General features: G+C 36.6%; 4 protein-coding genes across 6 annotated transcripts; 1 reads left to right on the top strand and 3 right to left on the bottom strand.

Moving 5' to 3' along the window:
• Window positions 1-25,079: 25,079 nt before the first annotated feature.
• arhgef37 (Rho guanine nucleotide exchange factor (GEF) 37) lies at window positions 25,080-46,038 on the bottom strand. Its single transcript, XM_030145365.1, has 15 exons — window positions 45,902-46,038; window positions 45,462-45,580; window positions 42,389-42,910; window positions 40,176-40,305; window positions 38,748-38,895; window positions 38,411-38,610; window positions 38,188-38,318; window positions 37,548-37,652; window positions 36,314-36,427; window positions 36,017-36,186; window positions 35,284-35,431; window positions 34,930-35,058; window positions 32,974-33,169; window positions 31,347-31,516; window positions 25,080-25,699 (listed from the first exon to the last, which is right to left on the bottom strand). The coding sequence occupies exons 3-15, from the start codon at window positions 42,899-42,901 to the stop codon at window positions 25,481-25,483; spliced, it is 2,373 nt and encodes a 790-aa protein (XP_030001225.1). The 5' UTR covers window positions 42,902-42,910; window positions 45,462-45,580; window positions 45,902-46,038; the 3' UTR covers window positions 25,080-25,480.
• elp1 (elongator acetyltransferase complex subunit 1) lies at window positions 46,020-78,555 on the top strand. Of its 2 annotated transcripts, none has more exons than XM_030145362.1 (36): window positions 46,020-46,112; window positions 57,001-57,208; window positions 57,418-57,570; window positions 57,992-58,073; window positions 58,281-58,361; window positions 58,926-59,011; window positions 59,095-59,285; window positions 59,495-59,618; window positions 59,752-59,845; window positions 60,877-61,107; window positions 61,186-61,356; window positions 61,482-61,560; window positions 62,842-62,997; window positions 63,151-63,257; window positions 64,324-64,427; window positions 64,599-64,652; window positions 64,777-64,882; window positions 65,113-65,228; window positions 65,341-65,414; window positions 65,507-65,585; window positions 65,700-65,779; window positions 65,873-66,010; window positions 67,190-67,275; window positions 67,408-67,556; window positions 68,044-68,167; window positions 68,330-68,427; window positions 69,286-69,487; window positions 69,585-69,646; window positions 70,141-70,203; window positions 70,314-70,374; window positions 72,452-72,565; window positions 72,685-72,784; window positions 74,361-74,488; window positions 74,597-74,748; window positions 77,420-77,498; window positions 78,409-78,555. In XM_030145362.1, the coding sequence occupies exons 2-36, from the start codon at window positions 57,059-57,061 to the stop codon at window positions 78,474-78,476; spliced, it is 3,942 nt and encodes a 1,313-aa protein (XP_030001222.1). In that variant the 5' UTR covers window positions 46,020-46,112; window positions 57,001-57,058; the 3' UTR covers window positions 78,477-78,555. The 2 variants fall into 2 exon arrangements, with proteins under 2 accessions (XP_030001222.1, XP_030001221.1); XM_030145361.1 differs by lacking the exon at window positions 46,020-46,112 and adding an exon at window positions 56,314-56,411 and having other exon boundaries at window positions 57,002-57,208.
• Window positions 78,525-113,535, bottom strand: LOC115427018 (probable carboxypeptidase X1). 2 transcript variants are annotated; one of them, XM_030145363.1, is made up of 15 exons: window positions 113,206-113,535; window positions 107,482-107,637; window positions 100,226-100,335; window positions 99,997-100,136; window positions 96,788-96,872; window positions 94,582-94,741; window positions 94,403-94,494; window positions 92,067-92,190; window positions 88,775-88,971; window positions 87,262-87,441; window positions 85,270-85,467; window positions 85,078-85,174; window positions 82,586-82,725; window positions 82,378-82,480; window positions 78,525-79,100 (listed from the first exon to the last, which is right to left on the bottom strand). In XM_030145363.1, the coding sequence occupies exons 1-15, from the start codon at window positions 113,516-113,518 to the stop codon at window positions 78,793-78,795; spliced, it is 2,403 nt and encodes an 800-aa protein (XP_030001223.1). In that variant the 5' UTR covers window positions 113,519-113,535; the 3' UTR covers window positions 78,525-78,792. The 2 variants fall into 2 exon arrangements, with proteins under 2 accessions (XP_030001223.1, XP_030001224.1); XM_030145364.1 differs by lacking the exon at window positions 107,482-107,637.
• A 2,486-nt stretch (window positions 113,536-116,021) lies between these two features.
• Window positions 116,022-124,045, bottom strand: smu1a (SMU1 DNA replication regulator and spliceosomal factor a). The gene is made up of 12 exons (XM_030146084.1): window positions 123,934-124,045; window positions 123,302-123,512; window positions 123,002-123,154; window positions 122,292-122,402; window positions 121,957-122,085; window positions 121,661-121,780; window positions 121,244-121,360; window positions 120,854-120,981; window positions 120,586-120,712; window positions 119,062-119,229; window positions 118,795-118,947; window positions 116,022-116,943 (listed from the first exon to the last, which is right to left on the bottom strand). Exons 1-12 carry the CDS (start codon window positions 123,957-123,959, stop codon window positions 116,845-116,847), a joined length of 1,542 nt encoding a protein of 513 aa, XP_030001944.1. The 5' UTR covers window positions 123,960-124,045; the 3' UTR covers window positions 116,022-116,844.
• Window positions 124,046-144,179: the final 20,134 nt, after the last annotated feature.

Below are 144,179 nucleotides of genomic sequence, written 5' to 3'. Positions count from 1 at the left end.
CCAGCTGAGTGGACATTTTTGTAACTCCACAAAAAATAGGTTCATAAAAAAAAAAAAAAAAAATCAATTGCATTGTTTTTTTCATGCCTAAAGAGGAATAAAAACACTCGAGAAAAAAATATTGACTCATAATTCATGCATGAAAGGGTTAATATAATTTTTTCAGCCCGCGGGTAGTTGCTTTCACGACCTTTTATTTGTTTTCTGATTTATTTATGTTTGTCACATTGCACTTTGGATGCGGGCTGAAGTCTGTGGTAAGCTGCAAATGAATTGCTCGTATGGGATAAATAAAGTTTTCAGAATCTGAATCTGAATCTTATTCACATTAACAAAGTAATTATTGATTTAATTGGTTATTTCATTAATTTTATTTATAGTTAAGATTATCTTTAAGAAAAAAGGTCGGAATTTACATGTATTGATAGGATTAGTGAATTGTCAGGTATGAAACATTTTATATCAGTAGGTGATTTTGGTCACCGGTGGCTGTTTGGGTCTTTATTAAATTTGCTGACTTGTACAAGTATGAACATTCATGTACCTCATCACATACGAGTCAGATATACCAGTTAACAGCCCAAAAACATGTTGTAGTGTGCACTGTGCAGACGTCTCAGCTCTTACTGTACTTTTGCCGATGTCCTACAGGTGGCAGCAGGAGTCACGAGTCTATTTTTAGCTCAGTCTCAGCTAGAGGGTGAGCTATTTATAGACTGAGATCTGTTCACTGTTACACTGCTAATGCTTCTCCTCATACACACAGACCCATGTGCATCCACCCACACAGTGGAAGGCGTATCCCACTCACACTGTGATCAAGGACAACTTAAACACAATCTGCCATACATGAAGTCATTTAGAGGCCTTCAGCTGCCCGAGGGCCTCCTTCAGCATCAAACTGCTGCTGACGTAAAAAAAAAAAAAAAAAAAAAAAAAGGTTAACTAAGTCCAGCATTAATACATATGACATACATGCATGCCCTACTGAGCATACATGCTTGGGGGAACACGTATGACGCAAAAAGTTGGAGTTAACGTTATTCCAGTGAGCACATATACATTAATTAGAAAACACAATGATTATGTGTGCATTTTTACACTGATCTACGTATTTACACTCACACACACACTTTCAGAGGCAGCATTCGTACATAAGTGCTGCTCTAAAAGCCCCCAAACCAGTACTTGAGCTCACACTCCAGTGCTCACCGAGGCCGGCTAATGCTCCCTGAGGAGACGCACGACACACACTCGTCTGCTCAGACTCCACAGGATGCACAACACACTAAAGACACTCAGCAGACATGAAGCTACAAGCTGTGATTTTACTTACATGTATAAAGATTTAACCCATAAACACCCAAACAACCACCAGTGACCAAAAACATCTACTGATCTAAACTGTTTAATATCTGTTGATCCACTAATCTTATCAATCCATGTAAATAATTGGTTTAAAATGCAATTTGTCATCTTTTCATGGTCATCAGATATGACCCATTTGAACATTCAGAGGCTCCGTAGTTACCGTGGAAACACTGTCATCTTCTACAATAGGGGTGTCAAACTCATTTTAGTACAGGGGCCACATCCTCCCAATAAGATCTGAAGTGGGCAGGACCAGTAAATTAATAACATCTTAATTTGCCAACTCCCAACTTTTCAATATGTTTTAAAAAGGTAAAATTTCATTATGCAAACATTGATATCTATAAGCTATCCTTTTTTTTTGTTTGTTTGTTTTTGATCAAGGTCTTTTTTTATTTTCAGTTTTCAAATCCATAAAAAGAAACATACAACTTAAACATGAAATTGTTGTATTCAATTCCCATCCACCTGCCCTCCCACCCATCCCACCCACCCCAAGTACTGGACCTTGGATAAATGTATCTACAGCCAGACATAATCCACTTAAATATACAAACACATACATGTAGTGACACATACATACATACATACATACATACATACATATATATATATATATACATATATATATATATACATACACACACACACACACACACACACATATATATATATATATATATATATATATATATATGTACACATATGCACATATGTAAATTCACATACACTTAAATAAATAAAAAAAGTAAAAATAAATAAATAGAACAAAGCAAAAAGCTATACAGATATTTAACCCTTTCCTGCATGAATTATGAAAACCTCAGTCAAGATTTTTTTCCTGAGTGTTTTTATTCCTCTTTAGGCATGAAAAAAAAAACAATGTGATTGATTTTTTTTTTTTTTTTAAATCAATCTATTTTTTTATAGAGTTACAAAAATGTCCACTCAGCTGGACACCATACATTTAATTTTTGAAACAAAGAAATGTGTTTAAAATGCAATAACAGAAAATGATAAACTGTGTAAAAACTATGAAATAAAAACTGTTTTTAATGCAGTTAATCTAATGTTTGCTCACATTTGATTATACTCTAATACTAGTTATTTCTCACTTTTTGGCGATAATATGCAAAAAAAAATCAAACAAACAAACTTTTTGTTTAAGAAAACGTTTAATTAAAGTCTAATAACAACTAGCACTTGATTTAGACTCAACATGTTACTGCAGATCAGGTTTATCAGGTTTATATAACAACTGTAAGAGTTCTATCTGCACTCTTCTCTTTAATTTTTATTTTAATTGATTATTATTTATGTTTACTGATTATGTTTTAATTGTAATTGTGTGTTTTTAACCTGTCTCTTTTCCATTTTGTAAAGCATGTGTATGAATTGTACTCTACGAATAAATTTGCCTTATCAAGAACAGCAAAGTACCAGTAATTGTATGAATGTCAGTGTATAAGATGATGCATAAGTGTCCACTGTGTCGGCTGATATGGAACTAAAACAACAAAACCCATGAATATGTAAGAGAACAGCTGTAGAAAACCTGTCCACTGGAGTGACCACTATGCATGAAAGGGTTAAGTTACACAGATATGCTGGTAGCTTCCATACCTTCTACAAAGCTGATAAATAGCTGCCAAATGGTATAGAATTTTCTGATGGAACCCCTAATGGTGGATCTAATTTTTTCTAGATGAATATGCTGCATAACCTCTCTGATCCACTGTCCATATGTGGGAGGGAGCGCATCCTTCCATTTAAATAAAACTAGGCGCCTAGCTAACAAACAGCAGAAGCCCATCATATTCATACAGCGCCCAATGAAAGGAGCATCCACCGGAGCCACACCAAACAATGAGATCAGTAGGGATGGGTGCACTATTGTCCCATGTATTTCAGAGAATGCCTCAAAAATGGATTGGCAAAAATTATGCAGCTTGGGACACGACCAAAACATACGCAGCAATGTGGCAGGAGCCGGTCTGCATCGATCACATGTAGGGTCAATGTCTGGTTTAATCTTGGATAATCTGTCTTCGGATCAATGAAGACAATGCACTGTTTTGAACTGAATCACAGAGTGCCCAAGGTATATTAAACTATCCTTTAAAAAATGTGAATAACATGAACAACCATGAAAAAACTGAAATTTATTAAGAAAAATAAGTACAATTTTAACAATATTATGCCTCTGCTTATCATTTGCAAACCTGCATTACAACTTACAGATCACAAGGGATCTGCAAATACACAAAACATTTAGTAAAAGGCAGAATACTAGTAAAATTGCACTTACTTCTCTTAGGACATTTCTAGCTTTTCATATTTTTTGTGAAAGGCTAGTTTGTAAATTTACACATTTTCATGTAATTTCAGTTTTTTACACTAAAACAAAGAGGAAAAATTTGGAGTCATCATAATTTGTAGGTTTTTATGATTGTATTTTACTGATCTGACCCACTTAAGAATAAAGTAGGGCTTTATATGACCTCTGAAGTAAAATGTCTGACTGGTAGTATCTTGAGTGTAATTTTTGTATTTCACAAATCCATCCTACGGGCCAGATTAGACCCTTTGGCGGGCCAGTTTTGGCAGTTATGTTTGACACCTGTGTTCTACAACATTGATTCACCAGTAAAACCCATGGAGTCTGATCAGTGACAGTGGATGGAAACACTTGGTTTATGATCAGTTAATGATAGATTTTACTGAAAAAGTCACTTTTTTCTTTAGTTTTCTCTGTTTTTGATACAATAACGCTTAAATGAAATCCCAGCATGATGATTAAGATACTTGATCAGTAAATTAAATATCAAAAAATACCCGATTTTCACTGAAAAATGCAACATAGAGAGGATAATATTATGGTAAACGGAGAGAAATCACTTAAGGAATGTTAAATAGAGAGAAAAATAATAATTTGGGAACTGCTACAGAAGTAGTAATGGGTCTTTATGGGTTCAAGACCACAAAAACAACCTCTATACATAAAACATTAAATATGCTTTTCACTTGGTTTCTGGGTTAGACTGTGTATTGCTGATGGAATAAAAACGCATCCCACTGACACTGGGCGAAGGGAAGGTACACCCTAGGCATTTCATCAGTTCATCACGGGGCTAAAAGTCTGCAGAAAGGCAGTTAGTAACATGTTGTATGTGCCTGAAGAGGGACCTAAACCCTGCAGCCTCTGATGAAAAGCCTGAAACACCAGTCTGAGCCGACAAGGTTCTGGAAAAATACTGCTATTTCACTAAAAACATATTTGCTGCATTCAAATTGCATTAATTTCTACATAATTATTTTTAACTATTACTGTGTTTTCCCCAAGTTTTTAAGGAACACCCTAATATAGAGGTTATATTAAAGATGTGTCTGCATTGTCAACCAATATTATCCTCCTAAGACCCAGCTATGGGTTTTCTGTCCACATTTATGGACAAGAGTTTTCACAACTTTATTTTCTTGAACTCATATGTTTAAATGTTTTTTTCCCTTTTGATGTCTTGTTTGTTTAAATGTTTGTAATGTATACTCAAATGTTTTCAATAAAGTTGGGAAAAAAAAGTGGCAAAAATAAAACAAAATAAATCCAAGAAGTAGATATAAAAAATAGAAGAAAAACACATGTAAGGTGAAAAGAATGTATTTTAGAATATTACTGCTTAAGTGCTGATACCTGTCCACATCCACATTCTCCCTTTGAACATCATTCCTTACATTAGTACCATTACTTCATGGTACCGAACAAAGCAGGTCCACTCACTGTTCATGCAGAGGTGGACCTTACAGACCCTGTAGACCACATTGGACCTGAGATTGTTGACTCACTGTCCTCACTGGAACTGTTGCTATCAATTAGAGGTAGACAGATATATCGAACGGTCAATATATTGGGCCGATATATTAATTTTTTTCAATATCGGCCTTGATTTTTTTTTTTGTTTGCTTGTTTTGAAAGCCAATATTTGAACAGTGGTAAAAATGTTGTAAGATATTTAATCAGACACCTGTGTGGGCAGTGTTAGAAGTTCAATAAATGTTAAAAGAGTACTATGTGTATGTGCATGAATAATTTCATTTATATTGCTGCATAAAACCTTAATTATCTGTGTGTTTCAAATGTATTTTACGATCGATGTGCATGAAAAAAAAAAAAAAAAATCGGCCTTAAATATCGGTCTCAAAAATCTGCTGTAGATATCGGCCATCCGCTGACCAAATTTTTAAAAATCAGCATTGGCATCGGCCTTGGAAAAACCCATATCAGTTGACCTCTAGTATCAATGTCTTGTAATCCATGTGTAAATGACCAAAAATAGACATTTGCCCGGTAAAGTGTTAATGACACTTCCATACTTTTGAGCTGTGTGTTCTCCACTGCAGAGGAGGACAAGGACGGGGCTGCTCCAGATGCCGTTGGCCACTGAGTCATAAACTGGAGATGAGAGTGTCTGAATCAGTTTGGATTAAAAAAAGAAACAGGAACAACTCACACGGCAGCAACGGTAGAAAGCTCCAGCGAATAGTGGTGCTGCTTTTTAAAGATGTAAATGCTGAGCGAGTGATCAAATCAAATTATTTATATAGCGCCAAATCATAACAAACATTATCTCATGACACTTTACAAATAGAGTTGGTCAGAACCAGACTGTAAGCCAATTTACAGAAACCCAACAGAATCCTCCAGGAGCAAACACTTATGACTGGTGACAGTGGAATGAAAAACTTCCCTTTAACAGGAAGAAACCTCGAACAGACCTGGACTCCTGAAGGATGGCCGTCTGCCTTGACCAGTTGGGGTTAAAGAGAGAGAGTAAAGGAGGAGAAAAAGAGAGAGAGATAGAGATAGAGATAGAGGGAGAGGGGGGAGGTAGGGGGAGACACATGGATGCAGCTGATGCACAGATAACTGAACTAGAACATCTATGCAATTGTATAATAAACACTATCATAACTATATGGATAAGTGAGTGATGATGATGAAGGTGGAGAGAGGCAGGACCACAGCAGCAGGTCCAGAGATGATCCTGGGAAAACCTGTGATGATCCTGGGAAAACCTGTAATGATCCTGGGAAAACCTGTGAGGTGATAAAGCACAGAGACTCCAGGGAAGAAGTCAGGTCAGTAACATGTATTCACTGGGGTGTAAACAGAAGAGAGAATTAGGAGAGAAAAAGTCAGGGAGAAAGAGGAGCAGAGAGGAGGTAATAGAGGAGGAGGAGCAGAGAAGAGCTCAGCGTATCCAGATGAGTCTCCAGCAGTCTAAGCCTATAGCAGCAGAACTAAGAGCAGCCTGAGCCACCCTAACTATAAGATTCATCAAAAAGGAACGTTTTTAATCTACTCTTAAACATACAGAGGGTGTCTGCCTCCCGGACTGAGGAAGGGAGGTGGTTCCACAATCATGGAGCTTGATAGCTGAAGGCTCTGGCCTCCATCCTACTTTTGGAGATTCCAGGGACCACCAGTAAGCCTGCACGTTGAGAGTGTAGTGCTCTAAATGGATTGTATGGAACTAAAAACTCTTTCAGATAAGTAGGTGTCTGGCCATGAAGGGCTTTGTAAGTGAGGAGGAGTATTTTGAAGTCTATCCTAGCTTTTACAGGGAGCCAGTGTAGAGAAGCCAACACAGGGCAAATATGGTCTCTGATACTGGTTCTAGTCCAGGGGTCACCAATCCTGGTCCTCGAGGGCCGGTATCCTGCATGTTTTAGATGTTTCCCTCTTCCAGCACACCTTACGGTCATTATCAGGCTTCTGCAGAGCTTGATGATAGGCTTATCATTTGAATCAGGTGTGTTGGAAGAGGGATACATCTAAAACATGCAGGATTCCGGCCCTCGAGGACCAGGATTGGTGACCCCTGTTCTAGTCAGTACACGGGCAGCAGCATTTTGGATTAGCTGGAGGGTCTTTAACCCTTTCGTGCATGAATTACGAGAACCTTAGTCAATATTTTATTCTTGAGTGTTTTTATTCTTCTTCAGGCATGAAAAAAACAATGCAAATTAATTTTTCTATTTTATGAACCTATTTTGTGTGGAGTTACAAAAATGTCTACTCAGCTGGACACCATGCATTTAATTTTTGAAGCAAAGAAACATATTTAAAACTCATCATCAGAAAGTGAATCCGCAATTTATAAAGTATGAAAATACAATCATTAAGCACATTGTAGATGAGCTTATTAATGATGAGTAAAACCATTATATCCGTGCTTATAAACCATATATTTGTAACGGTCTGAGTACGGAAACTGAACCCACATGCAAGACCCGGACACAGACGTAAAAGTTTACGGTGTTTATTAGACACAAGGTTAACTGACAAGTCTCTGATAGTGATAATAAACAGAATCTTGAGGGTACAGAGTTCAGGATTCTTCACGGGGCTCGTGAAGTGGACCGCAGATGGACCCCCACAGTCGGGACCGGAAAAACACGTCGGGAATCTGACTAGGGGAGAGCAGAGGGAAGTCAGTAAACAAACCAGGTCATACACGGGCAGGCAGATGGAAAGGCAACAGTACATAGCGGACAGACAAGCTCATGTACCAGTAAGACAGGCGGGTAGGTCGAACACACAATGAATCGATGGAGGCAGAGGCACAGACAAGGGTTGGGCAAAAAGGCAGTAGTCAGAGAGGCAATCTGGGTCATAAACAGGCAAACAGACAGACAGGATTCAAAAAAACGCTGGTAAGTAACACACGAAGGAGATTACAAACTGGCAACGGACAGGGGGAAACACAGGGCTTAAATACACAAGAGGGAGGGAAGACAATGAGACACAGGTGGAACAAATCAGGGCGGGGACAGGTAATCACACAGGTGGAGAAGATTAGTAACAGGAAGTAAAGACGCCAGACAAGACACATGAGGAGAACTTAACAAAATAAAACAGGAAGTGACAGACAAAACACATAAAACAGACAAAACCAGACTAATGTCTAGAGACAGATGTGACAATTTTAATGAGTATTCATGTCAAATATGCTTTATAAATGATGAATTCAGTTTTTGTCAATCCATAACTAATGCTCTTATTAATGATTAGTAAAACCTTTATAAGTGTGCTTATAAACCATATATTAATGAGTATTCATGTCAGAAATATGCTTAATAAATGATGAATTTAGTATTTGTTAATGCTTAACTAAGGCTTCATAGTGTATACTTATTATAAAGTGCTACCCAGTAATTGTATGAATTGCAGTGTTTGGGAGGGTGCATAAGCGTCCACTGTGTTGGCTGATATGGAACTAAAACAACAAAACCCATGAATATACAAGAGAACAACTTTGAATAACTGTCCACTGTAGTGACCACTATGCATGAAAGGGTTAAGGACTTTTTGGGACAGCCTGAGAGAAGTGAGTTACAATAATCTAGTCTGGATGTAATAAAAGCATGGACTAAGTTTTCTGCATTGGTCTGTGTTAAATATATCTAATTTTAGTAATATTATGCAGATGAAAGAAAGCAGTTCTGGAAATCTGTTTTATGTGAGAGTTAAATGATGGCAAAATGCTGCTTCAGTTTCTTGTCATTAACACTTTATTCAGTATAAAAAGACAAATGCGTACGCAGGCTGACGTACATGAATGAGGGCATAATTAATACTAAGAAAAAGGGTTCACATCACAAGCACAAACTAAAGCGGGATTGTTGTGACTCCGCCGTTCAGTTTGTGTTGTGTTTTACAGACAAAATGCTCAATAGAAGTTGGATAGTTCATCTAAAACTACTATCTGTTCTGTCTGATATAGTATCGTTTCTCTCCAAAGTGGCAGAGAAATCTCATCAGAGTTTTTCAGTGTCTTCAGCTTTGACAATTTGTGCGCTTATCGACCAAGGACCATCCAATAAGCAGTGACCGCCGACCAAAAAACACACACTTGAGACGATTCACTTCTTGAACAACAGTCTCAAAAGTTTTCATTTAAGTGTCACTAAATCCTCAAAAACGGTTCAAGCAGGTTCAGGCAGGAGTTGGTCCAAAAAAAGGTGATGTTTTAGTTCAGAAAGACCTAAGCAACCACTAGCAACCAAAAGCAATGACTGATCTAAAACCTGTAATGACTGTTGATCCACTGATCCCAACAATACATGTAAAGAATTCAGGTTAAATGCAGTTTTTCATCTTTTTATGGTCATCAGATATGAACCATTTGGACATTCAGAGGCTTCATAGTGAACGTGGAAAGTCCATCATCTTCTGCAAAAATGACTCATCAGTAAAATCCATTTAGTTCGATGAATGACAATGGTTGTAGACGCTTGTTTATATGTTTAATTAATGATATATTTTGCTGTAAAAGTTGCTTTTGATCTAACAACCTATGAATTTACTCATGAACATCTGCATGGTCAGTGAATTAATACAGGAAAATACATGATTTACACCGAAAAATGCAAAATACAGAGAATAATATTATAATAAATGGCGATGAATCACTTAAGAAAGGAGAGATGAAGAGGAAAATTCATCTGGAAGTTGACACAAAAGTAGTTCTGGGTCTGTAAGTAAAAAACTTAAAGAAATAGAAAAATAAATAAATCCACCAGCCTGTCGGTGTGGACATAGTCAGTACATCTTTGGCAGAACTTCAGATCCCTTTATTCTCAAGACTCTACTGATAATAGCTTGGTCTGTCTTTGTCATTTTTGTCATTTCCAAAACCTAAGAATTCTAACAAAAACACTTTTTGTTAAAAATCCTCAAAAATAAAATAAATAAAATTCAAAAAGCAAAACAAAACACTGTTTGTTTTCTGAATTCTTCATTGTTATATGGACCCATGTCATACAGTCTTATCTTGTGATTTTTTTTTGTCAGATTTGCAGCAGATTATTTTCTTTCTTTCTTTCTTTCTTTCTTTCCTTTAACCCTTTCATGCATAGTGGTCACTACAGTGGACAGCAGCTGTTCTCTTGTATATTTATGGATTTTGTTGTTTTAGTTCCATATCAGCCAACACAGTGGACGCTTATGTATCATCCCATACACTGAAATTCATACCATTACTGTAAATTTACTGTTCCAGATAAACCTGATCTCCAGTAACATGTTTGACTGTAAAAAAAAACAACAACAACTAATTGTTGTCAAATTGTAATTAACATTTTTTTTTTTGACAAAAAGTTTTTTTTTTTTTTTTGTATATTATCTCCTTACAGGTATTGTTAAAATGTGAGAAAACATCAGATTAGCAGCATTAAAAATGTTTTTAATCTCATAGTTTTCACACAGTATATCAGTAAATACATAATTCTTTGCTTCTACAATTAAACACATGATTTTGTAACTCCATGAAAAATAGGTTCATAAAACAAACTCAATAACATTGTTTTTTTTTTTTGTTTTGTTTTTTTTCATGCCTACAGAGGAATAAAAACACTCAGGAAAAAACAAAATCTTGATTAAGGTTCTCATAATTCATGCATGAAAGGGTTAAATACATTTTATTTAAGGTTTTTCAGTATAACAACACTGAACAAACACCAACACGAACAACTTTACATCTATACAGAATAATACAATAACACACACACACACACACACACACACACACACACACACACACACACACACAAAACATTCACACATAACCACATATGAATGATAAAATAAAATAAATAATAAGCCAATAAAATGGCTGCCAACAATTAATTATATTATCATCATTCTTCTTCTTCTTCTGCTTCTTCTTCTTCTTCTTCTTCTTCTTCTTCTTATTATTATTATTATTATTATTATTACACTGGTCAACAACAAATTTATTGTTTAAATTTTTTGAGCTGATTTAGGATAATTTTGGTGTGCTGAATCCAAAAATCTCAATCTCATCAATCAGGTCAACTTTCTGAACTATGCTACATATTGGCTTTTTAACATTTTTCCTTACATTTATGGGCATTTTCACATCATATGATAAAAAATTCTTTCATATTTCTTGCAATAAATGAGTTCTGAAGATTTTACTTTTGCCAATTTATGATTAATGTTTTTTTTTAATATTACAGGTGAATGAAATGGCTTCGACTAGAAGATCTTGCAAAAATAAGCCTGATGTATTCTGCTACATCTGCAGTGAATACACCATTGTACCTAACAGGAGTCCTTTAGAAAATGATTTTTTTTCTCTTAAAACCCATTTTGGGTGAGAACTATATAAAAAAATCAACTGATAAAGTCACAAAAATGTAATTAATTTTGTGAGAAGATCAAATTTTTCAAAATCAAATTAGCAAAAAAAACCTGACCTGATTGAGAAAAACAGATGTCATTTTTGGATTTAGCGGTGCAGAATGGTCCTAATTCTGTTGAAAAAACCTAGACAACTTGCAAAAAACATTTTTTTGTAACCCAGTGTTGTTGTTGTTATTATTATTATTATTATTATTATTATTATTATTATTATTATTATTATTATTATTATTGTTTTTGTTATTATACATAGACACACTCAAATTCTCTCAGTACAAACATCCCAGGGGGTCAATTAAATGATCTATAAAACAAGAAACCTATGGGTGGTGGGCAGCAGATTATTTTCTTAACTGGACTTTACAGTGTGCTGCTTGTCTGCCTGTTGTATTGGTTCAAGCCTGTGGAAAAACTAAGTACTAAACGCATCTCAAACTACCAATAACAGATTTACAAACCATTGGGATACCTGCAGTGAGGAGAATTTCTGTCATTTCATGTCAGAATTCTAAAATAACACGGTGTCTGATGGGCTAAACTGTGTGTTTAGGCTTACCAGAAGAATCCACCATATGTAGGGAACAGGACTTTGTGGCAGGATTTACCGCTGAGATGTTTTACAATCGCACAGCAGGTGAACAGAACAGTAAAGACAACGCTGTGCTCACCTGAGACACACAGCAGAACACCGCACAGCATATAAATGTGTCAAAGAAACACCTGTAAGTGGTAAAAAACAAAACAAACAAAAAAAAAAAACACATCTCACTCACCCACACAAACTGCAAAATGACTGGGCAAGATAAGATAATAAGAACAGAAAAAGAAGGAGCATTATGGGAAAGTGTTTTACAGTGACTGAAGATGATGTGACAGCTGGTGTGTGGAGGATCTGCCAGCAGGCATATTGACACTGCACATTCTGAAACCTGTGAGGAGATTTACTGTCTGTGCAGCGCCGTGTTCAGGCTGGAAGAACCTGGAAGAGTCAGTGTAGTCTGGGAGCAGCCCAGTGGAGCCGCTCAGATCCTCTAAAGCAGGGCTGTCAAACTCATTTTGCCATATTTAGCCCAGTTTGATCTCAAGCGGGCCAGACCAGTAAAATAATGACTTAATAATCTATAAATAATGACAAATCCAAGTTTTCCCTTTTTGTTTTAGTACAAAAAACCCCAGCTAACCCTTTCATGCATAGTGGTCACTACAGTGGACAGCTGTTCATAGGGGTTCTCTTATATACTTATGGATTTTGTTGTTTTAGTTCCATATCAGCCAACACAGTGGACGCTTACAGGGTGGGGAAGCAAAATTTACAATATTTTGAGGCAGGGATTGAAAGACAGTGTATGACCAATTAGTTTATTGAAAGTCATGAGAATTTATTTGCCACAAGAAAATGGACATAATAGAAAATGTTTTTATTCTATGTGTCCTCCTTCTTTCTCAATAACTGCCTTCACACGCTTCCTGAAACTTGTGCAAGTGTTCCTCAAATGTTCGGGTGACAACTTCTCCCATTCTTCTTTAACCCTTTCATGCACAGTGGTCACTACAGTGGACAGCTATTCTACAGCTGTTCTCTTGTATATTCATGGATTTTGTTGTTCTTTTCGTTGTTTTTTTGTTTGTTTGTTTGTTTGTTTGTTTTTTTACACATATCTTCATTAAAGTTTTAAGACACTACATATCTTTTCTGACATGAATTGGTAACATTATGTAGATCTCTCCTGAGGATAAACCCCCAGAATCACAAGCCCTCCCCTCAGTTTTCACACAATTTATCCATAAATACATGTTTCTGTGCGTCAAAAATTAAACGTGTGGTGTCCAGATGAATGGATATTTTTGCACCTTCATGAAAAATAGGTTCATAAGAATTTTTTTTGTCATTATTACTTTTTTTTAATGTTTTTTTTTTTTTTTTTAATTTTTTTTAATTTTATTTTTTTTTCAGAAGAAAATTTTCTATCACATTGTTTTTTTCATGCCTAAAGAGGAATAAAAGCACTCAAGAAAAAAATTTTTTGATTAAGGTTCTCATAATTTGTGCGTGAAAGGGTTAATAGTATCTTCCAGACTTTCTCGTAATAGTTTTGCTTATAGTCATTCTCTTCTTTCCATTATAAACAGTCTTTATGGACACTCCAACTATTTCTGAAATCTCCTTTGGTGTGACGAGTGCATTCAGCAAATCACACACTCTTTGACGTTTGCTTTCCTGATTACTCATATGGGCAAAAGTTTCTGAAAAGGTATGGATAATAGTGTTAGGTATGATTATGACATCAATATATGTTTGGTTTCAAAACAATTGACGTAGTGCCTGCTGAGAAAAAACAACTAAATGTTCATTGTAAATTTTGCTTCCCCACCCTGTATGTATCGTCCCATACTCTGTAATTCACACCATTACTGTAAATTTGCTGTTCTAAATAAATCTGATCTACAGTAACATGTTTGACTGTAAAAAAAATGCTAATTGTTATTAAACTGTAATTAACAGTTTTGTTTTGTTGTGTTTTTTGCATATTGTCTATATGCAGGTATTGTTAAAATGTGAGAAAACATCAAATTAGCAGCATTAAAAATGTTTTTACCTCATAGTACATCAGTAAATACATGTTTCTTTGCTTCTAAAATTAAATACATGATGTCCAACTGAGTGGACATTTTTGTAATTCCATGAAAAATAGGTTCATTAAAAAAAATTCAATCACATTGTTTGTTTTTTTTTTCATGCCTGTAGAGGAATAAAAACACTCAAGAAAAAAATCTTGACTGAGGTTCTCATAATTCGTGCATGAAAGGATTAAATTATGAAAATATTTACATTTTACAAAAAAAGATGTGAATAACCTGAAAAAAAAAAGAAATTTCATTTGAAAAGTTAGTGCAAAATAAAATAATAAAAAAAAAAGAAAGTAAAAAAAAAAAAAAGTTAGTGCAATTTTATCAGTATTAAGCCTTGACTTCTTATTTATTACATGTACATTATACACAGTGTTACATAAACATTTGGTAACAGGCAGAATATTGTTAAAATTTTAGAGTTTGGAACTAAAATTTGAACAATTTCTACAATATTATATCTCTTATTACTAACACCACTACAGGTCACAGCAGATCCATAAATGCACAAAATATTTAGTAACAGGCAGAATATTGTTCAACTTGCACATTTTGGGTTGTTCATCCGTTTTTATTCATGCGTTTATTTGCATTTTATTGTGAAAGACTAGTTTTGTAAATGTAAATATTTTCACAGTGTAATGTTATTTTTTTCACTTAAATTTTTTCAACATAATTTTTCACAAGAAAATTTGTCGTTGTCATTATTTATGGGTTATTGTGTTATTATTTTTACTGTAGAACCAAAATGATTTGGACAACCTGGACTGTTCAGGTTCATTTTTGCACTTTCATCTCACGGGCCGGAATGGAACCTTTGGCGGGCCAGATTTGGCCCCGGGGCCATATGTTTGACACCTGTGCTCTATAGTTTGTTTGATAGCACTAGTGAAGGTTCAGGAAACAACAGATGTTTGACTTCCATCCAGGTTTTATTTGATCTGGCAAAGCAGTGAGTTTATGAGCTGTCAGATGTTGTCACTCATTAATCCGGTTTGAGCTGAAGATCCAGTGAATTTCCTCAGGGAGATTAATAAACTCAATTTCAATCGAAGTGCAAACATACTTTTACAGATTATAATGGCTTGTCTTTCTTTAACTGCATTTATGATTATGACAGTAACATTCTCCTGTCTGTAACCTACTATTTTCTCCAGTGCAGTACTATCTGAATTAGACTTCCAAGGTAATTAAAAAACGTCAGGACACCTGCATGAATTGTTTGCATAAACTTTCAATGTTTGATTTTCTTTCATTCTGGACAAAGCCATTATTGACTCATTAGCTGTAACTTGTAAACTTCCACAGATGTAAAAAAAAAAAAAAAAAAAAGAAAAAAAAATCTGAATTTTTTTTTGCTATGCTAGTTCCTATCTCCATCATTGACCAGAGATACGAGGCAAGGTCAACAGGAAGATGGAATTCCAACAGCCACTCATGGAAATGAGTAATAATACTAATCATAATCATTATAATCATAATAATATTCCTAATACAATGATAGAGTTGGATTCTCACTATCTGTACCACTCATCCTTCTAATGATAATCTAAGTAATTAACAACCTATGGAGTAAAACACACAGTTCATTATCTTCAATGATACGCTGTGTAGTAACATTTCAAGTGATTATCTCACCAGCAGTAATACAGATAAATGAGTTATGATGACGGCAGTAAGAACATGAAATTTATGTAGCATCAGCATTAAAAATAAATTAAATAAATGGAAGAATAATTGGGAACAAAGAGGAGGGAAGGAAAATACTACTACTGCTAACAATAATAACACTGGTCAACAACAAATTTATTGTTTAGGTTTTTTGAGCTGATTTAGGATAATTTTGGTGTGCTGAATCCAAAAATCACATTAATTTTGCTCAATCAGGTCAACTTTCTGAACTATGCTACATATTGGCTTTTTAACATTTTTGCTTACATTTATGGGCAGTTTCACATCATATGATACAAAATTCTTTTATATTTCTTGCAATAAACAAGTTCTGAAGATTTTACTTTTGCCAATTTATGATTGTTTTTTTTAATATTACAGGTGAATGAAATGGCTTCGACTAGAAGATCTTGCAAAAATAAGCCTGACGTATTCTGCTACATCTGCGGTGAATACATAATAAATAATAAATACATCCTGTTAGAAAATGATTTTTTTTCTCTTAAAACCTATTTTGAATGAGAACTATATAAAAAATCAACTGATAAAGACACAAAAATGTCATCAAATTTTGTGAGTAGATCAAATTTTTCAAAATCAAATTAGCAAAAAAACCTGACCTGATCGAGAAAAACAGATGTCATTTTTGGATTTAGCGGTGCAAAATTGTCCTAATTCTGTTGAAAAAACCTAGACAACTTACAAAAAACATTTTTTTGTAACCCAGTGTAATAATAAGTGGTGCCAGGCACAACAAACCCCGCCCCTCGCATGTATTGTTGCTCATATTGGCATCGGTCCAGCTGATGTCATCATGTGTATGCATGTGCTGACGTCAGCGCATCAATTGCCGCTATACATGTGCCAAATTTGAATTAAATTGAAACAAAATTGATGTTTTTATAGACATATGAAATTCCGGCCATTATGAGTAAATGGGAGAAGAAACAAGATTTTAAAAATTCATAAAAATTATAAACTTTGACCTAACTTTCCAACATGTAATGACATCTATTCTGGGTCACTGGCAATCTATAAACCCAGTTTGGTATGAATTCAACCAATAGTTTTGCTGCCACAGTGTTAACAAATAAACAAACTGAACCAAAAACAAAACCCCTTGCCTCCCTTTTGGGGGGGAGGATAATAAGAGAGAAGAAAAGACAAAAACATGTTTATTATTTCTCTACTAATAAACTCTTAACCCTTTCATGCACAAATTATGAGAACCTTAATCAAGATTTTTTTCTTGAGTGTTTTTATTCCTCTTTAGGCATGAAAAAACAATGTGATTGAAAATTTTATAATGAAAAAAAGATTAATAAATAAAATAAATAAATAAATAAATAAAAATATATTAAAAAATAAAGTTAAAAAATAAAAATAAAAAAACGTACTACTACTACTACTACTACTACTAATAATAATAATAATAAATAAAATGTTCTTATGAACCGTTTTTTCATGAAGTTACAAAAATGTCCACTTGGACACCATGCGTCAAATTTTTTGAAACAAAGAAACATGTATTTACTGATAAACTGTGTCAAAACTATGGGGGGGGGGGGGGGGGGGGGCTTGTGATTATGGGGGCTTTATACTCAGAGGAGATCTACACAATGTTACCAATTCATGTCAGAAAAGATATGGAATGTGTTAAAACTTTAATAAAGATATGTATTTAAAAAAAAAAAAAAAAAAAGAAATCCATGAGTATATAAGAAAACAGCTGTAGAATAGCTGTCCACTGTAGTGACCAGTATACATGAAAGGGTTAATATATTGACTATATAAGATAATATGATGACAAAGTTGCTGTAAATGACTTTGTATTAACATTACAATTTAACATCCTACAAAATCATGACAAATACAATCCTCAAGAGAGAATTCAAAGATTCTCTAGATCAGGGGTCTCAAACATGTGGCCCGGGGGCCAAATGCGGCCCACCAAAGGTTGTAATCTGGCCCGTGGGATGTTTTTGCAAAGTGCTAAAATTCCAGTCTTGAATTGAATTAAGCAAAAAAATAAATAAATTTAGCTTGAATTAAGGAAAAATGTTGAATTAAGCAAAAAAATAAAAATAAAAATCTTGAATTAAGACAAAAAAAATCTTGAATTAAGACAAAAAAAATCTTGAATTTAGCAAAAAATCTTGAATTTAGCAAAAAATCTTGAATTAAGCAAAAAATGTCTTTGTTTTAGTGCAAAAATAACATTAAATTATGAAAATATTTACATTTACAAACTATCCTGTAACAATAAAATGTGAATAATCTGAACAAATATGAACAACCTGAAATGTCTAAAGAAAATTAAGCAAAATTTTGACTATTTTCTGCCTGTTACTCAGTGTTTAGTGTCTTTGTGCATCCGATCCATAATGCACATGGAGAAATGATAAGTTGAGGCAGAATATTGTTGCAATTACACTTATTTTTCTAAAGAAATTTCAGTTTTTTCAGGTTATTTACTTCTTTTTTGTTTGGATAGTTTATAAAAGTAAGTATTTTCATAATTTAATGGGTTTTTTTTTCTTTACACTAAAACAAAGACAAAAATTTGGAGTTGGAGTATGTTATTATTTTATTGGTCTGGCCCACTGGAGATCAAATCAGGCTGAATGTGGCCCCTGAAAAAAAATGAGTTTGAGACCCCTGCTCTAGATACAAAAGACAAAAGGACACAGATGATGTTTGATTTGAGCTTTACTGAGGCCACACAGTCAGTTCACAGCTGCCCGACAGCTTTGACACTTTACAAACTCCACCTACTGTGTGAACACGTGTACGAGTGAGTTCAACATCAGAAACTTTGGCAAAACGTCAAAGACCCCGAGGTTCATGTGAGGTCACGCAGCCTCGGGGACCACAAATAAGTTATAATAACGAAGACAGTGACTGTACATAGTTACAAAATAATAAGTTATACACAGAAATGCTGCACAGGCTGTAAAACCAGATCATCAGCAGTTACACGTTCAACTTCATATGTTGCTTGAACAGCAGGTTAATACAGTAACAGAACAATATTACAGGATTGTTTTTGGCGCTGCTCACAGGCAAACACTAATACTGACAAAGATGAGGACACACACACACACACACACACACATACACACACACACACACACACACACTTTCCATTTACACAGTGAAACACACAGGCTCTCTATTAAACACAAGCAGACCCATACTCTTCCCCCCTCTAGTGGTCAATCGTCCAAAAACAACAGCTTCCTTAGAGTGAAGGCACACATTTATGTATCTGTGCTACATTAAGGTCAAATTTCATCCCATGAGAGCTGACGATAGCGTTTATTTAATCCTCTTTTATATCAAAGGAACATCTGTACATGTTGTATATCACTGATATGTGGTTCTCACTTGTCCAAGGTGAACTTTTAATTCCATGTCATCAATATTTTTGGCCCAGAGTTTGGTGTCATTGGCAAAAACAATATGTCACAGTGTAGTTTGATGGCAGAAAATGTACTGAAAAGATGAATGAATGCTAAAATGTGGAATGTTTTCAGGGTTTTGCTTAGGTTTGGGAAGGGCTTGGATGGTTGGAAAATTATTTGACTAAAAATTATGCTGGGGTGTTAAACATAAGGTCCGCAGGCCAAACCTGGCCCTCCAGAGGGTTCAATTTACAAAGAGCAAAACTTGGCAGTCAAGGGTGTCATTGAGTCTTGACTAGTTAAATGCTCTACTTTTCAGGTCCAGATGTCTGTTACTATGTGTTTAGTGTCTTTGTAGATCCACTGTGATCTGTAAGTTGTAATGCACATGTGTAAATGAAAATGAGGCTTAATGTTGTTAAAATTATACCTACAGGGGTTGGACAAAATAATGGAAACACCTTCACCTCAAGATGATAATGCCCCAATCCATACAGCTAGAAATGTTAAAGAATGGCATGAGGAACATTCTACTGAAGTTGAGCATCTCGTATGGCCGGCACAGTCCCCAGACCTCAACATTATTGAGCATTTATGGTCAGTTTTAGAGATTCAAGTAAGACGTCGATTTCCACCGCCATCGTCTCTAAAAGAGTTGGAGGGTATTCTAACTGAAGAATGGCTTAAAATTCCTTGGGAAACAATTCACAAGTTGTATGAATCAATACCTCGGAGAATTGAGGCTGTAATTGCCGCAAAAGGCGGACCTACACCATATTAAATTATATTTTGTTGATTTTTTAAGGTGTTTCCATTATTTTGTCCAACCCCTGTATTTCTCAAAAGAAATTTTAGGTTGTTCGGGGATCTTCAGGTAATTCACATATTTTGTCTGAGGATCATTTGTAAATGTAAACATTTTCATAATGTAATTGGATTTTTTCTGTACTAAACAAAAGAAATGAGAGAAAAATTTGGTGTTTTATAAATTATAATGCTAGTATTTTACTGAGGTCGAATTGGGCTGAAGTAAAATGAGTTTGACACAACTGAACTATTCATTTGTGATTCAGTTTGCACCAGTATTACAACATGTATCTGAACTAATATATCTATTAAGCCAAAGGGCTTTCAGTTTATTTTCAAGCACTTTTTTTGCCATTTAAAAAAAAAAAAAAATATATATATATATATTGAAGAAAATAGAAATTGATTCCTTAAGGTTCTTTTTTCCTCAAGTCACTCAGGCATCATCTTCAACAGGTAAAAGTCCAACTTATGATGCCAAGTTTTCTTTTTTTCATGTTTCTACACTTCAATAGCCTTGAGGACATTTGGTATTTTGGTTGGAGTGCTGTAGTGCTTCGTGCCCCTCCACTCCCACTGCTCTGTTCCGTCCTGACATTCAGACAGATGGGAACAGCTAAGCTCCAGCTGAGCAGCTCTGAATCCCAACCTCCCTCTCCACAGCAGCTGATACAGCACAATCCAGTACAAAAGGACTCAATTATATGCTAATGTAACAAGAAGTCCTTTTTCAGGAAATGCAGAGGTAGCCTTTGTCAAAATGACACTGGGTCAGACACAGAACGCAATGACAGAAATGTAGCTTCTTCCTTAGAAATGTGTCATTTTTGCTCCAAAAGTTGGTAAAAATAAATACATTTTTAAAAATCTGATGCTTTTTTTTTTTTTTTGGGGGGGGGGGGGGGGGGGGGGGGTCTGTATGTTGGGGTTTGTGATTTAATTTTACTCTTCTTCTCTATTTAAGCAACTGATTAGAGACGGAATGACGCAGACACTGTATTAGTCAAAGCTGGCCTGTAAACACATTCAAATAAATCGGAAAGCTGCATTTTTTTTTTTTTTTTTTAGATAAAAAGCATTATAATGTTTCTATTGCTGAAATTATTTCAGTGGATTGTTTTTATTTTCAGATTTATGATTCATATGGTGTAGGAGGTAATACTTTCAATGCGGATATTTTTTTTTTTAAATCCCACACAGATCATTTACCTAAACACAAAAACAACTAATTCTACCATTTTTATTGAAAAATATCTCATTTCTTTCTCCCAAACCAAACCTGTGCACTTAGGTCTTTCACAAACTTATAGAAGACACTGATGTTTATTTGGTCACTACATACAACACGTGTCTGAACGCTATTTTGAATTAATCAATGAGAATCATTTTATTAACTGTATGACTTTTTCTATTGACACTGTTCACACAACAACTCTACGAGATTAATCTTTAATCTAAGAAACAGTTGGAAAATATCTGGAATGATAGAAAACATGGAGGTTTTTGCATATTTTTGTTTGTTTTGTCTTTTTCCTCTGATGCCTATGTGAGTTTTTTGCTCACTATTTGACCTGGGAGGGTTCTACTGGAAGTGTTTTTAAAGTTTTAGCTCTAAATACATACAGTCGGAGAAAAAGTTATTAGACCACCTTTGTTCTCTTCAATTTCTTGTTCGTTTTAATGCCTGGTACAACTAAAGGTACATTTGTTTGGACAAATATAATGATAACAGCAAAAATAGCTCATAAGAGTTGAATTTCAGAGTTGATATTTAGACATTTTCCACATTTTCTTGATAATAACCAAAATCACTTAATTTTTTTTACATCAATATCTATGGTATTGTACTGACAAAAACAGCGCTTTTAGGCATTCCATGTTTTCTTTTCTATTTTAGTCACATGATACACACAGGAGTTAGTACTTGATTGCATAACCATTGTTTTTGATGACTTTTGATGGTCTAATATTTTTTTCTGTGCCTGTATCTTGCATATTAAAATGACTGAATTTAAAGATATTGAATAAGACTGGAATGATATTTTGAGATTTTACAGCAAGTAAAAAACTGGATATTTTAAAAGGGTTGAAAGCACAGAAATATATACTTTTAATGACTGCTCAATGTGCCTCTGAGTCTAATATGACATGTCTGTTCTGTGTTTAAAGTCCAGGCCAGCTCATCACGTCACTAAATGTACATGCACAAAAATTAATACTGGCAAACCTTGAATTCTGTTGTAGCTTAATGTTCACAGTCCAGCCAACTTGAAGAAATGCCACACAGAAACGCGACCTGCATTAAGTGAACAGTATCCATAGCAACAAGCATCATCAGGTGCCTCTGATTACAGAAGTAGGTCACTTCCATCCCACCTACGCCATACTATATCTATGATTAAAACGGTAATGGAAATGAATTGAATGAAACGCAGTGATGACATGTCGCCTTTACACATCCAGGAGTGGCTGTAGGCAGCGAGGAATGAATTCAAATCGGCTTATGGGCAGGAGAAAGGACAGAGATCCAGACTAACAGGATAAATCTGTCTCCTCCTTGCCTGATACCCTTCCTCACATATTTCCCATTTCCTCTCCGACACTTTTTAACTTCTTCTCCCTGTATAAACTCCTTCCCCTCTCTTAACATCTCTCTCTCCTACTGGGCCCTGGAGACATTTTGCATTTACATCACATTACACAGTCAGAGATGATGAGAGCGCTGTGTACCTGTCAGTCTCAATACAGTACTGCTCCTGCCTACAGGTGAGGAGGAGGAGATTCAGCACTCGCATACATAAACACATGCACTCATCTGTCCTCCCAATTTCACATCAAACACACACACACATTCTTCCATCTGTTCTGTTCATATAAGCAATGGAGTTAGTCCCAAAAACATGCAGCTTATTGTTTTCAGTGTGATTCTCTTCTGATAGGGATCATAGGACATTTGATCAAACTCTCCTTTTGTTACATGAACACCTCAAATGAACTTGTCTTCATAGCTTCACCCTGACTGGGTGCAGTTACATGGAGGCTGAAATCAGCAAATAGAGCTCCTGATTAGTCATTAACTATTACATGAATAGTCAACTATTTTCCTCAACTATTCATGGGTTTGAGAAAATTACAAGAAATGTGTAAATCTGATTCCAGCTTCTTAAACTGATTTGGATATCTATGCATATTTATATCTATAAACTGAATTTATGACATTTGAAGGCAACATCTTAGGCTCTGGGAAACACAAGGCAACATAGCAAGTAGTCCATCAATTCAGAATATAATCAACAGATTAAATCAATGATCAAAACTGATTATTATTTGCAGGCCATGTGTAAAACCTGCAAAGTGTTGCAGTTGCGCTGATGCATCTACCGTAATTTTTTTTAATGGGGTCGATGCTTCAGTGGATTCTGACTTTGTTCATGTTTTCAAGGCAGGTGTTTGAACAACTCTGTTTGGAGCCTGTCATGTGATGGAGATGTTAAAACAACTTATTTCTTTTAAAGCTGTGTATGACGTTCGCCACCAATTTTTTTTATCAAATCTGTAAAACCAGAGTCATAGCCTAAGGATCACAAATCCATAAGTCTTTCCGTGATTACGTAGCTGAATCTCTTCCCTCACAGTGAACAATTTTGTAATGTACTCCACCATAAACACTGCATGTGTTCACAAACAGGTAGGTCACTTGGGCATTTTTAGAAATTTGTCACGATGTGCACTGTGGGAAGCGGAGCTCCACGCAGCCGCAGCAGCAGCAACAAACATGTCGACCAAGTAAAAACTAACCTCTGTCTCATGACGGTCTAAACCCAGCTCGTGTTCCCTGTTAGTGGGTGAACAATCCAACGCTTGGTGAATTCTGAAATTTCTTAGTAAATTTCAGTTTTTTCATGGTTGTTCATGCTCTTTTTTTTTTTTTTTTAGACCGTCATGAGACAGGTTACTTTTACGCTACTGATGATATGTTGTTGCAATAGTTACACAGCCTGAGTGACCTACCGGCTCTGTTTGCAAACAAATGGATTGTTTATGGTGGAGTACCCTTCAAAATTGTTCACCGTGAGGGAAGAGATTCAGGTGAGTAATCACAGAAAGACTTGTGGATTCGTGATACTTAGGCTATGACTCGGGTTTTACAGATTTGATGAAAAATTGGAGATGAAAGCCGTACGCAGCTTTAAAGGTCTCCAACAGAAAAGTTGCAGCAAACACGGACCTGTTTATATTTTCTATCATTACTGGAAACCCAATGTGTCATGAAATGTTACCCTCATGTGGGGACAGATATACACAGGAAACAAACCAGAGAGAAATGATCAGAGTATGTGTTTACAAAGTGCTAATACAGATTATCCAAGGTTTACAACACCCTGATTGAAAATTCCCTCTAATTAGGTCAGTCTCTGTTGATTGAGGAGGTCTTTGTCTGACTGGGCTCTTATTTCCATTATTAGTGGAATATTAGGGTCCATGTAAACTCAGCTCATGCTTCTAGTGCTCTGTAACACTAACCATTAAAACTCTACAGTGGAGCTTTAGGACACTGTATGGTTGTAGAATCTCTTCAACCCATGTGTCCTTGAGCAGGACACTTCCATTTCCAGAGCTCCTACAGTACTTCCTTCATATTTTCCAGTTTGTCCAATAAATTACTACTTGGAGCGATTATGTGTCACAGTAAATCCCATATATCAAAGCTTTTAACAAGGCTACCATTTTTCTCATTGTATTGCAGAATTACCATTCACTACACCACAACATTAAAAAGGATGTCCAGGCACACAGAGCGAGCAGTTATTATACCAAGCTGCCATCTGATGTTTTTACACTGTAGGGTCATTTCAGATAGTTGGCTAAAGCGAGCACAGATTACAGTCAAATGTCAGTGTTTGGTAAAAAGTTATTCATGTTTTTGCTACATATATATGTGAATCTGAAAATATAGATTTCTGATTTTTCGAAAATGACTGATTAGTGTGGGGAGAAAAGATTAATTTTCAATGCATCTACAATATATTAGGACAAAAATGGCCATAAAAAAGACCAGTAAGCCCTTAAATTGCGAAAATGAGTAAATCTAAATATATCATCCTTTTCCTTCCTTTCCTTGTCATTTTCAAAATTTAGGTTACAGAGGAAGTAGATGAAGAAAACATTATATATTTAAATATAAAAATTTACATTTGGTGTTTTTAGTGCTCACACAGTGGCCATTAAATAACTAGTGAATATCTAACACTGATTTTAAACATTGAATGCTAAACATAGTCACTATGAAGATGCAAGGCAACATTCATGCAAAAGCTGTGCAAAGCAGATGCACCTTTATCACAAAGGTAGGTCTTCCAGTTCTTTCCTCTCTTTAGCAGTAAGGCTGGGCGGTGCCGAACGGCCCAGTCCCCATAGGCATGACAGCGAGGTAGTTTGAGGGAACGTAGCCCCTCTGCCCACCTCTCGCCTCCACAAGGCTCCACTCAGGGTTCCCCTTCTTGTCGTGTGGTTCCAGAACACGAACAGGTTCCCCGGACCGCACTGTAACTTCATGGTTTCCCCTCGCTGTGAAGTCATACGCAGCAAACACCTGGAAGAGAGGACGCAATACCAGCGTCAAGGACAGACACAGTTCATTTTAGCAGCCAGGACAGGTGTGATTATCATTTACAGAGCAGAAAACAATAACGATGGGATAAAGAGAGAATGGAACAGCTATAGTATTTTGTCATTTTTAATACTTTCTAAAATTAATTTACACTCCCACAATACCGGTATCCAAAAGTATGAGTTCTTTATCAAATGGAGAAGATTACACACATTAATCTTCCAAAAATTCACTGTTACTGAGTAAGTCCAAAACATGGCTTTATTAATACAATCAGGTTTAACAGCTGACAGTGCTCTCCATCCTATGTAATTCCTATTTTACACTCTCACTATACACACATTACATTTATATTTACAGTTATGCATTTGGTGCTTTTTTCCAAAGCAACTAAAGAGGGGAAGATTAACAATTAAGCTCTCACACTACTTTATTTGTAAAGCACTTTAAAACAACCACAGTGGACCAAAGTGCTGTACAGAAAAATAAATAACAACGAAAATAAAAGAATAAAATACAAGAATAGATTAAAGATGTAAAAACAGCTGGACAATTAAAAACAGTGTTGTACAGACGAGTAAAAAAGCAAAGTAAGAGAATAAAAAACAAGAATAGATTAAAAAGACATAAAACATGCCTTCTTTTCTACTTTTCTACATACTTGCACCATAAACAATCGCTGTTATGAAATGTATGGGCTTGTTTGTATTTTGTAACACATAAAACCACAGAAAATAGTAAAAGAATATGACATAAGCATTACATTTCGTTTGTGTCATTGCAGCAGAAGATGTCTGGTTATGTTTAGGCACAAAATTAACTTGGTTAAGGAAAAAATCATAGGGTTAAAATAAGAGACAAACACTGATATGGTTAGGTTGGGGTACAAAATCAACTTGGTAAGAGTAAAGAAGAGATAACCCAATGTTAGGGCCATAATACATAAAGGAAAAAAAAAAACGCTCTCTTTGCATCCCCACCTGCCTGTGGATTTCCTGTGGTCTGGATGGTTTTCCCTACATTCTATTAGACTGAATACTCTGAAAAAGAAGTGAGTCTGATCCATACACACACATATAAAATTTGTCACACAAACGCATACACCACCAGCACAACTGCAAATCATTGTAATATTCAGTGAAAAGGTTAAGCCCACTAGTTATGTCTTGACAAATTCCATCTCATCACCTCAAACACACACATACGTGCACACACACAAAATGAAGGCTTCCTAATGAGGACGGTGTTGGTATGACAGAGTGCCTCAGTAGTGCTAATAGCTGGGTTTAGCCAGCTGCTCGGTGTCATTAACAAACCCTTCACCTCAGCTCACCTCTCAGCTACGACATTAGCTCTGCCTGACAATCTACACCAATTAGCATTTAATTAGCATTTTGCCGAGCAGAGACAGGGAGGATAAAAAATAAAAAAAAGTGTTAAGGGACCGTGGCTATCGGCTCGGGAGTGCTTCATGTGCTGGAGCCAGGTGAATAGATGCTGAAGCTATGTTTTTGATAGAAAATAGAGAAAAGATGTGTGCGGTTGAGCTAAACGGTGGCTTTCTGTGATGAGAAATGGTTGGACAAAGACAGGAGCCGAGCCTTCATGCATGGAGAACCCAAACTTTTAATATGTAATGATTATTTTTACTGGAATTTGGACAGAAATAAACTAAATGGTGCAGTGAATATTTTCTTGGAGTCCTGCTAAGGGGCTTGTAGTGCCTCTGGAAGAAACAGACATTATAAGGCAATCTAACCATGTTCTGTCCAGTGAATTCAGTGAAATGCCCTCAAACCAAAGTTATTATTTGCCTCACAGGAGAACAAATCACTACTCCAAAGCTGTGTCTTATTTCAGAAACTTCATCTGTACACTGTGCAATGGAGTTGAATGATACACGAACCATACTGTGACCATTTTTGACCCATTTTGTGGCCGGTATAGGAGTCATGATGTTAGTGAGAATAGTCACTTTTTGTATTTCATTTCCACTGAAGAAATAAAATGAGTGACGCAGGAGGTAGATCACTTAATAAAACAGAAGAAAAAGTGAATTATTCACTAAAATATATCATTACCGTAAAACAAGGAGAACATAAAACCAAGTGTCTGCAATCAGTCATTTGTCAAACTACATGGGTTTTATTGGTGAATCGATGCTGTAAAAGATGACAGTGTTTCCACATTTACTACAGAGCCTCTGATTGTCCAAATGGGTCATATCTGATTCCAATGAAAAGCTGAGAAACTGTATTTTAGCTGAATATTAAAATGTATGGAAAGGATCAATGGTTCCAAAGTTATTAGCCATTTTAGATCAGTAAATGCTTTTGGTTGCTGGTGGTGGTTTTTGTATTTGAGGGTTAATATGATCAGGTCCTGACTAGAACCAGGAAGTACGACCATATTAGTCCTGTTGCTCAGAGAACAGACTTTAAAACAGCTCTGCTTGTGTACAAGTCTCTCCATGGTCTAGCATCAAAGTACATCTCTGACATGTTGGTACCATACGAACCATCTAAGACCCTGAGAACCCTCAGGAACAGGTCTTTTGCTGGAGCCCAGAGTCAGGACTAAACACGGTGAAGCTGCGTTTCAGTTCTATGCGGCTAAACTCTGGACAAGTCTTCCTGATGATGTGAGACAGACCTCTACTCTGACAATGTTCAAGTCCAGGCGAAAAATGGCTCTGTTCAACTGTGCATAGAACAACTGAAAGTGTTCTATCTGCACTCTTCTCTTTTACTTTATTTTAATTGATTATTATTTATGTTTTATTGATTATATTTTAATTATATTTTTAATTTGTGCCTTTTCCATTTTTGTAAAGCACTGTGAATTACCCTGTGTATGAACTTTACTATACAAATAAATTTGCCTTGCCTAAGATGTCATTTTGTTTGTTTGTTTGTTTTTTTTTACTTTATTTTTTTTTTTATTCAAATTTTTATTCAGAACAGTCTCATAACATATTACATAGGACATCATAGGTACGAATTACATTGTTCTCTTTTTTTTTTTTTAAAAAGAAAAAAAGGGTATCAATATTGCTCACTGGAAGGAAGAAAGAAAAGGGGGTAATTTGTGAACCTTTGTTACATGAATATTGTCATATAAACATAGACTTTGCAGTGTGAAACATTACAGAAGAGTAAATTGTGAAAATCAATGCTTTTCATGGTCATCCTATTTTGTAGAACAATAACATGAATAGCAATAAAGATTAAATATACAAAGAAACATATTTACATTTACTTACACACACTCACATTTATCTACATGTATAAATGATTGTGGATGTGTCCATGTTTTTTTTTTACTTTTTGAGATTAGACTATTTTACAACATTAGCATAGACACTGACAGTGTATGTTTTATGTGTGAGCAGAGACAGGGTCATGAACAGATGATGTCAGTGGGAGGGGGCGTGAATGACACTGTAAAAAGGTCACTGACGCAATCACTCTCTTTAACAGGCTGGATCGAAGTATATGTTAAACACACACTCACACCTAATGTAATTCAGTTTTTTCATTGCAAATCTAAATCTTTCTCCATAACACATCAGTGTAAACCATCACAAATTTATAAACCATGACACCCGGCTGTTACACTCACATGTGTTAATAAATCATGCAAATCAATTCCACACATACAGTATCTCGGCCTGCAGCCCTACTACATATAAATTAGCTCTCAACCCTTGACACAGTAACCCACTTACAAGGTTAAAGAGCTAATTACCGACATTTCCATTAATAAAAGATACACACGCTATATCACTGCCCCACAGGCTCAAGGATGCCCCTTTATAGAATGGACTCACACACTGCTAGATATTATGCAAATGCACTTACTTTCTTTCTTTCTTTCTTTCTTTCTTTCTTTCTTTCTTCCACATAAAACACATGCCAGCTTGCGACAGACTGATGCTTTGGGAGCAGAAAGCTGACACATTGATCAGCCAATTCTTCTGATGTATTCATGCTTGTAACATTTAATTTCAAAATGTAATATTCATTCACAGCTAAGAGTCAGATGCCATATAATTTACTATAATTTAAACCATCAAGCAAGAGTTCAATATCACAACTGGTCTAATGGTTTAAAAGGACAACATGATGGTTGACAACCACAGATAATTCATGTGTAGAATACTGGTCTAGTAACTGGATTACAGACCTGTCTCGAGTGTGGATTAACATTATAGTGATACCTGGAGTCATTTTTGTGGGAGTTTTTGGAGTCTGCCTCAAAAGAGAAAAGGTTATGTAACATGACAGAAGGTAAGGTAGTACATTTTGAGCAATAAGAAAAGTGGATTGGCAACCACAAATATAACTGCATTCAGCTGTGACAGATCACAGCCCCTTCATTTTGAGCCTGCTGGAGTCGTAAGTGAAGTACATGAAGGGCGATGTTTCTTATGAGCGGTGCTGAAAAGAACATGTCCAATGAAGTAATATTCTGAAAAAAGTAATTGAGTGTGACAACAGAAAACCTTAGAAGCTACAGGCCCGTTTGCCTCTTGGTTTACTGAGTGACAGAGTTCTGAGGACAACAATAGTTTATCCTTTTCAGTGGATACTTTTCTAGCAGGATTCTCACATGTGACAGAATCTGATGTGTATTTAAGAGCATGGGTGAAAACTAGGGCTGTCAAAATTAACGCGTTGACATGGCTTAATCCATCATCATGATTAATCTGATTAAAAATTTTAACGCCATTAACTCCTCTGCAGCATAGAATGACTCTGAATGTCTCTGGCAAAGCATTTCAGGCAGTTTATCCAAGTAGAGTTACTGCTGCACATATGCAAAAGGACAGTTGATCTGGTGGTGACAGGAGGCAGAACCAACCCATAAAGATGGAAGATGCTAAACAGCACGCTGGCCCTCTGTATGAGGACAAAAAACCCAAGATGGAAAGTATTATGTGCACTCTGCAGGAAGGAATTTTCATTTCACGGAAGCACTTCCATCTTAAAATACCACATTAATGTGAAGCATACGTTAGTCGGGGATTCTGCTAGTACCTCGGCTAATGCGTCGCCCAGCTTGCAACAAACACGTTAAGTGCATATATATTCCCTTCTTTCTTGACTATGTTTGCTCATGCAAAATGAAATCTGATTAATATAGATTAAAAATGAGTGATATTTAATTAAGGAATTAATCTAAATTAATCTACAGCAACCCTGTGAGTAATCTGATTAAACATTTTAATCATTTGACAGCACTAGTGACAGACTTTTTCTCAAGTTTTACATTCATGATGTGTAATTTATGAAAATCTGTCCAGATATTTATATGTTGTATGTCTAAGTATAATGAACGAAAATTTTGCACGTTTAATGTCCCTATTGACCATTTTATAAAATACAACACTAGACATTAATAAAGTTTTTACTCATAACATACAGTCCATTCAAAGTTAATAGGATTTGTTGTTTTTAATGCAGTGAGGGAGCTTAATTATTTGACAATAATCTGGTTTGACATTATTCATATGAAAATGTGAGCAGTAGGTGTTCAGATACTTAATTAGACTTTCAAAGGCTCCAGTGGAGAAAACCTGTTGACTGAGTGTGACGTTTGCACCATGTGTTGTTAGTTACTTACTCACCTGGAGACAAGGAACAGGCATCACTCTCAGTGGCTGGCTCTCTGGAGTATAAGAGTGTCTTCTGATGCCCATTATGCCATCAGGCAAGGCGAGATGTGGCGACGGAGGTGGGTCCTCTGCTGGCTGGTGGTAACGAACCAGCTTTGAGGCAGGAGCATAGCCTCTTCTGCCTGCATGTAACATACACAGATAGAGGAAAGGGTTGTGTAAAGCTGTAAGGCATGATGCTAAATTTAGTCTTTGTAATTTGTAAATTTCCCAACTGTCCAACTTCAGGTCTCTTTTTTTCCTTAATGTATAACTATACACTGCAACTTAAGCAGTCGCACCTTGCAGCAGTTAGGTGGATGAAGACAACAGTTATCACTAAATAAGGGTTTTAAGAAGCTGAACAAAGTATGGGCGAAGAAGCAAAAGAAGAGAGAGGAGATGGAAAAGACATGTTATTGTTTAAGAGGTAGTCAGTATGGGTTTGAAAAAGCTAATACGGACTGGAAATCTGCAATATGACCTGACATGCCACAAATATTTTTCTGATCACTCTTCACGTTTATGCCGACTATCAACAAAAGACGGACAAATTCATCAATTATGTTTCAAAATTTGAAAAGTGCATGCTGGGACGTCAGTGTCAAATCTCCTCCTAAAGACGTAAAATATTTATCATTAATTTCATAATACATAATTAATAACCTTTAACGGAAATAGACATATTTAATGGAATATTGTGTTATGATTGTACAAAGGGAAATTTTGCTATTTTTCTAGTCATCCTGTAAAGCTCAGTACATTACTAAATTCCTGAAAAACACCATATTTGAAATCATAGATCCTGGCTATGATGAAAAATATCACGATAGGATCAATGGGATAGATTACCCACACTTATGATCAGTTGTGAGAAACAAGACTTTTGAGTATAGTGTTTTGGACTTTTTAAACTGTGGTGATTTCACTGCAGGACTAACAATTATTAGACCATAAAAAGTCATCAAAAACAATGGTTATGCAATCAAGTACTAACTCCTGTATGTATCATGTGACTAAAACAGACAACAAAGAAAACATAGAATGTCTAAAAGCACTGTTTTTGTCAGTACAATGCCACAGATATTGATGTAAGAACTTAAGTGATTTTAGTTATTATCAAGAAAACCACGGAAAATGGCTAGATATCATATCTGAAATGAAATGCTTATAAGCTATTTTTGCTGTTATCATATTTGTCCAAACAAATGTACCTTTAGTTGTACCAGGCATTAAAATGACCAAGAAAATGAAGAAAACAAGGGTGATCTAATAATTTTTTCTGCAACTGTATAGACAGATGTTGGTTTACTGCAATAAGAACAACTAACCACAAGGTGGTACTATGAGCTATACTGAGGAAACGCTGTTGGCCATCAGAAAATCTCCTACAGAGAAATCAGCAGCATCAGTTAGTTCTCTTCTCACCATTTAACTTCATGCTATAAAACCCATCTATTTTTAATCCCAGGTGAAATTATACACGGTAGGTAATAGTTCTTACTTTCTACATGTCAGACACACTCTCAATGCAACAACAGTAGATCAGAAAACAAACAGGACAATGACTTTCAGCCAGTATCCAGAAGGATGTTCTCACCTCCTGCATCGACCAGCCATCTCCGTTTGTCTCCTCTGCTGTCGGTCTCACTGATGATGGCCACCAGCTCCCCTTTGACTAGATTCAGGTCCAGGTCTCTGCTGCCCACCACTGCCGTTGTCACCTGGTAGATCTTTCCAGACCCATGTTTATCTGTCAGCTGCTTAAGGCGATGCCGAGAGGAGGGGCTCAGTGGCTGATGGAAGAAAACATTAATAAAAATATAGTTAACTGGAAATAAATGGAATGAGAACTCAGCTGTCATAACCACTAATGCTAAAGAATTTGCAGTTTGTGAAAATGTGTTGGGATTTGAATGTGCGAACGTACCAGGAAATGAGGAGTGACTATTTGATAATTATACATGAATGACATAAAGCTGCAGACATGTAGATATTTCTCTGATGACTTCTTCAGCCAATAAAACCAGTTTGATGATTATGACCAAAGCAAGAAATTAACTCCTGGTAGAAGTTGTTAAAATGTGATTAAGGTGATTAAAGTGAAGAGAAACAAAAGAAGACATGACTTCTCACAGTTCTTTCACTATGTTATTTATGTGACATACCAAACAGGTTTATGGAATGTGATCCAGTTCAAGAACATATGATGAGAAGAGGAGCAGGAAAAACACCCAGCAGCGACACACATGGAAGAACAGCTGTTTGCCAAATGATTAGCAGGTTAAATATTTGCGGTGGATTGTTGAAACACCTTGGCTTAAGGTTTCATTTCTCAACTAAGGGACTCAGTAAAGTAAGTGAGACTAAGAGAAGTACAGGGGTTGGACAAAATAATGGAAACACCTTCACCTCAAGATGATAATGCCCCAATCCATACAGCTAGAATTGTTAAAGAATGGCATGAGGAACATTCTAATGAAGTTGAGCATCTCGTATGGCCGGCACAGTCCCCAGACCTCAACATTATTGAGCATTTATGGTCAGTTTTAGAGATTCAAGTAAGACGTCGATTTCCACCGCCATCGTCTCTAAAAGAGTTGGAGGGTATTCTAACTGAAGAATGGCTTAAAATTCCTTTGGAAACAATTCACAAGTTGTATGAATCAGTACCTCGGAGAATTGAGGCTGTAATTGCCGCAAAAGGCGGACCTACACCATATTAAATTATATTTTGTTGATTTTTTAAGGTGTTTCCATTATTTTGTCCAACCCCTGTAGAATGCCTGATGATGAAATCTATTGTTATATTCTGGGCTCTCAGTAGGTAGGCTTTTATTCAAATGTACAAATTTTAACTGAATTTATACACATTTCTATCCACTAGTCAGACATTAGAAGTAAAAAAAAAAGACATTAACTTTATCTTTTACCTTAACAATAACAATAATGTATGTTTCTTAATCAGAGGTTAACAAACAAATATTTGACAGTGAAGATCTCAGTCTATATTGGGTCATGCATGCAGACATGTTTCTTTGCAGAATCTCTTTCAACTGCACGTGCCTACTATATGTAAATTTTAGTTTGTTGGACTCAAATTGAAAATGTGATTAAAACCAGCTACATGGAAACAGACTATATGATGTGCATCACTGTCCTGGTTATGAAAGGTTGCACTTGACAGGATGTGTTCATTTTCTTCATTAACTGTTACTCCAGTTATTGGGGGTGTTTATCACCCTTACCATAGTGTGTAATGTTTCGATTTCCATCATATAAGATATGTGGCACTTAAAATGTTGAACTTGAACAATCCTGAATGTGGAAAAACCAATTAACCTGCTCAAATTTCTGTGCCCCCACCTGCACTTCTATGACAAATAAGATCAGGTGAACAATGCCAACTAGTAGTGTTCTCTAAGTTAATAGTCAGCTATTGAACAGAATGTATGCCAATGTTTTTTCTACCTACAAAAAAAAAAAAAAAAAAAAAAAAAAAAAAAAAAAAAAAAAAGGTTTCACCCAACAATATTAAAGCTCCATGTATACCAACCTGGACGACAGGTGCATTAAGCGTCTCCTCCACACTATGACACAAAGTCTGCAGCCTCCTTGCACCTTCTAGTACCTCAGACTCTGCCCATTCCCAGAATGCACTAGGGTTGAGAGAGCTGTGTGGAAGCTGGAAAGAGATGGAGACAAAAATCCAGAAATATAATGATTTAATCATGTTAAGTTGATCAAAGTTTGTATGTTTACGGAAATAGAGCCATGCCATGTTGTTTATACATACATGCATATTATGTGTGTCTGTATTGGACATGATAAAGGTGGTGAGAGGAGTTTCTGCTGTATCCCATCATACTTTAGGAGTTGAAGGGAAATGTGTGACTACAGTATTACCTACCTGTTGTGCAAAGCTCTGGAAGAGTTGCTCCATGTCAGAGGTGAGGTCTTTATGAAGACAGCTGAACGTACCCAACATACTCCAGATCATTTGCAGAGCCAAACCATTAAACCGAGGAAGTTCATTGAGAAGCAACGTGTTGATTGTCCTGACAAGAACGGAAAGAAGGTTTTGGTTAGAGTGAAAACAACTGAAGCCATTTTACCACCACTGCACCAGACTGTAATAAATACACACATTAACCCTGGGTTTTTTTCATCTTAATTATTGGATTTTCCTGGTAAAAATGATAAATAATTATAATAATCATGAACTTAAAACTTGCCTTAAATATCTAATAGCTATGCACAAACAAAACATAGCTAAAACAAAGTTTAACCCCTGACTAGGATCTATACCTGTAAAATTTACTCTGGCAAGTTTCAAATTTGTCCAGTAAAATAAATTATTTTTGGACAACGTACTGGAAAGACTAAAAAAAACCTTAATAAAAAGCCTTTCATCTGATGTGATCTATAAACTCATTAAAATTAAACAACTCATCTAATGAGAGTATACCGTATGTTGGGAATGGGACATTTCAAAAGAAGATGCTGTAAAAACAGACCCACAGTCTGTCTTTAAGAGTTGTTGATTGTTCTTGCCATTCAGCCTGTTCCCTGGTTTTGTAAATCTTCTGTGAGTGATTTTCCACATCAATCTGGCATGTAATTATAAAACAATCTTTCTCTACCTGTAGGTGTTGGCCACAGCCTGCTCGTCATAGCTGAGATTGGATTTGGCTTCTATCACTTCATAGTCCAGTAGTTTATCCAGTCTTTTCCTGATGAGGTTCCGTGGGCCCACCAAGAGGTCCCGAAGTGCACATAGCGGTTTATGGATCAATGTCCTCATCCTCTTTTCCTGAATAGAGGAAGGGAAACCACAAAGATACACAACATGTGAAAATCATGGGTTACTAGTAACTGTTTTTACTGCATTTTCATCTTTAGACACAATTCTATTCCTCTCTAAAATCTAGATGACTCACAAATGTAGGAAGGATCCACTGTCTGAGAGCAGTAGTGATTTCTTTGTAGCAAATAGGAGCCTTCTCTCCATCCATATCCAGGTCAAACTCCTCTGTTTTGCAGGAAAGAAATCTCTGCAGATCAACAAACACACCATCATGTTCTACTCAAGTCTTTCAGCTCTGAGAGGCTTAAGTGCAGCCACAAACATGAATGAAATAAAGAGAAAAAAAAAACAGAGATAGCAGAATATCAAGTATATTTGTAGGATAAATTAACCCATAAAGACCCAAACACCCATTGTCGACAAAAATCCTCTACTGATCTGAAATGTTTAATAACTTCTAATCCATTAATCCTATTTATATGTTGAAATAATTGGTGTAAAATGCAGTTTGTCATCTTTTCATGGTCATCAGATATGACCCATTTGGACGTTCAGAGGCTCTGTAGTGAATGTGGAAACACCATCATCTTCTACAACATTGATTCACCAGTAAAACCCATGGATTTGGGTCAATGACAGTGGATGGAAACACTGGGTTTATGTTCAGTTAATGATAGATTTTACTGAAAAAGTCACGTTTTCTTCAGTCTTCTCTGTTCCTGATATAATAAACCTTAACTGTAACCTGAGCTTTTATGAACATCTATATGATCAGTGAAGTAAATAAAATAAAATATATGATTCACACTGAAAAAATGCAAAATACAGAAAACACTAACACAACAAATGGTAGTAAATCACTTAATACAGATTAGATATAGACGAAAAATTCATTTGGCAACTGACATAAAAGTAGCTCTGAGTCTTTATGGGTTAAAAGGCAAAAACGACTCACTGATGATGGTTTACATTTCAGAATAAATGAGGGGAATATTTTTCAGAGGAGGGTAATTTTAGAGTGGAAAGGTCTTGTGTCTTTGACCTCAGGGAAATACAGAGGGATTTATGACTCATACATTAAAATGGCATGGTCAAAAATACCAAGTTTTATGCATCAGCTGCCAACTGTCCACGTACACCCTGTGTTCAATATTACCAAAGCTTTTAATTCACTCCAAATTCCACCCGAGTAATCAGTTTATCTGAGCAATTTTAACATGACAACAAGAAAAAGCAGTTAAAGGCAAATGTGAGCTGAATCAAGATGTGTTAGGACCAAATTTGTACTGTTAAAGTTTTAACATAAGAACAGCATATCATCAAATCTACAATCCTTTTGACTGAACACAGTTACGTTTGCCGCTTACCTGCAGGTGGTGCAGATACATCTCCACATTCTCGAGCAGCTCTAGGATGCCGTGCTCCAAAACATAAAAGAAACCCTCCAAGGCATCAAACTCTTCATCCACCAGCTACAACACATCACAGACAGAGCAAGAGAGAAAGTAACTGGTATGTTAGTGATGTTGTAAAATAAAAACACTTTTGATTTGGGAAGATGGAGATTTGTATTTTAAGATCTGTTTAAGACAAATGCAACATAAGTGTCAGCAAAACAAAAAAGATCAGACTTGAGAATCTGTTTGGATGTTACACAGTATCAGAACAGACAGCAGGTTCAATAACACATCATATTTTCTCTCCATGGTAAACACTGCTAATTAATCATTAACTACTGCAGTGAGGCTAGAAGGAAGGTTTGTGCTGGGAGATTTTTTATGAAGGGGAGGTTTGTGGCAGACAGTTAACAAGAACAGCACTCTAAAGGTTTGGGTTAGGCGTGTGTAATTTCTCCTTCTAATGTGCTTTTCTAAATATGAAGCAGTAATTAGTCTTAACCCATTAAGAATAACCATCAAAGAATGGGCAAAGACTTTGTGCATTACTCTTTAACATTTCATCAGAACAAGCATTAGTTTAAAAAGGGCCAGAACACCCCTGTTGTACCTTTGGAGCTATTCCGGTCTCGTGTTTGATCTGCTGGCTTAGCCTTGCTGTCTTCTTTGCAATGCTGTGGGAGTTGAGTCGATTTATCTTGTCCTTAATGGTCAGGTTTTCTGTCTTCTTGTATTTATCAGCTATAAAATATGAGGGGCTGTTTATCTAGAGACACTGAGATACTCATTTTTCAAGCTGCATTAGTAATACGCTTGAGGGTAAGCAGTCTCACCAACTTCTCTGAAACGTTTGTACTCGTTAATGCGACAGTTCAAGGTGATGGCAGTGTGAGCAGTCTGTTCTAGCAGTGAGTACGCCGGGTGGGTTGGGTCGGTGTGTTTCTGGATGGTTTGCAAGAGGAGAGGGTAGCGAGCAATTCGCTGCACTGGCATCACCATGAAAAAACTCAAAGAGGTGGCGTTTACTTCAGGTCTGTGGAAGAAAACAGAAACAGTGGATGCAAAAAACAGCCTGGAAGCAGTGACCATCATGTGTTAGTTCATTTGATTATCCAGTTTTCACCTGATTTTCTGGCAAATGTTCGTGCAGTAACATGATAAAAAACCTACGCTGAAGTCTTGATGACTTTCACAATGTCGTTCCAGAGTGCCTCCTTCTGTTTGTAGCTGTTCTCCAGCACTGTGACGTTGTTATAGTTGGCTAAGTATTCCTTATACGCCTCCTCAATGTCGGAGGAAAGACTCAGGAATGAATCGCCTGCCAAAAAAATAAACATTATTTTATTTATCATACTAAGAGCACTGGAGTACATTAATTTCTGTTTAGAAAGAAAAAAGAAAGAATTTAATTACTTTGAAAGGCTGCAGCATTGTTAATTAATTAGTTATGTTTACCATCTGTTTTGAACCTCTAAAATGCTAATTTTAGATTTAGTTAGACAAAGACAACTGCAGGATAAAAGATATTACAGATTACAGGCAGAAAATTACCAATAAACATGCTAGTAAAAACATCACCATCAAAAAAAGAGAACCTCATATCAAACTGATTTATTTAACAGTACTTTACTGGAAAGTACCGGAAAGAATAAGCAAAAGATGCACCATTTACATCATGGTTACAACAGAGTGTAATGCATCAATACAGGACTGAAATAGCAGTGTCATAATGTGATACTGACTCATTCTTACTACACATATTAACTATCATTCTGAACAACAGAAAGTGAAAAATACCATTATCAATAAAGCAAAAAGTTTGAAAATTCTGCAAAAAATGCACAAAACTTTAACCAGCATATATCTATTCATTCCAAACCATCTAGATTTATCATGAAGTCTTTCCTATAAAGACTTGTTAGTATCCTTCTTCACTGAAATCAAAGATCTGTTCTTTGGTTTTGTCTGTATTTAACTGATGAAAACTACCATGACACCAATCATTTATGAAACCTTTTGTCCTTCATGAGCCAACCAACAATCAACAATATCTTCAGCAAATTAAACATTGAAAATGTCAGAGTTGGCCCCATACTTATATGTGAAAGTAACTAAAATTGACCAATAACCAGGCCTTGTGCTGGTAATAACATGGGAAGACAATGCAGCATTTACTCTGACACAGTGTGATTTATCAGTCCAAAAATCTCCACCCATCTGCTGTTCTGCTTGGAAGAACACTCTTGTTGTGTGACATTACAGTGTGACATGGGAAACATGCAGACAGCCCAATGTAGCCTAGAGAAGAGCATCATGAAATCTTAAATCTTTCTAGAAAGAATGCAGTCACACCTACAACAGTCTTTATTTACAATGTTGCACTTGAACTGGTTAACTAGTCTGAGAAGTGTGAGAGTCACGTTTACTTTCTGTCAGGAAGTATGATCAAAGAATCAGTCTACATGAACAAAACCTCAATGAAACCAGTAGAGTCCTCAGTGCCACCTGGTAAAAAGCTGAATGAGGCTGTGGGTTTAACATAAACGATTCCAGGATGTGAAACAGGACGGAAGGTTAATGTAAATGAAAAGTCCTTACAGAGCGTCTCCAGGAAAGACGGGTCACCAGGCTGAACCTGCTTCTGGTCCAGCAGGCTGAGGAGTCGACTGGACACATCAATCACATCTTCTATATAGAGAAACATGCTGTCCAAGTTGGCTGGAGGGGGCTACCAGGGTTGGAAAGACACCAATACAAATGGATTTTAGTTAGTAGACTTGATAATATTACTTTAAAATATGCACATCACAAGCACTGTAGGGTGCTGGTGAGGGACTGATCAATGTTATTTTCAGTTTTTTGTAAAATGCTATGATTTTAATTTAGTTTGACTCATTTTTCCTTTTGCAGTTCTCCCTCCTGACTCCTTTTGCTCTATAAAGCATAATAATATGTTTGTTTCCTGAAGTTATTCTCCAATAAAAAGTTGAGTTAAATGGCTACAGATACTGAACTGTGTAAATAAGTCAGCTTTGTGCTCCATAAAACAATCAAAAATGAAACTGAATGCAAAAGTAGCAACAAGAAATATATACATAAGAAAACAAAGATTTTTCCACGTCCCTTTCTTGTTTAAATTTTAATGCACCGCATGCATTCAAACAAACAAAAAAAAAACATTCCTTCTATTCTAATGAGAGAATGGTGGGCACATTTGCTGGTGGAAGAACAATCTGCGCATTGCCACACGGAAAACAAACCAGCAACTTTCCTAACTGACAATAGCAGCATTCACTCAAATATTCATTGTGTTTGTCTGCGTCCAGGCCTCGTTGATTTCACTGCTCTCCTCTGTTAGGCTGTGTAGGCCTCTTTCATACATTCACTACTCACTGTAGTTTAATTACAGTGAGCAGCGAAGTGAACACTCACTTTTTTTGCAGCATCACTGACAGAAGCAGAGTGGCACATGGTTAATATTAATAAATCAGTAAAATCAATAGAGTTCACTGGATTGTGGGAACAGAAAGTAATGGACAGACCATGTGGGAATCCTTATAGAACACATAAATAAGAAGTCTGACAATCAAATAAAAAATGCACACAAAACAATAAATACTGTGCTCCATATAGTACATTCTTTATGCCCATATTATTCCCTGCATCATTTTCACCTTTTCCTCTACCCCATATTTTGTTTCTCTTACATAACATAGGCGGTTGTGTCTCTTAATGGCTGTCTCAACAATCATCCCCCTCTTCTCCAGGTTCTTTCCAACCCTTGACAGGTCCTCAGCTCATAATTCAGCTCTGTCCTCCATTTTATTTTCCTTCTCATTTCCCTCATCTGTCCTTGGTTTATCAACATTTTCATCTGTATTCAATACTCAGTCCTTCCAGCCAATAACACCTGATTCTATTAAGTTTTATGAGGCGTCATTTCATTATCTCAGTGACAATAAAAGATGATTAAGCAGTAATAAGAAATACTTCAGCAGGAAGGAAAACCAAATGAACATAAAGCTCCAAGCAGCCTCTGGATGCTGATGTGTAGTTGCTTTTCATTTAAAGTCTATATTTATTTGTTTAAACAGCTTCAGTGATAGGATCATTTTCATAAACACTAATCAACAACTGAGACTAAGATGTTCTCATTAGTTGATAGTGTGTTCTTGTATTTATGTTTTGACCACTGGTCGTGCACATGGTGGTGGAGGAGTAGTTCAGCTGTGGCAATTTGAGGTATGTGCTAAAAACAAGGTGGTTATTTTAAGGAATGGTAATGTATGTGGCAATAGCTCTTACTTATTACTTAAGTGACCTAAAAACAACTTAGTGGACTGAATGTAGGACAACACTTAGTGGATTAATGAAATTATTGGCACACGAAAGGCCAATGATAAACATGGAAGTAAAGGGTTGTTTGACAGATGAACACCAGTGCAATAAATTCAAAGTAAATGGTTAGAAATGTAAATAAGCAGGTCAGTAACAGTGAGCCAGTGTTGACAATATAGGCTTTTAAAGTATGAGCTATGTTTGATACATAAGCTGAATGTAAATACAGTTTGGTTTAATAAAGAATTCAATTGCAGCTTTTTACTAAATCCTCAGGATGAGTGTTGAAACATTTGATCTAAAATGGGAAAAAACATCAGCATTTTGAGGATGCAAAACTTGACTATTCAGGCATTTCTTGAACTTTTTTTTCTCAAACTGCTGTATTTGAAAGATTAACAAATGAAAAGGAAGCTAGCTGAAGTGACGTGCGTTCTCCTTGTGTGAATTTATGCTGTGTCATGTATTCATACCTGTAGTTTCTTCAGGTTGCTCCTGATGGTTACTGTGCTGACTTGCAGCATTCGGAGGTAGTTCCTCTCAGACTGGACCAGCTCCTCTATGGCCAACAGCTGTCTCTGGGCTGCTCTCTCTTTTGCTGCTGCTTTCTCCTCTTCAGATCGTTTCTTAGCCTCCTCGGCCTCCTCCGCCAGCCTCTCCTCTGATACTGAACTTTCCTCTGAGAAACTATCCTGTGATGAAAGTTTTCCATCACCCTCCACTGTGGGGACGATTGATTGTTCTGAGGTCTCATCTGATGCCTCTACAATCACAGTCACATTAGAGTCCCCTGGATTGAACGTATCAGCTGCAAACTGATCATCGTCTTTCTCTGTGATTCCGTCCTTCTCGTCTTGGAGTTTCTCTTTCAGCTGATCTTTCTTGGTTACCTTCTCAACAGCTCCAAGAGGACAGTGAGTAGCAGAGGCTGGTTTAGGGAGAGTCAGAGTGAAGGACGAAGGCTGGGGCCTCCTGGGCACCTCCATGTTAGATCACTGTTCAACAAAGAAAGACACTCTTATGATCATGTCCGACTAAAAATAGATGGTACACCACACTGAAAATATCCCACTGCAAATCAAAATACTATATTCACAACCGTGTAGTTAATATATGCAGCTGTTGTGCAGTAAAATGGCCACTGTCAGTGATTTTCTATTACATATAATGTTGGATTCATGTTACTGCTACACTTGTGAGTATGTTTGTAGATATTTTATAGCTATAGTTGTTTAACCATTGAGCCAATTTGAACTATTTGTAGCACTGTAAAATTGTTGTCCTATCAGAACCACACATTTGTAAAAGTTTGCATGAGGTCAGAAAAACAGGCCTGATTTGAGCTTTATGATGATGTACATCTGTGTAATAATAATAATAATAATAATAATACAGACTGGATAGCTGCAGATATAGGCATAATGTATGTCCTTCCTCTATATGCTTCCTGCATGGATGACGCAGTTGTGTGGAACTTATAGGAAAAAGGTGTGTCAAAAGTGGCATGCTTTGCACCTGTTTATCTGCTCTGTATGACCAGCAGAAAACATAGATACATTACAGAAGCTGTAGGAGGAGGACAATTTCTCTCAAGCCTTAAGGGAAGAGCCCATCCTTCAGTTTATCACAAACATTCAAAAGCAACACATGTGGACAGGTGTGGTTTTCACACATGGAAAGCATGAGATATTGTAATATGAAAGCAGTCAAAATATAGTGGAATAAGAAGTACAATATTTGCCTCTGAGATGTAGAGGAGATGAGGTAAATGGCACTCGCATAAAGTTAAAAGTACTATGGTACATTCCACCACTGACTAAAGAATGTTTGTCACTCTGTTGGAAACATTTAATATTAAGTAACCTTTTCAGGTAATATGCACTCAGGAGTATCATATACTAACAAAGCCAAAATAATGTACTAGTAGGATTATAGGAGTTAATTACAAACAAACACAAACAACTTGTTTTATACAGAAATGAGCCCTGAATAAATAAAATATTTACTTCTGAATAGCTGATGTTTAATGGAAAAGACTACTTTACTTGAATTTAAAAAACACAAGGAACATCATGTGAGTGAACAGAAATAACAGCCAGGAGCATTTGTTCCAAACAGTCAGATCAAATGAACTTCAACAACCAAACAAACAGTTCATGGTCAACCTTGGCCTCTATGACTGTGTTCAGCAGATGAGGTGGTTCTGTTTATATTAGATTTTTTCCAGAGCTGATGCATTGTCATGGGTGCGCTGAGCTGCATCAGCACGTGTCCATCCCACCAGGAGGTTGCCAAGCTGCTTACAGAGCGACTAATGCTGCCACTGCTGTGACAATTAGCCATTACATGGTTCAACTGGACAGCCTTCTGAGGCTTTGAAGGACAGACTCTAATGACAGTTTTATTTTGGACTCAGAAATTAAATTATATCATCTGTGTGAAGAGTTGCTCATACTTACTTTAAGCATCAGCAACTCAAGAGTCAGAGTTTGTGGTGTGCAAGAACAAAATGACTTTGAAAAACATGGGACTTCTAATAATAGTGACTCTCAAATTAAAATCAGTATTCCTCATAAACTAAAACTAACACTACACCTAAATAAAAACAAATCTAATGCTGGTACCAGTTCTTCAAAATAAAAATGCTAAAAATACAGTACATATCTGGTGTGAGCTCTTTAATGTTTTGCTGCAACTCCTTGTGTTTATTAGTTTGATACTTAAGGTTTTTATTCTATTATTTATGCATTCATTCTTATCTTAATTCTATTCACTGAAGAAATTCACTGTATTACTTTGGCACCGCTACAAAAGACTGCAATTATTCAGTTAAGTCTACCTATTGTACATCATTGTTAAAGTAGGTTATTGTGACTGTTGTCATTTTAATTTGATGGACTAAATCCCTCTGTCACAGATTTTCCCTCCTCTAAAGGCTTTTAAAGCTTTGCAGCATATGGTGACCTAGAGATGGGGTGCTGAGATTTGTAGCCTCAAAGTAAGATATGTTGTAAACTGTTCATAAATCCAAATATACTTTAACTACAGAGTTTAATCAAGTTTAGGGCTTAGTATCATCAAAAAAAGGCAAAAAAAGTAAAAAAAAAAAAAAAAAAAAAAAAAAAAAAGGAAAAAAGGGGTTTAACTTTTTAGCTTTATGTTGCAGCAACCTGGCATGTTTCCAGTTAAAGCAGTATATATCAGAAAAATTAACCATGACTTGAAGCTGTCTATAAATGCAATAAAAAAGTACAAATGGATAAATGTTCTCCTGCATGCAGTGAGGTTTACAAGGTAAATAATTTTTTTTAATACTCGATGGTATATGAGCAGTTTGATGCGTTTATTTTATATGCTTTTAGACCAAAGTTCAGTACTCGACCCTCTCTCAGTCATGCCAATGCTACACTTTCTTTAAATCCAAAAACAAGTGTGTCACGACTCAAAGCTGACCACACTCCAAAATCAAAAGTGCACAAAACGCATCACCATCCTGACAAAACACTGACAGGGTATCATTAAAACTCGCTGACATGAGATCATTACCTTGTGCAGAATCTCCGAATGAGCTGCAGTAAAGCTCGATCTCCCCACTCTCTCTCCCTGTCTGTGGTGTTCTGCTCCGTCCCAACTGAGACAGAAATCTGCTGCAGCGGAGAGGCAGCCTGCATGGAAAACACACACAAACACTAGTGTAACTTTCTCCAGTGACTCACACACAGCAGGCTGCTCAGGCTCATGTGGCACGAGTGTGTGAGTATATATATGTTGTGAGTGTGTGAGGGACAAACAGTGTGTGTGAGTGTGTCAGGAAAGGGGGGATGGGAGTGGAAAGGAGGGTGGGCCGGCTGTTTTGTAAAAGGAAAGAGGGGAGGGGGTAGGAAGGGCCACACACACACACACACATACATTCTCACACACAAACTCGTGCTGCTGAATAAGCTGATTGACTGCAGCAGCTGGTGGGAAGAGGAAGTGACACTCACTCAGGCGGAAGCTGATTGGAGGAGACGACTTCACTACAGAAGGTCAGGCCAATCAGACAACACTTTGAGAGGCTTCATGAAACACTAAACGCACCAATGAGGACGGAGGGCTGAAGTGATTGAAGTTTTCCTCCCACAGGGGACAAAAGCCCTGCAGGACATCCCATCCTCTTCCAATTGCCAAGAGATTGTCCGGATTTTCTGGTGGAAGGTAACAAAAACGATTTATAGCTCACCCCTTTGGGTTTTGTTCAGCTGGAAATAAAAGATTTATTCCAGTGGTGCTGGGAAAAAACAAAAGAAACGTACAACAAACTAAATGCCCATGGAGAAGTGTACAGAATGTACAGCACATTAAATGCTCAGTATGGTACAACAACTCTGTCTGTAGTGATATTGTTAACTTCATTGTCCAATCAGGCTCATACTGTCGACTGAAGATATAAAGATTTCCTTTTCTTTTTTTGTCAGACAGATAAAAAAGTGAATTTTTCTGAGGAAGGCTAGAGGTTGTAGCCGAAACATGTCAAGGTAAAAATTGACTTTTTTATCAGTCTGACAGCAAAGAAAAGGAAATCTTTATTGTTAACTTCAGTATTACATTTTTAGAGGTTACCAAGGCAGGTTAATGTCACTGTCAAATTCATTAATTCCTTATCGACTGTCACGGACAGGAAATTGTAGTGGAAGTAACTATTATTTAACAATCTTACTTCAAGTTGAATTAAAGACAAGTATTGAAAAATTGAACCCCAAAAACCTATAAATGAAAACTATATTTGTTTGTCTTTTAGGCTTTGAAGAAAAAAATACCACGGGGCAGATATGATGTAAATACATTAAATATATAAAACTTACCAAAACATAACACAGATTAGGTTCTCTAACTAAACCAGAGTCTGTCTGCACAGAACACCTCCATGTGCAGAACAGTAGGTAATCGCTAAGAAACTGACTTTAAGTTACTGGAAATGGGAAACTACCTCATTTCAAGGCTTCAACGCTTCAAGGATCACATACGGAGAAAATCTGATATAGCCCGAGGGACAGACTTAAATTCTCCAATATTTGTCATTTTAAGATCATCTCCCCCAGCTTCACAGAAACCCCAACCAGTAACACAGTCCACAGTAAATTAGAGGATGGAAGGAGGACAACAGGAGGATGTCATTAAAATACTAAAGGCCAAAGTTCAAATGATGCAAAATAAAAGGGGAATCCATGAAAAAATTCCAAACATTATAAAAACCCACTGAAGCAAAGAGAACCAAGGATGACAAGATACATGTATTGTACAAATGAGCATAATATTAACAGTTTCTTCTCAAAGGCATTAACTATACTCGGTTTTACAGATTTTTCAGTCTTAAAGTTACAAAACTTTCCTGACACAGTTAGCTAAGTGTTCCACTTAGCTTTGACAGCCTTAACCTGATTTGTCTCCACAGTTCAAGATCAACTTGTCACATCTCATTGTCTTTAAGTAAACCTTCTTTCATCAAAGGAAATCAGCTGCTTCGTATGTTCCACATGAGTAGTGGGCTACAAATCCCTAAAGCAACAGGGAGGAGGTTTTATGTTGACAATATAAGCAGCATGCAGGTGTTTTTTTTTTTTTTTAACAGATGAGTAATCAACATGAAATAGGCTACACTGTGAATATGCTAATTTGATGAAAGATAAAAGAAGACTAAACTGAGGTAAAGGTAAATTGACTTAAGTATACAAAGTTAATCTACTCTAAAAGGTAAAAGCATTTTACAATTTGCTGAACATTTGTCCATTTACACACAAGGACACTGACATGTGAACAGGAAGAACCAACGATTTAATCTGCTGTTAGCCAAGAACCCTCTCCACCTCCTAAATCACAGCTCATTGTCCTCTTTAGAGCTGTCAACATACCAACTCAGTTTATGCAGCTTCAACAACAAGATTTTAACAACTTCACTGAGAACAGATGAGCTTCAAGGTCAGATGTTTGAGTGGAGCATCTCTAAAACATCCTCTACCTTTCCACTGTCCCTTTTCTCTGAGGCCAATAAGAAATTAGATAAACTCCAAGATTGTCTGACAACACTTGAAGACTAAGATTGTTTTTTGTGATGCTAAAATATGAATTTTTAATGAACCAGTCCTCCCAATATTAATCAGATATAAACACAGCTTTTATCATTACATGGCCCTTATCTTCATATTGCGGGATTTCCTCAACCAGAAGCCCTGAGCAGCCAGATTAGCTCAGGCAGTAGAGCATGAGACTCTTAATCTCAGAGTCAGAAAAAGCAGAAGGTAGACTGATGTAAAGATTATTCTGATTATAAGGCCTTGGTGCAGCACCTAAACCAAATTAATATCAAATCTATGGAGAGACAAAAAAATGGAATAGTTGGTAATAGTTGATCCCTAACCTCTTTATTAAGTCTGGCTTTTAAGCTTTTTTGTTGTGTATTATCTGCTAGAACTTTTACAAATGTTCTACCAGTCAGAGTTGAAATATAATAATAATAATGGCCTTTTACTGAGAAATGTTCTTTGCAGTTACCCCCCCCCCCCCCCCTCCAATCCCTCCCTTCTGAACTTTAAACCAGACAGCATCTAAACCCTCTGAGGTCCTCAGGAAACTCCTGTATCATAATTATATATGTGATGAGTTAGTCTGGGGACTAAATGGGGGAACATGTGTTTTGTTTTATGATGCATGTTGGTGGTAGTGGTAATTGGTTGTCAGGCTGTATATGCGCATTTGACTATATAATCTTTATTGAAATTCAGTAGCTGGGTATATAGTTGTAATTATTATTTACTGATGTGCTTCCTTGTCCATGCACTGCAGACTGAAATTAGCTGGAACCTTAATCTGCCACAACACAAATATTGTACAATCTCTTCTCTTATGCACATTGGTCCCTGACAGAAATAAACAAAGAAAGAAGAAAGGAAATTACTTTAATATATAGCTGTAGATGCTTTGAATATATACTCATTACCTACGGCCTTAAAACAACAGGAATTCTGAAAATAAGTGGTATGAGTTGTATGTAAAGTACATTATGAAAAAGGCCTCAGGGAGGAGGAAACTTTTGAAGGGTTCATTACTTTGGTATGCCAGGGAGGAATGCTGCCGGACTGGAAGCTTTTATCAGCTGTCTGTTGTTGATCATGAAAGCAGCTTGAGGTGTGCCAGATGCGAATAAACCCGTACTATCATAAAAACCACAAAAATATCTTCTCGGAGCCAACATCTGCAATGTTTTCCAAGATATTACAAGACTTAGGTAAGACTTAAACATTTTTGCACAACACGGAAACTTAAACGGAAAGAAAGACTTTGCTGACATTGCTCTATCATGCTGTAAAGAGATTATATCTATCAAAAGGCACGAAATTATGCAAAAATGAATACTTTAGAGTCAAACAGACAACAAAAGCAACATTACACTACCTAAGTTCTGAATAAACTTAGGGAAAACCCTGAAAGTAATAAACTTGTTAAAAGTCTGGGATCTGAACCAAACACTAATCAAATGTTCATTATGGAAGCATGACACTGTACAAAGTCTGTACAGATGTTTCTTAGACATGTGAAATATATAGACAAAACATTAAGTCCTTGGTGGAGGCTGAAAAATAAAACAGCCACATTTCCTCTTTGTTTAGACTGTAAAATAGTGCTGTTGCCCTTTAGCCTACATTTACTGAGGCAGGATAAAAAGTCTGTATTTCTTGGAAAGGAGAGTTTTTGAGCGAGCAGGTAGGGAGTGGCAACTGTAGAATGCAGAAGGACATACTGAGGGAGGTTTAATATAAGTACAGAGTAGAAGGTGGTTTACGCTGCATTGCTTGGTTTTACAGATGCGACTCTTTAGTCACAGGATACTGTTTATCAATCTGCACTGTTACTGGTAATAGCCATAATACTCATCAAGCTGTTTACTGTGGTTGGGGTTAGATGGACGCCCTTAAAGGTTTTTTTACAACAGTATTTTACTTACTCATTACTGAAACCAAAACTGAATATGACACAGTGGAGTCAGAGTTAGGTGGAGTGATGACTTGCCTTGAAGGCTAAATATAGAGTTGTGATCTTTACTGTAATGGTAGGGTTTGACTGAGCCCGGGCTACTGTTTGTATGACTTCACATAGTATGACTCAGATAAATGACAGCAGACGTTCAAGACATAACTGTGAAAATGCAAGAAACAAAATGGTCAAGTTAAGATAATAACCCATACTCACAATAATCCATTATCAATACATTTGTGCTACAGGACTTTGAATCAGATTACTACAGAAAGAATTACAGAATTAAAAATGAGACTGAACAGGTATCGGTTTTGACAAGCCTCCCAGTTGCTGAATGACAAATACCTGACAAAAGACGACAAGGCTTATAAACGAAAGCAAAATGACTGCATCCTGTCTGCTTAGTCAGCTTTACTAAAACCACCCTCCTACATAGATATGTGGTTGCACATTTAGCAAAACTGAGTGAGAAATTACGTCAAGATGAATCTAATTGTCAACTAACACCTTGCTTTAATTCAAACTGGGTCTGAAACTACTCGTAGAGGTGTACTTTAACTCACTGTAATAAAGACAATACTTAATAGCAATGATTGGACATGTTAAATAAACAGCACATAGGCTGTCACTACTTGGGGTCATGTCTTCATTCTTAGCACGTTTTCATACAATGTACTAAGTTAAAAATTTTCTTGTATAATTTAAAGTTTCAAGGTTTTTATTTGCCATTTGCGCACAAAAAACAGTCCAAGGATATAGGAATTCTAACCCAAAGACAAAACACCTAATCTTAAATAGAAAGTACTTAAAAACACTGTACAAGAATAATAAAGAATAAAACCGAAAAATATAATAAATTATGAATAAGGCAACTGAGGTGTGAAAACTATAAACAACAAACTATTAACTGAAGACAAAACATTTTCACTGGGGAAAATATACGCACTATAAATATTATCAGTAGTAACAGAAAATTATGTAGGAATATTGCACTTGTCCAGAAAAATATAGCGAATATTGCACATAATATTGCATGAGAAGTGGAATGAGGTAGGGAGGAGTTATTGCACATTCTCTTCACATCTTTGTTATGCCATCAATCTCACTGTGGCAGGTAAAAAAAACATGTTTTGTATGTAATGCTATGTGTGTCTGAAGTTGTAGGTGCAGTGTTTGTATCTAAACTGAGGGCGGAATGAGTCTGATGATGCTCTGGGCTCTTTTTCCGACAACACTGTGTGTATAAAGTATTATTTTCCTGAAAATCTCTTTTCTGAAAACCCCTAAATGAATCTGTATTGAATTCTGTCATGTTGAATCTGAAATCGAATCAAATTTGGAGCTTGTGAATCAGAATTGAATTGATTAGGGTGACCCATGGTGATATCCAACCACAGTTTTAATATAAAACCTTCTACCACTAGTCATGAGGGGGATTATACTGACTGAGCTGGCTCATTTAGATAATATACTGAAGGTCAAGGATACACAGACCCACATGCTGTGTGTCTATTGGACTGCTGTTTAGGACAGTTAAAAAGGTTTAGAAGAAGAAAGGGAGCACTGCGTTTACTTTAATGTGAAAACAAAAATAAATATCTGCTCTACTACTACAACTTAAAAGGTTATCTGCAGGTTTGAGTTAGTTAATTTAAGATCTTACATTCACATAAATAACTGCCTCATAGTTGTTGCCTTGAACCAGTGTTAACTATGTTTCAATCCATCTATCAGTGCATTTCCATTTCAGCGTGAATAATGTTTCTGCTACTGATGTTCAAGCTGCTAAAGCTCATACATAAACCCCCCACTGATGAGTGACTGTTGGAGGCTCCACTCATTCCCATCTCCATTAGGATAAAATAATAAACACCAATTACACATCTTACAAATTCTTTACAAAGATTTCCAAATCAAATATAGTAATATGATTCATTGTGTCTTTGGTGTTGTTAAGACCTTTAAGTGTTACATTTAAGGATTAAGTATCTGTTTTAAGGATAATTAAGGCCTTAGTTTAGGACAAATGCAATTTAAGACTTTAAAGATCAGCAGACACCCTGTTAAAGGATCTTCCTTGGGCAGAAATGTCACAAGTCTTAATTTATGACGTACTTTTCAGAGGGATCATACAGGTCTATGCAATAATGAAAATGGCTTATTAACTACTGTAACTGCATTATTTTACAGCATTACTTTTAGGTGATGCAATAACTCATGCATTAGTATCATTAATGTTACTACAATCAGTTACTGAGTTAGTGAGTTTGTCAGTCAGTTACAGTGTCACTGTAGAGTCTGTCTGCACTGACATGTTTGAGTTTAGTCTGCATTAACTTTATTAAGTCCGTGTAATGTGCTGTTTTACTGCTACAGAGAAAACAATGATGAAAAATCACATGAAGTGCATCAACAGTGGGTGCAGTTTCTGAACTATGACATGTGGATGTGGGAAACGTTATGTTGGTGTATAAAAATGGTTTTGATTCAGTCTATGTAATCAGTAGAAATACTGCAGCTGTCACAGATATATGTACAGGAAAATGTGGACTTGGTTTACATCTACATATTGTCAACACTGTAACGTTTCAGATCCGATAACAACAAAAAGCCATCACACAGCCTCCAGAAACCAGAGGAAACTCAAGGAAGGACTAGTTACATTTTGACTGTGACTTCCCTACATTGTATTGAAGATGACAGAACTGTATTTCACATTATGGACCGTGATTCTATCACTTTAAATCATAATGTGATCTTTTTCCAGGTCATAAAAGAGTCTCTGTCAATATTTTACTATTACATATGATGTTGTGGATTCAGTTTACTGTTACTTTACAGCATATGAGTGACTCCCTTAGCGTACAGTTTCTCCTAACATAAAACTTGCATGAAGTCTGACCTGACTGTTCAGACTCTGTATGTTTCCCAGATCAGAGCTGAAAAGATCAGATTCCACATGACTTGTGGTGTTCAAACTATCAGGTAAAAAAACAGATCTGAGTCATATGAGCAAAAAGATCACATTTGGGACACTTTTACAATAAACTGATTAAAAATTACTTACATGAGTCAGGTTTCCTTTGGTTTTTAGTCAAGAAATGGCAGGAGAAGAAGTAACCCCACGAAAATGGAGAACTGAAATAAAAACATAGAGGTTGAAAATTATCCTCACATCATTGTGGTGTGGTGTCGTTTGTGTCTCAGTGTTACTTGAATAACCACAATTTGCCTTCCTGACTCCTCCTCTTAATTTCTAACATGAGCTAATATGTATTTAGTCATCAAGTCAATTTTACTTCTATAGCAAAAAAATCACAAACCACAGATTTGCTTTGAGGGGTTTCAAAATATACTTTCTGTTCTTTGATCATCAGATCAATGAAGAAAAATGCTCTATAAATAAATAAATGAATAAAAATAAGCATGTGAAAGTGAATATCAGCTTCAATAGTTGATCATGATTTGATCTAGTGATTTATTCTGAACATGCAATGAAATTTAACGTATATGTGAACAAGCAAAACACAAATAACACAAAAAATAATAAAGATAAATAAAAATAATAACACAAAATCAACAATCAAAACAATCTTAGACAGAAGAACAGCACAATAGTTTCATTTACATGCCCGAAAAGGGGTGGGAAGAAGTGCAACTCATTTAATCCCACCCCTTCTCCATAAAATATTATTAATAATATATATTTATCTTCCTCTTCCTTCTACATTACTCTTTTATATTTATATATCTATTCACACACACACACACACACACACACACACACACACACACACACACACACCTGTATAAACATTCATACATTTATACATATACACACAACATACAAGTATACATACACTCATACAAATACACATACAATCTTTTATCTATGCGTTTCTTGATCGTGCTAGCAAAACGATCAAAAAATAGTACAACTTAAGAATCTAAATGTACCAAAACTGATTTTTTTTTTAATGTCAAATAGGTGGTGAATTTATTAATCCATAAATGATTCATTGAATAATCGATGCAACCTTACACACAATCACTCACATATACTGTATATAGATATAAAATAGATTCAATTCACATTCATCTTTAACACACATTTTCCTTATAACGTCATATATTGTTGTCTTTGTATATTTTTAGTAGATCTTGTTGGTTTTATGTAGCGTTTTGCACATGCTGTCAAAGTATTTGCCTGATTATTGATGGATGTAACATTAACTAAGCTAAAGTATTATGTTGTGTCATCATACCACAGCATTAGCTTAATGCATTGTGGGTTCACAGCATCTGTCTGGGTTTCACGAGGACGAGGGGGGCGGAACCCCAAATAAATAAATAAATAAATAAATAAAAAGCTACACATGCTGCTCAGAGGTACATATTTCAGCCTGGTTATCCGGTCCATGAAGCCGCATCTGTCAGACGGTTTTACACCGACATGACGTTGGCAGTTACCGGACAAACCACCGAAGACCGAGACAAAAAGCTCCGTTTGTTTTAAGGTGAAACAGAAAACAGCAGTTCGTCTGCTGCTTAGGAACAAAACACAACACAGCAGAATATTACCATTCTGTTATCGTCCTCTCATCCCGGTTCTGGCCGCTCCGTGGTGTGCTCTGCCCGGTACGGACGGCGGCGACGGTCCGGTAGATGCACCTGCTCTGACCTCGCGCTCACCTGTTGTCTGTCATCAGCACGTGAAGCCTGCGGAAAAGTCACATCTGGTTGTTGTCCTACAAAATAAAAGCATAACAGGAAAAGAGGAAAGTTTTCAGAGTAAAAGCCGAGCAGTGCATTTTTTTGAGCAGGTTGAACACGCACGAAAAGAAAGACTTAAGAAAAAGACGGATGTGAATAAACAATGTTTATGAGTATTGTGCTAGAATAGTTGTAAAAGTTGCTTTTACGCAGAATCAAAAGATTTTATAACATTTATTTATTTATTTATTTATTTATTTATTTATTTATTTATTTATTTATTTATTCAATAAATCAATTTATTCAGATTGAACACGCAACAAGCACTTATACAGTACAATGCAAAAGTCTTACGCCACCTTTAGTTTTGTTGTTTTTGCAGGATTGAAATGAGCAACTTTTCAACTTAAACATTTATTAGACCACCACCCAGTGTAAGGTTAATGCTACAGCTGCCCTAAATTAACAGCATCAGAGTCCAGTCCACATAATCATCATTATTATTACACACGACTATGGCTTCAAATCTTTTATAACTTTTGTCAGTTTGTTCTAAATAAAATGGTTTAAGAAAGCGTTTTACCACTAATTTTACTTACTGCAGTTATAAATATTTTTTCAATTTCCAGACAGATTTTTTTCATTTCTCTTTCAGATCCTAGATGATTGAATTTGCTGCCCCCTAATATAGGCAAATTAAATCCGCAAGAACAGACGTTAATTTACAGGGAAAAACTGTATATATGTGTACAATTATTGTTAACCCTCTGGTATCCGGGTGCACCTTTTAGACACACTTTGCACTTCGTTTTTAAAAAATTTATATTATTTTTCACAATTTAAATAAGGTTAGAATTCAAAAGTTGTTCATTTTTGCATGATCTTTAAAATTCCGGCCACCAACTAAAATTTGCACATTGTAAACAAAAGAAAATTACAAGACTAGCGTCTGTCTCCCAAGTGTGCCAAAAATGCATTATTTCTTCCATTTGATATGTATGATTAGGGCTGACCTTGATTCACAAAAATAAAATCAAATTAGAGCAGAAAAATAAATCAATATATAATATTTAATAGTTTGATTTATAGGTGTGCATTTTATGCACACTTGGTGACAGATGCTAGTATTTCTGAACATTTTACAAAGCGCCAAAAATAATAATGCAAATTAACCAATGTTGGAGTTAATCACTGACATATGCCAGGCTGCAAAAATCAAATAATATGTGATCCACTTTTTATGTAGTATATTGAAAAAAATAAATTTTTTTTGCATCCAAAAAAAAAAGTTTGTTTACATTACAAACACAGCATTTAAAGGGTTAAAAAACGTGACAGTTATTGAGTATTTGGTATTTTTTATTTACGGATCAAGTTGATAAAATAGAAAAAAAGTGTAAAAGAATTAAAAACAAACTGTATAAAATTTTTTTTGACATTTATTCCACAAATGTGCAAAAATGGCACACTTGGTGCTTAGTAAGGAACTTGCTGGACGGGATACCAGAGGGTTAAACCAAACACATGACATTTTGTTCCATTGTTGTTGTTGTTGTTGTTTTTTCTTGCTGAAATATCCTCTATTTGAAAGTCATATGAAACCCACCGAGGTGAATTTCCTCCACACCGCCAGGGGGCAGCACCGCAAAGAAGTGGTGCCACTGCATCACAGGTCAAAGGTTATGAGCCTGACAGCGCCACATGTATGTTGTTGTGTTGTTCTTGCCGGGCGATCCTAAGGGTTTAACGTGTATAACTGCTTTTTTTGGGGTGAGTTTTTACATTTATTCGTGGTATTTTACATTTCCAAGTGTTTGTCGCCATTATAGCAAGATAACACGTCGCTTTGCTTCATTTAACGGGTGGCTAATAGTTCCAGTTCCATTATCGGACATGTGTTAACTTTATAACCTTAACAGCTAATACACTCTTAAAGATATACATTCGTCATTCTTTTATTAAATTTACATCTGTTTTTCAGTTAGTTATGCTGTTTGTCTGGTGTCCTGACAAGAAACTGTTTACCAGCTTTAGAGAATATTAAAGCATCTGTGCATTTAAATCTGTTAACATGGGTTTAAACAGTTTAGCAAGTTCATACAAGAGCTGTCATCTTAATCTGGGTGGTATAATAACACAAACATAACCTTACAACCATTAAAAAGTAAGTCTCCCCTTCAGAAAATGAGATGTTTACATTTTTATGTGTATATTGCTGTAATCTGGACACAGGCCACATTACAATCATATGATACCACGGAAAGCTGAAATATTAAAAACAGCATTAGTTTTACTCCCAAAAGTTCAGTGTCTGTCAGTGTTTTCATTCCTTTCTACATGTAATGTTTTGTTGTCACAGGTCTTGTGGTCTTTAGGACCAGGGTCTGGCTTGTTGTGGTGTCCATATTTGAGGTGAGATGAGGAACCTGAAGCTGCTGAAGAGCCTGAGGAGCTGTGAGCTGCAGTGTCTGGGCTCTCCACAGTGTTTCTCTGTGCGTGGTGATACAGGATCACTACTGCTGGCATCTCAGTACTCCATCACAGAATATGACCCCCGAACTGGTCAGGTGAGCTGCCGTGGGAGGAATGTCACTGTTTTCCATCCTGTAGCATGAGATTTAAAAAAAATGTACTATGGTCTGAGCCTTGAGAATTTGGTTTTTAGTCCAATTTAAAAAGATTACAGGCATTGTCATTCATTCATTATAAGTACAATTAGTTGTGAAGCTGAAATTCTGTTCATGCACTGCCATTTTTCTGCTCTTTGTTTTTGCAGGTTGTGAGTGAAGCCTCTTTGACAGCGGATAGTTTCCTTCCTGAAGATGGCAGTGGTGTGGTGGTCGGACTGCAGGACCTCGCTGAAGTAGAGTCAGCCTGTTTGGCCACAGCAGGTGGAGATGTGATCCTCTTCAACCTCAACACCTGCCAGGTCAGCACCACAAGTCATAACCCTCTCTTACTGTTTTTAATTTCATTTTTTTTTTTTTTTAATTATATCTTTATTTGGAATGGACATGTAAATACACCAGCATAGCAACTTGGCACAAATAAAAACTGACCTTCCACTTTTGTTTTTGGATCCGGAAAAAAGTCCATCACCAGCTGTCAGGGCATATGAATCGAAAGAGTAGATAGACACGGACCGTGAATCAAACCTTGTTCGGTCTTAATAGTGTTCACTCTCCTCTAATAACTTAAATTACTAGCTTAATTTTTTTTTTTTTAAATGCAGTGTTTATACTGTAGGATGTCAATGTGCCCTTTGATTGCTATTAAAACAACTTCTGTGGCTGCTGAGGATGATAATTGAATGTTACTGGAGCTCTGCTGTGTTTGATTGTATTCTATAGTTGGAGTGTGTTGGCAGTGTGGACAGTGGTCTGACCTCAATGAGCTGGAGTCCTGATGAAGAGCTTGTTATTCTTACTACAGGTCAGTTTAATCTAAATGAAGTCTATAAAAAAAAACAAAACTGTGAAACTATATAAATGAAAGGTGGCTGACAGAAGCATAATTGAAAAACAAGTCTTGTAGTAATATCAGTAAAATTCTCAATTTGTGAATACTGTTTTCCAAAACCTCAAGCTAAAGAGATTCTGTCAAACTCACAAGTGATTTTTTCCCCCCTCCTTCTCTTAGGTCAGGAAACGGTCATCATGATGACTAAAGATTTTGAGCCGATCACTGAGATGGGAATTCATCAGGATGACTTTGGTGAAGGTATGACAGCTCTACATGGACTCAATTAAAAATTGAAGGTTAAATAGGGCTCAGACAATTAAAGATGGGTGTTTTAGAACCATATACTTCTATTCACCCCCTATGACAATCAATGTTTAGTAGAGATTATCTGATAATGAGAGGGTTGTATAGATCCACTCATAAATCCCCTGAACTGCTTGCAAACTCATCAGTGCCACCCAAGGATTTCAATTATGGCTTATATGAAGGAGTTAAGATCTGAATGATTATGTTGGTACTTTCCAAACAGAACCACAAATAACAGGTGAGACAGGCAGTGTTGGTGTAGTCAAGCACTGGTAAACCTTTCATTTCTTAAGACTAACATTAGCTACAGTAGCATGCATCTGTAAACAAATTAAAACTGCTGAGGAATAGACTATTGACTGTGTCTTCTCAAATGTTATTTCATATAGACTTCAGCCTTTTGAAACTGTCTCAGAAGGTTTGAGATTTTAAAACTCCTGCAGTCCTAGAATTGAACCTAGAATTAGGATGCATGACAGTGAGTAATAGTAATGTTTTATCTTTTTGTGATTGTAGGCAAATTCATCACAGTGGGATGGGGGAAGAAGGAGACCCAGTTCCATGGCTCTGAGGGCAAACAGGCAGCACAGAGGAAGGCTGTGGTCAGTTTATGATAACTGTGAAAAATTATTGAAAATGTTTCCCAGTATGAAAATTTTAATTTGTATTTACTGTCTGCCATCAGGAGGTGCAGCCGGCTGCAGTGTGGGATGACCGCAGGCCCAGGGTCACCTGGCGAGGTGATGGTCAGCTGTTCGCTGTCAGTGCCGTCTGTCCTCAGACCGGAGCCCGCAAGGTCCGGGTGTGGAACAGAGAGGGCGTCTTACAGGCTACCAGTGAGCCCATCAATGGTCTGGAGCAGGCGCTCTGCTGGAAGTAAGCACAATCGCCTCAATTCATATTTTTCCCTAATCACCCCAGTTTATTACATGAGTTTAATGTATATAACATTACATAAAGACATTTTATATTGTACAAGTATTGGTGATATCCTACGTGCTGCTTCTGCTGAACTGAATCTACTGAATAAGTTCATTATTATGAGTCTGAATATGAGTATGTAAAATGATTTCCTGGTTTGTTAGGCCTTCAGGCAGTCTGATAGCGAGCACTCAACGTCATCCCAACAAACACAGTGTGGTGTTTATGGAGAAGAATGGACTTCTGCATGGAGACTTCACCCTGCCCTTCAGCAAGGACCAGGTCAAGGCAAGTATAATTGTATCACAATACATATTACACAGGTAATGAAATTCACCCGCAGAATGAATGTAAATATAATGCAGTATGTCCTAGAACTGTCAGCAGTAATCTAATTATACAATGAATTCATGTATTTCAGGTGAAGAAACTGCTGTGGAACAGTGACTCCTCTGTTTTAGCTGTTTGGTTGCAGGACATGACAGCTGGTGAAGATGGAAACGTCAGCTCCTACAGTAAGGATGTCCAACAGTGATTATTGTTGAAATCCAATAAGCCCGGCATGACATTCTTTAAACTGCAGATCAAAAAAAAATGGAAAACACGCAACATGTAGACTTCCTTAGACTTCCGACTGCTCAGAGAATTTTTATTTTGAAATCACACATTAGTATTATTCTTAATCAGAACTTGTTATTCTGCTGCTGAAAACTTTGTTTTTATGCATAAGTTTCTTTTTTAGGAATAAAGCCTCTTTCTCAATTCAAGAGGAATTATTTAATTTCAGGTTAACTTAATTTTACCTCTGTTAGATTACAGTGATCAGGTTTTTTTTTTCTGAATGCAGCTGGCCAGTGTCTGTTGAACTCTGATACCATACACCACTGTGTATTTAAACTTTATTTCTATCTGTGAAAATCTCACACCATTGTAATCTCTGTTTGCTGTTGCTAAATACCATCTTTATGTGGCTGCAGACTTTAAGATACAAGTCTTTGTTTGGGCTGCAGATAGTGGGTCATGTTCAAGTTTTAGAAATTTTTATTGTTGACGTAGTATTTCATAATGCTTTAAAAGCTCCATAGTCAAGTAAGACTTGCAGTCCTGGATGGATGTACATGTACCTGTAAAGACATATTGATCTTTTTTTGACAGCATATTACATCAAATTATTGTATTAGGAGTATTCATTTAAATGTTAGTGACTTTACATGCTCAGGAATCTAAATTGGCAGTGCTGGACATTGTGTTTAATATTTGTATATAATCTGCTATAGTTGTATTTTTCTGTTTTCATTTGCTTGCTTTAAACAGTTAAAATAAAGGACATAAAAAATAATCCCATATTTATTGCTGAATTTTGGGAACAGCAAAATTCTGAGTATTATGAATGATGTACATATAACCCTCTTTTTTTTTTAGTGTTTTTTTTGGTCAGTTCATCTTGAAGGTTTTGTCGCTACAGATGTTTCCTGAATCTGATTTCAGGTGGATTGTAATCCTGTTTGTCCTCTCTGTTAATTTACTATTTGTTCTTCTTCTACAGTCCAGCTGTGGACGGTGGGAAACTACCACTGGTACCTGAAGCAGAGTCTGGACTTTGGTAGAGACCCTCAAAAGGCTCCCGCTTGTGTCTGTTGGGATCCAGAGCGCCCCCTCCAGCTCCACGTAGTGACCTGCGACTGGACCACCATCGCCTACGACTGGGGCTGGACAACAGAACGGAGCCCGGGCCTGGATGCCACCGACAACGCCAACGTGGCTGTGATAGACGGAGGTAAGACACAGAGGGTCAAGAGGGTATAAATATTGATTTCAGGAGAATGAGGCTTTGTTAACACCTGCATTTCTTTAGATAAAATCCTGGTGACGACCTTCAGGCAGTGTGTGGTCCCTCCTCCCATGTGTTCATTTGAGCTCCAGCTCAAATCTCCAGTCAACCAGGTCACCTTCCTCTGTCAACCTCAGAGGACCAATCAGCTGGCAGCATTTACTGCTGATGGACTGATCTCAATTTTCAGTCAAGGTGAATTATACATTTTCAATTAAATCCACTTATTTTCAGAGTGATGAGTAAAGTGTTGTAGTAAATAAAACACAGTTAAAATTAAATGTCTTTAATTTGCGCATCTCTCATATTTATGTCTCCAGACACAGAACAACAGGCTGATAAAACAGTGAACGGGTTCAGAACTGTGTCTCATCCCTTGGTCCTTCAGAAAACCTTCAGGTAACACTCACCTGGCACTGCTGCAGGTTTTCTCTTACACACATGCTGTATTTGTTAAAATAATGTCTAGAGCCTTTATTTGGAACTGCTTTAGAAGGTAATGTTTCTAATTTCCTCTTTTCTGTAAGTAAGGAATAATCATATTTAGCGTGAAACTGCCATTATAAAAGGTACTGGAGTATGTTTTTCAATACTAAATTGGCCACCATTGACTGCCATTTCTGAGGATTAAAACAATTTACATTGATGTAGAGCAGGGATGTCAAATTCATTTTAGTTCAGGGGCCACATTAAGCCAAATTTGATCTGAAATGGGCCGGACCAGTGAAATAATAACATAATATTTAAATGTCAACTCCAAACTTTCCTGTTTTAAAATGAAAAAAGTCAAATTATGTGATGAAAATGTTTACATCTACCAACTGTCCTTGAAAACAATGAGAACAACATGTACAAACTGAATTTTTTAAAGAAAACTAAGTGTAATTTTAACAATATTATGTCTCAGTTTATCATTTACACATGTAAGTAGAATATTGGTAAAGTTGTAGTTCAGACATTTCAAAATGTTCATATTTGTTCAGGTTATTCGCGTTTTTGTGAAATGATAGTTTGTTTTAATGTAAATGCAGTAAAATGACATGAAAATGTTTACATTTACAAAGAAAAATTTTAAGTTGTATTTATAGATTATTATGATAGTATTTTACTAATCCGACCCACTCAAGATTAAATTGGTCTGTATGTGAAACCTGAACTACAGTGATTCATATCTTCAGTGTAATTTTTGCATTTCACAAATTCATCTCACGACCCAGACTGGACCCTTTGGGGGGGGGGGGGGGGGGGGGGGGGTCGGATTTGGCCCCCGGGCTGCATGTTTGAAACCTCTGATTTAGAGGCTTTTATTGTGTAAGCCTTGCCTTCCTGTGACATCTAAGTTTCTGTAAAGGACAGTTTGGCTTAAATATTCCGACACACACCTGCAGCGACTTCAGGCATGCAGTATACACCAACAAATAGTAGCATGACATCGTACACTACATTTAACTGGCAGCTCATTATATGACAAACACCACCAAAGTTTATCATTATCATTTTTACTCATTATGTATTCGAGACCTATATGTGATTGTTGACCCCACCCTGGAGATTATTAGAGTCCTGCTTTGTAAATGCCTCCTGGTTTTGATTTGAGGAGATATGGTATTTGTGTCTTCTCTGTGCTGTTTGAACTAACCATGTTACCCGTTTATAAAATTGGCTGTGATGTTCCTGCAGAGTGTCGGTTCTGCAGCAGGAACCACTGGCCTTGCGACAGCTGCTGTGGTTGAACCATGACATGTTTGTCGGTGTGAGCCCCGGTCTGCTGCCGACCTCCTCCACTGTGTTGATTCTACACCCCTCTGAGGACTCCCAGGACACACTTAATGTCAGGTCAGCAGCTCTGATACACCGGAGGCTCTAACAGGGAACCAACCACTGTGTCCCAGAGCCTGAGCAGCGTCCTGTGAAGCTTTAAATGAAATGTAATCTGCAGGTTTGCTATTGTGCACAAGTCAGGGCTCGCTCACTGTGTCTATTGTTCAGATGTGAGGTGGAGGTGGCCGGTGAGGTGATCAGTATGGTTCACTGCACTCAGACGGGAACTGTGGCTCTGCAGCTGGAGGATGGGCAAATCAAGAAACTGCTCTGGGGTCAGTTGTTCACACTGTTCTTCAGCTGTTCATGAAATTGTTATTAAGTATCACTGAGGAGTATTCCTGAGCTATATTAGTTTATTGATGTCAAAGTAAAAAAAAATTATGTAATGTTGTGAACAGGTGTCGACAAATTTCAACAAACTGGTGGAACTTTAAGCCATAGGTGCAGTTAAAAAAAATTCTTAAACAATGATTCCACAAAGAAAAATGGGTGCTTCTATAAAAATGGTCCCTAAAAGCAGGACAGAGGGGCTAAAAATTCAAACAAGATGTAGACTAATGTTATGAAGCAAGTTTGGAAGCACTATTTTAAAAACAGATATTTACTCAGATAAAAGAGAAACTATTTTTCAATTAAAAACACATTTTTATTTGATGCGCACAGAAAAAAAATCCATATGTAGCATGGTAAAAAGTACATGAAAATTACGGACTACTATTTTTTCAAATGTTTTTGTATTCTCTCACAAAATCACTCACGATTTATTTGTGTTTAAATGGGCAGGTTCCACATGTATTGCAAGTGGACACGATGGGTTACATACAAAACCTGGAATGAGACTGCCGATTCATGAAAAACCCACATGTCTGGATTAGAAAAACCACTAGGATCGTCAAATTTAACAGTGTATTTATTGATAGCGGTATATATAAGACCATTTACAGCCATGTTTTCAAGCTAAAATGCACTGACACCTAGGTAGCTTTTCCTATCCCAATTTTGGCCCCAATATTTTATTAAAAATTTATTAAATTTGGGATGGCTCAGAGCAAGAGTGTAATTGTTTTGCATTTATCTGTGGTCATCATTAGGTACATCCTGGGGGAAATATGTCTAAATTTCTCTTTAGTTATTTGGTCTGAAAAGCTGGCAAAGCAGATACCAAAATAAACCCAGTTTCATGGAAAGACCCATATGTAGATTATTGTGTGATGCATATAAAATGTGTATTTTTTTTTTTCTTTTTTTTTTTTTTTTTTTTTTTAAATGAAAATTTATCTCCTTCCCTTTTCCCAGTTTTGTGGAATGTTTTAGTATTGACTGTGTTTTCACCTGTAGACTGTGCTGAGCCCTCGGTGGTGGAGTGGCGGGACTCTAACGGCTGCAGCATCAGTTTTCCTGTTCCCTGTGTTCAGACTGTGCTCTGCAACATCGGCCAAGAGGTAAAAACACACACCTACATACAGCAGACTGTAGAGAATATGGTTGTGCTGCTCATTGCCACACAGTTAACTGTAAGATATTCACACTTGATTTTATATTTGATAAAAACAATTTGGTTTTGCCAGATTAGAAATAAATTTGAGCGTGTGTGTCTTCCTTTGTGTCTGTAGGAGTATCTGCTCGGCCTGACAGATAGATCCCACCTGTATGCTGGAGACACAGAGGTATGTGGTCAGTTTTATGACAAAACCCTCCACACAAACCCCCCACACAAATCAAGGAAAAGTGTAAAATTTGGGAATTGTGGCCTCATCTGCTGTTGTACTTACACATTTAAATGTTTTACAGCTTGCCTCCAATATTTCATCCTTCTCCGTTTGCAATGACTTCCTCGTCATCACGACACATTCACACACCTGCCGATGCCTAGAACTGAGCACGCTCACTGTCAAAGGTAGGACACATTCAGTGCCTTTTTTAGTGTCAGTGTTATCCATCTAAAATATCAAAAGTGACATTATTTCTTCACTTCTTGTCTTCTCATGTGATGTAAGGAGTTGAGTTTTAGTGTTTTTGTTTTTTTTTTATAAGTTCAGTAGTTGTAAAAATTAGGTATGTTTTGGGCCTCGCTGCAGATAATGTCCATGTTGGTGCAGTTTTGTTGAGTGACCTTTGACCTTGCAGGACTTCAGGCAGCCTTGGCTTCAGATGGAGGCCAAAACGATGAGACACTCCGCCGGGTGGAGAGGGGATCCAGGATTGTCACTGTGGTTCCACAGGACACCAGAGTGATTCTACAGGTCAGGACGCACATATTAGCACATCTACCACAGAGTCAAGTCTTTATCTATTTAGTCTAATCATTTGTCTACAATTAAAATGACAGTTAAATTTTTTTTCCACTGTGTTCAGATGCCTCGTGGGAATTTGGAGACTGTGCATCATCGAGCTTTGGTTTTAGCTCAACTCAGGAGGTGGTTGGACAGGTGAGTTTGAACCAAGCATTTAGAATCCTAATCTCAAATAAAATAATGATTATCATATTTTAACTTGAATTTGTTTTTTGTTTGTAATTTAGTTTGAAATTCAGAGAATCGTTTGAGTGTATGAGAAAGTTAAGGATCAACTTGAACCTCATCTATGACCACAGTCCAAAGGTATGTACAATGGGTAACTGATTAAAATGAACAATGTATGGACCTTAAAAATGAACCATTATGGCCTCTGTGACACACTAACAACTGTGGAACCTCTCCCTTCTCCCCCTACAGGTTTTTCTTGAGAACATCGAGACCTTCATCACACAACTCGACTCCATCAACCACATCAATCTCTTCCTCACTGAGCTGAAGTAAGACTCACTTTGAGCCAAGTGAGTGAATTTCCATTTAAGTAGCAATCAGATCACTTTTTAACAGGTAGTTGTTTTTCTTCATGTGTCCAGAGAGGAGGATACAACCAGTACCATGTACCCCCGTCCAGAGAACAGCCCAGTCAGGCCCCAGACAGCATCCGGAAAGAAGAAAGTGGATGTGGTCTGTGATGCTTTGAAGAGCACAATGGAGTCAATGGACCCAAATAAGTCAGTACTAGTGTGTTCATTACAGCATGTCTTCATTTGACCTGTTATTGCACATTTACAAACTAACACAAAACAACTAGAGGAGGAGTCAGTAGAGCACATCCCTCTGCAAAGGTGTCAAAACCTGTAATTCAATCAAACACCCCGTCTCATAGGGTGTAAAGAGTCCTAATTACTTACTCGAGTACTGCTATTGCGGCCAATTGTGTTAATTGCCATGAACTGTGTAAAAATCCACTTAAATGGAAAAAAAACTGTGTAGATGGTGGGATGTACGCCACCTCAACAGCAAGCGATGTCATGTACAGAATAGAAATGACTTTTGCTCCCTTTTGATAAGTTGCCCAGTGAAAAACTTTAGAAGCACATGTTTTACAAAGGAAGGTTTAACCCTTAGGGACCCCTCAGGCCATTTTTATGCATTTTTTTTTTTTTTTAATTTAGTGATCATTTTGGCTGCGTTACATCTTAGGGCATGATTATTTCTTTTTAGACATTTATTGAATCTAAACTCATTTACTATTACAGGTCCATTATATGTTAGACTCTTTTTGTACCCTCTGGGGAACCTAGAGTCAAAAATATACATTCAAAAACTGCCACAAAATAATCACATCAATATTTTTCTGCTCTTTTCTCCTACTCAAATGTCTTAAACCACCTCAACTCTGCTAACAAAACTACTAATGTTCAACAAATTTTAGGATTTTACTCCTTTAAATGCTGTTTGAATTCATGATGAAACTTGTTTTATTAAAAAAAAAGCACCACAATATGCGACATTTTCCATATAATACATGGTGGAGGGGTGTAGCATTGTTTTAAATCAGAGTCTTGGACATTTCAGAGGTTAGCAACATCACTGATTTCATTGCATTATTTTTTTTTTTGGCAAGGTTTCAATATAAGTCAATAAGGCACAGCACAAAAACTACTGATGGTTTGGATGTAGCTTAAGTAAGAAAAACTTGCAAGCTTTGCATACAAATATATATAAATACATTAATGCAGGTAATTATGTCTGCATGTCCTGAATTTTACAGCATAAACCTAAGCCTTGTTATTTATTTCAGACTGTATATGCGTTTCTTCTTGTAAAGCTCTCTGGATATTTGTTTGGAGAAGTGCTATTTAAATAAATTATTACTTATGAACTTACTTGTGTTGTTTTCTGTGCAGGTTCTGTTTATCCATACTAACAGCTCATGTGAAGAAGACGGTTCCAGAGCTGGAGATCGCACTGCAGAAGGTCCATGAGCTTCGAGGTGAGCGCACTGAAAAGGGACAGAAATCTGTTTTACACAAAATTGAAATCTGTTTCATGTCATTTTCAGAAGTTGAGAGGAGAAATGTACTTTATTTTCTTTTAACCCATCACATCATATGTTTGTGTCCAGCAAACCCTCCCAAATCCCCTGGTGCTGTGAGCGCTGAAGAGGCCTTGAAGTACCTCCTCTTCCTCGTAAACGTCAACGACCTGTACGAACACTCTTTAGGAACCTACGACTTCGACCTCGTGCTCATGGTGGCAGAGAAATCCCAAAAGGTACAAAATATTAGGAGGATTACGACAGAGAGAACAGATGTTAAGGGAATTAAGTACACTGATCATTATACTATCAGATATTATTATTCTTATTATTATGCAAATGAAATACTTGAGCTGTTTTTATGAAATGATTGAATTTCACATCCATGTTTGTCTTCACATCCACCTGATATTTGTGACCTCAGTGCCATATTAACAAGTTTCAAGGAGATGATTTTGCCCATATTATGCAGATTTATGCACCAAATCTCTAGAGGTGAAATAAGGCCCTCATTAATATGTCAACTCACACAGCAAGTTTCCCTGAAATCTAATTAGTCGATCACCTCTGACCGGAAAATAAGAAGAAAGTGATGTTTTTATGGTTTTATTCCTGTGTTCTTGGAAGTAATTGGAAACTGTTGTTTTGTTGCATATTTGGAAAACACAAACAAATCATTAATGTAGTCCCATTGTTAAAATGAGTGTTATGTATTCCCTATAGGATCCAAAAGAGTATCTACCATTCTTAAATATGCTGAAGAGCCTGGAGCCGAATTACCAGCGCTTCACCATCGACAAACACCTGAAACGCTACAGAAAGGCCCTGTTTCATCTCAGCAAATGTGGTCAGTCTAAATGTTTCCGTCCAAACATTTACTCATCTGTTATACAGCAGTAAATAATTCAGTAGCTGATTAATGACATGCAAGTGTTTTGTAGATTCTGGATAAAGTGAATTTAGAAGTGATCTGACCTCTGATCTCTGATCTGCTGTAATGCGTGTTCAGGAAGGGAACATTTCCCAGAAGCCCTGCAACTGGTGAAACAGCAGAAACTCTACAATGAAGCTCTTCGACTGTTTACGGCTGACAGTGCTCAGTACAAGGTACAAAACACCCCAGAGATACTTAAGAAACACTAACACTACGTTCACACTGCAGGTAAAAGTGACCTAATCTGAATTTTTTTGCCCATATGTGACCCATATCTGATGTATTTTTATTTATTTATTTTATTACAATCTAAAGAGCACAAATTACACCCAGGCCACTTTCATACATGGTCATAAATTAGATACATATCTTATGTTTTGTAATGTGACTTCAGTCATGTCGCATTTCGTATGAATTTAATGACACTGAAATGCGACATGACTGAACAATTCTGCGCTGGAGGAGGCAGGACCCAACAAGATCCACATCTGCTTCTGTAAACACAATGTGCTACATGTGATGTCATGTCTTCCACTTCAGAACTGTACACTGTTCACATGAGTCTGATGGCCGTCACGTTTAAATGGTATGAACAAAAACGCAAAAGCAAAAAAAGTCTGAATTGAGCATAAAGACATGTAGTGTGAACGTAGCCTAGGATGTCCATCGACTGATTAAAAAAGGTTTTCCTAAATCATAAATTTATCGCAAATGATTTCAAGATAAAGTACGCAAGTTGTCATCTTTACTTCATAAAAAAAAAAAAAAAAATCCTTGCTAACATGGATGTTCTTGGCTTCTGCAGAATGAGGAACTCGATAAATTTTGCCAGTGACATTGCATATCCTGTTATTTTCCTTAGTTTGATTAATTAGAGCACTATTAAAATAAAATTGACAACGTGCAGACCAACCACATGGTGTCTGTGAGGTCATTATTTACACAGCAGCCCTTAAACCCTCAGAGGTCATGTACTTACATTTGCACTTTGAGTTGTAAAACCTGCCTAAACTTAACCTTTTGACCTCTAGGCTCTGAGCTGCGCGTATGCCGAGCACCTGGTGGAGCAGCAGCAGGCGGAGCAGGCTGGCCTGTTGCTATGGCGATGTGGTGAGATAACTAGCGCCCTGCAGGCCTTCGCTACCAGCAACAGTTGGAGAAATGCGATCTGTGTGGCACAACAAATCCCACTGCCACCCGACCAGTTGGCGCTACTCGCAAGAGACTTGGCAGGTAACCGTGACAACAGGTATCAACACAGACAGGCTGTTAGCAGCTGAGATTCAGTATGATTTTAACAGGGCAGTGCTGGTTTTTCCTTTTCTTTCAGAGAAATTAACAGAACAGCGGCGGTACTCAGAGGCCGCTCTACTGTTGGACCAGTACGCCAAAGTAAGGATTTGTTATCTGAATGCATTGAAATAAAAGCATCTGAAAAACAAGCATTCTAACATGTTATTTAGGTTTTGTGGACATAAAAGTCAGACAAAAAGTACTTCCTGATGTAGGGTTTGAATGGAACATTTATGGTCAGATATTATCATGAAAATTATGCAATGAGTTCCACGAATCAATCACAAAAAAGCCCATATCATATTACACAAGGTAATACTACAGAGCATGATTAAAATTGCATTCATAGCCTTAACCTTAAACATAAAGAAGTGGATGACACTGATTGTTGTTGTGATATTGATATCTGCCACACCTACACTTTCCTAACAAAACGGAAAATTAAAAAAAAAAAAAAAAAAAAATTATGCATTTATTTTGACTATAAAAACTTTGGAGAGGTGCCTTGAAATAGTTAAAATGCATATATCAGACGCTTTCCCTCTCCCATTACTAGTCCATGCTGTGTTTGCTGACCTTTTTGTTCCCAATAGGACTGTGAGGAAGCCATCCTGGCTTTGATCACAGGTGCAGTTTGGGAGGAGGCTCTCAGATTGGTCAGTGGATAAAGTTACTTTCTACTTATGTTAATTCATCCCATTGAATTGATCTTCACATTCATCTATATGAATGTAGAGTCTTACAGATATTTGTTTGTGTTCCACAGATTTACATGCACAACAGACAGGACATCACTGAGACCAACCTGAAACCTGCTCTGCTTGAAGGTAACAACTGTTCAGCCTTGTATGTGCAGCTTCTTGTAACTGCGTTTTTTTCTGAACTTACTTATTACATACACTTTGGGTGCTTTTCTCAGCTACCTTAGCAGGTAGCTGTAGCCTTTGACCAGGAGCAGGTGTCGTCAGGTGGTACACAACCTTCTTAGAGTGTTTCGGCCCTCAACCACAACACTCTCCAGTTGGTGGGCCGGCAGTGAGTGGCCAGCTCACTGCCCACCTGCTCCTGGCCTCCAGCTTTCCTCCTCCCACTTACTCCAAATCCAACATGAGGCGCGTTCTGCCTCCTCCCCCATCCTGCGGACCGCTTGCTTCTTGTTCCACTCGTCCAACCCCAGAGCTGACAGCAACCGCCATGCCGACTGGGCTGGGAAGCCCCGACACCCAATCTCCACCGGGAACAACCATGCCTGCCAGCCCTTGTCTCTGCAGTCCTGGATAAGAGACTGGTACTTTGAGGCCTTCCTTTCGTGGGCCTCCTCACAACCTTCCTCCCATGGCACTGTTAGTTCAACCAGAATTATCTTCTGGTCTTTCGGGGACCACAGCACAATGTCTGGCCGGAGGGTTGTTTGGACCACCTCCGGGAATTGCAGCCGCCTTCCTACATCGACCCTCATCTCCCAGGAGCTTGCAGTTTGGAGAATGTTGGGCTTTGTTTTTATGGTGTGGATGGGCCTAGCTCCTTCCTTAATGAAGGTGATCGCACTCCTTGTGGCAACCCCGGCTGGTCTCTTTTTGCCCCTCTCCCGCTCTATGGTATCAGCAAGAGAGAGGAGAACTTTATCGTGGCGCCATCTATACCGTCCTTGGGTTAAAGCTGTTTTACACCCAGACAGTATGTGTGCCAAAGTTCCCCTCTGACTGCAGAGCTTGCAGAGTGGATCCTCTCTCAGCCCCCATGTATGCAGATGCGATGGTGAAGGAAGGGTATCATACACAGACCTCAAGAGGAAGGAGATGCGGTAAGGCTCCAGTCGCCAAAGCTCTGCCCACGTGACCTTACGGCTGGGCAGGTCCCATTTTGTCCACGCCCCCTGGGAGCTTTGTTCCACTGCCCTGGCTATCCGCCTCTCTTCCTCCCTGCTCCGGACCTCCACCTGCACCATATCTCTTCTCGATCTTACATTTGCGTCTCTCCAGGTCTGGAAATGAGCAGTGCCAAGGCCTTGCCGATGGACGCACTGGTTGCCAATAATGTCATGGAGCTTCAGAGCGCTCACTGCCTGCTCCACAGCTGTGTTGGCGGCCCACTTGCTCCTGGACCTGGTTGTGACACCTGCTTGTTTAACCAGCTCATCGTTGGAGTTCCTCAGGCTCAGCACAACTCTGCACTTTGCCACCTTGTACTCCTCCACAGCTGATGACAAAGGGAGTTGCAGCTGCCCAGACCGAATGTAAAGGCCCACTGAGGAGAGGAGAGAGAAGAGTTACAGTTCAACAGCTTTTGTAATTGGCAACAAGTATTGAGCTTTTATTTTATTTATATTCTTATAAATTCTGCAAAAAAACAGAAGCACACCAACATTAGACACATTTTTATCCTCCTTTTTTCCACGTTGTTAAATAGCAACTTGGAATAAAATCAGATCAAAAAGTGTTTCTCTGATATTCCTTCTAAATTTATCAACTATAGTGTTTGTCTGTTTTTATTTTGAAACATTAGATTTGTGTTTCTGGCATACTGTGTCCATCCACTTATAAATAAGACAAGAAGGATCCCCAAGTTTGGTAATATTTAACATTGTATTTAAAGAATATTTTAGCACTTTTTTAAAGAAAGCCTACATGCAGATGAATTATGTTAATGGACCATAGCTGACCATGTTATTCTAATTAGGTTTAGAGTTTTCAAAGTATGGGCATAAAGATATTAGTGAGTGTAAGTGCATGGTTTACTCTAGGAGCAGGGGATGCTAATTGAAAGCTCAGAGCTGAGTGACTTCTGAAAAGTGTGTTCCCAGTTCATTCGATAAGTGCATGTTAGTCAGAATATTTTTTTGTTCAGGTGACAAATGGAAAGGACACACATACCTTTTACTCACATCATGTTGAATTCTTTCAGCCGTCAACACTCAGACCGTCTTTCTGGAGGCTCAGATGACGACATTTACACGACACAAAACCCGACTGGCTGTAGTTCGAGAGCAGAAAGAGAAGGCCAGACTGGACATGCTCGGTAAGTACCGACGGGACAGGCAGGACGTAGAATATAACAGTAAATGTATCACAAATGTTCGGTCAAGGAGAAAAAATGTCAATCTCTCAGGACTATGAAATGTATTGATTCTTCATCAGATGAGGACGGTCCAGACTGTGCTGATGCTGAGCTTTACTCTGAAGCCAGCAGCGTGATGACGGGCTCCAAATATTCCCACAGCAACTCTCGCATCTCCTCGTAAGATGAACTTTTTTTTAATGGGTCTCATGCTGCAGCATTCTCTTATATTTCAACTCTGGAGGCACCAAACATTCTTACCATCCAAATCTGCTCTCATCCAGGTGTGACAAATGTTAAATCTCACGTGACGGTAAATGGGACAGGTGTGACCAGTTGTTTGTAATTAGCATGTGACCACACCCACTAAACACCATAAAAGGGCAGGTGTTGTGCCGTGTGTAAACAGCTGACTTTGGGTCAGCAATTTCAGAGATAAACCAAAAAAATGCAGTGAGAAAAAGAAATTTAGCATCAGTGAAAATGAAATACTTGTAAAACAAACAGAGGAATCATACCATCTTTCAAAGTTTCAGTGTCTGTTTAACCAAAACAGCAAAAAACACAGCAGTAGCAACATGTATGTGGTGATGTGAATGTGAGCAGAGGGATGGACAGTTAGAGATAAACAGGAAGTGGTTTGATATAAAAATTATCTTGGACATGTGCCCTGTAATTTTGCAGGTAAAAGTACTTTAAAATAAACAAGGGGGATCCAGTAAATCCTGTCAGATTCTCTTGGAGGAAAAACTATGGTGTTCCATCTTGCAGTGAAAAAAAAAATGAAATATTATAAGCATATACTATAGACAAATAAGCAGATGAACACATAGGGATGAGGTCTTCAGGAACTGAATGAAGACTGTTTGAGTGCTCAGAATTTGTAAAAAAAAAAAAAAAAAAAAATTAAAATGTAGTTTTAGATTCTAAAAAATTATTTTTTTATGTATTTATGGGCTATCAGGACAAAACCAGATTGATAAGATGTGATTGATAAGTTAAAGTGAAATATATTCCCCAAAGACGTCTTTAATTACCAATTTGTTTTTATTATTTCTGATACAAAGGTGTCCAGTCAGATACTTGATGCTGCTGTTTAAATGAAAGATATTTTTCAATCACAAATTTGATAATCAATATAGAAATTCCTTTAAAACATAAAATAATGTGAATTAGACTGTATTATGTGTTCCTTCCTGGGCTGTGATGCCAGTGCCCTCGACCACTTGTAAAATTTTCTCTTACCTGGTGTAAGAGCAAAAATAAGAAAACTGGTGAATCCCACAAATCTATGGTTACTAATGAAACAAGTGGAGCCAGGCACAACAAACCCTGCCCCTTACATGTATTTTGCCCATTTTAAGTAAGTAGGAAAATTATTTAAAAAATCATAAAAAATTTGTACTTCGACCTACCTTTCCCAAAATCTAATGACATGTATTCTGGGTCACTGGTGATCTATAAACCCAATTTGGTATGAATTCAACCAATAGTTTCGCTGCTAGAGTGTTAACAAAAAAACAAACCAAACCAAAACCAGTACCCCTTGCCTTCCCTTTGTGGGGTGGGGTTATAAAAGAAAATGTAGGATATGAACAAAAATAAGACAACATTTCTCCGTATATAGTTTCTTGCATGTGGCCCATTGTTTTCTGTCGGTGTTTTTGTAACGGGGAGTCTGTTAAGTTTTGTAATAGCAATATGATTTAAAAATAGTGCAGGTGGTAAATGTGTTGATTTTGGTTGAAATGTTCAGGAGATCATCTAAGAACCGACGGAAAGCTGAGAGGAAGAAGCTGAGTCTGAAGGAGGGAAGCCCATTGGAAGACAAAGCACTGATGTACGCTCTGGGCGAAATCATCACCACTGTGGACAAGATGAGAGGTACACGGACATGCACAATTATTAACAAACATATTTAAAAGGAGCAGGCTGATGAGCAGTATAGTGAGTGACTGGAATCCTTTGTTCCTGTTCCTGTCGTCTCTGCAGAGGAGGTTCACAGCCTGCTGAAGACCCTGGTGCTGTTCCAATTCGACAAACATGCAGAGAAGCTCCAACAGGCCTACGACGAGGCTCTGCACAAGATGGAGGCGGCAATTCCTGAGGTGTGGCCAGACGGGCTGCAGAACAACCAAGCCCCGGTAAACAAATACTCGCACTTTAATCCATGCTTAGTTTGGAGATCAGGAGGTTTATGAACAGACTGGGTGGTGCTCCAGTGAGTCAAATATTAGTTGGTCCTGCAGGTCATTAAAAAGCATTTTATTTATTCATTTATTTATTTTTTTGTCCAACGTACAAAGAAATTAAATAAAACAAAACAAAGCAAAATAAGATAAAAACAAAATAACATTTAAATGAACAGAATCTATCTTCAAGAACATGGAAGTCTGAATTGTGTATGGTCGAAAAGGAGTAGGAAGAAGTATAAACTTATTTAATCCTGCCCCTTAAGTGATTTTACACCTTTATCACTAACTTATTGCAAGAACCAAACAATACATTTTTCCTAATTTTAGCATTCAACCACAACAAATACATAATACAGTAATTGAATTATGCACAACATTAAGGCATTAAAAGTCATTAAATAGATTTTGTGAAAATTAAGACCTTAAATGGCGTTAAAAAGCATTCAATTTAATGTCCAGAGGCATTAAAAAATAAAATACACTTGATGGAAAACAGCGTTGTTTTTCACGATTTATTTTGATTATATAAACATTTAATAATTTTGATTGGACGTATGGTGTGATGATTGACAGGTGGAACCCTTTAACCTGTTAAACCCTGACCATATTTTCTGGGGAAAAACGCCTAAAAAGACATACCCAAAGTAAACGAAGAATCACTTCACAATAATAAGGTTCATATGGATGTTCTTGGTGTCTATGGACATTTAGAGACCTCACAGAATCTATTCCCATTGTCTAAAATATTGTATCTTTTACTATGCCTGAGTAAACTGTAACAAACTAAAAGAGAAATTGGAATTTTTTATCCTCGCCTGTTTTTTTTCGGCTGGATTGACGATGATATGCATAAATTAATTGTTCGTGTCGGAGATTTTTAATAGTGTATATTTCACCCCACAAAGATTAAAAATCACGTTTGAACATTAAAGTTTGCGCTAAAATACACTTTTGATGTACTTTTATTAACATTAGGGTCTAAACTTTGAGCAAAAGTTGAAAAAAACATTCATTGTCCTGATTTATTATATTTTTATAGTAGATGAATATTAATATAATTTTTTCGGCCCACGGGCGGGCTGATGGGGCTAATTAATTTGCTATTGTTTATGGCCAATACACAAAGTCACAACACCGGATGCTTGGAATGCAATGTGCTCTGAGTGTGTGTATGTCGTGGCGACAGAGCGGAGGGAATAGTAGCAAATGTCGGAAAAATGGGAAAATGCAAGTTTCAGCAGAAGTGATTGAAGGAGGAACTATTCAGAACCTGGTTAAAGCCTGTCGACAGTAAACAGTCATAAAACTATATGTAAAACTGTATCTGCAGTTAGACGTGGGCATTACATTTGTTTAAAGTGGCATTAAAAAAGCATTAAATTAGATTTGCTGATACCTGCAGAAACCCTGAACATCACAGAACACACCAAGAAAATCCACAGCGCCTAGAGCCAGTGGACAGTGGCTGGTGTTGGCTCTTAAACCAGAACAAAACGGTCGTCACAAAGTATTAATTAGAAGTAAAAATCAGAGAATTTACAGTAACCACTCAAAACCAGCACTTGTTGATCCCTCGAAGTGACTTGAGCTTTCTTATTTAGGGTCCAAGTGACCTGCTATTGTGAAAAAGTTCAGCAAATTTCATGTTTTTACAGTTTTTTTCTTCCTGTTGATGAAGTCCCAGTGATTGGTGTTTCATACATGCAACTAAACTTAAATAAAAAATAAAAGGAAAATAGACCAGATGACATTAAGTAAATATAACTCAAAATTTATTTATAAATCAAATAGGATAATTCCTTGCACTATTTGCACAGAACCACGACCGGTACCATCATACCTCATTGGTTTTGTCCGTATATTTTGAAATTATTTATTACCTCTGCCAAGGAGGTAATGTTTTTGCCAGGGTTTGTTTGTCTGTCTGTCTTTGTTTGTTTGTTTGTTTGTTTGTTTGTTTGTCTGTCCGTTAGTGTGCAACATAACTCAAAAAGTTATGGACAGATTTGGATGAAATTTTCAGGGTTTGTTGGAAATGGGATAAGGAAGAAATGATTAAATTTTGGTGGTGATCGGGGGTGGGGGGGCCCACGGGGGGGGGGCCACTGATCAGCCTTGGCGGAGGTCTGTGCTCTCCGAGTGCTTCTAGTTTTATTCTGTTCTATTTTATTTTTTACTTTATACCTCTTACATACTCCATGTTCTATGTATGCACCAAACCACTGAAGCAAATTCCTAGTGATGTGAACCCTGTTTACTTATATGGCAATAAACATGATTCTGATTAAGAGGTATCACTCTAAAATCTTCCAGGAATCAACTGTTATTAGATTTTTCGGGTTCTTAAAAAGTCTGTAATGCTAATATACAATAATCTGAGCCTTGGAATGTCTTACAGTTTTCAAAAGTCTTGAAATTGTTGAGATTTAGCGCCTGAAGCTAAGAAAATGTCTAATTAGGACCTTGTGCATAAAGACAGAGTTGCATCAGAAGTCAGACATAAAGTTGAAGTAAAAAGCCGTCCTCCAGTAGCATTTCCAAAGTTTTGAACATTGAATTGTATGTAAATAAACCAAAAACTGACTCATGATGTCGATGTAAATGTACTCCTGCTCCTCAGCTCACTGGTCCGAATTCCACTGCAAACAGTATCATGGCTTCTTTCCAGCAACAGCAGAGACCTGCATCTTCCCCACAAGGTCAGTAAGACGTTAAATTAAATGAAGGCGTGTCGTCTGGTGTGCTCAGTGTTCATGGTTCTGATCAGATTGAATTCATTATCATTTATTCCTATTCAGACTTTGCTCGTAATCATTTATTCATTGCTTTTAATAATTTCCACTGATGTGTAGATGTCAGGCTCATACGGATATTTAAACATATTATATACATTCAGTCATATATACTTCTGTACTGTAGGTTCATTTTCTCAAGTCTATATCTGACATATCTGTTTCCCAAACAGTCTGTGGAAAGGACAATTGAAATAAAGTAGTGAAATAAGTCTAAAAATTAAACAGATCTTGAACAGTAAACATTTAAGGGACCATGTAGCTGTAATTATTCATTTATATTTTATTTCATTTTCTTTATGTGTATATATATATATATATATATATATATATATATATATATATATATATGTGTGTGTGTGTGTGTGTGTGTGTGTGTGTGTGTGTGTGTGTAGTTTTTAGTTTTTTTTCTTATACAGTCCCTTTTGCACGAAGTGTTTTGCTGCTAAATTGAAGTGAGCTGCTAAACTGATTGTCATTGTTCCTGTGACAGTGACAATAGAGATCTATTCTATTCTATGCTATTCTATTCTTTATATAAAATAAAATCTGGCCTCTGCATTACCATATATTGAACCCATTTCTCTCAACATGAAGCAAATATTTCCAGTTCATAATGTACCATTGGGTTATTTTCTCCATTTTGTAACGTCCAATATTGTGTCCATCCACGCAGACAGGGATGACTTTTCTTGAATCAACAATTTCCTAGCCACTTTTTTTTTTTTTTTTTTTTACTGGCAATCGGCAACCCATTGATTAGACAGTTTTTGCACTTTTCTGACTTTTAATTTGTGTCTGTTTTTGGTCTTTGAAGATGCCGAAGTTCTAGCGCCACCAAAGATGAGAAACAGTGTGAAGTGGAAGCTCAATGTTCTGACATGAAGAAGTTTTGTTGTTTTTTTTAATTCTGTATACTGTTAATTATGTATTAATAAACTCTCAACTGAACGTCTCTCCTGGATGAATGTGTTTATTTTCTGGAGCTCAGAAACACAATGTCACGTTCATATACATCAGGCAGCAGCAGCAGATCTTTGTTTTGATGTTAAAGAACATTTTCATGAAAACGTGTCCGGCTTTCTTGTCCTTCATAAAAAAACAGCATTTAAAAAATGAAATACTGCCATTATTCTAGTGAAGATGAGGAACTCTAACCATAAAGTCCTGCTTTATTGTAGATAATCCTCTGTCATCATGGTCACACCTTTTTTAATCTTTTGGTGGTGGCAGCAGCTCGTCTCTGGTTGATCGCCTTGGTGGTGACACGGAGTTTACGTAGGCGGAGTTGTCGCAGTCGGAGCTGCAGATCTTTAGGCAGTTTTCCTCCCTTTGCCAAAATGTCCTTTAGCCTCTCTTTGGGCACCTTAGTGAGGCGGAAGTCGCAGATCGTGGGGTAGTAGTCATACATGACCTGACAGGTGCGAGAGGAGGGGAAGTAGCCCTCTGCGGTGGCCATCACACGGTACTCACCGGGATTCAGCAGCCGCCAGTAGTCTCCATCAGCCACTGAAAACATACAGTGAAAGAGAGCAAATGTGAGCAGTGACCTCAAGTAGATAACTTGTAAAGATGTGTATAATATGGTGGCTGCTGAAAATGCAAACATCCCTCATTAGACGGACGGACGGACGGACGGACAGACAGACAGACAGACAGACAATTGATCCCCGGGGGGAAATTCAACTATTCAGCATCTTACATACAACACACAACACAAAAGTGGGTTAGTACCAGGTTGACAAAAAAGTTAGTATATACACTCTAAGAGACAGTTGCTAAAGAAATTACTCTAAAAGTGCTTCCTGTACAGTACTGTACATAAAGACTTCTGATTGTATTCACATTTCAGGACATTGATAAAAAAAAAAAAGTAAAACAGTGATATAAAGTGTAGCAGTGATATAAAGTGACAGTGATTTAAGTGTTCTATGGTGGTTTGGAAAGTGGGTGTAGTCCAACTACATAAGGTGCTTGGTTGTTTTAAAGTCTCACTAGGTCAGTCCTAGTATGGTCATGGCTGAGGCCGAGACCGAGACCCCCCATGACCACTCGGTGATGAGTTGTACAGTCTGATGGCCAGGGGGATGAAAGAGTTGCTGAGCCTGTTAGTGGAGCAGGTCAGACACAGCAGCCTGGAGCTGAACACACTCCTCTGTCTGGTCACTGTCCTGTGCAGAGGATGCTGGGGGTTGTCCAGGATGGACAGAATCTTCTCCAGGGTCCTTTGCTCTGCTGTTGACACCAGGGAGAGTAGCTCTGTGCCCACCACTGAGCCAGCTCTCTTCACCAGTCTGTCCAGTTGGGCAGCGTCCCTTTTTTTTTTTTTTTTAATGCTGCCTCCCCAACAGACAACAGCATAAAAGAGAACACTGGACACGACTGTGTTTGCCTATTTTGGGCTACTGTCAGGGGAGGACTGACCAGTAGGACATTCAGTCAAAGATGTGGTGAATCAGAAACAAAATCTGATCAGCAATATTAATGGTCATCCATGTTTTATGTGGTGAATTAGAAAAAAAATCTGATCAGGGATGTTAATGGTCATCCCACCGATGGTGATGGCCGTCTGATGTGAAATCAGGGAAAAGAACGTCGATTTTTCATGATGATGACGACTGCGTTTAAAGATAATACAGTTCAACCTGACATGTTTGGGGCTGTCAAAATGAATGTGTGAAATACCACGAACAACAAACAAATATGGAAATAAAAGCACCACAATTCTGGGTAGTCTGCAAATATTTAACTCATTTCCAGTGTCACTTTTGATATGATAAGAGGGGCTATGCTCTACTCTACATAATCCTATTTTAAGACTGTACTAGTGCTTTGTAAAGAAATAAATACATTAACACAAATAATTGTCGATTGTGAAATGTTACTCTGTGAATATCTTGGCTTGTGGTAGAGTATCTTGACACGCTGGCAGGTGGTTATTTAAATGTGTAATCATGTATGGGGTCATTGGCCTAAATTTTGGAAGAAGTCCAGGTCCTTTTTTTAGTCCCAGTCCATCCCTGGCTACAGTAGAAACACTGCTGACTCCATGGAGGTGACCTACTCTGTAGATATAAAAGACTCATTCACAGGTAACAGAACTCATGGTGCAGGACACAGCGTTATAAAAACAGCTTTGTTCCTGTCGCCGTCACTGAGCTCAATAAGAAATAGTGAGATTGCACTTTACTAACTTATTTAGTTATTTATCCCATTTCTTTGCTCTATTTATTATTATTGTGACTTCAATTTTTTTTTTTTAATTTTTTAATTGTATGTTCTTATTCTGTTTTTTTTTATCCCAGATTGTTTTTTATCTTTTCTGGTTTTTATTGTGTTTTATTGCATCCTGTTTTTATTTATTTGATCTTACCTATTTTATTTACTTATCCATGCTGCTATACCGATGAATGGTGGAACACTGAGCAATTTTTGTCCTGTCTTTATGTCCTGTCTGTAAGTGTGATCAAGTGCCTGTCTTGCATGTTTAATGTATGTGTTGTTGTAATGCCAAGGCAATCACATAGACTGCAAAACAAATCTACCAACGGGTACAAATAAAGTAACCTTGACCTCATGGAGTCTCAGATTCAGGCCATTTCTGCTGTTGGATCCCCTACATCTTTAAATATCTGTAAAGGTAAGTCACCAATATTATGAACGAATGAATTTATTTTTGATTTTACATCAATCATTGTATTAGTACATTAATCATATTAAACATAAAAACCAAAAAAGGAATAGGCTAGAAGCAAAAGCTTATTTTTTTGTCTATCCTTTTCACCGAAAACACTGCATACATCAATTTAAATGTGTACAGCATCATATTAAAGTGAAAGTATAAGCAACGTATATTAACCAAAGGGCTCATTTCTTGCTGCTAATCAGCTTTTCATCACCACTATTGACAAAAATATATCCACCATTAATATCTGATTGTTACAGGGATAGTCTATAAGGTGGCATGTTTCAGTTTTAATTTAACTTGTTTTTCATTATCGTGGGACGTATAGACCTTTTAAGAATTCAAAACCCCTCTACATAATACTTTTTTTCAATGATAACTTACTCAAAACTGACTCATCTAGTATTTTTTAAATAAAAAAACAAAACAAAAACTGATTGTAAGTAAAAATCCTTAGTACAAGTGTTATTTATATATTATTAGTAAAAAGTAACAGTCAACCAATCTTGCATTTTTAACAGTTGATATGATAATGATTGTTTGAAGCAGGGAAAAGGAAACAAGTGCTGCTCCAGTCCCATACAGTACTGTCACTGAAAAGACACGTATCTCTGAAGAAAGTAGTAGTAAATACTTAAAAGTAATTCTCTGGACAATGAACATTAAAATTATATAAAGTTTGACTTTTATTTGATGTTCATGTTCATTTTGAAGTTCAGTTTATTTGATAAATATTAAAGTATATGTAAAGTAATCTGGTTTGGGTTGATATTTTAACTGCTGAACCAATATTTTCCCATGTACTAAGTAATTCTAGGTTAGAAGTGTCAGCCATCGTCCCCTCCCTGAACATTTAAGATAAGTTCTTTTTAATGTTGTAGTTGATCAATGTGGAGGCAATTTTGTAAGCTCTGTACAAGTAGGTAGATCTTCAATATATGTCATATCTGATGAAGGAAGATGTCATGGAGTAAAAATAATATTTGCCTTTGAGATGTAACAAAGTAGACAAGTAACGTCACATAAAACGTAAATACTTGAGCTAGGTAAACTTTACTTCAGTAAATGTCCTTTGTTATATTCCATAACTACTGGTTGCACCTGATCTGATGTGATGATCAATTTCGTCGACTTTGATGATGGCGTCTGCTATACCAGCACCTGTGTCTTTGTCACGAACCACACCCTTGATTCCACGATGGACCTACAACAAACATTAAAAATAAGGATAAAACTCCTAAAGACAAAGATAAAAGGCAAAAAAAAAGGTGAAAATGACATGAGCAGATCTGAGCTGAAGCTGTGAGACCTGCTCCATGTAAACCAGCAGAGACTCTCTGTTGTTCTCCCACTCGATGGGAAGCTCGCTGGCGTGAGGGAATTTATCACAGGACAACTCCACCGTCACCTCGAAACAGTTAGTGTGCAGGTAGCTGAAATCGTTCATACCTGCAACAAACACACGTGATCAGGTTAGAACACAGGTGTCAATCTCCGGTCATCGAGGGCTGGTATCCTGCATGTTTTAGGTATTTCCCTCTTCAAACACACCTGGTTCAATTAATGATCAGCTCATCAACAGGCTCTGCAGAAGCCTGATAATGATAGAATGGCTTCCAGGTGTGATGGAAGAGGGAAATATCGAAAACATGCAGGATACCGGTGTCCACCCCTGGGCTAGAAGATTAGATTTTGGAGTGAAGGACTTAAGTCTCATTTTAACTGTAATGTAAAATGCATTAAATCCAAGACGTTTGTCAGATGTAGTGATTACAGTTGACTTTTAAGCTTTTTGGATGTTTATTTATTATCTGCTCTGGCTTTTCCAGACAAGATAAATGGACCCAGTTTTACAGAATCGAAATAAGTCATCAGTGAAATCAGTATTGTAGGTGTACATGAGTGAACATGTGTTGAAAGGTGCAGAACAAAACAAAAGGTTAAAGCAACATAACCAAACCAAGGGCTGAAGAACCTGGGAGACCTACAGTTGCGGAAAAAATTATTAGACCATCAAAAGTCACCAAAAACAATGGTTCTGCAATCAAGTACTAACTCCTGTGTGTGTCATGTGACTAAAAAAGACAGAAAAGAAAACATGGAATGTGTAAAAGCACTGTTTTTGTCAGTACAATGCCATAGATATTGATGTAAGAACTGAAGTGATTTTGGTTATTATCAAGAAAACTATGGAAAATGTCTAGATATCAGCCCTGGAATTAAACTCTTATGAGCTATTTTTGTTGTTGTCATTATATTTGTCCAAACAAATGTACCTTTAGTTGTACCAGGCATTCAAATGAATAAGAAATTGAAGAAAACAAAAGTTGGTCTAATAATTTTTTTCTGCAAGTGTATGAGGGCAGCAAGCAGAGAGACTGATGCTGCATTCCAGTGTGCTGGGAGATGGGAGGTTTCCGACGTCCAACTCTGTAAAAAGCATTGGAACACTTGTCCAAGCAGGAGGTCCTTGTTGCAAAGTGGGGCCGGATTGAAGTACCCCGACCTCACCACAAACTACAACATGACGTCAACACAACAATGGCAGTGTACTGTGTGCAAGGTCGCAATGAAAAAAATCTTCACAATGAAAAATTAGCTCATCCGTCATTTTGCTTCTTCCATCTTGTTTGTATATGAGAACACTGCTGTCGACAGTCAAAATGTCTCTTCAGTAACAAAGCAAATAGCTTAGATCTGCAGTCCCCATGTTTGTTGTTTACGTTAAATATGAATCACCTGGAATACTTTGAGGTGGGATGTAGTAAACTCCAAGTCAGATATAGTCTACCTCCCAGCACTCTCGAATGCAGCATGGCATTACTACAGGCAGACTATTTAAAGACAGGAACTTCTAGGCACCACAGGTGTTCCTGATTCCCCCATCAGGTGCCTGTTGAAAGAGCAGGGGTTGATATAATATAGCACCCCCAAGAGGACCCCAGGGGCCATAACAGTGTCTACATAGATATGGTAACAAGAATAAGAGTCCAAATTAATGACATGAATGTAAAAATTTCTTCTGGAAGGACTCCAACCCATGCACCTGAATCATTACAAATTAAGTGAAAATGCTGGAAAACCTAAGCTCTTTAAAAATGGAGGGAAAACCACAATTAAACTAAACAAACCAAACGTCAGATGTTCATGTTAAGGGGGTATAGCGCCACATTATGTAATAATGGTGCAATAAGTAATAATGTAATAATTTTTCCACCTCATTATGTAATAACGCCACATTTTATAATAATATGCCGCATTTTGTAATAAAATTCTTGAACGCTTTTTGTAATAAACTTTGCTACATTTTGTAATACTGCAACAGTTATCACAAAATGTGGGTGTAGCACTGTTTTTTTTTTTTTTTTTAAGGAAATGTAATAATTTGGTGCATTATGTAATAAACCATCAAAATTAATACCTTGACTGGAAAAACCATCATACCAGCAGAACATTAGCATTCCAGCTTAATTAGAATTCATTTTCAAAAACTAGTTGGATGTTTCATTGGTCAAACCTAAATCAAATGTAACTGCATTCATTATAATGGAGAAGTTACAGACAAAAGCTGCACTAATTAAGCATTACTGACAAGGAAGTTACTGGTTCACTGAAATTTGGAAGAGACAAAATGTAAAAGTTATTACGAAATGGGTTCAAGAATTTTATAACAAAATGCGGCGTTATTACATAATGAGGTGAAAAATTATTACATGATTACATATTGCACCATTATTACATAATGCAGCACTACAGGGGGTTAGGATTCCAGCTTTAAACCACATTAATACACATTCTTACTTCCTGGTACATTGTGCCAATCAGCTCCATTGATTATGTTGTTATATCTGAGGAAGTCCTTGTTGTGGCAGGGCCGCCGGTCTGGGTTGGACATCACCTGATGGTATATGAGATATAAAAACATGTGAAGTACCCATGGACACACCTTCAGTCAGTCACTGTCCTGAACACAGTGGCAGGTGGAGGACTGACCTGGTTGGTGCTGGCGTACGCTGTGGCCAACCAGCGGAAGAAGCTCTCATCAGCGGTGGGCGTGTGCTCGCGAGGTGCCCAGTCCCGCGTCATGTCAAATGGGTAGGTGACCACCACCTCTCCACCATGGAGGTTAGCGCTCAGAACAAATGGGATGTTCTGCATCCAGTTGATGACGGCTCGAGTCTCTGATGCCACCTGGTGACAGACGTGATGAAGTCAAAGATGTAGGAATGATTCAAACTGAGCAGGTTTAAGCTTTAATTCCAGGTATTAGGTTTTTATTTATTTATTTATTTTTGAACAATGTATTTTTCTTAAGTCTTTCAAACATACAAATAAAGTAAGACAAACACTGAGACATATAGCAGAGGTATAAGATGGCACAAAGAAGAAACTGTCAGCTCTTCTACATAAGAAATAAAAGGATGCCATACCACATTAACCCTTTCATGCATGAATTATGATTACCGAAATAAAGATTTTTTCCTGAATGTTTTTATTCCTCTTTAGGCATGAAAAAAACAATGTGATTGAAATTTCTTTATGAAACTATTTTTCATGGAGTTACAGAGATGTCCCCTCAGCTGGACACCATGCATTTAAGTTTTGAAGCAAAGAAACATGTATTTACTGACATACTGTGTGAAAACTGTGAAATAAAATCATTTTTAATGCCGTGAATCTGATGTTTCTTCACATTTTAACATATTATAATACTAGTCATTACTCAATCAGATAATATGCAACAACAACAAAAAAAACAACAACTTTTTGTTTTAAAAGAAATTTAAATTACAGTCTAATAACAATTAGCAATTGATTTAGACTCAAATATGTTACTGCAGATCAGGTTTAGCAAGAACAGGAACAGTAATGGTATGAATTGTAATGTATGGGGTGTTGCATAAGTGTCCACTGTATTGGTTGATATGCAAGTAAAACAACAAAATCCATGAATATACAGGGTGTCCCATAAGTCTCCATACATAGGAGACATAATACATATGGTTCTAACATGTATTTCTTTATATTTCTTCTTTATAGTTCTTCAGCAGTGGAGGACACGCATTGAAATGTGTTCCAGACAAAATGGCAGTCATATAGAGCATATTAAATAAATAAAAATGGTTTATGTCAAGAAACGTTTATTTTTCCTATGTATAGAGACTTATGGGAGACCCTGTACAATAGAACAGCTGTAGAATAACTGTCCACTGTAGTGACCGCTATGAATGAAAGGGTTAAACTTCCCCATTGATCCACTCAATGTGTATTCAAACTTTTCAGTTTTAGGGAAAAAAAGTATTGGGTTGTTTTTAACTGATAGAAGGTGGTCATTTGAAATCATATTAATAATGTTAAATCATATTGTAGCGAGCCACACTGATTGGTTTGTGCCGAGTCATGTGACTTATGTGGTTTGCAGTGCTACTGTGTCATGTGATGGTGTGCTGCGTTGCATGTTGAAAATATGCGTTAAAAGTTAGTTCATATTATGTGTTGTACAGTCATGGACTTATGTTGTGCCTATGGGGGGAGAGCAGCTGAGTTGAGTGGTGAAGGCAACGTTTTACTTTGACACCATGACTGAAGTTCTGTGCTGTGGCAATAGAGTATGTGCTGTATTTCACATGAGCTATCATTAAAGAAAACCAAGAACACTGCCTCCTTGCAGTCATACAACATATTGAGGCCTAGGAAATGCAATTCAAGTTCCCTGTTCTATGATTTAATCCTGATAAAATGCCAAAATATTATGACTTGTGATATCTGACTCAATTATCATAAATACAATTCAGTCTGTGTCTCTGCAAAGCTTTTTAATGACATAATAAAATAGCAACATGCCCTGTGTAAACCTGAAGTGCAACTAAAAACACTGCTTGGAAAAGTAACACAATAATGAAATAAAGGAGGAGAAAAGTAAAGACCCAACCTCAGGAGAACAGGAAATGTTTCCATAAAGTGTGTTGTGTGTTGAAGTCTTACAAAAGCGTCCTCTGATGTGTACTGCTCAGGGATGGGGAAGTAGTGGTTGATGAGTTTGGATCGGTCTGTCTCCAGCTCGATGGCGGTCCACATGCCTGAGTTGAGGTCTGCGAAATTGTGGTTCATGTCGATACCCTCGTAGCTGTAACGTCCAAAGGCCCAACCTGCCAACTCGGATCCCTGAAAATTAAAGGTAGAGTAGGAGATCCTGGAAAAACAGTTTGAGCAAGCTACATTTTAAAAATACACAATTCAAAAGTCCAAACCCCTTTCTTCAGACTTCCCCCTGAAGCCACGCCTTCACTGAATTGATTGTACTCATGGAGGGGGGAGGGGGGAGGGACAAATGGCAGTTGAATTTGATAGACATATCACCATTCAATCATTTCGATGAGCCGGTTAAAATATTCATATTCTTCCTCAAGTTTTTCAGAATTTCTTTACGTTGTCTTCTGTTATTCACAACTTTTCGACACGATATACAAGCAAATTTTATCTTCCGTACTGCCGAACTTCAGTCTGTCAGTATTCTCTGAAATATCGTGGACCAAATCTGTGGAATAATCTAAGACCTGAACTTCAATCAACATCTACTTTATCATTGTTTAAAAAGCATCTGAAAAGGACTTTAATTCATGAAAAATTGTAAGGCTGTATATCACTTGATTTGTATTTGATGATTTGTAATGTGGATTACATTTTTGTTGTTTTTATTTTAGTTTATTATTTCAGTTATATTGTAATTTTTAATTCTTTTTTGTGTATTGTTCATTTCAGGGGAGGTATTCATATAAGCCTTCTTTTCTGGCTTCTAACCTCTCCTGCACAGTTTTGTCACTTGTTTGAATGTTGTTTTTTCCATTGCTGTTTTTATTATGTGCAAATAAATAAATAAATAACTAAATAAATAAAATGATTGGATGGTGTTTTTTCCAGTCCTGTTTGTTCCACAGGTGACTAACATTTTTTTATTTTTGTGTTTGAGCATTTAATTAATGGGTTGCAATCAGGGTATGAAGGGGATTTTAAGCAATATAGTAGAAAAAGCTCCAGGTAAACAGTACCCACTTTATATGTTCGTATTGTAACCACTGCGATGTCACATGACACTAGTGGAGTTAGCACCCTACCTTTAACAAAGAAATGATGGTTCACAGATTACTTTTGGAACGGTCCAAGAAATCCGAACACTATAAAACATAGGATTTGTTTCTATAAGGCTGCTACCTAAAAAAAACACCCCTCTCCCACATCATTTTTTTTTGTCAGTGTCTCAATTTAAGACAAAAATGCTCAAAAAATATACTTAGAACAACATGTAAATTTCTAAAATCTGATTTGTAACTCACTGTTTGATTAATGCATCCTGACACTGTGAGGATATCTTCCTTTATGTATACGATTTATTTATTATCTATTAGTTTTAGCTTTATTACCAGCTTTATTAATCTGTTAAGAAAGAAAATCATGTTAACTATCTTGAACTATCTTGACTACCCTGACTTTCAGGCACCTTTTTGAAGGCCATCTCATATCCGTCTGGGTTCATGGAGGGCAGGAGGTGGATGCGAGTCTCTTTGATGAGGCGGACTATCCTCTGGTCGCCTCGCTTGTACTCTTGGCACATATACTGCATCAGATTGAGGAGAAGCTCCCGGCCCAGGACCTCGTTCCCATGCATCCCTGCAACATAGCGGAACTCTGGTTCTCCTGCAGGGGGTGCCAACACAAAGAAACATGGGTGATTTTTTTTTTTTTTTTGAGAATCAAGTACCTTGTGTAGATGCTGTTTTCTTGCAAATGCATGCAAACTACCTGTATTTGTACGACTTTTTAAGGCATATGCTACAATATTTGACATTTACCAGATATCCTTATGGAGTTAGCACGTCAACTGTTTATTTTTTATGGTAACACACTGACTATTTGGACTTAATGTAACTGTTGTAGTGATTTAAAATATAGAATTTAATGATCTTTACTTTCAAAATTCAGCTTCACAGATACACTTCTTCCTGGGTTGAAGAATATGGATTGGCTTCTAGTTTTGTTCACATATATTTCACTGTCAGGTACTTCAGAAATCTCACACATCCTCCTCAAAGCGTTTATGAGGAGGAGTTTTATCTCCCAGCCCACTCTGGTCTTGGTTTCTCACTGCATTTCAGAGGGTTAGCTCAGTTTGATGTTGTCTGTCTCAACTGTGAAGAGTTTTTAGTTGTCTTCATGCTAAAAGTTGTATTCTTATATTGAGCTGAAAATGTTATACTACTGTGCTTTGACTTATTGTCTAAGTTTTCTTTGCATCATTGTGAACGCAAATGTTTCTGACAAAGCTTCGGAAAAAAAAGACATTCTAGCAGTTGCAGCAGTCGAAACGAACGGGCAGAGGGGAATAACTGACGACTTTGTACCCACTTTATATGTTCCTATTGTAACCACTGCGATGTCACATGACACCAGTGGAACATTATGTTTCACCAAACCAAGACTGAGAACTGTTTAAAGGACTGGGAAAAATTACATTCAAGTAGGGAAGTTTTTTATTATCTTTAGTAAGAGCTTTACTATAAAGTGACAGATCACCGTACCCATGTTTTTATTCTTTATCCATTGGCCTCAATACTCAGTCACAGGGTGTTCAAATGTTGTCAAATATACGGCCCATGGACCAAAATGATCCCATCAAAGGGTCCAATCTGGACCTCAAAGTCCAAAAATTACAGAGAAGACATTAACAGTCAAAGGTGTCACTGAGTCTTGACAAGGTGTTTTGATCATACAGTTAAATATTGTATTATTCAGTTCCAGATGCCTTTTACTTCATGTTTAGTACCTTTGTAGATTCACTGTCATCTCTAAATTGTAATGCACATGTGCAACTGATAAACTGCAAAGTTTTCTTTTAAAAAAAATTGAGGTTGTTTATGGTTGTTAGGATATTCACATTTTTTGTGAAAGGACAGTTTATAAATATTCACATTTTCATATTGTAATTTTACTTTTTTTTGCACTAAAACACAGAGACAAATTTGGAGTTGTCATTATTTATAGGTTGTTATGTTATTGTTTTACTGGTCTGGCTCCATTGAGATCAAATTGGGCTGCATGTGGCCCCTGAACTAAAATGAGTTTGATACACTTGCTTTAAACTTTATTTTATAGAACACTTTTCAGAGTCCAAGTTAGAATGTGCTTCATAATTGCACAAAAATGAATCAGATCATAAAATCTTCAGCTTTTTTTGTCTGCTTTTTAAAAAAAAGCAGATCTAAAAACAATTTCTTGTATTAGAACAACCCCCCCCCCCCCCCAAAAAAAAAAAAAAAATGCAATTAAAAACAAATTAGGAGAGGCTTTCAGATGAAAGTATGTTTAGTTGAAGGGAGTGGAAAAAGTAATTCACTGACTCATTTGACCTGATTTCCTTGGACAGATTGTTCCAGAGCCTCTGGGTGCTGAATGTAAACAGTTACATAATCTGCTCAGTCTTAAAAATATACATCTCTTACTTTATCTAAATTACAGAAATCAATAAAGTAAAAAACAGTCATCCCTTCCATTTAATTTGGGTAACCTGGAGGCAAAGGGACACACAGGAGCTGCTTGTTCATTAATTTACTCAAAATCAGTAATTTGATTAAAAAACAACAAGAAAAAAAAGCCTTACTTCTAACTGCAATACAAACAGGTGGAAGTGTTCTTTACAAGATTGTTTTGACACATGGCTTACAAAATGAAGTCATGTCAGAATTAGTAATTTTATTTTGTATTCATTCCCTGCTGCCCACACTGCCGTGTGTTTTGGCGGGAAAACTGCCATGTGGGCTGAGCGGAACAGGCCAAAAACAACATTTGTACAACTCAAGAGTAAACGAAGAAAAACTGAAGTCCGTACAGGTATTACGTTTGATACAGAGACGGACTGTCTGTGTGGTTTTGGAGGTCTGGGATACAGCGGTAGCCACTGTCCTGTCTGACCCCATGACCCCAAACAAGTTAAAGCAGTGGTTCCCAACCTTTTTTGGCTCGTGACCCCATTTTAACATCACAAATTTCTGGCGACCCCAGACATTCAAAACAGAGACTTTTTTTTTTGTTGCTATGATTAATTTGTTTTCGATCATGTAATAGTTTGTTGCAAATAAACATTCATTTAGATTACATTTAGTCTATATTATGTATATTATTATGGACGGAGGCAGAAAATCCAGGTGTAGATTACTGCACAAAGTGAGAATTTTATTTTCCTTGGTCAGGATATGTACAGTCAGTCCAGCTTGGATTTACAAGGCTGACAATTAATACTGAACAAACAATAACTCAAACTATGAATTATGAAAGAGCTGCAGCATCTGAAACCGACCACAATGAACATTTGAAAGATAAACAGAACCACAGTGCTTCAGTTTTAGCTTCACAGTTTGTCATGTCTGTTATGGATTGGGATTGTCTCTCACAACTCACCCTATATTTTTATTAGTGAGTTTTTATTTAATTTTTATAAATTACTAGAAATTTCAGGTGACCCCATTTGAATTCCAGGCGACTCCACTTGGGGTCCTGACCCCAAGGTTGAAAAACACTGAGTTAAAGGAAAGTGAGTATGAGACAGCGCTTTCCAGTATCATCAAAACACCAAATAACGGAACGTCTTTTGTTAGATGTTCAACCAGTCGAGCTCACAGACTATAAAATTGATGTCAAAGAGCAATGGACATCATGTGTAACCTTCTGGAACCTCATGGTTTTATCTATAATGTTTCACTTGTCTGTAGATTGAATGGTAAAACAGTGTGACTCACCCAGTTCATGTTTTCCTGGGTTGTCAGATATCTCCATGACGTAGAGTTTCAGACCCATGTAGCTCTTGCCGATGCTGTAGATACGAGTGATGTCGGGACATGCCTCGTTCACAGACTTCATAAGCTGGGAAGAAAGACAGGGCATGTAAATACGAAAAAAATTAAATACACACTAAAAAGACTTAATTAAAAAGATAAAGTAGAGAACATTTTCCACCCAGAGATTAGGAGGGAGATGGCAGAGGATATTAAGGGGTGTTTAAGTTTATTAATTTTATGTAGTGGATGTCTGAGGTGGATATGAGATGGCAGAATTTGTTGATTTTTATTTTTATTTTGTATTTTATCTTTATTTAACCAGGAAGTCCCATTGAACTTAGGAATCTTTTGCAAGGGAGACTGTCATGATATTTGCACATATAAGGTCAAGACTTCTGACCAACATTTCAAACACTTCAAGCCTAAATGTTCAGTTGTTGGTTGTATTAACAAACACAAGTGCTTGAACAGGACAGAAAAGCATAGTCAACAACCTGGAGAGGGTGGGGTGTGAAGTGGCTCATTTGCATTTAAAGGGCCAGCGCTCAAAACAACCTTTCTGGTGTCATTACTCAGAAATAGGGTTGAAGATGGACCTGTGGAGTTGAATTAATGAAGAATTCAGACCCAAACTTAGCATTTACAGTTTATGTAGACCTCAGGGAAATGTTTGAAAATGCATAATTCTGTAAAAAACACTCAAAACATCACTCCTTTAATATTAAATGTGAATACCATGAGACTTGAAAACTCTATTCTATTACTTGATTAATTAAAGTGAAATGTACACCTGCTGAAGTACCCACTGACAGTCACCGCCTCATTAATAACTCATGAGTTTACTCAGAGTTTACTTTCAGTTGTTTATCATCTTGCAAAAAACGAAAAAAAAAAAAAAAATGGATATCCAAACCATGGGGGATAAAAGTCTTGTACAGAATTAATGTGGATGCAATGACTGACTATAGAATGACTCCTCTATCCGTTGAAACTGCTTCCTACACTGGAATGTGGGATCTTAGTTTGTTTTTGTAGCCATCAGATCCAGGACAGTGTCTCCAAACAGACCACTGGTAGTCGCAGCTCAGTGAGGATGCTGCCCAAAAGGAGTGAAACCTCCCTTAATATTTGTTTTTTGGTCAGAGCAAAGCCAGACCACACACTGTGGGAGCATTTTAGAGTCACTGTGAAAACCAAAAAACTGGAAGCTTGGTCTTCACAGGACTGGAGTTGGATTTATAAATCTGATTTTAAAGCTTCAGGAGTTTGAGTTAAATCTCAGGTGGCAGCGTGAAAGACATTATCTTTAACCCATAAAGACCCAGTGTGACATTTGAGGCAGTTCCCAAATGAATTTTTCTCTATATTTACCTGTCCTTGAGTGGTTTATCAACATTTATTGTAATATTATCTTCTGTATCTTGTATTTCTTTCAATGAAAATCTGGTATTTTCCAATATTTAATTTACTACACTGCAAAAATCAAAATCTAACCAAGTGTATTTTTCTCATTTCTAGTCAAAATATCTCATCACACTTAAAATAAGACACAATCACCTAACTTGTGAGATATAAGAACTTATTTTTAGGCAATAGATCTTGAAAATCTTATTCCAAGAAATCTTACCAAGATAATTTTCACTTGTTCAATTGGCAGATTATTATTATTTTTTTGTTTGCTTAATTCAAGCAAAAAAAAAAAAAAAAACACATCTTGAATTAAGCAAAAAAATCTAAAAAAGTCTAAAAAAAAAAGTTCTTCTATCTCACTGAAAAGTTACTTTTTAGGTGATTATGTCTTATTTTACGTGTGATGAGATATTTTGACTAGAAATGAGAAAAATACACTTGGTAAGATTTTGATTTTTTGCAGTGTAATCATGTAGACGTTCATGAAAGAGTAAATTTGAGGAATATTGTATCAAAAATAGAGAAAACTGAGGAAAAAGTGACTTTTTCTGTAAAATCTATCATTAACTGAACATAAACCCAGTGTCTCCACCCACTGTCACTGATCCAACTCCATGGGTTTTACTGGTGAATCAATGTCGTAGAAGATGACGGTGTTTCCACGTTCACTACAGAGCCTCTGAACGTCCAAATGGGTCATATCTGATGACCATGAAAAAATAACAAACTGTATTTTACACCAATTATACACATATATTAGTGGATTTGCAGGTATTAAACATTTTATCTCAGTAGATGGTGGATGTTTGGGTCTTTATGGGTTAAATATCACTGTATTTAACAACAACAGCCATTATAAAACATCTAGCACCATCATGTTGTTCTACCTTTCTCATCTCTTTGTAGTTGTGGTGCCTGAAGTCCAGTTTGTCTCTGGAGCCTGTTGGTTCTGTCTGCCATGCATAAATATTATTTGGATCTATGAATAAGAACACACAGTGACACTTGAAGTTAACAGCTGAATATTAACAACATTGAAAGCAGTGCAGCAGATGGTGTTTGGTACCTGGGAGCGTGCAACCCAACACTTCAGCTCTCAGGCAGATGTCCCCCATAGTCCCGTTCTGGTACCACGTCTGGGGGTTGATCCGGATGTAACGCGCCACTGTGGAAGTGTTGAAGAGAGCGAGGACAGGTGTCTCTGCATCTTGATTTCCTTCAAATACCTGCATAAAAAAAGACAGACGAGAGGAAATACAAGCAAATCTGCTTTAAATATTCTTGGATCTTGCAACTTGGAAATTCCAGATCATCCTCTTCTGCAATGGGCGGCTGACTTTATTACGATGCAGGACTGAAATGTATAGTAGATCCTTCATACCCACTGCCATCAGACTCTAGAACACCTCAGCTAGTTTTAGTTTTCTGTATCTTCTTTCTTTCTTTTTGTTGAGTTATTTCCCCCAGAGATCAATAAAATTAATCTGTATCTATCATTTTATCAAGTGGAATAAAACTGTGTGAAGATTAGTTAACAGAAAAAATAAATATTAAGAATAAGAATAAATACTTCAGTTAGCGCTTACTTACTTAAATAAAAGTGCTTAAATAAATAAATAAATATCAGGTCACTATTATTAAATAATGCTACTATATTACAGAATTATATGATAGGTGAGAGGTGATGGTGATGGAGATGTTGATGAGGAGGAGGGTGATGATGATGATGATGATGATGATGATGATGATGACGATGACGATGATGATGACGATGACTGCACCTTAGTGCCGGCCTGTGCCTCTGGCTGACCACCTCGTGTGCTTTTATTGTGTACTTTTATTGTGTATTTTTTATTGTATAGACTTGCTATTTTTCTGGCTATGTCTTTTTTATTTATTTATTATGGCTACGTCACTTTTTATTTATTTATTATTCTTATTCTCTGTATTTAACTCTTGCATCTCGTGTGTGTATGTATGTATGCGAGCAATGGAGTTCACAGAATTATATTATCTATCTATCTATCTATCTATCTATCTATCTATCTATCTATCTATCTATCTATCTATCTATCTATCTATCTATCTATCTATCTATCTATCTATCTATCTATCTATCTATCTATCTATCTATCTATCTATCTATCTATCTATCTATCTATCTATCTACCTACCTACCTACCTACCTACCCACCCACCCATCCTCCTACTACCTATTTTGACTACTTTTACTCCAACTGACATTATTTAGACTACAAAAAGGTAACTATAATTACATAAAATCACCTTAATAATAACAACAGTCGTCATAATGATCATCATCATCATTATCATCATTATTACACTGTTGTCCCTAGAGTTGGAATACAATATTTCTACCTCTTCTCATGAAATGATTGTGACAATATGATTTATTCTTGATAGATAAAGTGTAACAGGGACTCAATATGTAATCATTGCACCAGGTCAAAGGTGATAACTGAAAATAGGAATAAAAAGAGGAATTTGCCTGAAAACAAGATTATCCCAATTTCATGGGTAACAGTTGCTATTTTTAAGTATTACAGGACTCATTAATGAATAAGTCACTAGAATCCAGTGATATATTTCATTCAGACATTGGTGAGTCTGCATACTAATCCTAATATCTTTTACATATCAAATCAAATTTTATTTATATAGCGCCAAATCATAACAAAAGTTATCTCATGACACTTTACATATAGAGTTGGTCAAAACCAGACTCTAAGCCAATTTACAGAAACCCAACAGAATCCTCCAGGAGCAAACATCTGTACATATGTATGTCTTAGGAAATCGAGGCCTATCACTTGGAACAGACTTAAAGATCCTCAATAGCTGCTGTGTTTGGAATGAAATGAGAAATGTAAAGTCACCTATAAATGTAATTCAACACAGAAAGCTTAAAGGACAGGATTAAGCCTGAGAGGAAAGTAATGAAATATGAATTTAATGAACAAAAGACTGGAGAGACAGGAATTCACTGTTTACTTTAATGTGAAATACTGCTGCAAAATGGACAGTCTATCCTTGATATGTTTAGCAATTTTGTGTTTTGTGTAGGAATTTAGGGTAGGTTGAAGGATGGGGTAAGGGGGCGGGAGGTTATAAGTTAAACTTCATCCCGCTCCTTTTCGAATGTTGGACTTTCTTTTATATAATGCTTTTGTTATTTGGTTTTAATGCAAATTCAAAATAAACAAATAAACAAACACACAAACAAACATGTATAAAACAGTGTTTAGACTTACTGCTTCTTTAGTCCCGTTCATACATGGTTTCCAGGTCAGGGAGTCATTGCTGAACTGCACTTTATAAGTATGTACCACATCCCAGCTGTTTGAGAGCAAAACACGTATATTATACCGATGCACAGCTGTAGTAACCTTTCATTTACTCTTTAGTATCAAAGTAATAATATGTTCTATATGTATAGTGCAAAGGATTTGTGCAGTGTGTTTTGTTGAAATCTATTCAACAAATCAACATATGTAGTCGATTTGAAAGTAAGCATTTAATAATTTGCAACCATTTTAGATGAGCAGTAAGAGTTTATGAGCTAAGTTTAAGAAGGAATTATTTAAATCTTTGATTCCTCCTTGAATGTACTTCCAGTCAAGTGCTTACTTGTACTTTACTGGAACATGTCTGTTTTATGCAATGCCATACTTTGACTTGACTACATCTCGGGGGTAATTATTATACTTTCCATTCCACTGCATTTGTTTGGCAGCTTTAGTTCCTTTTCACATTAGTTTTTCATCCTCTTCTCTTACAGTGAGGGTTGAAAAAACTGTCCCTGTTTCTTAGCTAAATAATCTCTTCATAAGCCCTTTTGCATTAACTGGAAAATACAAAACACAGTGTCACGAAGCTGAAAACAAGCCTGTCCTTCTGAAATTGTGAGAAGCTGACAATTTATGGGACAAATATTGTAACACTTAAGATTCTGTTTAACCCATAAAGACCCATCATGACTTCTATGTCAGTCCCCAAATGAAATTTTCTCCATATCTAACCTTTCTTAACCTCCTAAGACCCAGCTATGGGTTTTCTGTCCACAAGAGTTTCACAACTTTATACAAAAAAAGAAAAAAGGAAAGAAAACTGTCCAAAACAAAGGACATTCCATAAAAATTTCAAAAACTGCATCTGAAAAAACTGTTGCATCATGATGTTTCCAATATAGGCACTTATTTAATAAAAAACAAAAAAAGCTTGTACTTTGCTGACATTTCCTGGGTCTTAGGAGGTTAAGTGATTTATCCCCATTTATTATAATATTATCCTCTGTATTTTACATTTTATCAGCATAAATCAGGTATTTTTTTGTATTTCATTTACTGATCATGTAGACGTTCATGAAAGCTCAGATTAAATTTGAGAGTTATTATATTAAAAACAGAGAAAAGTGAAGAAAAAGTGACTAATTTTTTGTCAAATCTATCATTAACTGAACATAAACCACACATTTCCATCCATTGTCATTGATCCAACTCCATGGGTTTTACTACTGAATCAATGTTGTAGAAGATGACAGTGTTTCCACGTTCACTACGGAGCCTCTGAACGTCCAAATGGGCCATATCTGATGACCATGAAAAGATGACAAAATGCATTTTAAACCAATTATTTAAATGTATTGGTAGGATTAGTAGATCAACAGGTACTAAACATCTTACATCAGTAGATGGTTTAGGTTGGTGGTAGATGTTTGGGTCTTTATGGGATAAAATGATGAAAAGCTGCAGATTAACCTAGTATATAAATGTGGTCTCACTGGCGATTAAGTCTTTATGTGTAGGCAACATATGGATTATTGCTGTTTCTTTTCTTTTTTTCTTACTGTGTATGTTTTTTACCTGTCCTGTGGACCTAGTTTTTGTGTCCCTAATAAAGCTTGAATGAATATATAATGTTACTGAAATGAGCTCCTTGCTTTACCCTCAAATACCTAAATGGTCATGATCAACCAAAAGAATCTACTGATCTACAATGTTTAGTAACTGCTGAGTCACTAAGGCTAACCATACACATGAATAATTCAGGTAAAATGCAGATTCTCAGGTTTCATGGTCATCTTCTGCAACACTGATTCGTCAGTATAACACATGACTGGTTGTGGACACTTGTTTTTCTGTTCCGTTAATGATATATTTACTGAAACTGTCAATTTTTCTTTTTCTTGTTTCAGTTTTGATACAATAACCATTGAATTTACCGTGAGCTTTAATGAAAATCTACATGATCAGTAAATTTAACCTATAAAGACTCAAACATCCATCACCGACCTAAACCATCTACTGATGTAACTGTTTAATACCTGTTGATCCATTAATCCTATAAATCCATGTAAATAATTGGCATAAAATGCAACAATTCATCTTTTCATAGTCATCAGATATGACCTATTTGGACGTTTAGAGGCTCCATGGTTACCATGGAAACACTGTCATCTTCTACAACATTGATTCACCAGTAACATCCTTGGAGTTGGATCAATGACAGAGGATGGAGACACTTGATTTATGTTCAGTAAATGATAGATTTAACAGAAAAAGTACCTTTTTCTGTAGTTTTTTTCTGTTTCTGATATAATAACCCTCAACTTTAATCTGAGCTTTTATGAACATCTACATGATTTGAGAATATAGGAAAATACCTGATTAACAGATAAAATACAAAATACAGAAGATAATATCATAAATAAATGGTGATAAATCCCTCAAGAAAGGTTAAATATAGAGAAGATTTCATTTGGGAACTGACATAAAAGTAGCACTGGGTCTTTATAGGTTAATCCAATCCAACTTTATTTATAAAGCACTTTAAAACAACCACAGTGGACCAAAGTGCTGTACAGAAGACTAAATGCACAATAGAAAATTAATAAAGTATTAAGAAAAAATAAAATCTAATAAATAAAACAAGCTAAAATGTAAAAATATAAAAACAGAAAAAAAATGTCAACATTGCAAGAGTGTTAAAAGGCTAAGGAGAACAGGTGGGTTTTAAGAAGAGATTTAAAAACAGGCATATATAGAGAAATACCGGATGTTCGCTGAAAAATGCAAAATAGAGAGGATAATATCATAACAAATGGCAATAAATCACTAAAGATGTCAAATTTTGAGAAAAAATTATTTTGTCTGTCTGACAAAAAACAAAAAAACAAGAAAAATAAATCTTTATAAGTTCTAGTAGACAGTATGAACCTAATCGGTCTTTTGGAAATCACCATAAAAATAGTCATAGTAGTAAAATCAGTCAAAAAACTTTACTAGTAAATCACCTCGAGGGACCACTTATTATAGTATAATGGCTACTTTTATGACTCATTTTCCTCCTAATACTGACATGCTTTGAAGGTTTTTAATTCTGAACCTTTACTTTTAGTGGAGGTTTTTCCCAGTCTGGTATTAGTATCTAGGATGTGAATATTTTGTGTTTTTGTACTGACCTCCAGATGGAGTTGCGACCCTGCAGGATGACACCAGTGAAGCGAGTCGGCCGCAGAGCATCGACCTGCAGCCACTGCTTCTTATCTCTGTACTGAGCACACCAGGCGCCATCGTAGATATCACCATCCTCTATCCCAGACTGCAATGCGCACACACAAACACACCTTAAATACAAAGAACTGGTTTAGACAGAGACAAAGCGTACCGTCACTGATGTAATCTGGTTACCTGGATGTTCAGCCGGCCTCGGTGAGGACCCAGGCCTCTGCGTTTGAAGGAGGACGCCGTCAGCTGAGTGTCTTTGACTTTCAGTGACTCCAGACCCAGTGGAGGACATTCTGTCAACACATCTTTATTTACCACCTCACTATTACACCACCAGAAGAACAGATACAGCAGAGAAGTACAACCGGACAGGAGTTCAAGCGGTCACAGACACACAGATGTTATATCAGGAAATTGTAAAAAGCCAACATTTTACAATTTCAGTTTTAGATCAACTATTTTGCAGTGTATTGTTGCTGTTCATGGCAGTTAATTGTTATCGCAGAAGATACAGCTCTGGAAAAATTAGAGACCATCTCAAATCTTCAGACCTGAAAACCAGTAGAATTTGATCTAGAACAGGGGTTACCAATCCTGGTCTTTGAGGGCTGTTCTCCTGCATGTCTTAGGTATTTCCCTCTTCCAGTACACCTGATGGTTGTTATCAGGCTTCTGCAGAGCTTGGGGATAGGCTTATCATTTGAATCAGGTGTGTTGGAAGAGGGATATATCTAAACAGGGGTCAGCAACCCTGGTCCTCAAGAGCCCCTATCCTGCATGTTTTAGATCAGTAGTTCCCAACCTTTTTTTGTTCGTGACCCCATTTTAACATCACATATTTCTGGTGACGTCAGACACTCAAAACTAAGACTTTTTTTTTTTTGGCTATAATGAATTTGTTTTTGATCATATAATAGTTTGCTATACTACGTTGCAAACTTACGTTAATTTTAGACGACATTTAGTCTATATAATGTATATTATTATGGAGGGAGACAGAAAAGCCAGGTGTAGATTACTGCACAAAGTGAGAATTTTATTTTCCTTGGTCAGGATATGTACAGTCAGTCCAGCTTGGATTTACAAGGCTGACAATTAATACTGAACAAACAATAACTCAAACTATGAATTATCAAAGAGCTGCAGCATCTGAAACTGACCACAATGAACATTTGACAGATAAACAGAACCACAGTGCTTCAGTTTCAGCTGCAGAGTTTGTCATGTCTTTTATATGTTGTGATTGTCTCTCTCAACTCACTACAGGGCGGGGAAGCAAAATTTACAATGAACATTTAGTTGTTTTTTTCTCAGCAGGCACTACGTCAATTGTTTTGAAACCAAACATATATTGATGTCATAATCATACCTAACACTATTATCCATACCTTTTCAGAAACTTTTGCCCATATGAGTAATCAGGAAAGCAAACGTCAAAGAGTGTGTGATTTGCTGAATGCACTCGTCACACCAAAGGAGATTTCAAAAATAGTTGGAGTGTCCATAAAGACTGTTTATAATGTAAAGAAGAGAATGACTATGAGCAAAACTATTACGAGAAAGTCTGGAAGTGGAGGAAGCAACAAAAAATGTACCAAAGCTTTTATTAAAGCCCTCAAATCCAAAATCCTAAAGGATCCAACCAAATCCATGAGAAAAATGGCAATTGAACTTGAGGTAGACAACAAGATCGTTAGAAATGCAGTAAAATATGATTTGAAGATTTAAATTCTCATGACTTTCAATAAACTAATTGGTCATACACTGTCTTTCAATCCCTGCCTCAAAATATTGTACATTTTGCTTCCCCACCCTGTAGAAATATTTTTTATTAGTAAGTTTTTTTTTTTGGTCTCTCTCTCTCTCTCTCTCTTTTTTTTTTTAATAAATTACTAGAAATTTCAGGCGACCCCATTTGAATTCCAAGCAACCCCATGTGGGGTCTCGACCCCAAGGTTGAAAAACACTGTTTTAGATGTATCCCTCTTCCAACACACCTGATTCAAATGATCAGCCTATCATCAAGCTCTGCAGAAGCCTGATAACGACCATCAGGTGTACTGGAAGAGGGAAATACCTAAAACATGCAGGATAGTAGCCCTCGAGGACCAGGATTGGACATCCCTGATCTAGAGGAAAGAGGTCAGCAGCCTTTCAAGAAAACAGCTACATTATTGGACCACATGCAGCATCACCCAACACCATTGTGAACAACAAGTGGAGTGCAAGCCAAGAAATAAGAAAATTTTAACTGGAAATCAAAGTCATTTTGGAACTCCTCCAAAGTGGAAATATGAGTATTGTGTTGTTGGGTCTTTTATTTTCTTTCATAGCTATTTCCCTGAAAGGAATGCTTTAAAAGATAATATTTTCATTTGAATTTTGGGAGAAATATTACTCAGCAGTTATAATAAACAAAAAGGGTTCATTTGACTCAATCACATACTTATAAGTTGTAAAACTAGTGCCTCATTTTTTTTTCCAGAGAACAGAGAACACATGATCTTGTACGATTCCTGAGAATTAACAGATTGCAATTCTCAGAAGTGACATGAATGTGATTAATATGTTTTCCTGTAAAGATCATGACATTTGTTAAAAGGCAAAAGCACAAGGGATATGACAGAAGAAGAGGCATATTGGTTGATTAAAAACAGAACATAAGCGTTTCCAGATGTTTTCACAAAAAGCAGGAGATAATAATGATGTGAATAACATAATCTTTACTGCACGCTCAACAGTTCAAGATAAATTTAACCCATCATGAAACAGCAACTCAGACCACATGTGTAAAGGCTGTCCTGTCTGTAAACCGGTCCAGTGTCCCCTGCTGCTGGATTCCAGCCTCAGACAGACTTCCATTCTCTGAAGGTTCAGCTCAGTGCTGCTCAGCCTCTTCCTGTCAGGAAGCCGCTAAAAAGGCTCAAACATCAGGCCGTGGTAAAGAAACAGCATACATGAATAGTAAATGTAGGTGCCGTTTCCTCTGAAACTCACTCCCCCCTTTTGCCTTGTAGTCCAAAAGGATCACTGCTGAAATGGTTTTGACTCAAACTGTTGCTCAAACTGATGTTTCCCTGTTTCTGTTGATCGGTGGCCTTCATCCAAACCGCAAACCACTTTGAAAACTATTGCACCTTGTTTGCGTACTGAAAAAGCCCCCTTCTCAACTTATCAGTGAAAAAATGCACTGTGAGATAAATCAGAACAGGTTGTTTGAAGGTCAAACTATTGTGTCCTTACTGTTCTCTTAGTGAAATGAAGACTTATTTCTGTAGATGCACAAACTAAATAAAAAATGTAGATGATGAACTCTGTATGAGTGAAAGTTTTCAGTTCAACAAGCTGCTGCCTCACAGTCTGTTTGCATCTTAAAACAGGAGGCTGCATTATTATTAAGTACAGGTAGATACCAATGTTTATGTTTATAGAGTTGATATGGATATGGGATTTTTTTAATTTTACGTTTTCTTATATTTTTCTTATATTTTGTATCTATGCACTGCAAAAATCTAAATTTTACCGAGTGTATTTTTCTCATTTCTAGTCCAAATATCTCATCACACTTAAAATAAGACATAATCACCTAAAGAGTAGCTTTTCAGTGAGATATGAAGAACCTATTTTTAGACAATAGATCTTGAAAATCTTATTTTAAGAAATCTTACCAAGATCATTTTTACTTGTTCCAATGGCAGATTTATTTTTTTTTTGCTTAATTCAAGATTTTTTTTGCTTAATTCAAGCAAAAAATCTGCCAAAGGAACAAGTGAAAATTATCTCGTAAGATTTCTTGAAATAAGATTTTCAAGATCTATTGTCTAAAAATAAGTACTTATATCTCACTGAAAAGTTACTCTTCAGGTGATTATGTCTTATTTTAAGTGTGATGAGATCCTTTGACGAGAAATGAGAAAAATACACTTGGATTTTGATTTTTTCTAGTGTATGTATAGGTAGAAAACACTGTTTATGTAGGCTATATAGAGTTTGGATATGGGATTTTTCTCATTTTACATTTTCATATTTTTTTTTCGTATATTTTATATCTATACTAGAGACAACAACTACCTACAAAGAATTCCTTGCATGTGTTGCCATACTTATTCTGATTCTATAATAACATCACAGCTGTAAGTTTCTACTTTTTACAAACATATCCCACATACGCTTGGAAACCACCATCCAAACTATAGGCCTGGATGGATTTTAATGAACATCAGCTCTGATTTGACATGACTGGATAAGCTGCTTGCTCAGCATTTATTTCCAGCACATGCTCTGTGACTAATCTCTGCTCCCCTTCTATATACACAGACACATATTTCTATATAAACACACTATACTGTGTACACAGACACAAACAGCTGAATGAATGAAATGTGAGAGATGCACACACACATTTACAGACAGCGAGAAAACAGCTGGTAAAGAAAACAGAAATTTGGTGAACAGGCTCCCATACATTATGACCACTGACTGGAGATGTGGTGATAATATTGATTATTTCATTACATTGGTACCTTTCAGTGGGTTGGATATATGAAGCAGCAAGTGAACATGAAATCCTAAAACCTGATGTGTTAGAAGCAGCAAAATGATCAACATAAGGAGTGACTTTGACCAGGTCCATATTATAACAGTGATGACTGGGTCAGAACATCTCCACAACTGCAGGTCTGGTTGGATGTTCCTAGTCTGCAGTGGTTAGTACCGACCAAAAATGGACATCCCAATCTCACACTGCAAAAATCTCAATCTTACCAAGTGTATTTTTCTCATTTCTAGTCCAAATATCTCATCACACTTAAAATAAGACATAATCACCTAAAGAGGAACTTTTCACTGAGATATAAGAACTATTTTTTTGACAACAGATCTTGAAAATCTTATTTCAAGAAATCTTATCAGGATAATTTTCACTTGTCCCATTGACAGATTTTTTTTTTTTGCTGAATTTAATATATTTTTTTTGCTGAATTATTATTATTATTATTTTTTTGCTAAATGTAATATTTTTTTTGCTTAATTAATATTCCCTCAATAGAGATTTAACAATCTTAATTCAAGAAATCTTGTCAAGTGAAAATGTCTTGCTGCATGGACAGATATTTCATTCATTTTGAGTACCTTTTTCCTCAGATTTATTGTTTTTATCTTGTTTTTAGACACTCCTTTCTTGCCATGCACTTTCCATTGGGAATGAACAACTAAGATCTGAAGATGCTCTGACCCAGTCATTCATCACATTTTTCCTTACACTGGAAAAAATCTAACTCTTACCAAGTGTATTTTTCTCATTTCTAGTCCAAATATCTCATCACCTGAATAGTAACTTTTTAGTGAGATATAAGAACTTATTTTTTAGATAGATAATTTTCAAAATAATTTTAACTTGTTCCATTGGCAGACTTTTTTTTGCTTAATTCAAGATTTTTTTTGCTTAATTAAAGCAAAAAATCTGCAAATGGAACAAGTGAAAATTACCATGGTAAGATTTCTTGAAATGAGATTTGCAAGATCTATTGTCTAAAAATAAGTTCTTATATCTCGCTGAAAAGTTACTCTTCAGGTGATTATGTCTTATTGTAAGTGTGATGAGATATTTGGACTAGAAATGAGAAAAATATTTGGTAAGATTTGGATTTTTTCCAGTCTACTCTTACCATTTTGCTGTTTCTAACACATCACTTCAAGGTCTACATGTTCACTTGCTGCCTAATATGTCCACCCACTTACAGGTCCCATTGGAATGAGATCAGATCATGAATATTAATACCACTTTGCATGTTCGTGGTCATAATGTTATGGCTGATCAGTGTATATTCTACCACCCATTCCTTAAAAAGTCAGTAAGAATGTGTGAAACAGGCTTCAGTACAGAAAATAGAAACTTGGGTTGGATTTACAGAAAATCAAAGGAACAAAGGTAAAGTCAAAAAGCAAACTCTAAAGCTACTTAGTACAACAATCCACTAGTCTATGTCCACTAAAAAGCCGAACATATAAAAAAAAAACCCTAAGTAATATCTTCTGGTTAGGTGTTTTTCTAATCACTATGACATTGTAAACTCAGAAGACTGGGAATTTTTTAACTTACTAAAGTATTTGGAAGCAATTTCAACAAGATCTCCTACAGAGACCTGTTTTAATTTTAATCCAACATTTCAGCCCTTGTTGGAATTTAAGAGACAAAACAATGTGCAGTAATATACCCTTAATTCTGCATCATATTTGGCTTTTGTAAATATTCATGGAGACATGCTGTATTTAGTCCTCAAATCAATTTAATGCGAAAACAAAATCCAAAATGTACAACTGTAATGATAGCCAAAGTTTACACCTGATTTTATTATGGTTCAAATTAATTAAAATTAAATGTTAAAATGAACATCAGGATATTTATTATAATTGAGTCTCAATCACACTGGTCTACAAGTAAAATGCCTCCAGAATAAAAGTAGCAAAACTTTACCAAGTTTGAGCCACTAATGAAAAATTAAAAAAAAAAAAAAAAAAAAAAAGTCAAAATGTGGGTTGGCTGTAGTTTCCAAAATACAGTCTTGGGTGAAAATGTGAAATTTTGAGAGTTAATGAGAATGGGTTTAACTCAAAAGGAATATTTGTCTCAGATCTACTTCCGAACACTGTATATACATTCACATATTAAAGAGAGGATTAATAAATCTATTATATAAATGTTTATCCTCCTGAGACCCAGCAATGAATTTTTGTCCTCTGTAGGGGACAAAAGTTTCGCAGTTTTACTTTAAAAAATACTGTCCATTGCACAGGACATTCAATTAAAAAATAAATTAAACAATTTTTAAACTGTTGCATTATGCAATTTCCAATCATGACAGTTATTTAATGTAAAAAAAGCTAAAACTTTCACTTTCCTGGGTCTCAGGAGGATATTGAAAAGTATGTGTCATAACTGAAAACATTTGTTACTTGTTTTCCAATTCATCTTTAATTATGTAAGATTTTGCACATTTAATCTATGAGGCAGATGATTTCTAAAAAAAAAAAAAAAGTAGACTAGTGAAATCTCCAACCATCATCTCTGTGTTTGACCCTGAAGTTACTCCCAGTCTTCAGAAAGTCTTTGATGACTTCCAACATCAGATCAGCTGATACTTCACACAGTTATTTATACAGTATGTCAGACCCACATGTATCAGATGAATCCTGGTCATCATCTGATCTGGGTCTGAATTTGGTGTTAATTTACCAAATAGTTTTGGTTTGATGCTTAAGGTGGTATTTGTCTGGATTGGGCTTTTCCCATTTAACTCTTCATTTTGATCAATCGTACATGTTGACAGCTTCAATCCAGTAAACTCCACCTATTTGAAGCTGATAAAAGCACCAAAAACTATTTGTCGCTGAGGTCCAGCTGACATACTGTATACATCAGGGCTAATCCCGGTACGTACGTGGGGTTGTCTTCTTGGCCTCTGATTGGTTCACTTGCTTTTTGACCTGTGGTTTGGTTTTCTTAACCACTTTTGGCTTCTTGGTGATGACTTTGGGTTTCTTCGGTTCAGTTTTGGGCTTCTTTGCTACCTTAACGCTCCTTGTGGATCTGTTTGCTACAAAAATGCAAAACCACTTCATGCACGCTGGAAACATACCGTAGCAAATGTGACTTATATTATGTAATAGACCTGTACTCAGTGTATACTATCAGATATGAGTCACTGCAGTGTGCCTTGGCTAACAGTGAACGAAAACACTCTTTATCAGGTTTGAACATTGCTCTCATATTTTTGCCTTATTTTGCACGAGTCTAGTCAACATAGGCTTTGTAATGGTTTGACTGTTTTTAACCAAAGTTGTGCAGCGGAACTGTTAACCCATAAAGAGCCAAACATCCACCATCAACCAAAAGCATCTACTTCTACTAATCTAAACTGCTGATCCACTAATCCTATCAATCCATGTCAATAATTGGTGTAAAATACAGTTAATCATCTTTCCATGGTTATCATGAAATGAAAGAATGAAAGAATTTAAAAAGAGGTACAAAGACACAATTTTTCAGAGGTACAGGGATGAGGGAGGGCCTGGGGATCACTGTGTGTTATAAAGATGTACAAGTATGCGGTAAGTGTGTGTAAATGTATGTATAGGTGTGTATGTGTGTGTGTATATATATGTGTATAGATCTGTGTATGAATATGTATTGACATATATGTGTTATTGTATTATGTGTTTATGTAAATCATATTATATTTGTTCATAATAATATAAAGCCAGAAACCTAATTATTTACTAGTAAGTATCAATCAAATTATGGCATAGTGTATAGATATGATTAGATGAGGAAGGTTATTATTGTTATTAATTATATAAGGAGAAGGGGTGGGAGTTTATAAGTTGTACTTTTTCGCACTCCTTTTCGAATATGTATTATATGTCTTATGTTTAAGTGTTTTGTTTATTCATTTTCTTCTGTTTGATGTTCATGTTCGAAATAAATACATCAATCAATCAATCAATCAATCAATCAATCAATCAATCAGTCAAATCAAATAGGACCCATCTGGACATTCAGAGGCTCTGTAGTTACCATGGAAACACAGTTATCTTCTACAACATTGATTCACCAGTAATTGGATCAATGACAGTGGATGGAGACACTTGGTTTATGTTCAGTTAATGAGATACTGGACTGAAAAAGACACTATTTCTTCTTCTTTTTCTCTGTTTTAATATAATAACCTTTGAGTTTACTGTAAGGTTTTATGATCAGTCAGTTAAACATAGGAAAATAGATGATTCCCACTGGAAAAAAAAAAGCTAAATTCAGAGGATAATATTATAACAAATGGTGATAAATCACTTAAGGAAAGGTTAAATAGAGAGAAAAATTCATTTGGTAACTGTCACAAAAGTCACACTGAGTCTTATGGGTTAAAAATGGAATAGAATCAGTAACTATTCACTGCCCACTTTATTTTGTCCTTTACTTGATGAACAAAACTTTCCAAAGTGATAACATCAGCCTCAAAAAAATGTGCAAACACTCATTTTGTTTTCATGTTCTGACATTTTTGAGCCTCTGTTCCACCCAGTAAATACTTTTCTTGCATTACAGTTTGGCAGCATGTGAAAAAGATAATCATCAGTGAATAACTGGCTGATAAATTGTGTATATATTAGACATGCAACAACAACCTTTTGACACAGCTGTAACAGTTTAAATCAGTCTTGCAAAATGTACATTTTAACCCATAAAGACCCAAACCATCTGCTGATCTAAACTGTTTAATACCTGTTGATCCACTAATCCTATCAATACATGGAAATAATTGGTGTAAAATGCTGTTTGTCATCTTTTCATGGTCATCAGATATGACCCATTTGGACGTCCAGAGGCTTCGTAGTTACCGTGGAAACATCATCATCTTCTACAACATTGATTCACCAGTAAAACCAATGAAGTTGAATCAATGACAGTGGATGGAGACTTTTGGAGAGTGATATCGTCGCTGAAAAAGTCACCTTTTCTTCATTTTTTTCTGTTTCTGATATATACTGACAGTCAATAGAAACTTTGAGGTAGAAATGTCTGCATATTTCTACTTGTAGGGGGGTTGTAATTATTCATTGTGGATTTATTGATGACTTAGTGCTCGGGTAGTTGAGATAATGATGAGTTGTCATGTTGTTACGGTTCATTGCACATGGGTTGGTCTCTTAGCAAAAGTGGACCAAATACACATTGAGTAATACTCAGTGGGTATCTGCACAATTTGAGGATTGGTTTTGAAGGCCTGTATAAAGGCCCAAAAAAGGCCACCATTGTTAGTCCAGTGAACAGCATCATGCCACATCTATCACGTGAACATCTCCGGGCACTGGGTATGGTGGAGGCCGGTTTGAGCTCCAGTGATATAGCCAGGCATATGTATGGGCTGTTCCCAACCCACAGTCAGAAAGCTGGTTGAACGCCACAACACCACAGGCTCTGTTGACCATAGACTGCGTCCAGGGAGAGAGAGAGTGACAACTCCTGACCAGGACCGCTGCTGTTGTGACTTTGTGTTTGGCAGGTGCCATTTTCTTTTGTTAGGTTTTTTGTTTTGAAATTATTCTTGAAACTTTAGATTTTTGTTTCTGTATGCCAATATCCTAAACAAATGATTCATATCATTCCCCCTGGGGATCAATAAAGTAGTAAGGAGGGTGATGATGATGATGATGATGATGATGATGATGATGATGACTGCACCTTAGTGCTGGCCTGTGCCTCTGGCTGACCACCTCTTGTGCTTTTATTGTGTACTCTTATTGTGGGTTTTTTATTGTATAGGCTTGCTATTTTTCTGGCTATGTCTTTTTTATTCATTTATTATGGCTATGTCACTTTTTATTTATTTATTATTCTTATTCTCTGTATTTAACTCTTGCATCTCATGTGTGCATGTATGTATGCGAGCAATGGAGTTCACAGAATTACATATCTATCTATCTATCTATCTATCTATCTATCTATCTATCTATCTATCTATCTATCTATCTATCTATCTATCTATCTATCTATCTATCTATCTATCTATCTATCTATCTATCTATCTATCTATCTATCTATCTATCTATCTATCCATCCATCCATCCATCCATCCATCCATCCATCCATCCATCCATCCATCCATCCATCCATCCATCCATCCATCCATCCATCCTCCTACTACCTATTTTGACTACTTTTAATCCAACTGACATTATTTAGACTACAAAAAGGTAACTACAATTACATAAAATCACCCTAATAATAACAACAGTCATCATAATGATCATCATTATCATCATTATTACACCGTTGCCCCTAGAGTTGGAATAAAATATTTCTACTTCTTCTCATGAAATGATTGTGACAATATGATTTATTCTTGATAGATAAAGTGTAACAGGGACTCAGCATGTAATCATTGCACCAGGTCAAGGGTGATAACTGAAAATAGGAATAAAAAGAGGAATTTGCCTGAAAACAAGATTATCCCAACTTTATGGGTAACAGTTACTATTTTTAAGTATTACAGGACTCATTAATGAGTCAGTCACAAGAATCCTGTGATATATTTCATTCAGACATGGGTGAGTCTGCATACTAATCCTAATATCTTTTACATATACAGGGTGGGGAAGCAAAATTGACAATATTTTGAGGCAGGGATTGAAAGACAGTGTATGACCAATTAGTTTATTGAAAGTCATGAGAATTTATTTGCCACAAGAAAATGTACATAATAGAAAATGTTTTTATTCTATGTGTCCTCCTCCTTTCTCAATAACTGCCTTCACACGCTTCCTGAAACTTGCGCAAGTGTTCCTCAAATATTCGGGTGACAACTTCTCCCATTCTTCTTTAATCGTATCTTCCAGACTTTCTCCTAATAGTTTTGCTCATTGTCATTCTCTTCTTTCCATTATAAACAGTCTTTATGGACACTCCAACTATTTTTGAAATCTCCTTTGGTGTGATGAGTGCATTCAGCAAATCACACACTCTTTGACGTTTGCTTTCCTGATTACTCATATGGGCAAAAGTTTCTGAAAAGGTATGGATAATAGTGTTAGGTATGATTATGACATCAATATATGTTTGGTTTCAAAACAATTGATGTAGTGCCTGCTGAGAAAAAACAACTAAATGTTCATTGTAAATTTTGCTTCCCCACCCTGTATATGTGTGTTTTAGGAAATCGAGGCTCATCACTTGCAACAGACTTAAAGATCCTCAATAGCTGCTGTGTTTGGAATGAAATGATAAATGTAAAGTCACCTATAAGTGTAATTCAACACAGAAGGCCTTGAGGACAGGATACTAGTTTAGGGTTTCAAAATAAAAATTATGTCGAAAAATATGGTCTCAAAGTTTTCATTGACTGTGAGTGTAATAACCCTTGACTTTAATCTGAGCTTTTATGAACATCTACATGAGCAGTAAATTAAATATAGGAAAATGCATGATTTACTCTGAAAAAAAAGCAAAATAAGGAGGTTAATATTACAATCAATGCTAATAAATCACTTAAGAAAACATTAATATAGAGAAAAATTCATTGGGGAACGGCCACAAAAGTAGCACTAGGTCTTCATGGGTTAAGGAACCTCATAAGAACATTATTTCAGTTGTTGACATAGTTTACAGTTAAAACTACCACAGTCTGCCCCATTTAACACATCATACAGTGCTTATGTGGGTGAAATATTAGCCTAACATTATAGTTTGGAAAATTATGATTAATTATCCTCATCACCGGGGCAGGAACTGTACTGTGCTGCACACTGCACCTCTGTTGTAGCATTAATGTATATACATGTGTGACTGGTCTGAGGTTTTGGCTGCAGATTTCCACCTCTATTTACATTTATGCATTTGGCTGCAGCTGTTTTTCAGCTATAGTAAATGCCTGTATGAGCTACACTACATGTCTGGTTTAAAGGAGTGTGAGGGGTCCTGTTCTTCCTCCTTTTTTTGGTCTCACGTTGCCCATCTGGTTTTCATCAGCAGAAAACAGACGGTTAAAATGTCTCAGTGCTCTCAGGGTAGAATGTGGGACATCCTCCCCCAACCCTCGGACACTGACTCCCCGACCACAGATATGCAAAGACCAACAGTTTTTTCCACTGAGAATCAGCTTTTTTTTTTTTTCTTTTTTTTTACCCTGAAGGATTATCTGAGTTAAATAAGTTTATACTTCTTCCTACTCCTTTTCGACCATGCAAAATTCAGACTTGTATGTGCTTGAAGTTAGATTCTATCCATTTAAATGTTATTTTGTTTCTGTCTTAATTTGCTTTGTTTTGTCTTATTTTCTTTGCATGTTCAAAATAAGATAAAATAAATAAATAAATATGTTTAGTTTCGACTTTTAAGGTTTAGTTTCTTTGAGGTTTGCAAGAATTAGAAAAACTGAATATTGTCTTACTAGCTGCAAAATAAACATTATATTCACCCTCAAATCTAAGTTTTGATTCATTTATAATCAGGGGAAGTTTTGAAGAGTTTTTTTTAGTGGATGAACTTTTACACATAACAGTAAAAATGATCAGAATTGCTGGTTTTTATATATAAAAAGGATCTGATTAACAGCATTACAATTCCAACAAAGAAAAAAAAGAAATAAAATAGTTTAAGATCCACTCACCTAACTCCAAAGGACCTTCCTCTTCTTCTTCTTCTGCTTTTTTGTCTGTTTCTTTAGTCACAGGTTTAGTAACTGTGTTGGTTTTGGGAGGTTTGGTTGTTGACTTAATATAACTGTGTGCTGTTGTGTATCCTGAGGTGGGAACCACAGTGGTGTTGGTTTTTCTTGCAGAAAAAGGACTCTCAGTTGTAGGAAAAGTTGCATTTGCATGCACAGTGAATGTCACTGCATCATCAGCAGGTCTTGCTGAAACAAGGAAAAATGATCCACAGTGCAGAAATAAAAGCAGAATGAAGCGAACAGTTCCTTCCATAGTAGGTCTCCCCTGCACAAACATAACGAACACTAACACTCATTCAACCTCCCTGACCTGCAGCGCTCGGAGTTCTGTCAACACGCCCACACTGCACCAATAACTTCCTCGCTCCGCTTCAAAAATAAAACATGGGTTGACATAAACTTATTAGTGGTAGAAGACGTACACAGACACTTTACTTCAGCAAAAGTACTAATATCACCCCATTAAAAGTACACTGACTATATACAAAACTTCACTGAAGGTATGTAATATAATGAAAGTTTTAATCTGAACAGTAACTAAAACTATCTGACAAATGTAATGGAGTAAAAAGCATGTTTTCCTCAGATGTAGCAGAACATAAGTTAGACTTGCCTTTATGTGATGTTGTCCCTTTTTAATGTTGAATATTTAATTTTACTCGGTTATGGTTATTCATTTATATTGACATATAAGATGGTGTTTTATTTCATTCTTTAATTTTTGCATTAATTTGACAGCATCATGTCACATTATTTCTGCCCTCTACTTCGATACACTCAAATTTATTCGCAGTGTCATGTTTTCACGTTTGCTGTACGTATCTCTTTTATTGTGTTGTTTTGTACAGGGGTTGGACAAAATAATGGAAACACCTTAAAAAATCAACAAAATATAATTTAATATGGTGTAGGTCCGCCTTTTGCGGCAATTACAGCCTCAATTCTCCAAGGTATTGATTCATACAACTTGTGAATTGTTTCCAAAGGAATTTTAAGCCATTCTTCAGTTAGAATACCCTCCAACTCTTATAGAGACGATGGCGGTGGAAATCGACGTCTTACTTGAATCTCTAAAACTGACCATAAATGCTCAATAATGTTGAGGTCTGGGGACTGTGCCGGCCATACGAGATGCTCAACTTCATTAGAATGTTCCTCATGCCATTCTTTAACAATTCTAGCTGTATGGATTGGGGCATTATCATCTTGAGGTGAAGGTGTTTCCATTATTTTGTCCAACCCCTGTATATTTTAGTATCTTTGCTTGCATCTTGTATTCTGCGGCTGTGCCCGTCTGCTTTATCTGTCAAAGCACTTTGTAAACTCAGTTTTTAAAGGTGCTATAGAAATAAAATTATTATTATAGAAGTTGCATATAATGGAAATACTTATATATACAGTCGTGGAAAAAATTATTAGACCACCCCTTGTTTTCTTCAATTCCTTGTTCATTTTAATGCCTGGTACAACTCAAGGTACATTTGTTTGGACAAATATAATGATAACAACAAAAATAGCTCATAAGAGTTTAATTTCAGAGCTGATATCTATCCATTTTACATGTTTTCTTGATAATAACCAAAATCACTTCAGTTCTTCCATTAATATCTATGGCATTATACTGACAAAAACAGGGCTTTTAGGTATTCCATGTTTTCTTTTCTGTCTGTTTTAGTCACGATACACACAGGAGTTAGTACTTGATTGCATAACCATTGTTTTTGATGACTTTTGATGGTCTAATAATTTTTTCCGCGACTGTAAATACCTCACACCTGTACCTACGTAAAAATGTTTATTTTGCACCAATAATTACGGTAAATAAATGTGAAGTAATTGATTGAAAATTATCGTTCCACTCTATTTTCTCAAGCATAAATCACAAAATATGAGCGCTAAACTTCTAACATGTTCATATTTTCTTTGTCCAGATATAAAGTAATCTGAGTAAAACATCCTTCTTTTTGGAAATGGATGGACTTTTCATAATATCCTCTGACATTTTATGCATTAAATGAATATATGTTGATTAATTAATAAAGAAAATAATCTTATCAACCTTAACCCAATATCAAGAGCTACAAATCCATTTAGTTTGTCTATGTAGGTGATGGAGCAGCGACCCTGAATGAATGACAACATACAAAGTAATAGGGACTGATTTATGCTTTTAGTTTGGAGGTGCATTTCCACCGCAGAAGTTTATTCGGGGATAAAACTCATCTGATCCACTGTTCATCTGAGGAGCACAGACAACATGCTCTATTAGGACATTTCTAGGTCCACAGATGTTCATATTTGGTTACACAGTGACATCTGGTGTCCCTGTCTCTTATGATATTAGACTTACACAAATTCTTAAGCACCACTCAGATTTTGTTCAATATGACTTTAAGACTTCACTGTTCTGGTTAAATAGCTTTAATGGCACAAACAAGAAACACACAATAGGAAATGTGTACATACAACCAAGACATGAATGATTACACTGCAAAAATCTAAATCTTACCAAGTGTATTTTTCTCATTTCTAGTCAAAATCTCTCATCCATCACACTTAAAATAAGACATAATCACCAAGATTCAAAAACATAGTCACCATAATCACCACATTTTTTTTTTTTTTGCCTAATTCAAGATTTTTTTTGCTTTTGCTTGAGCAAAAAAAAAATCTGCCAATGGAACAAGTGAAAATTATCTTGGTAAGATTTCTTCAAATAAGATTTTCAAGATCTATTGTCTAAAGATAAGTTCTTATATCTCACTGAAAAGTTACTCTTTAGGTGATTATGTCTTATTTTAAGTGTGATGAGATATTTTGACTAGAAATGACAAAAATACACTAGGTAAGATTTAGATTTTTGCAGTGTGGAAATGTTCCCTCATGGAGAAACATCCAGGAAAATAAGACAAATAATAGAAAAACTTAAATGTATAACATCAGCTGATGAAGATGAATTCTGTCAAAAGGACTAATTCCAGGGAGACACATTAAGTGTTCGGCGTTTTGGATGTTTGGCCCTTAACTTTTTGCTATGACTGAAAAAGCAACACAAAAAACACAACTATTTAACCAGGTCTTCTTGGAAAAAAGAAAAAAAATGCTATAATAAAAAACATATTTACAAAAATGTTGAATTCATTACAATTCTAGCATCCACTCTATCTGTTCCAAATATCTGTTCTTTGAAGGTGAAGGCAAGTGTTGGACAGCAGAACCTTTAGCAGTATACTTTACACAAACTGGTTTTATAAAAGGATACATCCTCCACATTTCCACTGACTATAGACTCATGGCAATAGCTAAACATTTCAAGATTTTAACACAACTAAAGGAAAAATTTCTCTCACCCATTTATCTGACTAAAGGTTCTGCTTATGCAACAAACCCAAACTGTCATTAGGTGTTGAAATTCAGCTGTATGCAATTAAAGATAAAACAAACAAACAAAAAAAACCAAAAACACTGCAGGCAGCTGAATGTAAAAACTGACCGGAGCCTTCAGTTCTGACCTGGAATATCTGTGAAATAATAAGAGAGAGAGCGCAGATAACGTCCTCTCATATTTGACTGACGGCCTTAAGGCTTCCAAAGCTTAAGCAGACCGTCCTCGCTGTAGGTGCTGATGAGGTTCTGGTGAGGGTGATGGGCGATGCCGATCACGTCTTTTTCATGGACCTGGAGTGAGAAAAATCAGTGGGAAACATTCAGGATTTTAGAAACAGATCTACTATACAGAGGAAAGTATCAGCATCACAAAATAACACACTGTTTTTGGCCTTTATAAGAACTGCTTTTAACATTGAGGAAACAGTTTAAGGCAGGTAGTTAGAATCTCTCATCTTCCACAAAAGCATCACTTGATAGATTTAGTGCAATGATCAGATGTTAACCCTTTAGCCCCTGACGTGTCTGTGGTGAGCGTTCAGAATGTATGATTTATTTGAAATATTCATAAAAATGCAACCGTTTCCTCAATAGGAAAAATTTCAAAATGTGCTGATAGAATAGACCTTGCGCTTTCCAGACATCTGAGCATGCTCAGTGCACCCCTGCCACCTGCGAGAAAGGGGGCAAAACACAGAGCAGCGAGTTAGACCAACTCGCTATAAAAATAGACTGTTTGGGTTTTTTTTTTTTTAACACTGTCTTCCTTGTTGTTTTTTGTTTTTACTGTTGTTTGCAGTGTTGTCGTGACTTTCCTTTACTATTGTTTTTACAGTGATTTCCCAAGTTTTGACCGTGTAACTACTTTTTGGAGTTCAACCACATGTCAAAAAGCTTTGAGTGTCAGATTTACAGATTCAATTTCAGGTTTGAGGATAATTAAAAAACCCTTTAACCCCTGACATGTCTGTGGTGAGTGTTCTGAATGCATGAATTATTTTAAATATCCATAAAAATTCAACCATTTGCTCGATAGGAAAAATTTCAAAATGTGCTGATAGAATAAACCTCGTTCTCATAGATGTTTTTTTTTCCCCTTGTCATTTTTTTACCATTATTTGCAGTGTTGTGGTGATTTTCCTTTTCTTTCTTTTTTTTTTTTTTCCGCAGTGTTTTACCGGGTTTTGACTGTGTAACTGCTTTTTGGAGTTCAACCAGGTGTCAAAAAACAGCTGGACTGATTTAGAAAAAAAAAGTCCCAAAACAAAAACTACTGGGTCAAAATTCAAATACTTGTTGTGTGTTCCAGTTCACAGTTCATGTTCAACATCCTAAATCTCTTACTGTACATCCTAAATGCCTTATTTAGTAAAAACCTGTAAAACTTCAATTCCTCTCTCTGTCTTTTTCTGTTATTCCCCCCTGTTTTGACCCTAAAACATACAGTAAAGCAAAACGGCTGCCAGATTCTACAAATTCCGAGCAGCCCATTTCACTGAAATAATATCTCAGGGGTTAAAGAGTTAAATGACTGAATGTGAAAGAATAATGTGAAAGAATAAAACACCTTGGGTTACTTTCATCAAACCACATCATCTGAGACAGAAACTCATTTCAGGTGAGACTAAAGATTCGTGATGAGAATTGTTTTTTAGGAAAAGAAGTGGAGTGAACTGGTCCATTTCAGGTTGACTGTAGTTGTCAGTGGCTGGTTGAAACTTGGCAACTGTTCCAACAACCAATCAGCTTCCAATGAAGTCAGATGGTCAAATGAATCACAGACTTTCAGGTGGCGCAAATGGAAGATTTGGACAGAGGAATAAGCTCATTTTGTTTGAGGAACAGCTGCTTGTATGATCGAAAGTGTGATGAAGTGGTGGAAGAAAGCAATTTTGAGTGAAATTTTCAAAGATGTACGCAGAGTCAGGAAAAAAACAGGTGAAGCAGAGTCAAAAAAAAAAGGTGCTGCTCCATATCAAAACTTTAACATCTATTACTCTTCATTGTTACTGGCAATACAAAAGAGTATCATATCCCACGTTGCATCTGCAGATCAATAGTTTCCTTGCTGAACTCGCTGGAGCAGAAGCAGAGGTAGGGGCTGGAATATTTTTGGAAGCTTTCATCACTGCAGTAACTTACCGTCAGTGTTCTCTCCAGTTTGCCGGTGACGGTGCTGAAGCAGTAGAGCACAAAGTCTTCACCCACGCAGTAGATCCACTCACCGCGGGGCGACAGAGTGCAGCATACAAAGTCACCACCTTCTCTTTTACCAGAGCTGAAACTCCTCACGATCTGTAAGAAAAGAGGCAAAAGTGCATCAAAACACACAGAGGAACAAAGGAAAGAAGGTAGGCAGCTTTTGGTTTCACAGTAAAAATGAGAATTTCTCCTCTTTCTTTCACTCACTTGACCCTGCATGTTCATGATGACCACCGTGTTGGAGCGATTACACACTACAAAGTGCTCCGGGTTCTTGGGGAGCAGGATGACGTTGTTCACGGTGATGTCTGTGCCTGCCGATGTGCCCAGAGGCTTAAAGGTGCTGCTGCACTCAGTGGTCTTCACGTTCCAGACCTGAAGTTAAACACATAGAAGATCATTTGGAGAACAAACAGCATGAGAAAGACAAAAACCAAACACTGATTATGTTTACATGCACAGTTCTCTTTCACTGTTATTCAGGTTATTATGTAATATTGGAATATGATACAAGTCACTTCAATGTGATTCATTTAAGATGTTCATATGGACATCTTCTGACAGTATTATTAGGCTGGAGTAAAGTTTAACAGCTAAAAGAAATGCCCACATTACAGGTCAGAAGAGGAAACACACCTAGTTTTGAATATTATAAAGACTTGGATATAAATTATGTTTTTGGATATGAGCAAATATTACAAATACAGCATTTTAGTGAATTAAGTGTATAATCACAGGATAAAAGTCTTGGACATTTTTTGCTCAAATATTAGTAGAATACTCATTTTTATAACCTGTGTATAGAGATTAGTAAGAATATTAGCTTTTTCAGAATGAGGACAAAAACTAGAAAATGATGTGCATATAAACCAGTGTTCGTACACATTTTTTAAGGTCAAATTCAAGCACTTTTAAGGGTCATTTTCAAATTTTGTAAATATTAGTAAAATTGTTAATAGTCTGATGAAGGGTGTCAGCCTGAAACGTAACTCGTGGTAATAAATTCTTTGGGAGCTCACAGGTTGTGCGGACCTTATTTATTTTTTTTTCATCCCATTTTTTGGGATCCTGCACACGTTTCATGTTCTGGATGTGCGTGTCAATCACCTCTCTTCATTTTCAAATTTTTCAGCATAGCACCTTATCGCTGGGGCAAAATATATATCTACAGAAATACATATACTCATTTTGACTCTTTTTTAACTTTTTATCACAATGACGTACATAGTATTATGCTATAAATATCTAAAATTATGTTTCATAATAGTAAAAAGTTTAGAAATTAAAGGAAAACACAAAGTTTTATCCAAAAAAAGGGAAGTCACTTGGCGTTCTTCAGACACACTCGCACTGAGCCAAAGATTAAGTTAAAAATGTACTTGGAAGCTACCTGAGAGTACCCGCTAATTTTCTTTTTTGACATAAAGTTTTATTTTTCAAAATGTGTCACCTCTCTGTAAGTAGCTTTGGCTTGCCATATAACCGGGCAGAGTTAATATCAAAAATAAATAAATAAATCACATCACAGAGTTATAATTGCAAACACTTTCAAATGCTTAAATTAAAATTCAAGCACTTTTCAAGGCCTTGACAACACAACAATGAAATTCAAGCATTTTCAGGGATTTCAAGCACCAGTGCGAACCCTGATATATACATCCAGTGACATAGTGGGGCACTTACTGTAAAGTTTGTAGATAAAATATGACAGACATTTGCAGCAGCTCTTACCTTGACTGTACCATCAGAGGAAGCACTGATGATGTGGTGGCCGTCTGGGGTGAAGGTGGCTTCATTGACAAATGAGGAGTGACCGCGGAACTCCTTCAATGTTTTACCCGACTTTAATCCATGGATTCTGAATCAAATAAGTAAGAGTTCAATGGATGTTCAGTGTTCATAGAAAGATGTTAAGTAAAACACAGAGCTACAGACAGAAAAGAAACACATGTAACAAATAAAGGTTTCAATTAGACAAAACAAAAAGGCCATTGGTTACCTAATAGTCTGGTCAAAGGAGGCACTGAGGAGCTGACTGCTGTCTTTACAGAAGCTAAGACATGTTACACCTTTACTGTGAGCACGTTCAAATCTCCTCAAACACTGACCACTCTGGATCTTCCACACCTACACACAAAGAAATTAAAATTGTCTTACAATATACCAGGTGAATTATAAAGGTCAAACATGTTTTACAGGACCAACTTTACAAATGTAATACCTATAAGGCTTTAAATCAGTTCTACATAGTTAAATTCAATGAACTTTTTTCCTTTGTTTATGTTCTTTAAATAGACAACTTCTGAAGATTCACTAAAAGAACAACCTGCTTATTTATCTTTGGTTATAGTAAAGTTGGTAATATTTCTGTGTTTTATTTTGTCTCTACCTTGATCTTTCCATCCTGGGCTCCAGTGGCCAACATCTCCGTGTCCCGACTGAAACACATACACAACACTGCGTCGTCCATCATCATGAAGTTATCCTGTGCTTGGTACTTCAGATCCTGCAGGACACAACACATTCAATGAGTGATGAATGAACTGATTTGTGTAATGGTGGCTTTCAAAGACTTTCTTTCTACAACAGATTTTGCCATCAGTTAATTTTAAATATTCCTCATTTGTTCACAACAAATTATACCATTAACAAAGTATAATGAAAAACTTCAACTTCTGTCTCAGCTTTAGGTTTTCACTCAATAACTCAGCATTAACATTTAGCACTCTTCAGGTTTATGTTGAATTTCTCAACCACCTTGAAGTCAGAAAAACAGCTGTCTTGGAATTTGCTGTACAACAGTTACCTTTCTGATTTTGCCAGTTGTGAAGTTCCAGACCTCAATGAAGCCGTCCACAGAGCCAGTGACCAAGTACTGACCATCAGGGGAGAAACGGGAACACTCTACATGGGATTTCTGTCCAAACTGTTATAAAACAACAAATATTCTTTAGTTATAACTCTAAAAATACTCATGTCATACGTATTTTAATGATTGTACCATCCCCCCATGCAAAAAAGGTAGTAAACAGTGGAAAAAAAAAAAAAAAAAATAGAACCATGTCTTGCTAAAACAATCTCATGTTAGGACAGAACTGGTACCTTGATGTGTCTGCTGAGTTGTGTGGGGAAACGCTCCTCTTCCACATCTTTGACAGCAGCTTTGCCTCTAAACAAATCGATAGTCATACCAGGAGGCAGAAGACCTTGATGTTGCTGCCATTTCAGAGACTGAAGAAGGAAAAAACATTACAAAATGTCACAAAATTTCCATTATTGATGTTAACAACTGCTACTAAATACAATTTAGCTGACGAGTTATGACTAACCAGAGGTCATTCCAGATGTAAAAGATAACCATTACACCAACCACCATACAAAAGTTAAAATCATCCTCCAAAAGGATGATGATTCAGCGCTGTTTCTGGTTCACTCACCTGACCAAGCAGAGCCATCAGACGGGAGGGCGGTACCACGCTGACCTCACCTGCCAGGGCCTGGGCAATGGCTGCTCGTCGCTTTTCTTTACTGCTGCCATCTGGGTATGCCTGGTTAACAGTAAACACCATCAGCAATCACAATCCATACAATTCTAGACAAATAAATATATGAATAAACTATACACTTTATTATATATTTTCATGCTACATAACCGCGTACAGTTATCAAACCATTATGCACATTTCCTTTATTGTACTTTACAAAAAGTATACAAGAATATGAAAGAAAATTTCATTGTTTTCTAAAATAATAATTCCAGTAAAACCATATAAATTAGATCAGGCTGGGACTGACAAGCAAGGCCTATTTTAACTAAGTGACATCAGGTCTTACAAGCAAGACTTTTTGTTTTGTTTTGACTTTGCCACAAAAATTAATTCAGTTAGATACAGCATCTTTTAGTAAACATTCAACAGAATATAGTGACTGCACCCAAGTAACTAAAACAAAGGTTGCGCTGAAGCAACAAAGAATACAGAATACATATTTGAAAGGGAGAGAAATTTAATGAAGACACTGACAGGGCCAAAAAGATTACAGAAGGTAAGCTTTTTTCACCCCTCACTTATTAAATAGCCACTTTACCTGATTTTTAATGGTTTGCCAACGAATATGATGTGTTATCACATTTGTTTTATGGACTTACCTCCCTGGGATCGAAATAGGAGCGAGCCAGAAGATTCTCCAGGTGGATATACCTCTCCGGCTGTGTTTGCTTTAACATGATCATGGGGTCTGTCTGCCTGAGGAGGGAACGGGCAGCGCCCAGCTCTCTCAACTCAATCAGCTCCAACACCACCTGTTAAAAAATGGTACACCTTGGTTTAGAAGTAGAGATGACCTCTGATATACATTTGCCAAAAGTATGCCTAATAGGGCAATTGTGGAATAATATTACAAGACACAAAAACATTCCAACTCTTAACACTTGAGTATCAAACCTCACCTGTTCGTAAAGGTCTATCAGAGTCTTGTCTGGTAGCTTGAGGGACTGGATGGCCTGCAGGACAGTGTCCCAGTGGCCGCTGTTTATGTCTGCAACAAAACTTTCTATACTGTCCACTGTGTTCAAAGACACTGTGGTCTCTTCCTGCAGGGTGGCCAGGGTCCGGTGCAGATTATTTTCCTTCAGGTACTGCATTATCAGACGGATCACGCTGTGGCAAACAAAGATCCAAGAGGGTAAACTTGATGACGTATTTACTACATCAACCATTATTTACATAGTTACCTTATTATTACGTGTTTTAATTGGTATTGTAGGGTTAGCTAATGCTATCTAAGATGAGCCTCTCTATGTACATATTACTATTTATTAAATTTATAAGATTTAATCTCAGTGAGGTATGCAACACTGTGGTAGCATTAATGTTTCCTTTAAAAGACTAAAATTTCTTTAAAAGAATGCAATTTCAATACGAGGCTAAGTTTGGCTAGTTAGCTTAGCATAGCGGCTAACCCTAACTGACTGCAGCGCCAGGCCTTTCTGACTAAAAACATAAGTAAAATTAGATAAATAAACAGTCGTATTGTTAAGTGAACGACATCATGCTATAATAGAATTGCGGAGATACTTACTCTGCAGATTCCACCTCCAGAGACATGGTTATTTAGGAAAACAGTACCCACAACACACTACAGAATCTGGTGCAAAAGGGAAAACCACGCAGAACGGACTCAAACACGGAAGTTCCGGTTGGAATCAAGAAACTTCAAAATAAAAGTCTCCGCTTATTGTGTGAACAAAAGCGTAGAAATAGAGCAATGTCGTTTTTATACGTATCGTTAATAAAACAGATAGTAAAAACACGTATACAAAAATAGCTTATCTTATTTACCAAGCTAAATAAACTAAATAAGTAATTCTGAATTATACTGATCAGGTAGGTTGTAGTTTCCGGAAGTAGCAGTTTGACTGATGGACACTGGATTCAAAACCAAACTGGAGATTTTTTTTTTTTGGAAAAATGTCATATTTACTGGATACATTTACATTTTTAATGAATAAATAATTAAATAGCTGAGTAAATACAATAACACATTTCTTAAATTGTTCTCTATATGGAAATTAGACTTTCATCTATGTAATGGCACTTTCAGGAAGTAAAATTCTGTCTAAAAACATAGATCAGATTCACAATTTGATTTATAACGCATTTATATAATGTATGATTTAAAATATAATATAATATAATATAATATAATATAATATAATATAATATAATATAATATAATATAATATATCACATTTACCTGATCAATGAGGAGTCCCAGAGTGAACACAGCCATGTTTGCTTTGAGAGTTTCCCTTGTTTTTCATTAAGACGATCAACAGGGGGGGCTGTAAGAACAGTTATGGCAGACATGCTCCCCACACTCCTCCCTGAGCCAGTGAAGGTCTTTCAAGGTTATAATCATGATCATTCTCAGTGCACTTCAGTCTGCAGTCCCACGCCTGGATTTGATTGTTTTGGGCCGTCATGACATAATCCCACTGTGAGCTGAATCCACATTGGAAATGAATTTGGCACCAAGAACACAGCAGACCTCGCTGGGTTTCATTTGTCTTTGCAGATGGAGAAATATATTGGGAAGCGGTAGCGGAGAAGCGGAGAGGATGGTGGGCAGAGGATGAAGATGAGGAGGAGGAGTAGGAGGAGGAGGGGGGTTCACACAATACCATAATGCCACAGTCATTCTGAATATATTAACATAAGAGCAAAAGAAAGACGTCAATATAATTTTGTCGTCTTCTGGCATGACAAAGCAGAGGCTGTCTGGAGAATGCTTACCAATGAGGGAGATGCCACCACACTGGAAGAATGACAGCACCACAAAAGCCTGTAATATAATCACCTCATGCTTTCTGAGAAAAACAAAGACAGTTCTAAATTTATGTGAGGTGCCATTCTTGGTGTGCAATAAAGTTCCTATTTTCCATCATAATTAGAACACATTAACACCACAAAGAAATCTGGCCTTTCTTTGGTCTGCCAGGAAGGAAACACTTTTTGTGTAAACAAACACAAAATGTGTTTGTGCCTACTTAGTGATGGGATGTGAATGAATGAAGGTCTGGCTTTAAAACAAGTCTCACTGCTCAGAGCTGCACTCTGTAATGTGTAAGGCAAAATATTTTTAATGGTCTGTGCCAAGGTTATGTTTTTGTTATCATTACTTAATTAATTTGTTTGTGTCTGTCAGTGTTATCATTAAAATATGTTTTAATTAAACTTAGTGGCACAAGTTGTGCAAATCATCATGATACATGGCTCTAAAGTTATGACCAAAATGCTAATGTTTTGGATTGTAGAGCTATGAACTGAGTATATTCACACTAATGGTCCTGCAGTTTTATGTGGCCACTAGAGGAAGTAGTGAGTCACTCTGCTGGTCTCCCATTGCGAGGAAAACTATTGCCACATGGCCTTTGACCAAAGTGTCAGAAAGTGACCAGATGGAATGAGAACCAATATGAAGCAACTTTTAGAGTCAACAAAAGTGTCAAAAATGATGGACAAATTGAATTCAAATGAGCACCAAAAATAATCACAAAACAAACAAGAAGCTTTGTACCATTATCATCTATCTTCTGTTTGTGCAAATAAAGAGATACAGACTAACATCCTACTTTTGGGCTTTTAATTCTATATCAAAGTTTTGTTGATGCTGAGAATGAGTTTATGTGAATGGGTTGTGAGATTCACTTCATGTTGAGTCCGAAATGTAGATTTAATTTGTATTTGCAATTTTCCCAAATAAATTATGCTTAAATAGACTGGAGTGGCAGATGAAAAGAAGTACACAAAGGGGATTGTTGCATAAGCAACAAAACAATGTTTTATCATTGTTTAAGATCATGTCACCACTTTATTTGAAGGGGCACAAATATGATGATGTAATGGTTAGTTGGAATTCAATAGAACACATTTGTGCTGCTGTGATGCATCATGATGAGTCAGATAACTTAATTAATACCTTAGTTAATGGACTGGTCGCATTAAATCATGCATGACTCACTATTACTTAGTGTGCATTACTGATGATTCATGATAATTCATCTACCCTTAATATAAAATGTTATTATCATTATTATTATTATTATTATTATTATTATTACCTCCGCCAAGGAGGTTATGTTTTTGCCAGGGTTTGTTTGTTTGTCTGTTTGTTTGTTTGTTTGTCTGTCCGTTAGTGTGCAACATAACTCAAAAAGTTATGGACAGATTTGGATGAAATTTTCAGGGTTTGTTGGAAATGGGATAAGGAAGAAATGATTAAATTTTGGTGGTGATCGGGGGTGGGGGGGCCCACGGGGGGGGGGGGGGCACTGATCAGCCTTGGCGGAGGTCTGCGCTCTCCGAGTGCTTCTAGTTATTATTATTATTATTAATCTCTGCATATCTTGTCAGTAAATACAACACTGCACAGCTACATGCCAAAAATCAGTCTAACACATAACCCTCAAGTTGAAATTTGTCATTTTCACATTTTGTTTTTTGCACGTTAGGCAACACTGAATGTGTTAATCAGTAAAGCTGTTGGATTTAAAAACAATTCCATCACAGCCCAAATCACACTGCTGCAGAAGATTCTTATTTGTAATTCCTGATGCTGTTTCATTTCCGCCTATTTTCACCCATTTTGACTTTTCAGGTTTGTGTGGGTTGTATCCAATCCCAGGTGTCGTTGGAGGTGGAGGTAGATCCTGGAAAGGTCACCAGTTCATCACAGGACTGACTCATGCAGACAGTCCAGCTGTTCAAGAACACAGGAACATGTTGATGAGTTCACTAATATCTGATTAAAGACCAGTTAAGACCAAATCCACTGTTAAACTTTTATAAGTTCATGAATTTGTTCCATTGATATTATATCATAATTTACTATCTTCATTGTCAATACATTTAATTATTAATTGTCCACAGATCCATATAACCTCAATGTAATTTGCCACTGAAGGGTCTGAGGGTAGACTTTGCGTCCCAACATGTTCAAGTTTTCAAGCTTAGGTAATAAAACGCTTTAGTTATGGTTAAGAAATATTTTTCTTTGGTTGAGATAAAAAAAAAAAAAAAAAAAAAAAAAAAAATCAAATATTTTTATTGATTTTCTGGAGTGGAAAAAAAGAGATACAATACATGTTCAATTAAAGACAAAATTTTTCAATACAGAAAACAAACATCAAACTCCCAACCACCAAACAAAACCAATAAATAAATAAATGCATGCATGCATACATACATACATACACACACACACACACACATACATACATACATAAAATTAATTAAAAAAGGAAGCCCCCTCCCCTCCCAAAAAAAAAAAAGAAAAAGAAAAATGAGGACCATTGATTTACTGCCTTCAGAGCCCACATGATACAATAAATGAAATAATGAGCTGGGTGTTAGTTTGCGTTTGCAGAAGAAATCAGAAGGTTTTTTGAGTTGTGGAAATAAGTCATAAAGTGGCCTCATATCTTGTCAAATTTCGTGTCAGAAAATGAAGAGAATAATGATTTTTTTCCAGACGAAGACAAGACATGAAGTCCTCCAATAATTGAGCATGAGTGGGTAGGTGAGACTTTTTTCATTATCACATCATGACTAGACTTTGTCTTTATTAAACCAAACCCTGGGGGTTTTCCCTCTAACTTTAACCGACTGTGTGCCTAAACAGCGCTTAAACTTCTTCAGTTTCTGAGAGACATGGTTGAAATACACAAGGATCTATTAAAACAATAACATATAACGTGCTGCGATTTCACAGTAAATACAACATATTTCTTTACAGCACGTTCGTGTCATATTCATGCTAAATGTACCATGACTAGTTAAAAAAAGCCAAATGACAGTTGAATAATAATGTTACATATATCTGTGGTCTACAGAATATACAATGGCAATATTTTATTATGCCACATACATTGCCATGCATTTGTGTCTTAAACCATAAAGACCCAAACATCCACCAGAGACCAGAATGATTTACTGGTATAAAATGTTAAATAACTGCTTATCCACTAATCCTATCAATACATGCAAATAATTGATATAAAAGGCAGTTTTTCATCTTTTCATGGTCATCAGATATGACCCATTTGGACTTTCAGAGGCTCCATAGTTACCATGGAAACACCGTCATCTTCTACAACATTAATTCACCAGTAAAACCCATGGAGTTGGATCAATGACGGTGGATGGACACACTTGGTTTATGTTCAGTTAATGATAGATTTTTACAAAAATAAGATACTTTTTCTTCAGTTTTCTCTGTTTTGATATCATAACCTTTGGATTTACTTCAAGCTTTAATGAACAGCTACATGATCCAATCCAATCCAACTTTATTTGTAAAGCACTTTAAAACAACCACAGTAGACCAAAGTGCTGTACAGAAAAATAAATAAAAACAAAATAACAGAGTAAAATACAAGAATAGATTAAGAGACTTAGAACAACTGTAAAAATAAAATGAAAAATTAAAACATTAAAATAAATAAATAAATAAAAATACAGAAGAATAGATAAAACCTAAATAAAAGAATAAAATACAACAATAGATTAACCCTTTCATGCATGAATTATGAAAACCTTAATCAAGATTTTTTTCCTGAGTGTTTTTATTCCTATTCAGGCATGAAAAAAACAATGTGATTGAATTTTTTTATGAATCTATTTTTCACGGAGTTACAAAAATGTCCACGCAGCTGGACACCATACGTTACATTTTTGAAGCAAAGAAACATATATTTAAAACCCATCATCATAAAGTGATATACTGTGTGAAAACTCTGAAATAAAAACATTTTTAACCCAGCTAATCTGATGTTTTCTCACATTTTATCATACTCTAATACTAGTTTTTACTAATTTCACAGAGATTATACAAAAAAACAACAACAACAACTTTTTGTTTGAGAAAATCAGCTTGCAGATCAGATTTACAAAATCAGATTTACACTCAAACATGTTAGTGCAGACCAGGTTTATCAAGAACAGCAAAGTTAAAGTAATGGTCTGAATATCAGTGTAGATGATGCATGAGTGTCCACTGTGTTGGCTGATATCCTCTTGAGATCCAGTAAGGTGAAAATCTTTAGCTTTTTTACATTAAACAGTCATCTTGATTGGAAACTGCAAAAATCAAGTTTTTTCAGATACATTTTTAAAACGATTTTCATTTATTAATTTGTAATGGAATGTCCTTCGCAATGAACAGCATTTTTTAAATTAAAACTGTCCAACTTTAGTCCCCTACAGAGGACACAAAATGCATTGCTGGGTCTCAGGAGGAGATGGAATTAAAACAGCTAAACCCATGAACATACAAGAGAACAGCTGGAGAATATCTGTCCACTATAGTGACCACTATGCATGAAAGGGTTAAAACATAAAAAGCTGTACAATTAAAAAAAATCAACAAATAAGAACATTAAATCAATAGCAAATAAAACAATTGAATAAAAATAATACATTCAAACATCTCATGGGGTTTCAAAAGCCAAGGAGAAAAGATGGGTTTTAAGAAGCGATTTAAAAACAGACAGAGAGGAAGCCTGTCTGATATGGAGAGGCAGATTAGTGAGTTAAATATCAGACTACTAGTGTATGAGTGTGTGTGTGTGAATGGGTGATTGTGAGGCCTTGTAAAGCGCTTTGGGCAACATGAAGATGTATAAAATGCGCCATATGAGTTTAGTCCATTTGCCATTTAAATATTGGACAATACCTGATGTTCACTTAAAAATGCAAAACACAGAGCATAATATTAGAGTAAATGGTGATAAATCACTGAAGAAAGGTCAGAAATACTGAGAAAAAATCATTTGGGAGCTGCCATAAAAGTAGCACTGGGTCTTTATGGGTTGATATGTGTAGATAAAAATTCACCCCAGTGTTAAAATGACATTTGCATTTTCTATTTCTCGAGTGCAGAAAAAGGTTGATGTTGAAGGGGCTGAACAACACAAGCTCCAAATAAAAACGGCTAAATCAAACAACAAAGGCTCATTACTTTGTTTGGTTTTGTTTATGTCTCTTTAAGAGCTTTGCCTGTGAGTGTACCTGCTGGCCAAACACAATGAACAAGGGTCCATTAATTTGCGGCTGAGAAGCTCCTCACAGCTCCTTTCTAATAGCTGATTCCTCCAGCAGTCACTCAGCCCTCTAGTCACGAGTGCTAGTGGGTGGAGGGCGTGTTTTTTGTGTGTTGACTATTAGGGGTGGAAGTGGAGGTTGGGGGTATGGAGGTCACCATCCAGCCGCTAAATCTTGATGGATCTTACTCCTGTAGGCTGTTTGCGGCGTCAGCCCTATTGGCACGTCCATTATTCTCCGAGGACGCATTAGAAAGCCAAAGGGGACCTGTTGAGAAACCTTTATTGATATTCTCAATCTTCTTGACACCAAAAACAGAATAAGAAGATACAATGCATGGGTATAAATGTATTCCATTTGCGGAAAAAGAGGTAAAAACCCATACGAAGATTAAAGGAATTGGGTTCATTCGTGGCGTAGCGGCTTGTATTGGAGTCTAATAAATTACAGGTCATCAAGGTGATAAAGCACTGAGCTGGAAATGGGATTGTGTCTGTAAGGCAGTGTACCAGTCAGCACACATGTGGACTAATATATGTGGCTCCCTCAGCACTGTGGATAAGGGAAATCCACAGAAGGCCGTGTTTTTACCCGTGACAATGTAAATAGAAGCGATCTACTTACCGGGTGAATGCTGCTGCCTCTCCTCAGCTGAAAAGCTCCCGGGTTTTGTGTTGTAGTGAAAAAGAACACCCACAACGTGCTGACACAAGTGGATGGTTTTGAGTGGGGAGAGCGCTCTCTTTTCACTTACCGCTATATCTCTGCTTGTTCCAGCACCTGCACTCGTCTCACTCTGACATCTGCAGCTTGGGTCATCTGTTTTGTTATGTTGTTTGAGAATTCACTGGAGGGCTTTATGGAAATTCAAATTGGAATCTTTTAGCATCGAAGGCATGTTTGCGGAGATGTATGAAAGCTTTTAAGAGGGTTGAAAAGTCTACGATGAGCTTTGAGGCCTGAAATGTCAACCCCAAATTCAGTAAAAGCCAGACAAAACCTTTCGTGACAGTATACAGGAGAAGAGAATGTGATCGAGAAAGAATAAGTGGAAGTTTAAGAATATACCAGGGGTGTTAGGAGGCAAATGGAGGAGGTAGAAACTTCTAAGCCTGCTCTTTTCACTCATACGCCCACAGTCTTATGAGTCTGAGCTTTTCATTTCAATATCTGTTTTGTCTGTTAGTTCACTTTCACCCACTGCATTATGTTAAAGATCTGAAATTTCAGAAGAATTACAGGGTCAGTTCCTTTTGAAATGACTGAAAACCTTCCAACTATCTCTGATTTGCTTCATACTTTCAGAAAATAATATTATTAGTATTGTTATGATGACAACGTCATATTTTATTTGTACTGTACACTAATGCAGACATCCTTTTATTGATGATATAGTTATTTTATGGTAGACCTTGTCGTACATGAGTAATATATGCATATGACATGGTGTGAAATTATTTAATTATTTTTTCCCATTTGTGATGCCTCATAAATCTAAGTAAGCTCCTAAGTAACCAGCACAATCATATTCTCATCAGATGCGATTTCTCATAGACTGCAAGGGAAGCTCAGCTTCCCCTAAAATTATGAAAATTAAATGGTTAAATATGTTCGGTTGTGTTGACATTTCATTGACTACAAATGTGTTAGAACACGTTCATCTCACAGACGAGTTCGTTCAGAATCAGCTTTATCACAAATCAACTGACTCGATGTTGTTCACTTCTCATACATTCCCGTTGCGCTGTTTTCTCATACAATCTCTGCTCAGTGCATTTGCCCGTAGACGCTCAGCGTCCATGCACTTCGATGGGACTGAGTGGAACAGTTTTTTTCATTGCCTCAAAACTGGACGGTAATTGGATAAATGCCACGATATTGTCCCACCCCCGGATGCCCGGCGTCTCTGGGGGTGAATGGAGCTGTGGGCGGAGCTCGGCTGGGCTGGACGCTGGGCTTCCACGTGCTGATTGGAGGATCAGTCGAAAGGCTGAATCCCATTTGATTGACAGCTATTTTCAGATCTACTCCTTCACTGACAGAGTTCAGTTTAATACCGTTGTGCATTCTGCTGTGAAATGGAGAGAGAAACCACTACGAAATTACTTGTTCATTTCTTGCACTGTAAATAAAACACACTCATTGTACTTCCTTGTTTCAATTTAACATAATTTCAACGTTTTCTTGTTTACTTGGTACGATATGGTCACTGACCATTTTCTTAAAAAGGAACGGAGGGACGAATTTATGTTTAAATTACCTGACTTTTTTTTTTTTGATGTAAGCCGACAATGAGCTTCCCTTCTCTGACAGACGAGCAGCCACCACTGATTCTCACTGAGTCAAATCTTTACCTAAACCAAGGTCCCTGTGTCTTTCAACAGCATGAACTATGGTGTCATGACTTTAGAAATGTCATATTGGCTTATAATAATCAGTGGGAGTTGAGGCCTCACTTCAGACCTAACATCCTTGAGGTAGTTATCATGAGAAAATCTGAAAATAGTCATGTTAGAGAAAACATCTGCTTGAATAAAAGTCTAGCCTTGAGAAGACTGAAAGCTAAAAGAAGTCTCTATCCTCTTTCTCTCAACTATTATTCTGAAATCTCACAACAAGAGGAAAAAGATGAACTAAATGATCTATCAGAGGGGCTATACGGCATACCGAAATGCATCTGAGAAGGGATATAAACGCTGAGTCCAGACAAAAGATCCATGTGTAGTCAAAGTCATGTGAACAAAAGCACCATCTGAGTTCCCCATTCTTTAAACAGCTTTTCCTGATGAACATAATGTTAAATTTAAAGTCTGACCTGCATGAGACCAGACTGTAGAGAGTAAGACCATTAGAGCTGTATGTTCAGTGGTGCGTTCAGTGAAATACAGTGAACCTGAGCACTGGGTGATAGCCAGTACCTCAAAAGAGTAAGGGTGAAATGTAGATCAGTTAAAAACACTTAAAAATAATTGAAATCAAGGCTTATCTCAGTTATTGAGTCAGGAAAAATACTGAAAATGATAGAGTTTGCAATGTTTAATAAAGCAACAGCACTCAATGAATTTTGTACAATGTATTCTTGTAGGTGGTTTCTCAATAAACACCTTCAGACCCTTCAGGTTCTACCCACTGAAACACCAGAGACTTTAATAACCAGATGCAAGAAAGATGGAATAACCTGTAAGCAATTACATAATAAATTCTCACATACATACATACATACATACATACATATATACATACATACATACATACGCATACATACATACATACATACATACATACATACATACATACATACATACATACGTACATACATACAGTACATACATATGCATACATACATACATACATACATACATACATACATATGCATACATACATACATACAGTACATATACATACATACATACATACATACATACATACATACATACACAGAGGCTGAATCAAACCAGTACGGATGAGCATTAAAGCCAAACTGATAATTAATATATAAATAAATTAAATATGTCAATTATAAAGCAATAATATTCCAAGAAAAAATCATAATATCACAAAGGTAAAGTCATGTATCAGGAAAAAAGTCATATAAATGATCACTTCTACAAGTAAAAAGAGACAAAAACAATAACTTTAATATAATAGCCCTACGTTCCTCATTTTACTGCATTTTTGTTCATGTTCCTCTAATATTTCCCCTTCTTATGAGTTTCGGATTATATTCTCATAAAATTATTATTATTATTATTTATTTCTGATATATTATGATTTTTTCAAGCTAAAAATTCTAAAAATATTGTTGTATTATTTTGTTTCCCAAGATATCATTGCCTTTTCCTGCCATATTATTAGTCAGTATTTACCCCCCCGCCCCCATGTCATATATTTGTAAATCTTCATTGTAGCCTTAATCCTCCAGTAACTTTACAGTCATGCTGCATTGTACCTTTGTATTTTGCTGCTTTAGGGCCTAATTTGGAAACCATCAAATGTAAATGAAATAAATTACAGGACAGAAGAAGCAGAAAATATCAGAGAGGATGTTTTTAGACGGATAGACTTATTCTTTTCTGCTACAAAGCATTATATTTGCTTTACTTGTTCTTTGTCATGAAAAGACCCTATAGATGAAAGCCCTCCATAACCTTCAGAGAGTCAAATTCCTTGCACGATGTGGTAAAATCCTCTGAGGTGCAGAGTCACAAAAGGCTCTGATCATTCTATTGAGGCTCACAATTAAACCTAATGTTGTTCAGAGCCCCATTCAACGGAGCTCACAGTAGGCAGATCCGGCAGGTTGAAATGAGGTTATTATGCAAAACACAGAAGACAAAAGAAGGCTATTTGCAGTTAATTAACGTGGTAATTTTCTTAGTAACTGTCTAATAATTTATACAGCAGACGGGATGCAGATACTTGGGGCCCTCAGCTCACTTGTACCCTGGTCTCACTGTACATTTGTGTGGTTCTCGCTCTCTTCCTGGAGAGTTATTGATTCCTCTGGCCTCACTCATTGGCATGCACAGCCACCATAATAAGTAAATCCATCTTCTGTCAGTCTCTGCTAAAGGGAATGTGGTCCTAAGGGAAAGAAGGCAACACATTCAGGTCTAATTTTCCTGTCTTTTGTTGGGGATTACTATCATATTGTGCAATCCCACCAAGCCAGAACATTGCCAAAGTAAGAATGCCGAAAGCACCGAGGGGACCCAGGCACATGTGGGATATTCACCGCCAGAGAGAATCCAATAATGGAATAAACTCATCCATGGTGGTTTAATTAATGTGTGCTGTTGGAGTGGAACAAAGCTAGTTGATGGGAAATAAATACTGGAGCAAACACATAAGTGTACTCTCAGTGTTGGCAAGTAATTAGTTACAGTGTACTTGTTACAGATAAAATGTATAATTAAATTACAGTTGCTAATTAAAATGTTTGCCATCTTTTTCTTGACCAACAGAACATCAACAACAAAGGACAATAGGATACATTTGAGAGCAACCAACAGAGTCATCAGAATAGCATTGTAAGTCTCTGTAGTCTCTGCATGTAAGTTCTTATCAGTTTTAAGTTTGTTTTTTGTACTGACTTTCATTGTGTTTATTTATATTTTTAGTGTGGATGTATGGCTGGATTTTCTATTTTGTGTAAGTTCTGCTGCTGCTGTCTTGGCCAGGACTCTCTTGAAAAAGAGATTTTTAATCTCAATGAGCCCCCCACCTGGTTAAATAAAGGTTATAAATAGATAAAATAGATAAAATAAATAAATAAAATAAACATTTCTTATTAAAATTTGTAGTTACATGTTTCATGATGATTCATGTTATAGCATTTTAACTAGCTGTAACGCTCTGACAGATATTTTGTTCATTTATATCATCAGTCTTTGACATGGCTGTTCTGGATATATTTTGAAGTATTTGCTAAATATCATTAATAGGCAGAAATGTTCCTTTATTCGGTCAGAAAAGAATGCTTTTAGATGCTAAAAATCAAAAATGTAAAAAGTGAAGAAGTATTAAAAGTGGTGAAAATCACAAGTCCAGTCATGTCAAAACTGCAGAGATATCTTCAGTGAGACATCTAACACTGTTGACCACAATATCCAATTACCCAGACGTACTGATTTAAACTTTTCTGAAAAAGCCATCAAGTGGATGCACTCATATTTAACCAGCACACTATGTAATGCTCAGCACTGTCAAATTGCCATACCTGAAGCACCCTGCTGGAGTCCCACAAGGCTCTGTATTTGGACCAGTTTTATTCTCTATGTACATCACTGAGTTACCAAAAGCATGCAGAGGCAGTCATATACAGTTGTATGCAGATGATGCTGTAATATTCACACCTGCAGACCCAAATCCAAGACTACCTCAGTAAATCATGTCTATTGCCAAACACTAAGAAAATCACATGTGTGATGTTTGCCAAACAACTTGAAATTATTACACACAAATGTACAGTACAGGCCAAAAGTTTGGACACACCTTCTCATTCTTTGCATTTTCTTTATTTTCATGACTATTTACATTGTAGATTCTCACTGAAGGCATCAAAACTATGAATGAACACATGTGAAATTATGTACTAAACAAAAAAGTGTGAAATAACTGAAAACATCTCTTATATTCTAGTTTCTTCAAAGTAGCCACCCTTAGCTCTGATGACTGTTTTGCACACTCTTGGCATTCTCTTGATGAGCATCAAGAGGTAGTCACCTGAAATGGTTTCCTAACAGTCTTGAAGAAGTTCCCACAGATGCTTAGCACTTGTTGGTCTTTTTGCCTTCACTCTGCGGTCCAGCTCACCCCAAACCATCTCGATTGGGTTCAGGTCCGGTGACTGTGGAGGTCAGGTCATCTGGCGCAGCACTCCATCACTCTCCTTCTTGGTCAAATATCCCTCACACAGCCTGGAGGTGTGTTTGGGGTCATTGTCCTGTTGAAACATAAATGATGGTCCAACTAAACGCAAACCGGATGGAATGGCATGTCACTGCAGGATGCTGTGGTAGCCATGCTGATTCAGGTTGCCTTCAATCTTGAACAAATCCCCAACAGCGTCACCAGCAAAGCACCCCCACACCATCACACCTCCCCCTCCATGCTTCACGGTGGGAACCAGGCATGTAACATCCATCCGTTCACCTTTTCTGCGTCGCACAAAGACACGGCGGTTGGATCCAAAGATCTCAAATTTGGACTCATCAGACCAAAGCACAGATTTCCACTGGTCTAATGTCCATTCCTTGGGTTTCTTGGCCCAAATAAATCTCTTCTGTTTGTTGCCTCTCCTTAGCAGTGGTTTCCTAGCAGCTGTTTGACCATGAAGGCCAGATTCACGCAGTCTCCTCTTAACAGTTGTTGTAGAGATGTGTCTGCTGCTAGAGCTCTGTGTGGTATTCATCTGGTCTCTAATCTGAGCTGCTGTTAATTTGCGATTTCTGAGGCTGGTGACTCAGATGAACTTATCTTCAGCATCAGAGGTGACTCTTGGTCTTCCTTTCCTGGGGCGGTCCTCTTGTGAGCCAGTTTCGTTGGAGTGCTTGATGGTTTTTGCGACTGCACTTGGGGACACATTCAAAGTTTTTGAAATTTTCTAGACTGACTGACCTTCATTTCTTAAAGTAATGATGGCCACTCGTTTGTCTTTATTTAGCTGATTGGTTCTCGCCATAATATGCATTCTAACAGTTGTCCAATAGGGCTGTCAGCTGTGCATCAACCTGACTTCTGCACAACACAACTGATGGTCCCAACCCCATCAATAAGGCAAGAAATTCCACTAAGTAACCCTGACAAGGCACAGCTATGAAGTGAAAACCATTTCAGGTGACTACCTCTTGATGCTCATCAAGAGAATGCCAAGGGTGTGCAAGGCAGTCATCAGAGCTAAGGGTGGCTACTTTGAAGAAACTAGGATATAAGAGATGTTTTCAGTTATTTCACACTTTTTTGTTAAGTACATAATTCCACATGTGTTCATTCATAGTTTTGATGCCTTCAGTGAGAATCTACAATGTAAATAGTCATGAAAATAAAGAAAATGCGAAGAATGAGAAGGTGTGTCCAAACTTTTGGCCTGTACTGTATATTTGAAAGAAGAGCTGGAATTGGTGAAGGAGTTCAAGTATTTTGGTGTTGTTCTGGACTCTCCCTTACTTTCAAAAAATACATTGAAAATTTTTTTATTCAATCTCCTCAATTTTAAACAAATTAACAGTTTAAAATTGACTTAATGCAGCAAGAACCTTTATTTTTAGTAGAATACTTTAACAATCTGCAACTTTCCCATCCTGAAAAATAACTGTAATAATTGCAGAACATTACATGTGTAAAAGATGGCAAAATTCAAGTGGGATTAAAAACTAACTTGTCTCTCGCTACTAAATGTAATGCTTTTTAAATTTCAAAACAAGGTCTCATGAAGAACAACTAGAAGGGGCATGACTTCAGCTCAAAATGAGATGTTTGTAATAAATTATATTGCTTCGATTAAAGTGGTCACATTTAACTGGGTAACTTATAAACCTTCGCCCTAATGCTGACTTATAAGGTATGGTAGTACAGTACAAACATATTTAACAGAGACATTGCATAAGTCTTAATGTCTAAATCTGTTGGTCCTCCAATACACGCTTTTTAAAAAAAAATTAAATGTTAGCATACATGTCAAATGTCTATTTGGCCCCGCTGGTTCTGAAGTTCTCTATGTTTCATTATTTGCTGTCTTAGACCATTTTCACTGTTCCAAAAAGCAAATCCCAGCATGGAGCCGGTTTCCAGCTGAAATAATGGTCCGTGGACTGTCACTGTGCCCCATGGCGTTTGTCATCTGTACAGACAGGACTGGCATGCGTGGTTCCTTTTCTTATATTGGATTGGGCTGAAAATCACTGGTGGGTTCTTTAGTGGGCGACTGCAGAAATGGAACAAGAAATCTGAAATGTCACTGCCTCTCCTCATCTGTCCTATAACACTGCTGTGTTCTAATAGTTTTTCAATGGCATTTTGTCTCTATAGGAATAGGCAGGGCTGATACAATTCAACCAAAGTAAGGAAGTAAATGATTTAGCAAAGGTCACAGGCACATAATGAGAGCCAAAGGCCGATTTTTCATATCTGAATCTAAAATTCATGATTGATTACGTGTCAAATAATTCAGGATAATTACTGTCTGTCATGACAGGGGGAGTATTTTTAGAGCAATACAAAGATACAGTACATCATTAATATTTTAATGGTGCATTAGGCCAGGACTTTCATATTGTATCTGCTGACATGAGTAGAACTTTATTTTCCCCATTTGTAATGCGTTAAAGATTATTTGTTAGACTAGATTATTCATTCTAACATGCTGTTATTATGGGGTGCAAATAATATTGTGTTACTGTGTGCACTCCAATAAATAAAAGGTTTCTTATGCAGAGGTGCAGTGCTGAATCTACTCAGGGCAAATAGCAACAAGACAAATAAATATTTCTATAATGAAAGGGAACAATGTGTTTTCATCTTTCACACACAGTGATTGGATTGTCCTCTCTTTATTAGAGGGGGAAATTGCATACATTGATAGTTTCTGCCAAATCCTTGTTAGGTAAACCTCCAACCTCTTATCCCATCACACTAGAAATTTTAACAGTATATGCTGTGCAAATTCTTCTAAATACATTCTCAAAAGTCTAATTTTCTGCATTATCCATGATGATGAAGATGCATGGCAAAAATAGCAAACTGTCAATATTTTAGAGAATCCCCAAAATTTCACAAATCATGTTTTCAGTGGAGTTCATGTCTTATTAATAGGAGCTAAGCTCCACCTGGCTCCTCTGTACTTCACCCTGTCAAATACATCACAAAGACCCAGTGAAGACTGCACTTCCTCAGGCAGCTGAAGAAGTATCATGTCAAAAAACACCTGTTGATCCACTTTCATGAAGCCATCACAGAACGTATCATCCCTCACTGTCTGTTATGGGTTTGTAGGCAGTTGTTCTAAGAGGATATGGGAGTGAATTGTCTTTAAAACCTTTCCCTGTCAGTTCACTGTATATAAAACACAGTTTCATTTGGGCAGTTGCACAAAATGCTTTCAGTTCATTTCAACCAACTACCAACACAAAAAAAGATTCTTTCTGCAGCAGTAACAACACTTAAAGGTTGTCTATGTTCTATTGATTTTCAAAGCTCTCTAAAGCAGGGGCAAGTCACAAAACACAATGTACTTAGGACTAACAAAATCACTAATAAATCAACAAAGTATTCACAGACTGTATAATAATAAAGTATTATGATATCAAGTTTTCTTCTTCAAACTAAAACTCTTAGCATTCAGTCAAAATAACAGTGTTTTATAATCTTCATGTGCTGCGTCAGCTGATAGTTCACATCATAGACCAATCAGTTCAACTCTGATTTTAGACAGAAAACAGCCACAGGAAAACCACAAATCACCTCTGTTTTCTGTACAGTTTGTGTTGTCAATAGCTGAACTAAAAATCTGTTTGAAGTCGTCCAAACAAGGCCAGAACTGTCACAGTTTAGTCTGAACTGTGGATCAACAAATGGCAACTTAGCAAAGATAATAACATCCCATAATAACTTTATACCTTCATAAAACTCATAATCAAACTTACCCATGCAGAAAAAAACACTGTCATTTCATTATCAAACTCTGTTCTTTTCATTTTGAGCTGTGTCCAACGATGAAAACAACAACAGTGCATCTGGTTTTTATCACAAGTCAATCTCTTTGACTCTAAAAGTTGTTTCTTAATGGTTCTCATCCCATCTGGTCACTTTCTGACATCTATACTAAAGGCCAGTTGGCATCCATTTAACATATATATGCAAAACCAATAGAGTGACTCACTACTCCCTCTAGTGGTCACATAAATTCGATGGTGCATTGTGGTAAATACATTCACTTCATATTTCTGTAATTCGATACAATGGCATCTTTGGCACAACATCAGAACTCTTCATTCTCAACTTGGTTGTAATATATTCAGGTCATTTCTCTTTAAATATTTTAACATAAAAATACTACTTCAAATTATAGCCAGTTAGCTCAGTTGGTTAGAGTGTGGTGCTAATAATGCTAAGGTCATGGGTTTGATCCCCATTCTGGCCAGAGACATTTCCTGAGGGTTCTTCTGAAAGGTTGTATCTAATCTACTTCCAGCCCCTTTCACATCTGTTAAAAGAGAAGTCTCCAATTTTAAAATCTTTACACCAGAATCCAGTCTATTACAGTGTAGATTGAAGAAATCCCACTGGTCCATAAAGCTGATCATATGTCAATACAATATGTTGGATTTATTGACTCAGTTCACCTCGTCAAGCCCAGTATCTACACCCAACACGGTGAAAGCAGTATCTAGCTGTTAAACTGTAAACACCTGAACTAAACTGTTAGTAGAGCTTAGCTTTGATCCCATTTCTCAAAATTCAAGATTCAAGAGGTTTTATTGTCATATGCACAGGATAAAACCTAGTCGTTATACCGCACAGTGGAATGCTTATCTGCTATCCCTGCTTTCACAGTACAGTACAAGATTAAAAAAAAGAAATAGAATAAAAAAACAAGTATATTCACAACTAAAAGGACTAAGTGTATTTACAGTGTCACATTCAGTTCTCTCATGCATGTATGATTGTGCTATCTTATCTATTTTTTATTATTCAAGCACATTTTTTTCTTGATCATTTCCTTTATGTAAAGCTCAGTGACTTGGAACTGTATACGAAATGCAATGAATAAACTTTATTATCCTGCCCCCCCGAAGGGGAGGCAATGGGTATTGTTTTTGGTTCGGTTTGTTTGTTTGTTAACACTCTAGCAGCAAAACGTTTCGTTGAATTCATACCAAATTAGGTTTATAGATTGTCAGTGACCCAGAATGGATCTGACTACATTTTGGGAACAGCAGGCAAAAATTCAAATTTTTTATGAATTTTTAAAATCTTTATCTTTTCCCATTTACTTAAAATGGACAAAATTTCAAATGTCTGTAGCAGCAAAACTATAGGTTGAATTCATACCAAATTGGGTGTGTAGATTGACAGTGACCCAGAATAGATGTCATTACATTTTGGGAAAAGTAGGTCAAAGTTCAGAGTTCTTATGAATTTTAAAATCTTTTTCTTTTCCCATTGACTTATAATGGACGTAATTTCAAATGTCAATAAAAACATCAATTTTGTTTCAATTTACTTCAAACTTTGCACATATATAGAGGCAAATGATATGTTGACATCCCCACAAGCATGACATCAGCTGGATCGATGGCAAAACAAGATACAATGCATGCAAGGGGCGGGGTTTGTTGTCCCTGGTACCACTTGTTAATAACTTTATCTGCTATTCCCTCTTGTAACAAGAATCCACACACTGCTCCGAATGTTCTTTATGTACTGGACTTATTTGCTGTGTCACATCAATCACTGCACTTTTGGGCTGTTGGGCTATTTGATATAATTCTCTGGAATTTAATTTTGCATAAAATAGTCACTGTACACATTCTTATGCTTAAGGTTTTCCTCAAAGGTTGACTGCTTTTTCAGCACCATGCAGCAAAACACAGATACATCATCACCAATGATCTGTACTATGTATCTGTGTCATTTATAACAGTACAGTACTTGGTTTTTGCAAATATGAATACTGTATGTTTTTGTCATGAATGCTCAGTGATGCAGTGAGCAAGAACAGACACACGTACAAAGATGCAAATGTTCCTTTAGTGCATACACAAATACTCAGGAACACGCAGGTGGATTGAAATGTGAAGCAGAGTGTGAGCATCTGTCAATCTGTCCACACCTCAGTGCTGTGTTTGAAAGAGGAGCCCGACGAACAGGACGTGAGGAGAAAGAGAAAACGCCGTCTGTGGCATCATCTGGTATTATATTCCACAGCTGTCTGATGCACGGGGAGGCTGCAGACATTGATCTCTTCTCTGCAGTCTTACACATTACCATTGGATTATAGTAAACTTAATTACTGTCTAGAACAGAGGTGTTAAACATATGGTCCGTGGACCAAAATTGGCCAGCCAAGGGGTCCAATACGGCCTGTGGGAAGAATTTGTTTAATCCACAAATGACACCGAAGATCCATAGAGTCAGTGCTACTTTTTTTTTTTTTTTTTTCTTTGTTACTTGTCTTGTCCAGCATCATAACAGCAGAATGGTTGTCTGGCTCCTTTTGGTGCTGAACAAATTTGCTTTGCCAACGGGAACTTCATAAAGTATATGAGGCTCCCCTTGATATTCTACTGTCGATGCTGGACCTGACATGTGGGGGTGGGGGTGGGGGTGAAGGGGGGAAAAAAGGAAGAAGATGATGGCGAGGACCCTCACAAGAAAATATCAACAATACAAACAATAACAACCATGGTGATAATTATAATGGTAACAATAACTAGAACAAGAACTGAGTCAACTGAGCAGAAGAGAAAGAAAAAACAGACAAAATTACAATAAAATAAAATAAAATAAAATAAAAAAGGCCTATTAAATGAGGAATATAAGAAAAGAAAGCATGAACAGAATATTATAAACGACTGCCCAAATAATACCAGCAACAAATCCACACAAGTCAGTGCTACTTTTGTTACAGTTCCCAAATGGATTTTTCCTCACTATTTAACCTTTCTTAAGTGATTTATCATCATTCATTGTAATATTATCCTCTGTATTTTGTGTTTTTTCAGTGAAAATCATGTATTTTCCCATACTGGATGTACTGATCATGTAGATTTTAATTAAAAAACTAAAAATAAAAGTTATTAATATGTCAGAAACAGGGAAAACTGAAAAAAGTGACTTTTACAGCAAAAATATCAATAACTGAATGCAAAAATAAATGTCTCCATCCATTGTCACTGATCCAACTCCATGGGTTTTACTGGTGAGTCAATGTTGTGGAAGATGACATTGTTTCCATGGTAACTATGGAGCCTCTGAACGTCCAAATGGATCATATCTGATAACCATGAAAAGATGAATGACTGTATTTTACACCAATTATTTACATGTATTGATAGGATTAATGGATCAGAAGTTATTAAACATTTTCAATCAGTTGATGGTTTTGGTTGTTGGTGGGTGTTTGGCTCTTTATGGGTTAAGAGTCAAGGGCGTCCAAATTATTTTAGCTCAGGGGACACATACAGACTAGTAAAATATGATCATAATACGGTGTAAATAATGAGA

This window comes from Sphaeramia orbicularis, chromosome 10, assembly GCF_902148855.1.
Source record: "Sphaeramia orbicularis chromosome 10, fSphaOr1.1, whole genome shotgun sequence".
In the NCBI taxonomy this organism is placed as follows: domain Eukaryota; kingdom Metazoa; phylum Chordata; class Actinopteri; order Kurtiformes; family Apogonidae; genus Sphaeramia; species Sphaeramia orbicularis.
The sequence above is the reverse complement of the archived record's forward strand: the minus strand, read 5'-3'. Positions and strand labels throughout refer to the sequence as shown.

Bases quoted from the DNA above. Each gene is read 5' to 3' on its own strand.
- arhgef37 (XM_030145365.1), bottom strand. From the start codon at position 42,901: ATGGAGGTGCCCAGGAGGCCCCAGCCTTCGTCCTTCACTCTGACTCTC. The intron at 36,428-37,547 runs GTAAGCGGCAAA...GTTGATCTGCAG, and splicing joins TGTATCTGCACCACCTGCAG to AGATTTCTTTCCTGCAAAAC. The intron at 25,700-31,346 runs GTGAGTAAGTAA...CCTCTCTTCCAG, and splicing joins TGCCTGTTCCTTGTCTCCAG to GTGTTTGCTGCGTATGACTT.
- elp1 (XM_030145362.1), top strand. From the start codon at position 57,059: ATGAGGAACCTGAAGCTGCTGAAGAGCCTGAGGAGCTGTGAGCTGCAG. The intron at 57,209-57,417 runs GTGAGCTGCCGT...TTGTTTTTGCAG, and splicing joins ATGACCCCCGAACTGGTCAG to GTTGTGAGTGAAGCCTCTTT. The intron at 59,286-59,494 runs GTAAGCACAATC...CTGGTTTGTTAG, and splicing joins GAGCAGGCGCTCTGCTGGAA to GCCTTCAGGCAGTCTGATAG.
- LOC115427018 (XM_030145363.1), bottom strand. From the start codon at position 113,518: ATGGAAGGAACTGTTCGCTTCATTCTGCTTTTATTTCTGCACTGTGGA. The intron at 88,972-92,066 runs GTGAGTCACACT...CACCCCCTGCAG, and splicing joins CCCAGGAAAACATGAACTGG to GAGAACCAGAGTTCCGCTAT. The intron at 85,175-85,269 runs GTCAGTCCTCCA...ATATACCATCAG, and splicing joins CGTACGCCAGCACCAACCAG to GTGATGTCCAACCCAGACCG.
- smu1a (XM_030146084.1), bottom strand. From the start codon at position 123,959: ATGTCTCTGGAGGTGGAATCTGCAGA. The intron at 121,361-121,660 runs GTAACTGTTGTA...TGTGTCCTGCAG, and splicing joins CAACTGGCAAAATCAGAAAG to GATCTGAAGTACCAAGCACA. The intron at 119,230-120,585 runs GTAAGAGCTGCT...GTTTAACTTCAG, and splicing joins CCTCTGATGGTACAGTCAAG to GTCTGGAACGTGAAGACCAC.